We start from the raw sequence: 137,451 nt of genomic DNA on the forward strand, positions 1-137,451 counted from the left end.
AATAAAAATCAATAACAATTTGATTTCTGACTCACAGAATACTATTAACAATAATAATAACAATAATAGAATGATAATATCAATATCAACACAGTAGTTGTCAATAGTCTCCGTGTGATCTGTGTGCATGCTAGTAGTTTTAATCCGTCTTATATAACAAAAATTTGTATTAAATGAACAAGTTAAACATGTAAGTAAAAAGAATTGAACTATTAATTTGACAGTGATAGTAGGAAGATAGAGGATAACCAGAACCTAAGACAAACATATAAACGAAGATTACGTGGTGTAAATTTTGTTTGTCGTGACGCGAAGTAAGGTCGAAAAGAAAAGAAATTTATGGTGAACTTTTGTGTCTAGTTAGATCACTTGCTTATGTATATACCGATGCGATCTTGTACAGTATATATATAGAGAAAGACAGTTGGTTACTATGACATAATTTGTCTGAATAGTCTTAATGAAGAGATATAATAAACTGAAAATCAATGGGAAACAGAGAAACGTGGAAAGAAAATCTCCAATTTATTATTTGACTCTATTTTTCATACATATGAACATTTAGAGTATAACACTAACAATCAATCTGCTTTTATAAGAGAAATTAGAATGAAATCAACTCAAAGATGTTAACTAAATTTTAAAGATAAATATGTATAAGTATGTAATTATGCTTTAATAATCACAGACGATGATAGATGAACAAGGAGAATATGCAGTTTGTATAATGTGGTAATAATATCATTAAGATGAAGATTGTTATTATTGTAAGCTAATATGTTAGTTAAATATGCCACTATCGTGAACACCAATCTCGTTGTAACAAGTATTTAACCAACTAAAATGATATCATGTACACAAAATATATGTATCTACTTGTATTTCTTGTTACCATAATTTTGAATAATAGGTATGGTATGTATAAAATAAAACAGGAAAGAAGGTAGTCGAGTTACATGTATAGTTGGAAGGTGTATGTGTGTTCATGAAAGGGTGTGTAGTAGCAAGTAGGTGGATAGACAGTATTGTGGTAGTAGATAAGCACAAAAACAACAAACATAAACAGTAGTAGTAGGGAAAATCATGTGAAATTTGTGAGGTAGGTATGATCTAATTGGACATGAGTGTGTATAGTGTGTGTGACTATTACTTTGCTTGTTACATTCATCAAAAAGGGACGAAAGAAAAAAGAGTGCAGATCATCCATTGTTCCTTATGATATCATTTATGATATCGACCTGAAGATAATTTCTTCTTTGACAATTAACACAAAAGCGTCCAACAAATCTGACGACACCTTTAGTTAATCAACAGAATTCACTAGAAATATTGCATAGAGAAAGACATAATCTATTTTTGAAATTGTTGTCTGACAGTCCAACTACTAGCATACTTTTTAAGTAGTAAATATAAAAATATGCCAAAATGAAAGGGATGAACCTATTAATTTTAAAGGTGTAAGTTTAACAAAAAGTACTTGTAAGTAAACAAGGTCGAAGGTAAACAAATGAACAATGAATGCAAATGAAATGAATCCACACATTTACGTGATTTGTGCGTTTGTTTATATATATATATGGATCTGACCCTCTAATATTAACGATGATTTGAATAAACAGCTGCCATAAAAATAAAGATACTAGTCAATTTGTTGTTTTTGTTTGTGTACGCCTCTTTTTACATGAATGTATCCCAGTGTTCAGAGTAGTGATAACGATAATAATACTTACTATTATTAATCAAAAAATGCACGTAGAATACACACATTCTATATGTGTATTTATGTATGCGTCCATATATACATACACGAAGTGAGGATTTGAAAATGTCCCAATATTGTGTTTACAAAGTCACGAGAAAGAGGGAAGCCTAGTCAAAGATACAGAGGAAAGACATCTGTGTAAATTTTTTGGACAATTATGTGTATGTGCATACATAAACATACTATTTACTTGTCTCAACTTCGTTTTTTTACACTCCTACAGGATCTGTAGTAATGGATTGATAGATCAAACAATGATCTGATATCAATTATTGTGCATTTATATTGTAAATATTATCTTCATACAACTGAGAGATTAAAAAAATGAAGTACATAAGAAGAAAAAAGAATACAGAAAAGTGCTCTGACACAGGAAAGACAAAACTGGTTATTTTCATTTGCTCGATTAATGACATTTTTATTGTCCGTTTAATTGACTTGATTGTTGCATTAGTATAATGCGACTCGATTCATCAACAATACTTTTATCGTTATCATTATCTTTGCTAAGAATATTTGATGATTCACTTGTACGATTATTATTAGTATTATTATCACAGTTATCAAAGGTAGTTTCCAACGATGAACAAGTAGTATTGTTAATATTTGTAGTTGTCACAGTAGTAGGATTGATGAGCAAATTATTATTTACATATGTGGTTGGATTAGATTCAACCACAGAGAGAACAGTACTATTAGTACCATTATTATTGTCTTTATTATTATCATTATTAGCACACATATTAGCAGTAGTGTTATTATTAGTCAAAGTAGTAGAAGAATAAGGAGTACTCGTAGTTGTGGAAGTGATAATAATAGTAGGATTACTCACAGATCTCAGTGATTCCATACTTGTAATAGAAGTGAATGCTTGTGTAGGTAAGACAGGATAAAGTGGGCTTAATGTTGGCGTTAGAAGAAAAGATTGTTGAATACTATTAGTATTAATACCATTATTATTAGTAGTATTATTATTACAACTGGAAGAAGTTAAATTTTTCAATAGTTTCCATGTGGATGGTGTAAGAATCGGTGATAAATTTTGTAAATCTGATGACCAATAACACGGTGTTAAATTATTCGACGAAGTTGGATGAATTGTTTGATTTATTCCATCAGCAAATTTAGAAACAGCTTGACGTTGTGCTTTAATGACATCTAAAGGTTGAGCTAATGATGATGAAGATGGTAGTAGAGTAGATGGACGAGAAACAAAACGTGCGACAATATTTTTTCTTGTTGAAGTATCACTCGTTTCTGAATTAGTTCCAGTTAATGTTGACGAAGTTAAACGATTCTGATCTTCACTGGAACTAATTATAAGACTAACACTACTACTACTACTACTACTACTAATACTAATACTAGTAGTAGTAGCAGTATGATTATTTTCAGCAGTATTAGTAGTAGTAACAGAAGTTGTCACGGTAGCAGCGACAGTAGTAATAACAGTTGAATTATTATTATTATTTCTGTTGGGAATAAGAGGGACGAAATTTGTGGTTAAACGATTATGAAAACGTAAATCTGACTTCTGTAAATTCGAAGGAACATTCAAATGACTTGAAATCAATTTACTACTACAATTACTAGTAGTGGTAGCAGCAACAGTGGAACTGTTGACAGTAGGAAATGTTGTCGTTAATCCAGCTGTAGATGAAAGGTGTGATGAAGAAGTTATACATGAAGAAGAAGAAATAGGCAAACGTTCTGGTACTGTAGTTTTTGCTGCTAATGCTGACGACAAAATAACCAGTTTCTCATCACAAAAAGTAGAGTTGCTATCCATCAATTCATCCGTTTTACCAAGATCTAAACAATTTTCCAATGATCCAGCACTGTCAGAATATTCTCGATTCATTAGTAAAATCTTCTCAGCAGCTGGGCAACCCGCAATCTAAATTTAAGGAAAAATAGTCAGAAATTCACATATAAGCAAAATCGACAAATTAGTGATTAACTAGAAAAACATGAAATTAATTTCATCATAAACAAAAGTACTACGTTAAAACGATAACATACTATCATTATACATATAAAAGGTAATAATACAGGAGGCGGAAGAGAATTAAAACAGAAAAATTCTCGATTCATTAACACTAAACAAAACTTCAGCATACCCAATAAACATACAATATGGCAATTATTCACACATTCAAGGAGTGATTCCTTTTGCAGATATTAAGTACAAAACAACATTACAGAAATTTTACACAAGTTAAAACACAGCCATGCATTTGATATCTCTAACTGTAATTAACTTGAGCGTCAAAAACTCAAAAATTTCCACTTGTTCTTACTTCGTATCACATCATGACAGCAATACTAATAATAATAATAATCATAATAATAATAATAATCATAATCATAATAATAATAATAATAATAATAATAATAATGGTAATAATGACTTTATACAAAATAGTTATCTACAAGAAACTCACAAGAAGATCTAATAAAATTATTGTTTGTTAGTCTACTCATTGTGGAATTGGACATGAACATTTGTATCCAATATCTCCCCATCTAGAACGTTAATGCTTCAACATCCACAATAACAAATCTCAAAATCAATGTCAGCTATTCACATCAACAGGAACAAATCTTATTTTTGGTCGTTTTATTTTATATAATCTGTGGCTATTTAATTACCTCTTTTCTTATTGAGCTAATAAAATTGATTTTTGTGGTATATGTATGGTGGTATGAAAAGTTTTTGCTCAGTCAACCCAACCGTGTCACGATGTGGATTCTTGAAGAGATAACACATACTAGATGACTGCAACATATCTCGAATGAGTTAATTAGTCATCAGTAGTCAAGTGGGTAGGTAGTTAGGTGGTGGTGACTACCAACCAGCCACCTGACTTCAGTGTACTACTATCAAAACTAAAAATACTTGGTAAACAAGCAAGTCGAAACTAGTTTGTCAAAGTATTTATTGTTATTGTTGTTACTAGTATTATTACTATTATTACCATTATCATTACTATTATGTACAAGTGGAAGTACACAAAAGGTCAAACAAGCAATAACCATCTTCAATATATTTTCACCACATTGGTCTTCATAAAAATTGAACAAATATTCATGTTCCTTGCTCTTGTAGACAGTAAAAATTAGTCACAAAACTATATTTCATACATTTGTCTGAGCGCTTGTCACTAACTACAACAGAGGAAACAACGATACACATGACGTGTACACTGCACTTCACATCTTTATCACTGAAACTACCATTCACACTGTTCACATAGCATTACGTGCAGATACTCGAAAGCATTTGGTCACAAACAAATATCGACACAGTATTCGTCGACCAAATGTAATGAAGCTGTCGATTGAGAAGTGAGATACCGTGATTGAGTTTGCTCGGTGGTAATCAACATCCATCATTGACTGAGTCACTTCGAATGTGTGTTACATAAGTACTGTTTAGTCCTGTCACTCCGTTCCTCGAAGTGACAATCAGTTGTTAAACTGTTAACGACAAGAAAAGGAAAACTGGCAACCAGTCACTTCATATTATCACATTTTACTGTTGATCTCTGTTGTATGTAGGAAGGTGAACGCTTCTGATGAGATTATCTTTTAACCAGTTATTCGACAGTTTAGACTATGTTGTCATCACAGTAGAGTGCAAATGTACCTAATATTTAACGTTCTTTAAATCCTGAAAATGTCACTCTTTTATACAGTGACCAAACACCCTTTGTTTACACTCTTCAAATATTCCGTCTTACACTTTATTCCAGTTCTCCCTCCACTATAGTCAACCTTATTATTACTTTCTTTATATCGAATTTTCTCTCACAGTGTTGATATGTTGAGTAAAAATCGTTTTTGTGTCCATTCACTGGACATTACCTTATCTACCTGCAGTGGTTTGTGCACAATTCTCAGTTTAGTTTAGTTCAATTCAGTTGAGTATTGTGTTTCATCTTGTGTTTCGAGATCAATCATCCCATTGTTAGTTCATGTCATGTTACGTACATATGCATATATATATTTGTGTGTTTGCATGAGGATAATGATAGAGTTTAGGATTGTAAGAACATTCAGATTGTTGAATGAATATATTCTGTTGAGAAAACTTTCTGTCTAGTATACATTGTAGTTCACATGAACTCTGTAACTCAACATTTGAAGTCACCAAACTGATGTATATGTCAGCATGTTATAGATGAGTGTTTGAATTTTATCGTCAGTTTGAAATAGAACTCGTCATTAGACCTCTTCTATTTAATAATTAAGATTGATAGAATAGTTAGGCATGTAACAAACACGAGATCATATCTGGTACCTCTAACAACATGTCGTTTCGAACTAATTGTACTTGAGAAGATAGTTATTAATATTAATATTATTATTATTGCATGATAAACTATGATCATTTAAATTTTCGTAGACCACTCAACAGATGGAAGTCTACAAATAGTAAATAATCACGTTATTCACTTATCAAACTCTTGAATATGACATAGTTTTGACCTACAAAAAAACTTCTCAAATTGTTTCAAAATTGGAGTAAATATTTCAACGTTTCAAGTGAATTTTATAAGCATGTTGAACTTTATTTGAAATTTCGATTTTAAAACATTACAGGTTATGTGTAAAAGTAGTTGATGAGATCCGAATAATCAAAATTAATTAACATTATTCTGAATGCTCTAAGTTGTTGCTCCTGTTCTTTATTCATATAACAATATATGTCATATTTAAGTGGTCAAATATTACATTAAGCAGATATAGAAAGTCACCTAACGTTTTGTTAAGTACAGTCAGTTGTAATATCAACTAACACACTAGTGCCCACATTGCAACTTGATCGATAGAATTCAGTTAGTACTAGAATTACACTGGCCACTATCCAATGATCAATCAATTGTAAAAACATATCAGTCCTATGGGAGGTCAGTCGCGGCTCGGATAGCTCAGTAGCAACGTCTCCGGCTGTGAAGCTGAATGAAACAAAATCGAATTCGTCAGGGAGCATCAGTTCCCTCAAGATTACAGGTATACCTTAGTGACGAGTGCCAAATAGCACGAAACCTAGGTATATGGTTGTTTGTCGACTACCTTCAACCACTACCTTACAGCTCAAAATAGTGCACGCGATGTTGAAAGTCACCTAGTCAAGTGGCCACATTGCAATTTGGTCGACAAGAGTCGATCTGTACTATGAAAGACCTGACACATATGACACTGGTCACTACCCAATAGGCAATCAATTGTAAATAACACATTCCTCAATTGTTTTTGTTTTCAAAAAACAATTAAATGGTAACATTTACTACGAACAATACTAACACAACATAATTTTATAAATAATGGATTATTATGGCGTTAACTGGATTTCGATATTTCCTATCTTAGTTCAATCAAATAGTAACACCAATTAAAATCATCATTCTGAATATGTATGTAGTCTAACTGATTAATATACAAGATTTGGGACACGCCTGTTGGTGTTTGGATGTATGTGTTTCTTTTCCAAAACAAGTACCGTAACGTTGATGAATTATTCAATCGTTCATTCATTTAAACAAGGTTAATCCATACACAAAACGAACGAACCCGTCTATTTATAGTTATTCTAATCCAACTTAAAATCGAAATATTCCTTCCATTCAGTGCAGATGTCTGTGTTGATGTGGAGGAAGGTATGATGAAATTAAGTTAATAAATTCAAACACCGGTAGGTCTCAGCGAATAACTCCAGTGAGTTTTTTCCGTGTATCGCCTACATTTAAGTAGAAGATATTATTGTGTGATGAGATGGTCAACAAGAAAAGAAAACAATATAATTATCAAGACAAAACGATAATTTCATATTGATTGAGTAGTAGACTGTTGATCATAATGAGGAAAATTTATGATACACAGAGAATAAAAAATTAACTCATCTTTTAAGTTGACGCAAGTTTAAAACAGTTCAAAGAACAAAATACTGAGACCGAATCGTTAGTACATACAAACACATCTGATCATATCATCATCTGGGTCAAAGGTGATTCAATATGAACATATGAATGAGTGAGTGTGTATAAAGGTTGCATATTTACAATGTGATCCAGTGAATGATCAATAGTTTCATTGACAAGACAAAATTACTGGGATACTTCGCCTGCTACATATGTAATAAGCAAATATTCAAGTAACATTTTGTATTTGACAACTCAGAGAGATTAAGGATTTTCTGTCAGATGTGTTCTGAAAATAGTGGATTTTATCAATTTCTCCGCTCAGCGATTGTACTAAAAACTAATAGCAAGATCTCACGGGAAGCTAAGAACAGCCAAAATAGAAAAGATATATCCTAAAAGTACGTTCATTTTCGTTTACGCCTGTCACCCCTCATGGAGCATAGGCGTCGATAAACGATCTCCAACCTACTCTACATTGGGCTCTGTTTTCCAGTCGTTTCCAAATCCTGTTCGTCCTTTTGATGTCTACGTCCAATTCTCGGTCAAAAGTGTTCTTTGGTCTGAATCTTTTCCTTTTGTCTTGTTAAGTTTTGACTTGTGATGCTGTTTCATTATTTAATGTGTGTCGTACTCGTCTCCAGAATCTTTTCGTAATTTCCCCCTCAGCTGAAAGTGAATTTCACAATTGATTGATCACTGGGTAGTGATCAATGTCATGCTTGTCTAGTCCTTATTAGTGCAGATCGAATGCTATCGATCCTGTTGACTACCTCCAACCACCATCTGAAAGTGAATTTGTTCTGTACCACAATAGGTTATTGCTGGTGGCGTCTGATCAACAGATCTGGAGTATCTTGAGTAGACAGCTGTTTACAAATATTTATACTTTTCTAGTGATTGCGGTAGTAGTTCTCCAAGTTTAAGCTTCGTACAATAAAAGCGTTGTAACGTTCGTATTGAAAGTTCTGATTTTCTCCTTGGGTGACAGCTTTTAAGTCCCAAATATTCTTCGATTGTAGAAATGGTCTTTTTGCTTTGCTAATATGTGCCTTGACATTTGCATCAGATCGTTCTTGTTTACTGACGATGCTGCCCAGGTATTTAAAGGTTCTCACCCCCTCCAGAGATTCTCCACCAAGTGCGATTTGGTTGGTGTTCGCTGTGTGTTGTATTTCAGGAATTAGCTTTCCGCTTGTGAATGTGTTAGGGTTATTTTTGTAGAGGCTGCTACTCTGAGAGTCTGTCTTGATTTGTCGCTATGTACAGGATAAAGGTCATCTTCAAAGTCCAAATCTTCTAGCTGCATTTAATCTGTTCTCTGTACTCCATCTTCTCCCGAAATGTAGAGGTCTTCATAATCCAGTCAACCACCAGAAGAAACAAAACAGATGACAGTAGACAGCTTTATATGACGCATCTTTGAGCTGTCTTCCATCCATGACTTCACAATTCAGTTCTTCATGGGAGTTCCTTATGACGGTAACCATCTTAGGTACTATGTAGTTTCAAAGAAGATTCTAGAAGGTACTCCAATCCATTCTGTCGAATGCCTTACCATAATCAAGGAAGTTGATATATGGTCATAAGTTCCATTCAATTGATTGCTTGACAGTGATCTGCGATATCATCATTTAGTTGGTACGTGATCTATGTTCATAAAATCCAGCTTGTTAGTCTCAAAGCTGGGTGTCTATTGAATCTCTAATTTGGTCTAGCCAGCATTGAAGTCAGAATCTTCAATACGAACGTCAAGACAGTAATAGTGTATGGAGATGGAATTTGAAGAACTACTACAACCATCATTAAAAACGTACAAGTATTTATAAACAACTGTCTACTCATGATACTCAATGTTCATCGGTCGGTTACTATCGGTAACAACCTACTGCGGGAGAGAACAAATCAACCTTCAGCTGGGGAGAAAATTAGGAAAAAACGATGGAGGTGGATAGGACACAGATTGAGGAAATCATTAAACTGCATCATGAAGCAATCGCTGACTTGGAATTCTGAAGAGAAAACGAAAAAAAGGAAGACAAAAGAACACAGTGTGTCTGGAATTAGCAGTAGACATCAAAAGGATGAATACGTACTGGGAAGGACTGTGCATGACCGAGTTGGGTGGAGAATGCTAGTGGGCGGCCTATGCTCCTACACGAGGGGTAACAGGAGTAGGTAAGTAATAATTCTCAGTTCTAGTGTAGATTATTATTTAACCATAACTATTGACCACTGCACAGCTATACCATGGACATATCAGTTGCAACCGATTAAGATAAAACACCCAAAGACAAGAAAATAATGAGAACTATCCTACAACTTTGAAAATGAGATGAGTGTGCTGTATGTGTACACCAACAAGTCCGTTATTATGCACCAATTGAAGTCCATTTGGAGTACATTTGACGTGTACGCGAATAATTCACCCAAAGAATAGAAACAAGGGAAGTAGTCTATAGAATGCTTTGCAATCGTTGTAAAAGGTTATTTAATTTTTTCCTCTTCAAAAATAATCATCTATCATAAATGCAAGCTAACAACCTAATATCAATTCATAAAGTCTGCTAAATGAATGAGATTATGAATCTGTAGAAGTAGCAGTGTTGATTGAAATGTAATTAAAGTTGAAAAGCTATAAAAATGATCAAACTAGACAATAGGATACCAGTTCAATGGCTGACCAATCCTAAAGACTTGAATAGATCAAATCAGTCCTCATTTATTGGAATAAGAAATGAGGAAATTAATGGATGTTACTGAGATCACGAAACAACTTAAGTTTCCATCTACGACGCTAGCACACATTACTGAGAAGCACCATACTAGAGTGAAACAGATATCTAGTACTTTCAAGTTTTCAATGGTTGCCTAAACTAGGTCGGTTCATGATCCTAGTAATCTAGATTTATTTGAGTTCTGTAGTTTTCTCCTCGCTAAATCTTCAATATTTTATTGCTCTGTGTATTCACACAATGTTTTTTGTTGTTTATAACGTATTTCTCTCCTTCGTTTAATCTTCATTTTGCTATTAGGACATGTTGTAACATGGACCACACTAAACTATTTATGTGAGATGTTACATACTTCTGTCCACCATATAACCCAGTGGCTATTTCGACTCAATCGCTATGTGGATAAAGTGATGGCATTCGAAGTGAACGTTACGAGATTCGAGTTCCGGAGTGAACATTATCTCTGGGATACATGTACATCCAGCTGACCTGTCCGGAAAAAGATGGAACGCGTGACCTGGATTCCACTGCCAACTACCATCTCTTTCTGACTAAAAACGTAGTCAGTTTTCCTTCCCAAGTACAACAAATAACGTTCTAATAGTTTTAATTATTGAGTAACATAAGTCAGAGGATAAATGAAAAAACTTGAGCCATTGTAATTATTGCCCAATAATATGTGATTTACAAAAAGTACAAATCTTCAACCTTATACATAGGCGTGCCTTAAAACTTCAAATAATAGAAGACTAACATTAGCAGTTAGGAAATTTTAAAAAGTTGCTATTTAAAAATTCATCAAGACTAGTGTAAGGACGAAATTGAGCGACCCTTAAAATTGCTTTGGGAATGTACAGTTGGTTTCAGTCCATCAGAAGACAAGTTACGAAAATGATTAGTTTCTAATGTAACAAAAAGTAGAAAAATAAAATCCAAATATGTACTAATATCTTAACATGACTCAAGAATCGTTCATAGACAGTGGGATTTCTTGAAATTCTGCATCAATAAAATCAAGGTATTAGAAAGTAAAACACTGAAGAAAATGATTTCTCTAATGGTCTCTTCATGTTGATAGAAATGATGTTTCATAGGTGTTAAAAGTCCCTTCTAAACATTATTAGTACGGATTAACTCTAAACTAGCTGAATTTTCTCAATAAACAGCAGCATAAAGTGGTCTAGCGAAACAACTGCTTTCCTTCGAGTTACGTTATTACTACATTTTCTTGGAATGTAACAAACAAACGAACGATAAAATGGTCGTTTAAGTTATGCATTGTGATCATAAAACCGTATTATGACAGCTGATTGATTTTCTCCCTCGCCTAAATTTATTCAAAAACGCTTCAATTTCAAAAATATAACGCAACAATCAACCTACTACTACTTTACAGTGAGGATCCCAACTCATATCAAGTAATCAAACTAGACATCATCACATAGATCTCAAATTTACGCAAAAATTTAAAGATATAAAACCAGTAATAAAACTCATTGCTGAACAGTTAAATGTTGCATAACTGAACTGCCCAATGACTATCTATTGTTAGCAGCTTTTCACAACCTCAATAAGTAGTAAACGATGGAAACCGTAATCTCATCAGTTCAGTGTACAACTACCATTATCAATTCATTGTAAAATATTATTCTTACACTTAATAAAACAACCAATAGGAACTTAGTTTCTTTAAAAAAAATAATGACAAGTTTTAATGGTTCACCAATTTCCAATACGAATCCAAATACATTTTAATTAGTGGTTACTAAAAAGACAGAATATGGTCAATTAACAGGTCATCAAAGTTCAATATTTCAGGGTAACCTATAGTAATGTGTAATTTTAGTCAATAATTTACTGTATAATCATGTGTTAAGATCAAACAGCATCACTCAATATAGGTTTTTCTCTATTCTTCAGTTTGGTAAAAACATACCACACACAAAACCATTAACAATTACCGATAACTTTATTCGTTTACAAAAGATATTAAATAAGATGATGAACATGTTAGATTAATTCAAATAATTACAACAAAAGTTTCAACATAAAATATATCAACCGTATTATATCAATTATATTCTATAACAAGGTATCAGGCATGTAAAAAAAATTTGTAAACTGAAAGTGTGAATATGTTTAAATAAGCAACAAAGTTAATGAAATTTTAAGTGAATTAACGAATTCACAAAAGGTCAATATCCTATAACATTATTAATAATAATAATAATAATAATAATAATAATAATAATACAAACGAATCAGAAAGCAACCACAGTAAAACATTTAGTACTCAGTCCCGTTGACTATATACTCAAATTCTAAGGCCATTTCACAAAACATTTAATATTACACGGAAACAGAATTAGAGTACTGCACTTATTTGATACATTCAAGAGTTCGATAAGTGAATAACGTGATTATTTACTATTTGTAGACTTCCATCTGTTGAGTGGTCTACGAAAATTTAAATGATCATAGTTTATCATGCAATAATAATAATATTAATATTAATAACTATCTTCTCAAGTACAATTAGTTCGAAACGACATGTTGTTAGAGGTACCAGATATGATCTCGTGTTTGTTACATGCCTAACTATTCTATCAATCTTAATTATTAAATAGAAGAGGTCTAATGACGAGTTCTATTTCAAACTGACGATAAAATTCAAACACTCATCTATAACATGCTGACATATACATCAGTTTGGTGACTTCAAATGTTGAGTTACAGAGTTCATGTGAACTACAATGTATACTAGACAGAAAGTTTTCTCAACAGAATATATTCATTCAACAATCTGAATGTTCTTACAATCCTAAACTCTATCATTATCCTCATGCAAACACACAAATATATATATGCATATGTACGTAACATGACATGAACTAACAATGGGATGATTGATCTCGAAACACAAGATGAAACACAATACTCAACTGAATTGAACTAAACTAAACTGAGAATTGTGCACAAACCACTGCAGGTAGATAAGGTAATGTCCAGTGAATGGACACAAAAACGATTTTTACTCAACATATCAACACTGTGAGAGAAAATTCGATATAAAGAAAGTAATAATAAGGTTGACTATAGTGGAGGGAGAACTGGAATAAAGTGTAAGACGGAATATTTGAAGAGTGTAAACAAAGGGTGTTTGGTCACTGTATAAAAGAGTGACATTTTCAGGATTTAAAGAACGTTAAATATTAGGTACATTTGCACTCTACTGTGATGACAACATAGTCTAAACTGTCGAATAACTGGTTAAAAGATAATCTCATCAGAAGCGTTCACCTTCCTACATACAACAGAGATCAACAGTAAAATGTGATAATATGAAGTGACTGGTTGCCAGTTTTCCTTTTCTTGTCGTTAACAGTTTAACAACTGATTGTCACTTCGAGGAACGGAGTGACAGGACTAAACAGTACTTATGTAACACACACATTCGAAGTGACTCAGTCAATGATGGATGTTGATTACCACCGAGCAAACTCAATCACGGTATCTCACTTCTCAATCGACAGCTTCATTACATTTGGTCGACGAATACTGTGTCGATATTTGTTTGTGACCAAATGCTTTCGAGTATCTGCACGTAATGCTATGTGAACAGTGTGAATGGTAGTTTCAGTGATAAAGATGTGAAGTGCAGTGTACACGTCATGTGTATCGTTGTTTCCTCTGTTGTAGTTAGTGACAAGCACTCAGACAAATGTATGAAATATAGTTTTGTGACTAATTTTTACTGTCTACAAGAGCAAGGAACATGAATATTTGTTCAATTTTTATGAAGACCAATGTGGTGAAAATATATTGAAGATGGTTATTGCTTGTTTGACCTTTTGTGTACTTCCACTTGTACATAATAGTAATGATAATGGTAATAATAGTAATAATACTAGTAACAACAATAACAATAAATACTTTGACAAACTAGTTTCGACTTGCTTGTTTACCAAGTATTTTTAGTTTTGATAGTAGTACACTGAAGTCAGGTGGCTGGTTGGTAGTCACCACCACCTAACTACCTACCCACTTGACTACTGATGACTAATTAACTCATTCGAGATATGTTGCAGTCATCTAGTATGTGTTATCTCTTCAAGAATCCACATCGTGACACGGTTGGGTTGACTGAGCAAAAACTTTTCATACCACCATACATATACCACAAAAATCAATTTTATTAGCTCAATAAGAAAAGAGGTAATTAAATAGCCACAGATTATATAAAATAAAACGACCAAAAATAAGATTTGTTCCTGTTGATGTGAATAGCTGACATTGATTTTGAGATTTGTTATTGTGGATGTTGAAGCATTAACGTTCTAGATGGGGAGATATTGGATACAAATGTTCATGTCCAATTCCACAATGAGTAGACTAACAAACAATAATTTTATTAGATCTTCTTGTGAGTTTCTTGTAGATAACTATTTTGTATAAAGTCATTATTACCATTATTATTATTATTATTATTATTATTATTATTATTATTATTATTATTATTATTATTATTATTATTATTATTATTATTATTATTATTATTATTATTAGTATTGCTGTCATGATGTGATACGAAGTAAGAAGAAGTGGAAATTTAAGTGTTGGTAGGGTATAACTCTGCAAATATTCAGAAATTTTGATATTTAGTCCACAAGTAATTTCATGGTAGTTGATACTCATACCTTGTTTAATTTAGTTGAATAAAAGACATTAGGTTTTCAGTCTAAAAGTTGTCAATATGAACATAGATCTATCTATTTTCATTTAAACATTTGGGATTATCACGAAAAGTCGACTAGATCAAAAGCCTCGCGTACATAAGACTTCACTTGTTAAATAAACTATGTTTAGAGGTTTATTCGTTTGAGTATCTGTTTTAGTTTTGTCTGTTAGTTTTATTCCATCTCTGTTGTCTAAATATTTCTTTTCTTTATGGGATAATTCTGACAAATTTTAAATGAGTTAATTTACTATTTTGCATATAGTTCTATTCTATTTGTTTATTTCACTGCATTTATCTTAAATCTTTCACATTAACTAGTGAAAAAAAAGAAAAGAAAATGATCAATATTTATCAATTCAGATTATTTCATGTTAACATTGACTAAAACCATCCTATCATATCCAAGAAAAATAAAGCAAACAAATAACTGACAATATGACCAGTACCATAGCCACTGGTGTTAAAAACAATACACAACATATCATCATCACCACATTAGCTTGAAGAGACGAATATCAGGTCGTTAAATTTTTTGAAATTACTTTTCATCTTTGTTGTATTGACCCAGTTGTTCAGTGGACATAATTAAATTTTGCAAAATTTCAACTTTATTAGATAAATAAATAACTAATTGACTTAACTAAATTCAGAAAATTGTTAATTTAATTGATAAAGACTTCTAATTAGTCACTATATTACTTACTGATAAGTAAAAAAAGTTATGATTGTGATATAATGTTATCAACGAAAAAGCAATCCAGTAACAGGGTTTTTTTACATCGACAGTATGGAAACAACAAGGTGACTAAAAATGAAGTTAATCAAACTTCATAGAGCCACACACTAACAGATGATCATGGGAAAGCTGTCAACTTCGCCCATATTTGTCAAGTCGGCTTTGACACAGATGTAGCAAGTTCTTAAATAATTTAGCTTTCTACCGATAAACGGCAGTTTTGACGCGTACAGAAGCCTCAAGTAATTTTTCCCGATTCGTATTTTTAGTACTGATCTCTGTTATTATTTGATTAGTCGTGCTACATAAACAGAGTTGTTTTATTCCAATTACGACTCCTTTTAATATCAAGCTTTTCCTGAGTTCCTGACTTCCCTCTTTTGTATCACATGGAGGATTATCCTTGAAGTGTTGAGCATTATGGTTATCTGATTCATCTAGTTCGCGTTGACCATTTTTATGACTAGAAGAATCTCCCAGTCGTTCGTAGCTCGAAATTACCTTCGGCTGTCTAAAAAAATAACAATATTAATGTTGATAATGCCGCCTATTTATTCTTACGGAAACAGTCGAAGCAATATAAAATATCTCATGATCATGCCGTATTTCATTTAATATTGAATATAGTTAGAGACAAACGTTTCTAGTAAAATTCATATCAATTGGCAATTTAAAGACGACCATGTAATTCCATCGTCATACAAACACTGCTAACGAACTACTACTCATGAGCCATGACTCCTCCTCAGTGAGTGAAAATAGATATCAAGTTATGTTGAACATATAAGACACTAAATAATACTGTAAACTCTTTCCCACTATTGATTTCACAAATTATTCACTCAAGATTCCTACGCGGATTAAACTGTGGTTGACTGCTTGTAGCTGCACTGATTACAATATCGTGTCTCTATTATTTCATTTCCAGTCCTTGGTTGGACTTGTGTCTGTGTATCACATGATTGAATATAGTGATCCAATATCGTGATGTAGTCTACTCAGTCTACTATATAGTATATCAAGTCGTTGTATTTATTATTAAGTGCATGAACGACAAAAACGTTATGTTATGTCACAAGTATTCTCATAAAAAATGATTAATGTATTAACACAACAAAAACAATAATTAGTTCAGGCCAATAAAAATATTTCCTGGTCAAGTGATGTAATCTATCAGTATGGTAAAGTTGAGGGAAAATATGTGGGGCAGGATTGAGGTATGAAGGCGTAACATGAAATGATTCCAACTCAATCGCTCAAATACATTACTAAATGAAACATTGGATGCAAATCTTAACCACAAAATGTGTACAAATGCAAATGTAATTTAACAAACTGTTTCTTTCCTCAATTTGATTGAACATTGTGATTTTTTAGTTTAAAAAGAGTAATATAATTATTTAAAAGTGATAAATCAACTCACTTTATGCTCTTCCACAAGACTTTCTAGTCTAGCTCGTTCTAAATCTAACGAATGCAGAGATGAACGAAGCTCTTGTCCTGTTCTAGTCAATGCATCAACACGATGTTGTAACTCTTCAATTTGATCTTGTCTTCTTTGTCTACATTTGGCCGCTGCGACTCGATTACGTTCACGCCGTTTAGCACGACGTCTAGCTTCATCATCACTAACCTAATGTAAGTAAAAATGAAAGAGAAAAATCCCTCAGTAGAATTTAACACATCAAAGTGAATCTTTCAAAATAAGTTTCTATTTCTCATTTAGATTATTTAAATACCCTTTCAAAAGCAGTCTTGAAAAGCTTCATTGGTAACCTTTTAATGTTTACCTCATGGCTTGGTAAGCATGATGCCAATAACACTGATAGTGAAAAACGTTGTAGCAATTGCTGAAAGTTTTAAGGGATGGAACAAAACATTTATTCAACGTTAAGCCTATATATAATTGCTCATATATCCTTTTCTAAATGAGAGCATACAACTGAAGGACTGAAGGACTGAAATATATTAACTGATAAATGAGTAGTGAACAAACGCGATATTTGTCTAAGCCTTTAGTAGTGATGCGATATCGAGTCACTCAAACCAGTGGCTATACTGCACCTGGATTAGCACTACAGAATTAGGCAAACATTTAACTATTCATTGCTCGGTGACCAATTAGTGAGAATTGTCAAGTGGTTTATATACAGAGGAATTATCATTATTTAAATTATCGTGAACAACTGACTTAAGTGTGTTTTTTCTAAATAGCCATTCATTAGAAGATGAGGCTCTCATCATTTCATAATTATTTATGGTTACATGTTAGAAAAAATTAACAACACATTTTATTATTATATTCTAGCATTATTTTATCATGTCCGATTCATATTGACTATTAGAGTCACACTTCTAAATAAGTAATCTGTTAACAATTTAAGTAGAATTTTTATCTGATGAATTGTTACAAAACTGACAATAAATAATATGATTAACATGAAGGGGTTAGTGAAGATTTTACGTAAAGCTGAATTGCAGCTATTAGCAGAATTCAGAGAGTGCGTCGCATCCTATTTAATACTTGTTAACTGGATGTACCTGCATTTCAGTACTGATGTTCATACAGAGACTGGGACCTGGTAGAGTGACTAATTGCGGTTCTTAAAATCGAAAATGGGAAGACTCAAATAGTTACAAAAACTTAAACTTATCCCCGCTTTATAAGCTATCTGCACTCAGTAGCTTAGTAAATAGCGCGTTGGGTATTTGATACTAATGGTACTGGTTTCGAGTCCCGGTGTGAAATCAATACAGGAGTAAAGGTACATGCAATTGATAAGTTTCAAATAGAATCTGACGCGCCTTCTGGATTCTACTGATAGTCACTATTCAACTTTACTTACAACACGTGATTTAATGACAATACCGAGGAGGTCCACTTAGGATACACAAGTGCCAAATATAGATTGATCAAATCTAGTCTTTAATATCAGCGGTAAGATTTAAATCATCACAAAAAATGGTTGTGGAAACTATTGAGTTTTAAGGCTTACATCACAAAATGACCTTATTTCAATAGACCGTGAGAACTAAAAAGCATTATATAGCTTTTCGTCCCACTATGCATTCACCACGAGACCTGAATATTCTAGGTTCCCTTCTTGGTAGGTTAGAGGATGTGCACTGCTGAGGAGTCCCACACCAGACCAAAACTTTTTTCCAATGCTTTCTGGTTTTCATTGGATGTTTAAATAAGGTCAGTCCATGATGTAAATAATAGAATTATACGATAAGTAGTCAGTTGATTTGTAGCTATCTCCAACACTATAACTACATAAGTTTCTACGTTTTCCTATGGATTTTAATCTCATAATAAGTAACAATACGAAATTCAAGAGACAAGTCGAATAGGAATGAGCCCAGAAAAAATTAAAAAGTAGGAGGAGGAGAAAAGACTAACCGATCATTTGCAAACTTTTAATCAGTAAGTAGTTATAAATTTTAAAAACAATCCCGTTTCGAGATAAAATTTGGTACTGTGAAAATGGTAGAAGTATGGTCATTTTATGATCAAGTAGTAGTACTAATAACAGTAGTAATTATTCGGATAACACATATATCTATTAACAGTATTGCATTCTCAAAACATTATGGTTGATGAGAAAATAAGGATTACAAACCGATCGATTCAAGTGCTTGGAGTATGATATTACACGTGCTCAACCACTGCTTGTCTCGAGGCGTTATGATAGTTGATGTGACGAATAGGTTGGAAGTAACTAGGAATAGTCAAACCAAAACATGGCATCAGTCCACAAAGTCGTTAACTTTTAGGTTAAGCCATATAAGTGAGTAAAGACTAGTTGGTTCGTGACAGTGTGATTGTGGTCATCAATGGTTAGAGACAATGAATAACAGATTTGGTCACAATAGTGTAAATGACTTCATTCTTTCTGTCCTAAGATACTTAATTATCTAAAAGCGTTATTATCCCACAATCTTCTATTTTCTTCCAGAATCAGATTTCTCCTAACAAATATCTCCTATCATTATAATCATTATCATTATTCATTAGTTCCAAAATTACTATTCAATACCGCTTACAAAGAATGTATGGTTTCTAACAATTTATGATACATAGATTGTCATCATACAACAACACAATAATAAGGTGTGGTTCATCGTAAAATACGTTGAATATGATTATTCAGTAGCATTTATGATTATTTACTATTTATAGTGAGTTAGTGAGTGAATAAATGAATGAATGTTTAACTAAACTTTACATAGACGATGATCATAACATGCAATAAAACTTGACTGTGTCCAATACTATTCCAATGATTGAATAATAGGTCTATAAACATATATGTCCTCTATATTACAAGTTCATATTTACACTACAATAGATATTGACTTTCTCTAGGTTTGGATCACTAAAAAGCACCATAGCAACAGGCCTTTTTTATTACAAGGTATACACGCCCAATAGTACTAATAACAGTAATAATAACAAAAATAATAATAATGTGAAAATAGGCCGTCCAGTAATAGTAGTAGTAGAACGAGGGCCAGTTTTCTAAAAAAAGATTATTAAACATTCAGAGCAGAAAACACTGAATCAACTGTTGACTTATTAATTACAGAAAGCATCATTAGATGATCATGTGATGAGAGAAAATTAAGATCGGTAATTTAGAGAAATAAACTACTATCTAGAGTAATTTAAACTGACAGCTATGATACATATCATACTTAGTTTATTCAGTTGAATCAAGGTGAATTCATAAAATAAGGAGACTCGTTTAATAAATTCGCATGAGAATGATAACACATTTTTTAGACAATGGGTGTGTTGATGATATATTGAAGACATCGTGATCATCATCATCAGCATCAACAAAGCCTAATATGAAACTGTTTATTTTGCTATTTGTTGATTACAGTTTTACTGAGAAATGAAACAGTTGTCATTAATAGTATGTGATGCTCATCACATTACATAACGAATTGATCACATATGCAATTGTACAATTGAGTACTGACTTAGTGTCTAATGATTAAGCATTCACCGAGAGACCTAAAGATCCTTGATGAGGTTGTAAGTGCACATTAATGAAGTATCTAACACTAGGACAAAACAAATGTGTTAATGCTTCTTAGTTTTCAACAATACCGTAACTGAGATCAACCTGTGACAACTACAATTTACGAATATATTTATGACTGAAAAAGGCTTCAATCTAAAATAAAAACTGCAACATATTATTATAATCCTAGTGTTACATCAATCCTGAACTTGTGAGTAGGCGAGCGCTGTTCTTCATTTTCAAGGTTTAAGTGGACAAATAAATTGAATAATATTTTATAGAATAATTTCTATTAACAAATTAATGATTGACTAATGGAGAAAAAAAGAAATTTGTAGTAAAGCATACATATCAATCCAAGTTGATATAATTTATTTATATCGCAAAATAAGAAAGCAAGTAAACTTCTTTTGAAAGATGATAAAATGAACTAAATAAAAATCTGCAAGACAACACATAAAAACAACATAAATAATAAACATGATGGTAATTTCTGAGAGTAACGTCATCATCGTCACTAAGAGGACATTTACATGAAAATTTACCAAAAAAATGACTTTTATGGTTTAAGAGATTCTATTCGCAAAACTTATGGGTTTTCATACAGTACACATATATACGTGTCACTAGCTAAGGGATTTTGTGGTCCTTTTATAATTATGCCCATAATATTGTTGGAGTAGGAAGTGACCAACTCTAGGTATAATTTATACACAAATATATCTCAATTAACTCGTTATTTATGGCCTCTTGAAAAGCATAATCAAAATGGTTTTCTCTTATCTAGCAGAAAATCAGTAAGAACATAGGATCGGTAAAACTAAACTTCATGAACGTTTGGGCGATATTCGAGTGCCCTTAAAAAACTTCAGCCACTGATTAAAGTCAAAATAAGGTTATGAATTAGTGTGAAGAATTCAGATTAGGAATTAGAGCAAGAATTTTCACCATGAATTAAAGTCAGTTTTAATATCAAAATACTAATTAGTAATATGAAAAAATGGACTTTCCATAAAATTCCAGAGTATCTAGCTTAAATCTGATTTCGTCCATAAATTATGGTCCCAACCATTGGAACTAACATTACGGTCGTACATGTATCAAGTCACATAATATTCAAACATCACAGAGGATATATCAAAGAGCCGAAAATAATCGATTTGAAATTAATGAAATCTATCTAAGAGGGTAACAACAACAACAACACCGAAAGAGCAAAGACATGGAACAAAAGTATGAGATAAAAGTACACTTATTTTTCATGGAGTAACCGCCCCCTTGAGACAAGAGGAGAGGTCATAGGTAGAAGAGAACAGGTAGACTCATAACGTGATAAGAGTTGATAGATGAATATAAGTTGTTTTTTTTAAATCCTAGAGTAAGACGAAGATTTAGGAACTCCTAGATTTGTGATCAATTTTGAAATAAAATATTTCCATATATTTAACGGCAATTTGGAATTTATTCCCACCTTCAATAAAAACAAATAAATATTTTAATATCCTCCTATTCATGAAAAATGTTCATTGCAATTCACATAGATAACTTATTATTTATTTATTTAAACACATAAATATTGGTACAGAAAGGTACCAAATATATATGGGCCACACTTCATCATTCGATTTGTTTAAGGGATGGAATACTGCCGGAGCACCCAAACCTATGTTTATACAGACAAAAGATCTAGAAGTGGAGTCATTTAAGAAAAACGAGTACTGATAAATCCTACTTTATTAAATCACTATTAAATAAATGAATAAATTGAACAATGTGTTCGAAATTGCTACTAACCGATTTTATGGAAGAAAATATGTTTGTAATGCTTTCATGAAATTATTTCGCATAAATAGTTCTGAACGCTAAACAGTGTATTAAAAGTTGCTAATTGTCCTTATATTCGATGGTCAATGGTGAAATCAGTTCATGATTTGAATTCTTTAATTCTTTCAAATGTCAATTATCATGTTCTATCTGATTCATAATAAAAAGGGTAACAACAACAACAACAACACGTTTATCACACATAAACCCCGAAATAAACTGGGAGTAACTTTGTTAATAAAATAACGGTGAGAAGCTTAGGAATAATAGTAAGAGGTTGAACAAATACGTATCTCTGGAGTATACATCAGTTATCAATAGATCCTCTTATGTTTTTCTGTGTCGCCAACTCCTTTTGTGATATGATGGGCAGGGTGTTAACCGACTAGAGTGCTAGTGAGTAACCTATAAAATTGATATTATCCAACCGTTCATGACACTGAATCATGTTTATTTTCCTGTTATAAAATCTGTATAGAAACGCATTGTTTTAATGTAAATCAACCCATTCTTCTGAGTTATCTTGTCTTTTGATAACCAATTCAATTAGGAGATTTAAGTCAATAATCCGATTTCGTGAGCAGCAATTATCACACCTTTAGGGGCGGCCTGCTTGAATATCTAGGCTACCTGTTTCTGCCATCTAATTATTTCAACAAGTAATCTGGGTTTTTTTCATTTTGTTTTAACGTATCATTATGTCCATTAATCGCATAACCTATACAGGCGCGTTTATGAAAAGCCTACGACCATTCGCTGCACAAGTTACAAAAAGTACTATAAAAGACATCGTGGTGGTTGGCAATATGCGTTAAAGAGGATGAACATTAATCGTATGTCGATTCCCGAGCTGCTAAATTCTAACTGCCGATCACTAATCAACAAAGTGCGCTATCTTCAATTCCTACTAAGTCAAAATATGTATCGTAATTGTGGTGTCATCACAATTCAAGAATCTTGGTTAAATGATTTACAGGATGACTGCCTAGTATCACTACTTCGTTTCAAAATTTATCGTCAGGATCGATAAAACAATAAAGGGAGGTGTAGCGGCGGTGCAGCTACGTTTGTAAACGTGAACTGATGTCGATCTTCGTTTTCGTGTTTCAAGTTGACAAATGACTTTACTGACTGTCTGAATCTAAGATATCGTCCAAAACATCTGAATAAATACAAACGTGTTTATGCTACTAATATCTACGTGACTCCAGACTACACATCATCTGCGCTATCTGATTTCGTTGATGAATTCACCGAGTTCGCTGTTACTGACTTCAGTGATTCACATTCAGTTGTATGTGGTGATTTCAATTCATGTGACTGCAGTTTCCTTACGTCACTAGGTCAACAAAATATAGTAGATTTTCCTACTCGTTTGAATGCTCATTTGGACTTCGTTTTCATTAATGACGTGGGTATATATGTGACTCGTAAACGTGCTCCACTGTCTAGCTCGGATCACTGTATAATTCGTGTTTTACTTATAGTATATGGAAGGAATGGAAAGAATACACTCTTGCATCAATCCAAGAAAGTCAAATATAGGAATTACTCAGAAGAAAATATCCGAAATCTGAAAAACATGTTTCATACGACTAACTGGGAATTATTTACAGATGACTCACTGGAAAACACTACTGATGTTATCACGTGTTACCTTAAATTCTGTTTTGATATTTGTTGTCCCACTGAAACCATTTTTGTAAGTTTTGATCGACTTACATCTTCACAACTAAAACGACCACGGAGAGTAAAAGAAAGAATGTACAATGAGAAAGACTCTATTGAAGTTCGTAAGCTAAATGGTCTGATAAACCTAGAGATTAAACGTCTCAATTCTATGTTTACTCAAAAACTCCTGTCTTGCAAAAACTCTCCAAGTATGTGGGAACTCTTTAAAGAACTTACAGGTGACAGGCACATTAGAAGCGATAACCAGCTGAATGTTTGTGACTTACATAAGTCTTTTGTACGTCAGTCATCTGATGTAATGCTCCTTATATCCACAAGTTCAACTAATACTTGTGTGTCCGAAAATGTCTCTAGTCCTTTAATTCATCCTGATGTTTAGGATCTGATGATATTCCAAAACTCCTTTTCAAAAAGTGTGCTGACTTCCTATATTGTCCATTCACGAGTATTTTAACAGATCCTTCTCAACTAATCTCATACCGAAAATGTGGAGAAGGATAAAGATAATCCCTATACCTAAGAAAGTATCTGGTGAGTGTGAAATTTAGACCCATAGCAATAACTTCATATTTCCTCAAAACAATCGAAAAATTATTGATACTCCCACTTCAACCTGCGATAAAAGAGCACATTGATCCGTATCAGTTTGCTTACAGATGCAAAAGAAGCACCTTAGATACTGTTGCTGTTCTGCATCACAATATAGTGTTCAGCTTGGAAAAGGGTAAGAAGTATGTTCGATGCGCTTTTCTGGACTATACTTAAGCTTTTGACTCTATACCAGGACAACCTTTACTTAATATGTCAATCATCGTCATTACTGATAGCTAGATAACCAATTGGCTATGTTACTACCTCTCTGGGAGAGAACAGTACGCTGTGTTTGGAGGAAAGTGTTCAGCGTCTCTACTGTCTCATGAAGGTGTACCACAAGGAACTGTTCTTTCTCCTATTCTTTTCTCTTTTTTTCTGAATGATCTACCATCTTCCACAGAAAACACTTTTGTGAAATATGCGGATGATCTCACTGTATGTATGCCGATTTCTACCTCTTTGCATCCCATAGAAATGAATGAGTTTTTGTCTCGTATTGAATTTTGGTCTGTTGGTAATGGTCTCATACTTAATCCATCTAAATGTCAAGCTGTTAACTTTAGCATGAGGCATGAACAGCATCTAAACACCATCTTAGGATCCCATAACGCTTTTGCCATTGGAGACTCTTTGATAAACACAGTGTCAAAGGTCAATTATCTTGGTGTTACTTTTTCCTCTGATTCCTTTTGGTCTTCTCATGTTTTACTGTTATCGAAGAAAGTTTGCGTCTGACTTACTATATGAAGAGGCTGCATGCTTTTGGGATTACTCGTCATTTACTCTTACAATTTTTAAATTCCTGCATATCATCTATTCTTCTTTGCCGGGCTTTTGATAAAAGGCTTTGTTGTATTACGGAGAGTGCTGAAAGCAGTTAGCAAGGTGTGTGATGAATCTTTCGAGGTTATTAATAATATGGTTGTGGATATACATCTAAAGTTTTGCAAACTCATGGCTGGTGTTATCTTATCAGATACTAACCATCCCCTTCACTCATATTTTTCTCCTTGTATATGTTCTGGTATACCGACACATAATTACATTAAAATCCATGCACGCAAGCGAAAGTATAAAAGTTTTATAATACCCTTACCTAGCAAATATACTCTGTGACGAATAGGTTGTTAGAGTTAACCTAGTCAATAACCTGCATTCTTAACATGTCTCTAATTCGAAAAGCTGTACAGTTTTTCCCTTTTTTGTCTTTGTTTCTGTTTTTCGTGTGTGTAAAAGACTTGTTAAAATACATTGTGCTGAGAATTCTATGTTGTGCCAAAATATAATATTGAATAAAGCCATGAATTAATAATTAATAATAAGATATACTACACATTCATTTATAGATCATGATTTTAACAATCGAAAAGTCGCCCATCAAATCATTAAAATCCTACTCCATAACATTTTGTTTCGGTATAAGTAAAAAGGGATGCATATATTTGTGAAATGAATATTCCATATCATAATATCGTTTATTATTTAAACGGGAAAAAAGGTCCTGATGACAAACACGTCAGTCATCACAGTTACCTTATAATGATTTAATCACTACTTATTAATTCGTCATCATCCCAATGAAGAAAAGGTCTTCCTCCATAAAACATCATGATAATAGAGAAACAGATATATTTTATAGTGACGAAGAAAAAGTGAGTCGTTTTCTGTACTGTTAAAAGACAGTTGTGAAGGTTGAGACTTTCACACTTTTTGTAGGTTATTTGGAGTGAAAACACGTAGAGTAGATAATGTAGAAATGTGTATTAATTCATGTTACCATAATTATCAGATAAGCAAAAAAGAAAACCGAGAAACTGCATACTAAAAGTAGTATTAAGGAAAAACGTTATCAATGGTTAAGGAATGATACCAATAGAAATATTTGTATTATTAGGTAGATGAATCTCTACAAATCAAAGATTTTTAGCGACAGCATTTCATATCGTCATCTATTGGCTCTTAGAAGATTAAAAGCTCTGAATTTAAACGTCTAAACTCTCCTGAAGATTTATTTATTTCCATAGTTTAGAGCATAAACTGACCTTAGCTACACCATCACTGAAAACCTGGAAGCACTGGAGAGGCGTTTTGTCCTAGCATGTGACTCCTCAGTAGTGCATATCCAGGACCTCGCTCTAAGGGAATGAACCCAACATCGTCAGTCTCACATACGAACACTTAATCTCTAAATCAATGAGTTGGCAACCAAGATTCAATTATTGCTGTCCTAGTGAGAAACCGTAAGCAGTGCAGTACAACCACACAGGATGTCGGTTATCCACCGTAAACAATGCGGAATAGTCGCACAATTGGTCGAATTTAGACAAATAGACCATCAGATCCCTACTCAATGGTCTGGAGGTTACGAGTTCGCGCACCAGGCCGAGGGTTCAGGTTCGATTCCCACGTGCGGAGTTGTGGTTGCACACTGCCGAAGAGTCCCTTACTAACACATAACGGTTCTCCGACGCTTCCAGGTTTTCAGTGGTGATCTAAATCAGATCGGTTCATGATTTCAATAACGTAGAAATAATTACTCGGTAAATGCAATCAAACATGTTTGTGTGACCTGTTGGAATATTTCAGTAATACGTGATGCTGATAATGATGATGGTGTTTACAATTTTTTCGAGGTGAAGATATAATAATGTTTGTTCTTAAGGTTTCATATCCCTTAAATTGAAAATCTACCATATTTAATGTGTATTCGTGGACAGCAAACACCAACGGGAATCACATGACAAAAAAACTACACTATTTCAAAAGATGACTTCAATTATTTGGTAAATAATGTGCTTTTCATGAATGTGAATGTAAAACTAAATGATCACTTAAACTAATAAAAATGGATTGAAAAATCCAGTTTTGTCCGCTTCTTAGTCGAAATTAAAACAATAATGACCCAATCACATTTAAAAATCATGCTGTCGATTATTTGGAAGGATAAATCAATGGCGTTAGCGAAGTGACACGATGTGCGTTAATGCCTGTACTTATGCAACATGTCTATGTGTATAGCTGTCTATTTATCTACTTACTACCTAGCTAGCCCCTTATAGCTACAATTTAATCCATAATTCTATAACTTCTATTATTGCTTGTATGCATACAATAATATAAAAGCGGGCAGACATTCGTTCAAACGCGTCACTGATTGACTCAGCAAAGCGCATCACCGATCAATAAATATACTATTGATCTGCAGATGTTTATTATTATCATTATTATTATTATTATTACTAAGTCTGCAAGTGTACGACATGTTATTTTGTTTTTCGTCATGTTTTTCTTATGCTTTATAAAGTAGTGTATATACAATATATGCATTGAGATTAGTAGTTTTTTGTCCAAATTTTGGTCTAACAACAACTATAATGAGATCTTTGATGGACTAGATAAAACAATATGACTAATGTCCACTCGTTAATGTTTATTTAATTAGCCATTGACTGACATAAATGTACATGCGTGTAGCGATGACGACAATATGAGTCATATGAAAATACTGTTACTAATTCCTTCTATCCAGTCATTGTTAACATATAAGGACATGAAACCTATTTACTTTCATTTTCTATTCAGATCAAACTACAAGGTAATGATTGATTTTTTTACACGAACATATTTATTCGGATACGATTCTTATTTCTAAAACATTTCACCCAATAAATAAATCCACATTCAAAATTTTTAAAAAAGCGAGAGTATGTAGGCGTGATCAGCAGATTGGTGACAGCGTGAATGGACAATATAAAGACGAGTATAATCAGAATTCGAGTGAGTGGTTGACACATCCCATGTCACCACGATGTGGGAAGATATTTATTCAAGAAGGATTTTTAGAAAAAAGATTGATACTGAAGGTCTGATTGACCTTGGAATATAGCCATAGAGTGCGTAACTGACTTACCAACTACGGGTCTATGTACTCGGTTTTGAGGCGTACTGTTCTGTGTAAGGATTGCTGATACGATCCCGTTGCTCAAACATAATTAATTAAAGTTGGGTTCAATCAAGTGACTAAGCTGTTGAATGGTGAGTGCTTTACCTACCAAGTCCCTTAATCTCCAAATATAGCTTATCGCTGGCGTCAGAAAATGAAAATGCTTACTAAGGTTTCAGAAAAGATATTTTACTAATAACTCTGGGAAAGTGCAACAGTAGAAACGAAAATCAGAATGATACAATAAAACACACTCCAACTATTTTGAACACATATCAACCAAAAGCCATCAACTTGAGCTAATTTGAGTTTTGTAAACTCAACTAATACCAACAATCAGTTAAACAATTAATTCATAAACGATTTCTCTCCATCAAATAGTAAATTTATCTATAACTTGATGATTAAATTCAGTCAATGAAGCTCCTTTGAATGTTATTTAAAAGTCTATATGATTGATGAAATTTCATGCACTAAACATTTAGGGCAGCTGAGACGATAGTGGGTCAGTAATTGTGATTATTATTGATCAGTATCAGAAGGGGTTTTGTGGAGATGCTCACTAGTGAATGGCTTCAAGATTTATATCCTGGAGTTCTAGTGAGAAGCAGTGACCAGTGCGCGCGCGAGACCAGCAGGTCCTGGGTTCGGATCTTGCGAGGCAGGATCGTGGATGCGCACTGCAGAGGAGTCCCATACTAAGATGAAACAGCCGTCTAGTGCTTTCCAGGTTTTCCATGGTGGTCTGGCTTCAATTAACTCATGATCTCAACTATTAAAATTGTGATTATATATATAGACGTTAATCCACACAAGAATTCATGTTGATAAACTATACAATTATATATGAAATTTCTAAAATAGGTCATTGAATGATCGAGATAACGATTTCATGAACTGATGCCACATTTTACTTCCGCCTCCCCTAGCTTTCTCCTGACTTATCCCTCCACACTGGCTAACGTTACCCATCGGGGTAAGCGACGGTAAAGCATACATCACACCACCCACATTGACGATGAGATAATAGCCGAAATTATGTACGGGAATGATTTAATTTCAAGTTCATAGTAAGTTACACCTGCTAATGAGATTATACGATTATCGGAAACCTATTGTAATCATTTCTAAATAACATATTCACTGCAAGTCTGAAGAGAATAACATTTGATTCCTAGGATAAACCAGAATGAATACGTTATACTTTGTTTAACTATTGTTAATCAATCTAGAATAAATTGTTGACCGAATTAAAACAAACTCTACAACAGCATATGTAATTGATGATATATCTTATTGTTTGATATCTAAAGATATCTTTCAAAGAAATAAAGATACCTAGTATAGTTAAATTTATTGAAAGGAAACTTAGAGCAGGAAATATTTCAACTTCATGAAATGAACCAAAGCGCAAATGAGTAAACTTATTTTAATATACATCTGAAAAGATAATCTCAATAGAGAAACTAGAATAGGACTACTTGGCAATTATTGATAAACTTCTCAAAGAAATGATTACACGCATTAATGAACATTTTTTAGATAAATGATGGTGAATAGAGAGCTTTTATTTATCCAGAAGATGTTAAACAATCATTGAATCACAGTGTGGATGAACCAAATTCTGAAAACCATATTCGATTGCACATTTCCTACTGTTAAACGAGTCTCATTTTATATAATCCACTGCTCAATTATGAATACTAACAGTTGATGGAGCATGTTTGTTGAAGATGTAGCAATTTCATTCCGATGAACTATAGATTTAAGGCTACCCGTTAATTACCTTGTCTTCTAACATTTGATGACGCTAAGTCCTAGTGTTGCCCCCCTTAGACTTTAGACATTAATACTTATAGAATAAAAACTGATCATAAAAAGTGACAAATATACAGCTTGAATAATACATCTGTAATGCTATTCGACTAAAAAGGAGATGAGCTCAAAGCTCCGAAAGAAAATACAACATTTCTCCTGGATATGACTAATACTGTTATGGTTTTGGTGATAAAACTTCTACAATTTAAGTAAAGAATTAAAACGTTCAGCATACAAACTGCAAATATTATATAAACAAAGACATTGATAATTTAGTAACAATAAATAAATACATATGTAAAGGGAGAGAGAGAGAGAGAGAGAGAGAGAGAGACAGACAGACAAATTGTTAACATCTTTTGATTGATCTGGTGTCTTGCTGATTCATATATACATACATAAGCAAACAAAAACTGAGTATGAGAAAGTGAAATCGATGATTCATGAAAAAAAAAACGAAATAAAAAAAGCAGAATGATAAACAAAACAACACAAACAAAGAAATTCTACAGAGTATCAAAAACTTGGTTCTTGTGTTTTTCTTTTCAGTAGGGAAGAATATTAATAACAAGAAGAACAAAAGATACTACTGATTCCTCAAGGCCGAGTTTAAGTGTTCAGCCTGGATTTGGATTTGTGTGAGAAGGCTAGAAATAATAACCAGTCCTATTTGACGTACAGTGGAGCATATTTTAAACTTGATATCTGGATTTCCAGTACTTTAATAATTAGGGAGACAGAAATTTTAACTTTGTAGAAAAGAGGATACAATTTCAATAAAAGTTTGACTGAAAATGATGAAATAAGTCTATTTTAAGTACTTTTTCTTAGGATACAGGTGTATATTTGTAATGATAACCTACCCAGTGTACAAATTAGAATGTAAGCGTTTAAATATAACTAGGTGGAGTTGCGACTACATAATTTAGACACCACAATTTAGTTCACACACAAGTACACACTTACTAAACCAAGGTTTTGTGAATTCCTGAAATTACTGAATTCATGGTCATGGGTAGATGTGGCTTTAATCATTCAGCAAATAGTCTAATGTAGTGAAAAAATTTCAACTGGTTCAGATAAAATCACAAATACCAACAAGAGGAAACTATTACTCACGCTTTAATAAAAAATGCGTGCTTGTCAGGGATGCTATATGTCGTAATTTTTTATTTGAATAAGACTGTCTCCTAGAAATATGATCTATGACTAACATATTTGGTAACTCATTGGTACACCTTTAAATGTGAAAAGAAAGTAAGTCAGTGAGGTGAAAACACTGTTCAGCCATAATCTCCGTAGTACGTTAAATAAGAATTTCTAGAATAACTTGTGGTAGTTCAAAACTTTAGAAACATTTGAAGCTACGTGAGATGACAACACTGCACTATGCCGATGCTTAGTATCACTCCACAGAGCAGGAAATGCATGGTAATAATGACCTACTCTTCCCTTGACCACGTAAACTAAGCAGATTTCAAGAAACAATAACAATAGGGTAATTGACAGTTGTCTTTAAGTTATCTCTCTCAAAATGTCAAGAGTGGAGCACTCTATCACGCCGTTGTGAAAATGGTTACTGAAAGTGAAAGACTAAGTGTTTACTCTCAGTTGTGTAGTCATGATATCAGAGAACTATTTTAACTTGAGGTGGTATAATAATGGATAACAACAATACCTAGAACACGAAAAATGCCTAATCGTTGAAATAATTAAAACTTGTATTGCATGTTTACAGCAGACTTAATATTGGAATGCAGAATGAAATAAATTCTGCGATTCCTCACGAAAACGTAATTCAGATAATACAATAAACAATCTGTTAGTTTAAACCAAGTAGATACAGAGAACTGCTTTCAATTATGAAAACCATCATATCCTAAATAATTTGGTTTTCATAAATAAGAATTTTACTGGAGATTAAGAAAAAAGATGACAAAAAATGCATTGTGTTCATGAAATACCAATACGCTGAGCCAAATACTGAAGTACCGCATGCCAATCAAGATGTGACAAACAGACACCATTAATATGAAAGCATTTAAACAAATCATAACCTACATTAAGTCGTCCTTGATGAAAATACTAACAAAAAATAGACAGTAAATACTAATAATGTATTGTGCTTAAACTGACTCTACAGGTTTCAACATGAAAATGAACCATATTAAGTATGAACGTGAATTGGGATGAGAATTAAAACGGACAGTCAACAAATTGGTATAGGATAATAAATATTGAGTTTAATATTAAATGCATCTTTTTAACAACTAAACTGTGAGTTAAAAAGTACGAAAAAACCTCACCTTTCTACATCATCTAGATCACCATCAGTAACAAGAAAGGGCGAAAAAACCGATACTATATTTTAGCTCGAGAATTATGCGATTTTCACTCTATTCCAACTCTACTCAATAAAATATATCCAAGGTAGATAATTTGGTTTAGAATGTATAGTGCACCCCACAATTCCGGTAGTCGGTTCAAATTTACAAGATCATTAACTAGTTTACCTTCGCTATGATACCGTAATTAGTCTCGACCATGACTACCTAATAACTTTGAAGATGAATATGAGTAAACTTCATAATTAACCAATCACTGAGTAGTGATCAATGTAATATTTTTCTAGTTCTTTAGTGTCCATAGAATTCTATCGATCATGGACTATATAAACATAAGATTGGTCACTACTCAGTAAATTGCAAATATTTCGGTCCTACAGGAGTTCAGTATTAACCTCAGTGGTTCAGCGATAATGTCAGAGACTGTGCTCTGCTAAACGGGTTTGAGCTGTACTGTTTGGCTTTTTACGTGAAGGACCGGATGGTATCTGGTTCTCCTAAAAACCAATGTAAAATTACCCTGGCCTACAAGGGTATATTATATAACTGTGAACTGCCACCAAATGCCCTGGTATGGCCGAGAGTGAGGAGAGTTCGCTCTCCCTCTCGAAATACTCTCACACGGCCACGCGTATACAGCCTCTGCTAGGGAAGTCCTACTCACTGCCTTCTCGTGGTGGGGGTGTTGTTTACGAAAATGAGAGGACGAAAAGCGAATGTCCGGTGCTTTAACCAGATCCCAAACCAAATCAATGGTGCACATGGGTTCCAGTATCCTGCGGTAACAAATGGCGTATGAACCAATTGTTGGTCACCGGCTACCATGGGACTGCATCTCCTTAAGATGCTCCACTGCCTTGTGGGTTAGACCTTTAGGTCAAAGGCTCGGTCTGGGCACCCGGCCAGTATCACAGCCCTCACACAAATCTAATGATCTACGTGGCGCATATCTACTTGGTGCCTCCTTGTATCAATGTTTATGTGTTTAAATAATAATAATAATAATAATCAGAGACTGTGAGGCTTTTTGACACGGGCTTAGGTTCAACAGGGGGTATAAGTCACTTCAATATACTAGGTGAGTAAATTTCTGGCATCACCACACTTCTAGTCACCACCATTTACAGACATGGTTTTTCACTAAGAAGAACAACTTGTAGATTACTTTATATTCAATCATTGACCACCATTTATTCAATATATATATATATATATATATATATATATATATATATATATATATATATATATATATGTTGACAAGTATGGTAAATAGGTCATCAAGAGAAACCATGCTGGGGATGTTAAATCACCAGAAATTACTTGCTGAAAGTCTTATTTTTGTAATTCTACCTTTGAAATTTGAATTATCTCTTTCACACCAAAAGCGCTCATTTTTACCTTCAGATTGCATTTCCCAACTTGGAAAGATTTATTTATTTATTTATTCATTTGAACACATAAATATTGGTACAAAACAGCGCCAATATATATGCGCCACACAAAACAATGAGAATTTAAAAAGAAAGAAAAAGAAAAAAGATAAGGAGCGTGAAGAAAAAGAACAATAACGAAGAGATTGGTGTAAGGTAGTGTAATAATAATAATAGTAATAATGGGGGAACGGAAAGGTACAATCAGAAGAAATCTTTCGGTTAAGGAAGATACAACCATATTATTTATGAAGAAAGTAAAAGAAGGTTACAGCAGGATCACCACTGGCTTCTATTCTGAGCCATATCTGATAACGTCTCTAGCCACTGTGTAGCACCATCTCTCGGACCCCAACCAGGGAGTTGTGGAGGACCAACACAAGCCAGTCCTTTGCAGCTTTCTTTCATGCCACGACACCATGTCATGCACTGACCACCTCTCCGCTTCTTCCAACCAGTCCCAGAGTCAGCAAATAATGCACGACGTGGAATTCTCTGGGACGACATTCGGAGAACATGTCCAAGCCACCGAAGTCGGTGTTTCAAGATGGTGACACCAATTGAATTATCATCTCTGTGCCCGAACACACGATGCCGAACCTCTGCATTACTGACATGGTGTTGCCACTGAATGTCAGCAATCCTTCGGAGACAGCGATGATCGAACACAGAGAGTCGTCTAACGTCCTCAACTCAGAGAGGCCATGTTTCACAAGCATAGAGCGAAACTGCTCTCACCGACGCGTTGTAGATCCGACCTTTTACAGCCAGACTAACATCACGAAGGCGTCAAAGATGGCTCAGATTGGCATAAGCCGCTCTGGCTTTCACTATACATGCATTAATCTCATCACTCACGCCACCACCAGCACTTATGCAGCTACCTAGATACACGAACATCTCAACTACTTCTATCTGCTCACCATCCAGGGTGAGTGCAGGATCAAGGTCCTGCCAGTCTTGTAGAAGTACTTTGTATTTCAAAGGTTTAAAGCACATACCATAACTACGGACACTAATTGCCAACTGATTAAGTGCGGATTGCATGGCTTGGGTATTATCACACAGTTAGACAAAATCATTCGCATACTCAAAGATCGAGAAGTCTTTCTCCAGGCAACAGATCCACACCACCATTACTTACATCCATCAGAGCTGTTTCCAGAATGTCATCGATGGCAAAGTTGAAGAGGAATGGTGAGATTGGGCAACCCTGTCTAACCCCACTGCTCGAATGGAACAATGGAGAGAGGTAGTTGTATGCCCTCACTCTGCCTGAGGTGTTTATATATAGGGCTTTTAGGATGTTAATAAACTTCTCAGGCACACCCTTCTTCAATAGACAATCCCAGAGAACAGTCCTGTCCAACGAATCGAAGGCAGCCCTGATGTCAAGAAACACTACGATCGTTGGCCTTTGATAAGAATGGCGATGTTCTAACATTTGGCGGAGGGTGAAGATATGATCAATACATCCTCGACCAGAACGAAACCCAGCCTGCTCCTCGCGAGTCAATCTTTCTCGGGTTTTGAACAACCTACGAAGTATGACGGAAGTCAATAGCTTGGACGCAATCGGAAGTAGACTTATCCCCCGATAGTTGTTACAGGAACGACGTGAACCCTTTTTAAAGATAGGGACAACTATCGACTCATTCCATGACGTTGGTACACTCTCTAACTCCCAGACCTTTGTAAACAACGCCGTCAGTTCCCTAATCAGAAAGTCACCACCATCTTTAAAAAGAGCCGGAGGTAAGTCATCTGGGCCAGGTGATTTGTAGCGCTTCAAGAGTTGGAGTTCCTTGCGGACTTCCGCCTCATTTAATGGACCAGTCGTCACCGGCCATTGAAGGCAGGACAGTCTGACCGATGTTGCCGGAGCAGCAGACCAGTTGAACTGCCCTTCGAACAATTCTGCCCATCGTGCAAGACGTCGATGGATGTTAGTGATTGGCATCCCGTCATCCTCGCAGATTGTTTCACTCACACCAGACTTCTTGCCGCCAGTGGCTTGGATGAGTTGGAAGAGCTTCCGGTAATTACCAGATGCAGCTGCTGCTTCCAGCTCATTAGCACGCTTCGACCACCAGGCTTCTCGGTCCTTACGCAAGCTTTGCCCAATTTCCTTACGTAACATCCTTCGTTTGTGGTCAAACTCACGGTCACCCGGAGAAGACCGACGGGCTTCAATGAGTTGTAAGGAGCCTGAAGAAGCCCAGCGCTTATAAGCGGGACGTTTCGCGAACCCACAACTGACTGTAACCGCCATTTTCATGGCGTCATGCAATTGCAACCAACGCTCATCTATACTTTTCGGTGGTATGGTAGCTAGCCTAGAAGCTAACTCGATTCGATACTTACTTGCAACAGAAGTTGCAACCAGCTTGCTGAGATCAATCCTTTGGTGGCGGTCACTTCGTTGGCAAGTGAAAAGTAAGGTAAGATTGGCTCAGACCAAAGCATGGTCAGAGTCCAGATAAGTACTCCAAAAGGAGCGACAGTCTTGTACACAACCACGCCAGCGGTAGCTGATCGCGATGTGATCAATCTGAGTCCAGGCTTGAGATGCAGAGGGAGGACGCCAGGTGGCACATCGGCGATGACTGTGCCAAAGTTAGTGCTAGCCAGAAACAGGTTGTGGTCTGTGCAAAGTTGCAGTAGACGGTCCCCGTTATCTGACCTGCGACCAACGAGTCCCCATCGGCCACCTAAACGACTCTCTTCTGTGCCTAGACGCCCGACCTGAGCATTCAAGTCTGCGGCTAGTACTACAATATAAGTCGAACGCACTTTCTGGAGAAGAACAGTTAACTGGTGGTAAAACTCATCCTTGATTGCATCCGGGCTGCAATCTGTCGGAGCATAGGCGGAGATGACGAAAAGACATCGTTTCTCACGCCGATTTCTTCTCACTTTGATGGAACTTTCTAATCTAACAGCACATAACCGACTGTTAATGGGGATCCAATCGATTAGTGCTGCCTCAGCTCTAGTGCTTAGTGCGACACCAACGCCAGCAAAACCAGACGAAGATAACACAGGGTCCCCGGATAAACGCACGTAAAACAAGCTTTTCGAAGCGACAGATGGAGAGCGAATTTGTAGTACTTCACCAGAGTCTTGAATACGGGTCTCAGATAGACAGCAAACATCGATATTAAGACTTTCTAAAGACATAGCCAGCCCTATCTGTTGTCCTACCTGCATAAGTGTGCGAACGTTGAAGGCAGCCAGTTTGAATGGTGCACGTGGTTTCAAAAAAACTGCTTCAGTCCTCGTATTCGGTGGTAACATACAATTTTCAACCGGACAGTGACTCGAGAACGTTTGGATAGAGTCGAATTTCCACCAAAGACGAGCTACTGTATAAGTCGAACAAATAAGTATAGACAGAGTAGGAATAAAAGAGGGTGAGTAATGGTGTAGTAAATAATAATAATAATAATAATAATAATAATAATAATAATAATAATAATAATAATAATAGTAATAATAATAATAATAATTTGAATCATTTGATTGTTAGTTGAAGCAAGAAAAGTAGTTTCCATAATTATAGACAGTTCATCATTTGTGTGTGGGCTGTGATACTGTCCGGGTGCCCAAACCAAAGCAGGTGGTTATCTTAGGGGGCCACTCCCCGAGTCTTCGACCTGAAGGTCTAACCCACAAGGCAGTGGAGCATCTTAAGGAGATGCAGTCCCATGGTAGCCGGTGACCAACAATTGGTTCATACGCCATTTGTTACCGCAGGATACTGGAACCCATGTGCACCATTGATTTGGTTTGGGATCTGGTTAAAGCACCGGACATTCACTTTTCGTCCTCTCATTTTCGTAAACAACACCCCCACCACGAGAAGGCAGTGAGTAGGACTTCCCTAGCAGAGGCTGTATACGCGTGGCCGTGTGAGAGTATTTCGAGAGGGAGAGCGGACTCTCCCCACTCTCGGCCATACCAGGGCGTTTGGGGGCCCTGGAAAGACCTTAAATGTCATTGTTTTGCTTCCTCTCTGAATACTTTACTTTGTGACACTTCACAAGGACATTTTTATACTGTATATAAACGCTTGAGTTATGTGCTTGTCCGTTCGTGCTTCTGGCTACTTGAGGAATGTACATTTCTCTCGGCTGAATCTGGTTTTCCCTCTCTCTAGTTACGAGGGTAGAGGCGCAGTGAATAGTTTAGCTTGTCTTGTTGTTGTGCTGCTGATCCTTCGTCCCGTTCGCCGATTTTAGGTGATATTGTAATCTCTTCAAACGTAGCAAAGCATACGATTTTTTCCTCATCCATGTGGTTCAGTGTATATACAGATGTATAATAAAAATCATTAGCTGATTTATATTTATAAGATTCATTATACACACATGAAAATATTAAATATTAAATTATTTAATTCTTATTCATACCTAGAATGGAAAAAAAGTGAACATATGATGACTTTTATCACGCCATTATGTAAAACTAACCAAATGATGGAAAAAAAAGCTGAGGTCAGTTATTGAAATGTTTTTGTTGCGCTCACACAACACCTGACAAACCTTTGCACCTCACAGAAATACGTGAAACGAGTAATTCAAATATAACTGTAGTTCATTGATCGGATGGAAACAAAACCGACTTATTGACGCTTTTCGCGTCAATCTTCGATTCCCAGGTAAAATGCGTTTAAATACGCAATCTCTTCAGAAATAACCGAAGTTAGTTTGAAAAATTCGCAGTCTAGTATAATCTTGAAATTAAAAAATAAGTCCGATTCAAAGTTCTGCATTAATCTTACAGATAACACAAAACATATCTATATACAATTCGATTCCCTATTCATACTATTATGTAACTAGTTGTGATAATTAATTGATTATGAAAGATTCATCTTAGTTTGAATTTAAATTTTCCAAACATATTGTTACTAACTGATTATTCTATTGTTGAATCGGTTCATTACCATCCTATTTGGTATCGATTTCCTACTCAATTACATTAGTGTAGAGCCCTGATAAATAACTCATTGGAAAGAAGCACCACTTCACTCAATTTGTATTTTTAGTTCTGCAAAGGTGTTCAAGGCTACAGTTATTAGTTTCCGCTTTATTATTTTGATTCATTGATAACGCAAACAACTTTTCCAATAGTGTGTCAGAAATATGCACTACATAAAAAGAGATTACGACATTATGAAAAGATAGAAACGGGAAAGATTGCATGATCAATAAATAAATACGAAAGGATAGTATTTAGTAAAATATACAGTTTAGTTACAAAATACAATCAAGATAGATTTCTATTAACTATGAAGAATGTGATAAAAAACTACAACAGAATAGCCATTGGTTTTCATCTTGATTAGAGCGTCTGGCGACGTTTTAGGCCAGTGGAGTTTGGTTATTTGCAGGACTATTACTCAGGAACTTGTGATTAGCCAACAGATGATAGTCTTATATTACTATCTGATGTTGTACAGTCAGACTTAGGAAGTTGTGATGACGCTAAAGATAACTCAGAGTAGCATAAGCCATTCGAATTCTTAACATACATAGATTGATCTCATCTGCTACCTCTTCACCATAACTCATATAGCTACATTTATGAATGCCCCCAAATGCCCTGGTATGGCCGAGAGTGAGGAGAGTTCGCTCTCCCTCTCGAAATACTCTCACACGGCCACGCGTATACAGCCTCTGCTAGGGAAGTCCTACTCACTGCCTTCTCGTGGTGGGGGTGTTGTTTACGAAAATGAGAGGACGAAAAGTGAATGTCCGGTGCTTTAACCAGATCCCAAACCAAATCAATGGTGCACATGGGTTCCAGTATCCTGCGGTAACAAATGGCATATGAACCAATTGTTGGTCACCGGCTTCCATGGGACTGCATCTCCTTAAGATGCTCCACTGCCTTGTGGGTTAGACCTTCAGGTCGAAGACTCGGGGAGTGGCCCCCTAAGATAACCACCTGCTTTGGTTTGGGCACCCGGACAGTATCACAGCCCTCATACATATCGAATGAGATTTGTGTGGCGCATATGTATTCGATGCCTCCTTGTACCAACATATATGTGTTAAAATGAATAAATAAATAAATTTATGAATATTTCGACTGCTGGTGGTTATGAGTTCTCTGAACTAGACGGTTTAATTAAGAAGTTTACATTGTGGATGAACAACATCAGAGCCTACTTGAAGTTTTGTTTATTTTGTTGTGCTAATGTGAGATGTGGGAAACTGAGCCGATATACTAAGTTTTTTATGAATGACTTTAAGTAGTATTAACTTTATTAGTGTTAGCATTAACGAACGTTCTGTAGTGAGTAAATAAATAAATAATATATTTGTAATATCCCAATGAGTAGAAAATTAGATTTTCTGACGTTTCGTGACTTATTGTAAGTCACTTCTTCAGAGAATAAATAACCGAATTAAAATTAATCCAAGTTTAAATAGTACAACGGAACAATAAGAATAATATTTGACCAATCAAAAACAGGTCTGTGTGAGCTTTGTTTGGGCCCACATTCATCAGCAAGGTGAATTCATATTTGAAAAAGGTTCACGATTCCCCTGAGATTAAAGATAATTAAAAATTACTTTAACATAGAGTAAAGTACTTATTGAATTATTGTTATAACCATAAATAAACCGATGAGAACTAAATACCAGAAAAATTTCAGTTCATCTTAACAATTTCCCACATACATTTATTAATCAATACATTAGATTAGAACGATTAGTGGACTACCTTGGTGACTAGATTGCACCCGCAAGTAATTAACATTTCAGTCAGTCAATCCTAATCAACATTGAGCCTAGAGATAAATTCGTATTAGCCCAGATTATCACACCATATTAGCACAACGAGATGAAATTAACAAAGTGAATAGTGAAGACATAGAAACAATGTGGTAATCACTTATGATGAAAAAGGCTAAACATTGAGAATACTAATAAATTATATACATATATTGACTCGAGTGAGTTAAAAGTGGAACTTCTGACGTTTCTTGATTCGGAGTAAATCGCTTCTTCAGAAGATATATTTTCTTACATTTGTACTACATCACAAAATATTAGAAATCAAATTTTCCTCTTATTGAGATACCACAAATATAGCATTATTTTATTATTGATAATCTATCAGATGCTCAATTTATTAGAAATTATTAAATTAAAACTTGGTAATGATACTTACAAATTCATTATAGAGAATATTGTTCGAAAAGAGGTATATATGAAGGATTTGTTTGAATATAAGGTAGAGAGCACGATCAAGAATGAATGAATCTACATTTTAATCGTTGATTCTTAATTCAATGAATAATTTGTGTACTATTTTTATTAATACTATTGTACTTCAGAGTTGAAAGTGTACTATTTATTTCAGATTCATCGGCTGTTATAGCTGTTTAAAAAATACCATTAAGAAAAAACGATGTGGTAATCAATAGAATTTGTCGGCTGAATAAGGCTCAACAGTAACGAACACTTCGAAGTTAAGTAATGTAAAATAGTACAACAAATGTTTTGTCATATCAATTTTACACTAAATTTCAGTTTTCCTAAAACTGTACTTACATTCTGTAAATAAAAACACAATACTCTTTCATTCACATATATTTCTTGTTCGGATCCTTCCACTTTTATTACTTATTTATTTAAACACATAGATATTAGTACAAGAAGGCACCAAATATATATGCTCCAGCACCACATCATTCAATTTGTGTGAGGGCTCGAATACTACCCGAACACCCAAACCGAATCAGATGGTTTTCATGGAAGGCCGCCCCCCCATCTTTGACCTAGAGGTCTAATCCACAAGTGAGTGGAGCAACACTGGGAGATACAGTCTCATGGTAGCCGGTGACCAACAACAGGTTCCTACGCTATTTGTTCCGTTAGAATTCTGGAGCCCGTGTACACCATTGGTTTGCAATCAGTTTCCCAAATCCCTTAAGTGTTGTCCCCTTCCTATTCACCAAACCGGTTAAAGCGCCGGACATTTGTTTTTCGTCCTCCTAATTTCGTAGGCAACAGACCCTCGCTGTGAGAAGGCAGTGAGTAGAGCTTCCCTGACAGTGGTTGTATATGCGTGACCATGTGAGAGCATTTGGAGAGGGAGAGCGAACTCCTACCACTCTGGCCGTACCAGGGCACTCGGGGGCTCCCATTGATATTTATTATTGCAATTGATCAGTCAACAAGTCCTAAGTAGGACGAAACGTGCGTCCTGGATTCCACTGCTAGCCACTGTCCATCTCTGCTTGCTATACTCTTTACTTCAGGTCCATTAACGCCTTACAACCTTCCGGTTTGTGACCGAATCTTAGGACATAAGAGATTGCACAATAATAACAAATTGACCGATCTGAATACTTTCCTGTAACTTTTCTGAAGTGTTAGAGATTGGTTTCCCGATTACCTGACTTATTCTATGCAAAAATTATTTGTCTTTCAAGTAAAACACTTCTAAAAACAAAATCAAGTTCAGCGAAGCTACCACTTAAGGAGAGTTAACTTTGGTAAATTCTAGTAATAATAAAGTTTAAATAGAATTATTAGGATATGAATATGTTAATAAACTAGTTAATCAAAACATTTTTGGGTCAACGAGTATCATGATTATCAAACCAGTGAGGAAATATATTTATGAATACTCAAAATGTAGTTAACGATTTCGCATCAAGTTTTGACCTCGAGTACTATTAGAAGTATGAAGGCATTTGTCGCTTCCGTGTCAACTATATCGTGGAAGGATATGTATCACTGATACCTGGATACGAAACTGAGTTAGGAGTGGTATTAAGAATATGAGAGTCTGGGCGAAATGCCTAAATTGTAAGTACTTGAAAGCACTCAAAAATGATCCTTTTGTGAGTAGTTTTGGACATGTTAGCAACAGTACTTTAAAATGGAAATATATCAGACAAGGTGAGGTGTGGTATTTTTAAAGACGACCTTTTATAACCTCCATCCACTGTGAAAGGGATTTTCATTGCAAGTCCTGGTCTTAAGAGGAAGTCACCTTACTGCCGTTACCCTCCACGTGATCAGTAGTACGGCTTCGTTATTGAAATCACAATTTCGCTGTTTTGCTACTACTCTCCAACCGGCTTGCCTGATATAGTAGAAATTAAAGTAAATAATCCTTCAGTTAATATAGATCAATTAGGTCATCACAATATGCAAGTCCAACAACCACATCAAGGTAGTAATTACGATCGAGTCATATAAATTTGCTCAGAATGAAATCGAAAGCTTTCTTCATAAAAACATAAGATTCTAAGAGCAACAAAACCCTAAGAAATGACTACGTTAAAGTTTAAACCTCTGCTCATAATTAATTGTCAATCCGATGAAAGTCAACTCCATCTTCCATTGTATTCTCTTAAGCAATACTTAGCCCGAAAATGATCATAAGGATACAGAAAAAGTAACACAATCGATCTATTAGTAAAACTAGAATGAAACGTGTAACAAAATAAATACCCCGACAATTTCAATTGACTTGAATAACCGTAGTTTTGGATAGATCTTATGCATGAAATAGAAAAAAACTGGTCACACAAAATAGCTGATAACTGAAATCAACTGACAAAATAAACCTTATGAAGTCCGTTATAATGACAAACCCTTAATATAGAGAGTCAGTCAAATATCAATTAGATTATTTGAAGTCAAAGCTTTAAGGTAAGTAAAGTGAAACGAAGTCCTGGTACAACAAACGGGTAAAATGCCAAATAATGATTGAGAAAATAGATATAAATCTGATCAAAGAGAAAGAATTTTGGTAAGAAATTTAACAGGAACAAACGAATTCTTTAACGCTGGAAGGCTATTCAAATCAGGTCGAAGACAAAACCTATGTGACACAAATATGCACATGAAGAATTTCCTCAATATATACGTAGCACTACAGACGGTGTCTTGGTTCGAGTCGTAAACAATGAGAAACATAATAACTAGATGTCCGGTATAGTTTTACTGGGATTTCACCTACTAATCAAAGAGTGAAAAGTTCAGCAAGTCTAAATAGTAATGCACTCAACCCACTCGAAAATGAATCACAAATTCCAAAGATGAAACAAAATCATCCAGTGAATATGATCCAAATTAGAAGTTCAATGTTTTCGTCCCAGTTACACTAGTCTGAATATTTCAATAAAACTCATTTGCCCTAAATAAAAACATGACTAAAAACTTATCAAAGTGGTGGCATGCCGGTTGAAGTAATTTAACTTCAACTATTAGTTCGGAGGTTTGAACCCTCTTCTCCACCTAATTCGATCTGAAAGCAAACGATTAGGCTTAAAGACAAGTACATAAATTGTATTTCATAAGTGACAATATAGCAGACTAGTATTAAATCTAACGGGTAAATTGATTCATCAATTTCCAGAATGCCGGTCATTAGAAAATGATGATCGAATGAACACGTATACTTTCTTTACACTATGAAAGAAAAACAACAAACACGAATCAACCATTATTTGTAATAACTCATAGTAATCATGACATTTTGTTGATCTCTATTTACTTACGGTTTATTTAATCAAGAACAAAGTACAATCCGTGGAAAAAACAGCAAACAGTGATGTTATTGGATAGGCTGATATAGTAATAGTGTTGTTATTATTACGAATTCATATTGACAAAATAATGCATTCGTTCTGAATGAACCAAATAATAACAGTTGAAATAACATAATATTAATTCCTTTTCTTTTGTGGATTTTCGTTAGCTGCTTACAACCTTAATTTGAGTATTTTAAAAAAGTAACAACTGAGAAATAAAGATTTTAAACAAAAATGTGTAGTCAATTCTGATGGATATCAGTAAGCAGGGCGAAAAAGACAGGCCTGTATACATACATCAAACAACCAGATATATATTCCACAAATTATAAAATCATAGAGAAAAGAAAGTGTCAGTTCAAAAAATATATATAACATCATGGAAAGGAACCGAATTAGTTAACAACTTTCCAAACAAGATTGTTTGATGCAAAATAATAAGTCTAGAGCCGCTATAAGTTATTTTCATTTAAGTCATTTAATTCTGCTTTAGATTGCTTTGGCAACTTCATTGATCTAGAAGCGGAGCTATGAAAACATAGGGGTTTTCATCAATTGTATCACATTTAATTCGTTATGAGTTTTTTAATGTAGTTAATCAATTCCTGTGAATACCCATTATCATGTGGGAATACGTTAACAACGATGAACTAATCTTCAAGCTTCCCTTTGAAGCAAAACTTTCAGGAATGATTAAAAAAACTTCTCAATGGTCTCCTTTTATAATTTATCAGACATTCTCCACATGGCTTGCAAACATTTGCGACATCATACAATAAAAGTAACTAATAGTGAAATGTTGGACATGTTTTATTTCACCGGAAATGTTATTAGTTGAATGTTCCTCCGTCCATTTTGATGGCGCCATTGAAAATGGAATCAGAAATCGCAGATTCGGAGGTATGTATGTTATTGACCAGGCTACCAGGCTATATCACAATAGTCTCCACTTGTTCAACAGAAACGATTCACTTTTTTGTCGGAGCTTGGACTTTTATGGGGTTAATACTCAAAACTTTATGTTCAAAAACCTACACATCTAATGAATACGTGGAGGTTAGTGTGAATAATAACCTAGTGAGTAAAGTTTAAAAAGACAGATATTAGTTCGAATCTTAATGGGAAAGTCAACGATGAAATGCAAATATATTCGACTGACAATTTCCAAGTGAGAGGATACACATAACCACTCATCAAAATAACCGATACTCAGTTCATAATATCGCATCAATTGAGCACAATATTATACTCGCCCGTTCAAAAGTTTGGACAAAAGTAGTGATTTATATTGACTGAACAGAAACAGATCTTATTCAGTTGAATAACAAATTTAGAAATGCACCAACTGAAATGCTGAACAGATGATCAAGAATATATCAAGCATATCAAACATACTGACCATATGCACACACACATACATACGAACGTCTATAACCGAGATATGGAAAGATGCAGATTTTAAAATCTCAATATAAATCATAAATGAGTCAAACGTTCTAATGAATTCAATGTCCAAATTCAAGGTTGTTATCAAATATACAGCGCATACAATGATGTGATGGAAAATGATTCTATAAGTGTTTGTCCTATTATCAGTACAACGCGATAATATCACAGATATAGACCACGATGGAATTTATGTGCAATGATATGTAAGATTTAAACGGAATTTTTTCTTCTGATTTAGCAGCCAGTGGAAATCTAATTGGATAATTACTATGCTAAAATTAAATTGGATTACGAATATGAACTGGTAACTGGCACATGTGTTTATATATATATATATATATATATATATATATATATATATCCAAATTTCTACGGGCAGATAGTGATAAAATCAATCTAAACCGTGGTTGGCCATTGGCTTTAACATAGGGAAATGGCCTGATGAGGTCACATGTCATATGAACACAAACAAATCATGGTATATGTATAGTTATATACGTGAATAAATTTACACAAACACACATATAAAATAACTTGGATACAAACAACGGACACCGCATTTAGAATGGCGTGCACAAATATATGTAAACGTGTTTATGTAGTGTGATATGTTCATAAATCCGAATACATTTACACAATAAAAACAACAAACACGAACACATGCTTATGTGGTCGTCACTTCATCAAGTAGGTAAGATCATGTTTTACGGATTAGTTATTGTCCCACTTTTCGGAGCCTTTGATCAATGTATAAAGTAGACTAAATTAATGTAAAATGAAATTACTAAGACCTATTTATGAGTATAGGGTATTTTAACAAGTTTCTTCACATGTAGATGCGCCCTTTTAAATTACTGAACATTACGTCGATTGTGAAAAGCATCACAGAAACTAAACTGAAATTAGGATTTTTTCTATTATGGTAGTGATTTTTCAACTAAAATGTTTCTCAGTAAGTTATAACCAGCATAGTGTGCATCGAACCAAGAAGTTTCACCATCATATCACCAAGGTGAGATGAAATCGATAAGATGAACTGCAGAAGTCGAAATGATAGTAGAATCGATGATAGTTAAAAATACTAGACATTTAAAAATATGGTTCGAAGGGAAATGATGAGTTCAAGGGAACTTCCGGACCACTATATGACGTCCAATATGCACATGCAATGAGTCAACAATTAGTTTTGAATATAGCTCAGCTTTATGCTTACTTCTATTAACAAATAAAGCATAGGTTGACTAATGAAATGCAAGATAGTTTGGACACTATTTCAAATCCCCTAAATCAAGAAAGCAATCCTATTTTACTAGGTCTATCAGTTAGAGGTATGATATTTGTAGAGTGTTTGATAAAACGATTCATCAGTTTACATTTCGTAGTGTGTATTATCCACATACAATAACAAGGAACTACCTGTCCTAAAATATACCTGCTACTTTATCTCTAAGCTAACAGCACACAGATGATTGACAATACGGACCCAATGGATTCGCATAGATGGAACTTAGAAGTTAAGCAACTAAAAAAAATCAGTAAAACCAGATGTTAATCGACAACAGTCACTTGATAAATGCGAACGAAACAATTTTTTTTCAAATCAATAAGATCTTAAGTGTGAGTTTTTCAAATACAGTAGATGACTCAGAAAACCTTCAAATATACCAACCGAACCTGCCTGCTAGTTGATCACAAGGTCAAAAACCTTGGAGACAAAAAATATAAACGGACTGTAAGCTCTGAACATCAGAAGTCAATGTACGTAAAACACTGTGTATATGTGGATACATGAACACTGCTGTACGGATTCACGTTCAATCAACTAACCGTAGGTTAGCTAAGTGTAATAAATAGATGAAAAAGCCGAACATAAGTGAAAATAACACCAAACAGGTTGTAATTAAAACATTTAAGAACCTGAATATCATACGCAACGTACTAATCATACATAGATTCCTATGCTAAACTATGATCCATAACAACTATGTGCGGTAACGCTGATGATTAATAGTATTATTCAAAGACTAAAACCTCGATAAATGAAGGACAACTCGAGTTTGGAAGTTATGCGTCTAGACTACCAAGTTATGGATGTAATATCTACCACATAGTATATATAAGATACCGTCTGACAACTTCTAGACATAAAATTTAAGAATAACACATATTGGATACAATCAAAGATAATATTAAATATCTAAAGTGAATTTCTACACTTGAATCTAACTTGTAACAATCATAATTCACTTTAAACGTCATTATTAGAATTATAAAAATATTAGAATAATTGATTACTTGTGTAAAACAGATTACTCATTAAAATGCAATCATAGAAAGGTTTAATCATTATCAAATTGATTAACTGGTGTACGAAAACTAATTGATTACTTAAACGATTCATTTTCATTGATTTAATTTAATGTGACAGTGATGATGGGTGAAGAAATACAGAAGGAAAAATGAAATATAAAATTCAAAACAGTGAAAAAATAATCATGTAAGAGAAAAGGAGTTAAGAGAAAGAATTGAGAGATCCTTTGGAACAAATTATATTACAAATGAAATTATTCCTTGTCAAAATATTTTTCTTGTTTGTTGACTAACTAGATAGATGAACTCATAGAATTAATATACAGTGAATGCATACATCAGTTGTCTACGCAAAATACTTCAGATCCATTGGCCGGACACTATTAGCAACAACGTACTGTGGGAAAGAACAAACCAGATCCCAGCGGAGGAAGAAATCAGGAAGAAGCGCTGGAAGTGGATAGGACACACATTGAGGAAAGCACCCAACTGCGTCACAAGACAAGCCCTCACATGGAATCCTCAAGGCCAAGGGAAAAGAGAAAGACCAAAGAACACATTACGCCGGGAAATGGAGATAGACGTGAGAAAAATGAACAAGAATTGGATGGAACTAGAAAAGAAGGCCCAGGACAGAGTGGGTTGGAGAATGCTGGTCGGCGGCCTATGCTCCATTGGGAGTAACAGGCGTAAGTAAGTAAGAATGCATACATAATAACAATAACAACGTGGGTACGGAAGACGGTCAAGCAATAACATGGGTTGGTTGAAATCAGACATTGAAAGCGTTGGATGCCGATCCTGTAATATAGGGGCTAAGCGTTCGGGTGAGAGATCGAAGGTTCTGGGTTTCGTACCCACATTCGCGATGGCGGATGGCCTCTACTAGGGAGTCCCATGCTAAAACGAAACAGGTGTCCAGATTTTCAATGGTAGTTTAACATTGATCGGTTCATGATTTCAATAAAACAATAATTATAATTATAATTATAATAGTTGATTGCATAGTACACAGTCTGTGGGAAAATCATGTTTCATAATGAAGGCAAACACAAATAGATATGATATGGTGAAGAGTAGTACATACTGTCTATCCGAGGTGAAAAATATAAACGAAACTATACTGTTTCAGCAACTGAATTAGTTAAGTCCTCTTAAACCACAGATTACATTAAGAAATAGAAAAACCTTGACCGAGAATTTCAAAAAGTTAAAAACTGACCAGACATGTAAGATAGGAATTTGATAAACTTAACATCAAGGTCGATAGACAGTGAAAGTAACCATCAAGAATGAGGTTATAGATATTGACAAAATTTCATTGTTTTACTCTAACAGTCTAGAGAACACGACATGGGTGAACTAAATCTCTACAGCTAATGTTGATTGAGAAAGCTTTGAAAGATATCGTGTGAGAACATTCGAAAAGTTTCAATTCAACACCGAACATAAGTAATATGCATGTATGAACACTCCACTACCATTAAGTTATGATAACCAAATAGTATGGTTCACTTTCATCATAGTAATTTTAAATTTAGTAAATTATTATTGATATCAATATAATTGGGATGAATAATTCTATGATTATCTGGGGAAAAATTATAGAAGACAGTTAAATTTCCGAACTAGAATAATCGACCGAAAGTAAAATGCTTAAACCAATGAGCCATCACTCCAGTTGATAACTAGAAAGCAATAAGAGAATGTTTAATAAAGATAAGCCCACTTTTATTATTTCGATCCTCTATTGCTTCCCTTTAGGTAATTCCCAATTCTACATTTCGAATATTTCTAAGACGAGTGGCAACTGTAACTAACTTGAATATCTTTTCTAGGTTCTCAAACATAAAAGATGTACGGAACCAAAATATGCAATTTGAATTAATAAAAAAACTGACCCGTTGAATAAAATACAACTATTTCTTGTTGAGATTATTGGAAAACACATAACAAACTGTTTTACTATAGAAACAAAATGAATCACTTTTTAAGTTGAAAAGGGCGGATCAATCAATGAGATTGTAAACCATTATTGCTTGAAATCTCTGAAAGGCATGCTACATGTACTGAAAATGAACATGAACCAACTAATCATTGATCCAGGTTGCACTGGACAATGTAGGTATTTTGCTCTAGTGAGTTTCCTTATGATTCCAGTAATTGCCCAGTTTGATTATTGCTAAGCATTATGGCTAGTAGAGATGTATTTATTTCCTCTCTCTTTTCTGTGATATTTTATATTACAATATTTTAGATTAGAGTAATGAAAGACTACTGAATTATTTTCACACTTAAAAAAGTAACATTCTTAATTGAAAATTACAAAAACACGATCGAATTGGTATTTGTCAAAGAAAATATTCAATGTAAAAATGTTTGCACTGAGTCATTGAAATGCGTGTTGACTAAAAAAAGATGTATTGCAAGAATCCCACATTTATTAATCCGTTCATTTTATATGAAAGAAAAGATAAAATGGTATTATTTATGCTCTGAGAACTTATATATATATATAAAATCATAACAGATGTTTATTTATTTATTACGTGAACGAAAGATGTCTACAATTAAAGCTGTCTATATAGAATAAAACTAGTTAGAATACTTAATGTCAAAGCTAGTAATTCTTGATAACAGAGGTTCGCTTAATTTTACAACAGTTAAAATATATTTAATAAGATGCATGTTTGAGCATTAGAAGAAGCCAAATGACACTGTTTTGGGTGTTTAAACTAAAGAACACAAAGTGTAATTCTAACCATGAGTAAACAAATGAATAAGTATTACTTCTTTATAGCTGGATTTAATATTTGTTAATAACCTAAATAGTTGATCATAAGGCAGGTATAAATGGTGTGCACTGAGATCTTAACGGTTAATAGTTGGCCATGCCAAACACATGAGTTAATATACTTGTCAACATCATTATCACATGTAAATACTTCATATAAAAAAGTTCGATTCTCAACTTATTACAATAAGTCAAAAAAATCAAGACACTTACTGGTTCTTCCTTTAAACTTCGTCTTCCATTTTCGAATGTTTTCCCCATAAACACTTCAGAAATAATAGGGTCAGATTCAATTATGTCTGAAGAGTCGCGACCAGACGAAACGTTAGATCCTGTAGAGTGTAATAAACTGGATTGTTTCAGTGAAATATTATTATTACGTTCTGTATTTTTAGGTAATTTTACACGATCATCTGATATATTAGTAATCAATTGACGAGTAGTAGAATTACAAGATTCTGTTATATCTAATTCTGTGCATGAAGATGTATTTTTCGATAAAACAGACTCTGAAAGATTACCACCACTAGACGACAAACATATACCAGAATCTGGTTCGATTTGTGATTTTACTGGAATATTTTTAGATGGAGAACAAATAAGAAGAAACTTTTTACATCCATCTGAAGAAATTGATTTATTTCCTTGTGAAAGTGTTGCAGCTGTTGCAGCAAGACGTTTAGGTGTTTGACCAATAGATTTAATTCCAAGCATAGGAGATTGACGTTTATTTGTACGATTTGTTCTTGAGATTGAATTGATTGGTAAGGTAGAATTTGTGGTTGTACATTCATTGACAGAATGAATTGTATGTTCAAGGTTTGTTAAAGATTCATTAACAATAGATTGATTAATGCGTTCATTATTGGAAAGAGTAGACTCCCATAATGCTTTAAATTTAGGCTTACCACGAGGTGTTGATGTAAGTATAGGTGTAGGACTAGTAATTGAGTTTGAAGATAAATTAGAACTACATGTAATAGATAGTGGAGATAAATTGGATGCTTCTACAGAAGAATTTAAATAATTTCCAAATGATGTAGAACAGACTGATGACGATGATACTGATGAGTCAGTTGTAATGTACGATTTAGAAATATCTTGAGAAGTTGGTGATGAAGCAACTAGTACAGTTGAACCATTAGCAGAAACATGAACTGGATAGACTGTTAAACTTGTTGATCCTAAACTCGATAAAATAGGTGTAGTAAACTCGGAATTAGATGTAGACGTAGAATGATGAATTAATTCATTAACAGAATTGCATGTAGAAATGGTAGATCCGGTTGAAACAGAAGTAAATGGAATAGGGGAGAATCGAAATGAATTAGACATTTGAACTGTTGTGCTAGTGGTAGTAGTGGTGGTAGTAGTTGGGATTGAAACACCAGATGACCACTAATAGGCAGGTATAGAAAATAATAATAACTAATAAGTTAATGAATAAATTAATAGATAACTAAGAAGTAAGATTATGACAATTTCCCACTTTCAGACAAATGATAAATTAACTTAGAGGGAATTTAAACTAAAAATTAAAATCTCTATTTTGAAATAAACTAAATACAATAAATAAATTGTTATGATAATAAAAATGATAGTAATGGTAATAATAATATTGTTGTTATTGTCATTTGTAATATCTGAATGTGTAGAAGTTTTTCGACCTAGAATAAATCATGAAATTTCAGAAACTTTACTAGTACGGTGTTGTTTATTTATTTATATTTATTTCTAAGTGCTTCATTTTTTCTTGTGTTATATATTTAATAGGTCAGTGACAATTGTGAACTGGCGTCTACTATGTTATTGCCATATGACAAGTATGCATTATACTTACAAATTGATACCATTCTCACAATTGGCTTATGAGTAAAAAAACTGGGGTTAATTAAATTTATAAGGAAGAAATCCTACTTAACCCACAAGTTCTTTTCCAAACACATTATTTTATTTATAAACTATCCGGACACTTTAATCGCAGGTTAGGAAAGGAAAGAGAAAGTTTAAAGTCATTATCTGTGATCAAATGATTAACTTCTTAAATTTTTGGGACCCACCATACTTCAAGATTCGCTGGTACAGCTGAATATTATTCAAATCGATCAATTCAAGGTCTCCTCCATACAATCAGGTTCAAGGAACGAGGTAACCATTGCACGATGGATAGCTCATATTTCAGTAAATAAATCAGTATGCATATAGAAAGTTATAATTATAGCATGTTTCATATGTTAAATGCGGACTTGGATTTCATGTAGGTTTCATGCATACTGGCGTAATGCATGTATGAATTTATGTGAGACATTTAAATCGCCGTTGTTCAACAGAGGTTTTCTGTTCACTATTAAGTGATTCAGAAACGTATTTCAAGCGTTCAAGTGTGAGAATAGATAGAAATAATCTCTACTTATAGAAGAGTTAACTGTCGAACTAATTAATTTGCATGATTGTCAAATGATAATCGAAGTTATGTACTGATCTGTGTAGCCTCTAAAAGATTTACATAGAATACGACGCTTGATAGATGAATTATTTAACAAAAATAAACCGATTCGAGCTCATAATCTAGTTTTAAAGATATTTAGTCACAACTCAAGTTTAATCATACTTATGGATGTAACTTGCTAATGAATCCCACCTGTAAAGTCAAGGACACACTTTTGGATTAATAAAATAATTGTTTTGTTCCTTTGTATGACATTGAAATCCCATACTACTCACATAGTTAATGAAAGATTTATCACGATATAATGAACTAGCTTTCTCGATGACTTCTCACAATTATTTAAAATGATGTTATCGTAACACAGTAGTTATTAATTTTATTTATTCTAACAAATCAGCCCAGCTTAACGTCACAAAGAAAACTGAAATCTACAGATCACTAACATAGTCTTTCATCTAGTTTGAAGTATTCACAGTGTAAATCATATAAGTTACCACAGAGAAGAATAAGCTTTGTACTCAAATATATTACATTTAGCCGAGAAATGAATGAGACGGAAGGGTAAATAACATTAGTGATCCTCTTCTGTATTTTCAAACAGAATATATTAACGTACGCATCTTAAACATTTGATTTTATCAATCGCTTTAAATCTACCCATTCTTGATTAAGGGTATGTGAGCATGTAATAATCTATCTCCTTCCGGTGACTTCCTTTAAACACTTTCGGATCAGATCCTATAAACAGCTGTCATCACTGACTACGTTAAGTGATCTACGCCAAAGCTGTTTACCTATCGTTGTCTTTTTATTTATTTTGTCATGGACAAACCACTGGACATCAAAAATTCTTTGTCTAAAGTTTCATGAATTTGTCTTATCTCAAAAGTCCGTTATCGGCAAGGAATATACAGATAAAATCATTCTGTTTCGTGAAGACAACTATGAAACATAACCTTTAGAACACGTTAATTAATAATACAAGAGAGCTTAAAATGAGTTTTTGAATTTACAAACGGAAAATACTACTCTAGAGCTGATATAAGCTAACATATATTTGACAATAATGGCAAGGCGGTTAAGCTCATTACCTAATTCCTTCGTCTTGGGATTTTCATCACCTTTGGTAGGTTTATGTATGAGAAAGTCTCAGCAACGATACAAAAAGTATGAGCTTAGCTTTCTGAATGTATTCACCGGTATAATCCCAGCTTGCTATGAGAGGACGATTACACTGAGTGACAGCTAACTATATATATATATATATATATATATATATATATATATATATATATATATATATATATATATATATATATATCCACTGGGGCAGTTGGTAGAGACTTTGTGGATTACTAGGCACCATCCATACTGGTTTCTTATCGTGATTAACACAGAATAAGATTATGGATGTTCACTTGAAAACATTTAATGAAATCACTGACTATTGGCTTTAGTCGTATAGAGGAGGGTTAATTTCTTGACTGAAGTCCATAAGACATGCACGAAGTATGAGGAGGGCTAAAACCAGTGGTAAGAGCGCGGATGCATCTGTGTTGTTGTCTCCTTTCCAATTTTTAACATGGTATAATCTCATACTTTTTATTCTTTTCTCTCATTGTTTCCGACTAGTGCTATTGTCATTACTTCAGACGATTGTTTTCCTTCTTACTGATTTTTTTCTGGACCAAACTGATTTTAAGTACGGGAACTTGTATCGATACATATTTGTGATAGGGTCTATTTTGTTCATTTTTGTCAGTCAGTCTAATTATATTTTGTTGCAACATTTACAATCAAATGTACACAGAATTTTAGTTTTGGGAACTGACATTCGACCAGTTGGCTATTGATACGTCGTTTGAGCAATCGAATATTAATATTAACCTTAAAATTGTATGTGATTATTGTGTCCTAAAATGCACTAGTACGACCGAGAGTGGAAAGTCCGCTCTCCCTCTCCAAATGCTCTCACATGATCACGCATATACAACCACTGTCAGGGAAGCTCTACTCACTGCCTTCTCACGGCGAGGGTCTGTTGCCTACGAAATTAGGAGGACGAAAAACAAATGTCCGGCGCTTTAACCGGTTTGGTGAATAGGAAGGGGACAACACTTAAGGGATTTGGGAAACTGATTACAAACCAATGGTGTACACGGGCTCCAGAATTCTAACGGAACAAATAGCGTAGGAACCTGTTGTTGGTCACCGGCTACCATGAGACTGTATCTCCCAGTGTTGCTCCACTCACTTGTGGATTAGACCTCTAGGTCAAAGATGGGGGGGCGGCCTTCCATGAAAACTACCCAATTCGGTTTGGGTGTTCGGGTAGTATTCGAGCCCTCACACAAACTGAATGATGTGGTGCTGGAGCATATATATTTGGTGCCTTCTTTTACTAATATTTGTGTTTAAATAAAAGGTAATTATTGAATGAAGTGGAATAAACTATCGTCTATCAGAACAACCATGTCACCATAATGTAAATCGATGAGTTTATTTGCTAAGAGACTACCCGGATCATATAAAATAAAATCACCAACTAGAGTTTTTACTATTCAGTTTATCAAGCGTAGTCGGGAATATAAAAGTTAAGTTGAACTTCATAGGTTCAATTTTCTGATTCCTTTTTAGCTGAAAATTTTCAGTAGTAATTTTAAGAATTGTTTCTGGAATTTCGCTTTTTAGATGTTCATCAAATTAACTTACAAGCCGTTATTTTTATTATCCTACAGAGAATGTTTCTTCTATGATATTCGATACTTACGTACTGTTAAGGTTTTTAAAAAAACTTATTAAAATACGGTTCCAAAAAAAGATGAGGTTATTTATCAAGCCGTTCAGATATGAGGAAACATATTTGAACTGGAACTTAGGCACAATGGGCTATTATCCCTTACTCTAACAACACGATGTTTGCTAACTATGGTAGTTGGTGGGTATGTATGTTTCAAATTTTCCCATATTACTGAAATAAAAATGGGATTCATTTGAATTTTAATCCAGCCTGTCTCATTGTAAGAAAGTTGAACGGCTTAGTAGCATTTAGTTTAACCAACATACCTGATTAAGTGATTTATACAGTTAAATTTAAAGTCATAGGTTTAATTGATTATATTCTCAATTTAATATCGAGAACGTGATGGTGTTTCATCCGTTTATAGAAAAACGATAATTTCAAAGATCAGTGTATACAGACTCAGTCCAATTTACTGACGCTTATTTACGTGGCCGTCATTACTTTTTATTGGTTGGAAAAATCATCTACACTAGAAACAACAGAATCTTATGATTCATTCTGTAAGAAAGAAGACTGTTTAAACTATTCTCCAGTGAAAATTATACAAAAATAAAGATACTTTATCTTCACAATAATTAACTAGAATATATGGTCACTTTAAGAAAAATTTCAACTGTGGTATAATATAACATACTCATACATAATTTGCCATTTTATTAAACAGCTAGTACACCAGCAAAAAACAACGCTGCTTAGCAACAGATCAAATAGACTGTTAAAGGCGTGGCAATAATGACAGCATTCATAAAATAACAGTAAACCTCAATAACTAAAAGGGGCTGTAGTGATTAAGGTAAGCAAATAGGGAAAGACATGGACAGCTCTGCACGTAAAAAAGTAAGCGAACACAAAATATGCTACAAAAATTGCATTAGTGACTAACACACCAGAGTACAGAAATCCTACAGCAACACACTAACAAACAGAATAATTTGCTAACAGCTAGCCATATTACATTTGAATAACTTGTACTTTTGTTTCCCTCCGAAATCGCGCATACCGGTAGTAGTCCCCTTCAACATACTTATATCACTAGTAAGTTGTTTTAGAATATTTGTAAGTAAATTGTGAATTCAACCAAGTCAATGTCCGTTGATGGCATTGAGCGATGATCCGTCATAATGAGCGTTGTAATTAATGCACACTGTTGATAAGTTTGAAGTAGGATGGAGCAGATATCCACAGACTGGCCTAGTGGTATTTAAAAATTATCTACTTGATACAAGATAATGAAGAAAACTACGGTTAGATTGAACAAGTGTTCATGAACACCAAAACTAATGTTCATAGACTACTACGTCAGTGATAAAACCTAATATAGCGTTGAATGACTTTTCTGTCGTCTGTATGTCATTATCAACTTAGACTGTTCCCGATTCATACAGAAAAGATGACAGACGATATTACCTTTGTAGTTGTGTTTAGATATATATACATTCAATTTCAAACATCTGAAATTGCTGTCTCGATCACTGATCATTAAAATAAAAACCACTCCACGACACAGTAAATGATTTGTGCTGCTATAATGTATTTCATTGACAAAGTATACAAGTCAGAGTACTATTGAAGCTTTCCTTCTTTACACTAACACCCATTTACATTTCATGTGTGATTTTAAATTATTCATCCTGACTTTTCGACACCACTCGTACGGTTATAATCAACGTAGCGCTAGTATATCATTTCAAATTCCTGTATACATTACACGACATACTACTATTAAAAAATTAACAAATCCTTTTGACATATTTTAGAAGTACCGCTTAAAATGATGCAATTTAATAATAAATTTCCACGTGTACAAACCAAACTTATGGTATCAAGAGGATTTCAGAAACAAGTGGACCGTAGTTAACGATGTCATAACTTTCTGATGTGTACTACAAGACCTAACTGTTGGTTAACGGCATATATAACTGGTCACTATAATTTTCACCTATAAGAACGAAATAACCAGTTTATTGTAATAACTGACCTTACAATTCCGGTTAAAACGTTTCTTATGTATTCAGTCGTAAAAATACATTATGAGTACATAATTTCTAATACTTCCATAAAACACGATATTCATCAAAATGCATCAAACGTTAATAAAATCACACCACTTGTATTTTATTGATAATTATAACAAATGGCATATTTTCATTCACTTCAGTACACAACTCAGAGTTGGTTTAATTTTTCAGAGAGGTGTTTTTTTAAATCCCTAGATAGTACCTCTGAAACTGTTTAAAACTGAACTTATTCAACAGTCACTAGAAAAAACACCAGAACTGCTTACTATATCCTCAACACGAGCGATCTATCTGAAACATTACCATTTTTCACAGATCTTGATATATTTCAGCTTATGATTACTTGTAACTGTATGAATAAAGCTTTTGTTACGTAAATGTTTAACTGTAGAGGAATGTTTCAAACCGAATTTTTAGTTCTGTGGAATAGGTATACATTTAACAATATAAGAATAATGGAAGCCCTAAATTCAAACCTAGCGATTTAATCATAAACGAGAAACATGAGAGGTACACGTAATTGAACCAAATACATACTAAGAAAGGAAAACACTGGACAAATTTTTTGTAGAAAAATCCCTACTTTGATAATAAGCTAATTATTTTCAAAAATTCAGTGACCAAATAAAATTCAATAAATAGACTTGAGGAGCGAGAGACATTATTTTGCTATCCGAATAACACCAAATGGAGTGGAACAAATGTATGGATTACGAAACGGCATATCCAGCTCCTATCCTAATCAATGATTGCTTAGTTAGATATCTTCCAAAGTCATTTCACTATGAATGAGCCTAAAGCATGACCAGCTCAATAAGACAATGTGTGGAAACTTATATTCCTAAAAGGTTTGGCAACAATACTCATAAGTGATGCACATTTACGCGTGCTCACACTGACCCAGAAAACGAAATTTAGACAGTAACGTTGTTCACAAATTCTTGCCTACATTTACACTTCACTTACTATGATACCTGTCTGGTTTTAGTGTGTTGAATATGAACCCCCACAGTAATTATTTTAATTCTTTATTGACATCCTTGTTTATTTAGATAGTACATTTAAATCCTATTTTGGTTATAACTTTACTTCAGTTGATATTGTATGCTGTTCAAAGCTGCAAAACTAAAATTGAGTCATACCAATATTTACCCAGAGCCGTTTGTACTAAAATAACACAACAGACACACCCATTAAATCTCTCATTATTGAATGAAAAAGGGCGTGTCTTTATTGATCGTATGTGCTATATCCCTACTTCAGCTGAAACTTAGTGATATGCTTCATTAAATGGAAATGTGTTTTTCAATAATTTCAGTAAATGTTGATGGAAATGAGTTTAACATAAAGTCACATTAGATTTTAAAACATGTAACATTATATTTTTCTCTGATGATCTGTAAGAAAAAGACAAAATATAATTATTCAACTCAGGTTTTCGACACAATTTAGTTGTAGAAATATTTCAATAAAGTATATTTAGATTATGAAAAATACCATGATTACTTCATTTACTCGATGAAATTTTAATTAAAACTTCATTTAAAAATAGATTAAATGTTTATAGTCTATTGACCTAATTCATCATAGATGTACAAACTTCTTGTATGAAGTTCTTGAAGTGACAGAACAAAATAACTAGACACGGTTGACAGGTTTATATCTGTCTTCGAATCCTGAGTGATCTTTTACTCTTTGTTCATACTTTTTGTACCAACTTTTGTTCTCATTAAAACATTTCAGTTTTCTTTGTTCGTGGTGTTGTCAAGTGTAATACAATTCGAACTGATGAATTTCTTTCGCAGGATAATAGCATCCATCATTTTTAAGTAAAAATTACTTAAAGTTGTTGACACGACAGCAATAATTCTAGAATAAAAAATTTATTGTTCAAAAAAGAATGTAGGGTACTATTTTATCTGTTTTGTTCATGAGGTCATTACACATGCCTCGACCTCAGTAAAAGGTGAGTGTCGAAATAATATTTGAACATTCAGCGCAGCATCAAAAAATGAACTAACAATGATTGGGTTGCCAGTTAATTATACCTTAGATACATCGATGTGACATTTTTAATTCAATGTTTCAATGATGAAGCCTAATAAAACAGTAAATCGGAGATTTATTTCCTTGGAATTTCTCCATGCTAAAACTTTTAAATACTAAGTCTAAAAATTCGTACAAACTCTAGTGATCTTATTAAGGGCAAAATGAGCCACACAGCCATATGTCACTAGACATTATGCTTCATCCTAGATATTCTGAGACCTTTTAGGGCAAACCAGTCGATGTAAACTTAAACCAACTGAAATAGGACATGCTTTTTCACATTCCTAATCACGAATACAGTGGTCTTGAGTGCTGTTACAGGTATGAGGGCGGTTATCACTTCCCGGTTGCCCACACCGTGGAAGTGCCTGAAAAGGAAATTGGATTAGAGGTGGTCTTAGTAACCTGGGAACGTGACCGCAGTGCCCAGGGGACAACTGTTTGAGGTCGGTCACACACGACCTTTTTATGGGTAATTCTTGTGTTAGCTCCGTAATTGTTGAGACCTTACCGCCGGAGACGGATATCCGTGGGATAAGGTGAGGTGTGCATTTTTAGGGTCGACCTTTTCTAACCCCACCCCTCCTTGTGGGAAGGCAGCATCGCTGTCATGCTGGATGTCTGAAGGAAACACCTTACTGCTGTCACACCCTTCTACAGTCAGCATTACGACTTCGCCTTCGGACCTTGGGTTTGTTGCTTCTAGTCTTACCGCTCTTCAACCGACCTGTCTGACATGGTAGGACCTTGAGGAACGGTTGTTCCAGACAGTATAGCCCGGTCGCTTCATCACGATAGGCAAGCCCGACCACCACGTCAAGGTAGCAACAATGGTCGGGCCTAATCACGAACTATGTTGATATATAATGCTGGTTGAAGTAATAACAGAGCAGAAGAAACTACAGGTTGGTCGCATAAAAGATTGCAACCTACCAACAAAGTAACTAACTATTGGTTAACACAATACTGAAAACAGCAAAACTTAAGATTCAGATACCCAATATGTTAGAAACCAGTTGTTATAGATATTGGTTTACATAGTTCAGAATTTATGCCATTAGTACTAAACTATCATGCTCTGAAAGATAACAATTTAATTATTCAGGACCTATTCCACCAGCTAATCGATAATTCTATAAAACTAGTTTTTAACGTGCACCTATACTAGCCAGCACAGTGCACTGAAGTCGATATCCGAGGCATGTATAACACCCAACAAAACATCAAGGGTAAATGGCAAAGGGATTAATGGTAGACACGATAAATATACTGTGAGGTGTGAAGACAAGCGGAAATATTCGCATGTTCATATAATGAAAAGATATCTTATTTCGGAGAACATAAAAAGAAAGCTGCACTAATATTGATAATCTGATCCATTTGGGGACGTGATAGCAGTCTTAGAGATAGCTACTTGAAACTAATCACAATGTTTTTAATGTGAATATTCTTTTAGTTTTTTAATAGCTTTCAAACAATATAACTAATTCTGAAATGGAAAACGTGGCATTCTGAGAAGCTACGTAATCTGATTAACCGTTCTGATAATTGTTGGAAGACATCATTACTGAAGACGTTGATTATTCATGAGAAATACCTAAATACCGCTACCTCACAAAACAGACAGCAGTGCGACTTTGCCCTCAGGTTTGAAATTTACTGTTGCTGGTCTCACTGAGTTTCGACCGACCTGTTTAGCAAGCTAAAACCCATAGGAACAAATTTACATCGATATGCCAATGTTATACATTTACTAGATATGATGTTCTTTATTTAAAATTTAATGGTAATGCAAAACAACAGACTTCAGATACTTAATATTACCACCATATGGGGTTCCATGCCCCCATTTAGGTAAGGGAAAAATTATATCTAGGATTAAATTATTCTTGATTTATTAGCAGCCTTAGTCAGTTTTGTAATTGAAGATTCTGGAATATCATTTCATGAGAATAGACTAACAACAAAAAATTCATATCCTAATGCTCTCATTGTTCTTAAAGTTTGAATATACAATGACAGAGTTTCTACTATTAGTTTATGTGTTACTGGTATGTACAAGTGATTCAGAGGTGAAACCAGTCAACTTTAAATCACTGGGCTGTAGGTTAGGACGTAATTAGACATGCAACCACTATTACTAAACCTTATAAAAAAGTGTGACCCAAATTTGGGTATACAAAGATATACTGCCTCGACGAATCGTATATTTTATTTCATACAAGGTATGACAAAGAAATACAGTCGACATATCATTTCGTTTACGTATTTATAGACGTAATTTCAACTGAATGATAGAAGTTAAAAATTAAGTTATTTAGTCACCACTTTCTGTCATGGTATTTATTTACAGTGCACCGATGAGGTATTTGACGGAATTTTATGGAAACAAATCTTAGATGTTTGTATTTTTAGGAACCTTTATAATCAACAGCCTACACACAATTTAATGAAAAACATCGTTATAGAAGGAAAATAATTCCCAGCTGATGATTCGATACGAAGTAATAAATAAACATTACAAACCAATATTCTAGGGTTTTGTGGTGCCAAACAATATTGTTGAAAACTTATAGTTCATATGAATGGATTTTATGGCTTTGAGTTACCCTAACTCAACGATTTGACTGAGTTTAATTAAAATCATCTAATGTCCAATGGTTAACCATATTCTACCTAGCTTCATGCACCAAAGCTAACTTTTAAGGTAACTTTTAGTGGGTGATACGACGATGGTTTACAGATAAATGATTATATTAATTAACAGTAATAGAAAACATCTCGAATCACTGAAATGTGTATAATATAAAAATGATTCTTAAACCATTCATTCTTTAAATAACTGTAAACATAAAGTAATATGACTTGATTAAATCAGACAATTAAATTATAGCCTAAAAGGTCATCAAAACAGCAAGATACATCTAAAAATCAATGGTTGATTAGGTAATTTTTTAAAGCTGCGACGAAAAAATTGGTAAGAAAAATTTTAGATAACAATAGATAAATTTAGATACATTGTAACAATATCTAAATGGAGATCAAGTATACTAGTCAATAACACATTCCTTAAAAATTAGATAGTATGACCTCGTTACTCTTGCGTCACAGCGAAAAAAGCTGTTTTCTGAGCGACTGTATCGTTACGGCAAATCGACTGATACCTAATGGTTCTAATTTTAGTAGAAAATATAGAGATGAGGTTGAAAGGAAGTGTTGGTTTCCGCAGAATTCTAACCCATTACGCTGTCTCCAAGATTTCATTTATTTAAATTCTACAGCAACACGCACTCAGTTTGATTCATAGGACGATTGTGTATAACTTAAGTTTAACAGTTCAATAAGTTGGACTTAACACCCACCCGATAAACTATTTCCAATATCTGGGTGCTATCGTTTGAATACATAGAATTAGTTGAGTTAAATAGTCTAATAGAGTAATTTAATTTGACTCATTAACAAAATTAGAAATCTCATGTAGTAGGATTTCGGACACAACGAATCTATCCAGATGTCCAAACTGATGCAGAAAGAGGTTCGAACTCGTGACCCACTGATTAAAAACCGAGTACTTAAACCAATAAACTACCGCTTTACAATACAGGAGGACGAAAAACAAATGTCCGGCGCTTTAACCGGTTTGGTGAATAGGAAGGGGACAACAATTAAGGGATTTGGGAAACTGATTACAAACCAATAGTGTACACGGGCTCCAGAATTCTAACGGAACAAATAGCGTAGGAACCTGTTGTTGGTCACCGGCTACCATGAGACTGTATCTCCCAGTGTTGCTCCACTCACTTGTGGATTAGACCTCTAGGTCAAAGATGGGGGGGCGGCCTTCCATGAAAACCATCTGATTCGGTTTGGGTGTTCGGGTAGTATCCGAGCCCTCAGACACATCGAATGATGTGGTGCTGGAGCATATATATTTGGTGCCCTTTTGTACCAATATGTGTTTAAATCAACAAATAAATAAATAAATATACTTATATCAGCTACCAGCAGATCGGAGAAAAATCGGATCCATTTATCTTCCTTGCTACAACTGTTGGTATCATGGCTTGATTATCATGTTGATTTCTAATAATCCTAACATTAAGTGTAATATAAATATAGGAAGGTGTTCTAGGGATTTACCTTTCTGTGTTCATAAACACCTTTCGACATGATTAAGCGGAAGTGTACCTACGACTCAAAAGGTCTATACTAATCCATTTAGTTCTGGAGGGTCATAATGCTATCATGGAAGATTCATTTACATCAGGCATTAAATTACTCAAATTAACATGGCACACTAGTCATCGCAACACTGACAATTCTAGTTTACTAACGATCAATGTGGTAATTTTAAATAAGTATTTGACATGAACTTAGGATCACTATTTCGGACATATAACTGAACTTGATGAGAATTTGTCAAAAAGTATACACTACGTCCACGTATCTTTGTTTTAATGATTTACGGGAGAAATAACAAAGCTTCAATTCCTTCTGATTTCACTTAAATAGTTCGATAATTAAACTACTACAAGTTGGTTAATAGTGCTACGGATTTTTAAGTACCTAAAAGTGTAGAGAACCATTAACCCGCAGTTATACAGAATCAATCATGATGCATACATAAAATAGATGGAATGCTATCAATGGAACCTAAAATGCACGTTTCGTCCCATTTAGAACACAGCTGCATGTACTTGAATTTCAGAGTTAACTTTCATTCCAGAACTCAATAGAATGGATATATTGAAACGATTCCCTCAGGATGCATATATGACAACTAAGACTTATCAAAATTCAGTCAAAATAACAACGGTATATTCCAAACTAATAAAAATTAGATTACAATCATAATGTCATTTGGGAAGTTATTTACGTACACAGTGCTCCCCAAAATGACATAAGTGAGACTGAATATGGAAGTCTTGGCCATTGGGTTGACTATGTTTCATCAGAGTACAATCTAAATAGATGAGATTACTCGTGACTGTCATAATGGGACGTCAGTTTTTCTAAGATAACTGTTAATCATATAAATTAGAAATGTTCGTTTACTAAGAAAGATAAATGTTTCTAATATTTTGCATTTTTCCAAGTCAGCGCATTGATTCAATAATAGTACAGCACATGTCCGTATCACAATCTAACCATCATTGGGCTGATTTATCTGAATCTGCTTTCTAAGTTGATGAACAACACAGGATTCCTAAATCTTATGATAATTAAAGGATATACCTTTACAAATCTAACACCACAGACCGGAACACGCCTTGCCAGAGATAAATTTAGTTCCCATAACGAAATAACTTCAGGTCGCCGATCCCAGCGATAGATTATATAAACATACAAATAAACATAAGACAGCCAAATTGATAATATACCATCACCCGAAAAATTCGAAATATTACTAGCCAATCAGCTTATCATTCACACTATCAATCTAATTCAGTTTGACCCTGTAAGTATCACATTGTTATGTAATTCTGAAAAGTATACACTGACCAATGTCCTATAGATTAATAAGATGTAGGCAAACTTAAAATTTTATGTGGTTTGGTATAGATTCATCTCTGGTTAAAATACTTGTAACTTGGTGGCAATACCAAGGTAATCCGCACAATATGCACATATACCAAAAAAAGACTGATCAATTGGAGTACTAAACATCAATGGAGAGATTCAGAAAAGGATGTATGTGAATTGAAATTAACCATACTGTACAAGCCATCTATCTGGATTTAGTTGCTAAGTGGATAGAGCGATGGCGTTCGAAGTGAATAGTACTGAGTTCGAGTCCCAAAGTGAACATCAACTCTGGGATGCTGGTACACCTAGCTGATCCGTCACAAATTTGTTAAATATAGTTTGATGATTTTAAAACCCATTTCTCAGCAATCAGGTTCAAACGTTATTCTGAAGTTTGAAAGGATAAGTAGTATCATGAAAGGTAATAACGAAGGCAGGTTAACAACTCGGCGCTGATTTCCAGATAGACACGAGCAATACAGAAGCCGGCACGAATAAGTATCGGTTTAAAATGCTACACTGAGCATCAGTACAATCAAGGAGAAAAAACCAACAAAACAATAAGGATGCAAGCTTGATGACAATATCAATAATGCTAGTGCCATACGGGAAAAAGGAAGAAAAATCAAAGGGTTGAAGGAGTAGAGAGATATTAGGCGCTTGTTCATTAATGTGATCAGTGTTTTGCCACGTCACTTTAAATGCCCAACTATCTTTTTTGCACAAATCAAGAAGTCAGCTAAATACTATTGAGTTAGGTTTGCGTTACAAAATAACTCTGGAATATCAGTCTATGTGAATCGATAGGAACTAGTACCAAATCGATAAAGCTGAACGCAATAAAGTCGAGCCCGAATCTGTGAATGACCTTGACGGGATGATCCATTCAACCAGTCAGAATGCAGCAAATACGAATGAGATTTTTTTTATTGAGATTCATGATTTGGATTTAGGATTAGTATTTATATTTAGAATACGCAGTCAATGATTTTATGTGAAGACCAGGATGTACAGTTTTGATTTCGGAGTCGAAATTAACGTCTACAGATACTTTATAATTTAGGGTTCGGGGTTTACGGATTATCATTTTGGCTGTACATCCTAACGCTAATCAAAACCAAAACCTAATCGTGGCCCTATACTTTGCATTCTGATTGTTTTCAATACGTTATGACTTTTTTGAGTAAAACGTCTTGCGATTTAATCAACTGGCAATTTATCATTCGTAGAGAACATATCTATTTGATGCACGTAAATATGACCTTGAAACGATTCGAGCGTTCATCATTGGCTCGCCCTCAAATTGCAGCTTAGCCAATAAATCACATGGTGGAGATTGTGACAGAAGAAAAAATTACTTCATCTATTTGAGTTATCGATAAGTTTCTCCAGAACTAACAGGACAGTAAATTCGAAAAGCCAAGATACGTTGATCAGTGAGAAGTAACCTCTAGTCGACTGATGAGATCCCGACTAAATCTTTGGATTCGCAACAACTGACATAATTAGAGGATAAGTTGGGAACAAATGACATGACTAATATACATTCAGTCTGCCAAGCCAGGTTAATATCTTTACTCTCAGAATACACCAGAATAACAAGGATGAATTAACTTCCAATCTTACAGGACGTTGAGAATTCTACAAATAAACTTCATCTAATGTCTCAATACTTGGGACTTAATATTTGTGAGACTACGATCAAATTCTGAAACTATGCACGAATAATAACGGTGGGCCTATAAATTATGGACGACCTTTGAGTGACTCTAGGAACCTTAAGGCGACTCATCTACTAACCAGGTTCAAAAGTTATAAATTAATATGAAGAATTAAAATTAGAATCCAAGGTAAGGAATTAAAGTAATGGTTTTCATCACCGAGTGATATCAGCTAAAATGTCAAAGTGCTACTTAACTATATGGACGACCGAATTTCGAGCCGAAGTTCAAGACTTGCTACCCTTAATTTCGTTAGTTTGTCCATAAATTAGTCTCGCCATCATAACCGATTGTTCAAAGAATTTTATTACAAGAGTACTGAAGTAATAAAAAGGTTCATTGACAAATGATTTGACCCCTGCTTTACTAAGGCATGTGGTGGCGCAAGTAATTTTAAAATAAAACACAAAAGGTGTAAATGGTTACATATACCCAAGGTTACGTAACAACAAATAAATCAAAATAAAGCTGGTCAAAACTTACGTGTGAGGCATTTGCAGCCATAGCAACCGCTGCATTGGCTAGCGTGTTTAAACTACTGAAGGATTCAGGTATAGTGGTAGTTGCAAGCAAACCGGAAGTCACATTCGGAAAACATCCACTAGTAACAACTAACCTACTTAGATCAGCAACTGGCAAACACGAATCTAAAGAGTATGCTTGTCCATGGGCTGGGGGTGCAATAAGAAGTGCTGATGAGGGGAGAACAATCCTTCCTGGGATAGAGTTCGCTGTATTTTTAGAAATGTTTAGAACATGCGGCATTGCCATCACTGGTGCAATGGGAGTTTTGGGCATACCAAGTGACATAACAATTGGATGAGCCTGACTAATAAGAGGCTGTGGTGCAAGAACAGAAGGCGAGCAGCTGACAAAAGGTACTGATGTATTTCCCTTTTCTGTTGTGTTGATATGCTCAGGAGTTTGTAGCCGCTTCAAGGTTTGCTGCAAGCTTTCAATACTAGATGGTGTAAGCTTCTGTAATAGTTGTAGCCAGTCATCTTCACTCAACTGGATGGGTGCTGAATTAATTCCAGAGTCTGAATTTTCGTTTACTTCAGTCATCGTATTAATCCTTACAATTAGTAGAACATTAGACCAATTGGCACTACAATTCACTCATGGGGATTTATCAAAACGCCATAGTAACAAAATAAGCATCTTAGAATAACATGGCCCATCGGAAATACGAGAAAACTGGACAAGTTGCTAGTGCCGAAGCGATTGTCCCAGTGGTCAACTCGATACAGGGTTGACTTTTACAACTAATGTCTATTTAATTTTTCTGCCAATAGCGACGTAGCAAATTAAACCAATAAGATAGCTAGAGAGTAAATCGATCACATGCGCAACATCATACGCGTCATGCAGCGTTGCTGACTAGCTTACAAAACTTACGTAATGTGACGCGTCATTATTTTGTGTCTAGCGTACTATCAGTCAGGCTAAATGATACACTAGTTTGCTGTTTTACTATTGGTTTACCTATTCAATCTGTAATTGACCACTTATGTAAAAATAAGATTTTTGTTACTCAGACCCAACTCCATTTATGCTTGTGTGTGTATGTATATGCAAATAATCAGTATGAGTGTCTGGCCACAACTATTTATGGGACAATTTCATACCGAGGTGAATTGTTACACGGCTTAGTATTTTTTAATAGCCCTATAAATATATCAATGTACAAGATATGTGGGATTATTTTGTAAGGCAGAGATGTTTCTTCATTATTACCACCCTCCTAACAAATGTTTATTGACACTATTCCGCATTTTCATTTTTAGAAAGGTGAGTTACTTCTGTTTATTTTTCTCATTAATAGTTTGACCGCGGCTTTAGTATAAGTCCCATTAACTATTTGTTAATAAGATCTTAAGAAAGTAATAGTCTAAAAGAACTGTTGCTCTGTTTAGTTGCTTTGCTCCATATGCAGAATTTTCCTTGAAAGAATGAAGGCGGGAGTTTGATTGTTGGTCTACTGATGCTGATATAAAGTTATAAAACTGCTCACTTATTCGCTACTGGATGAAATAGATTATGCAATGATAAACTACGTCTTCTCATTGCATTATCGAAATTTATCAAAGGGACTAATTGTTTGAAACAGATATAATTAAGAATATTATCGGCTATGGGACTGAATATCGGACAAAACCTCGATGTGTCAAAGTACTTCTGTGATATAAGTGTAACTTTGGCCATTAGTCGATTTGTTCAGAAAACACCAAATCATTGTAAGCTGTTTGGATAAGTAACTAGTGAAGTTCAGTAACGGTTAACAGCACGTAAGAATAAGACCTGAATACAGTTAATGTAACAAACTAGCTTCACAGAAAGAATTAATTTGATGTGCGCATCCCATTTGAACAACCGTCTAGTGTTTGAATTATAGATATCTGGTTAGCAAAATTTATAAATGAATATAAATCCTTCGGAAGTACACTTTGTTGACTAGATACTGAATTAAGTCACCAACATAAAAAAGTATTTCACAATATAAGTTCTCATTGAATAACTTTATGTATAATTCTTACTAGAAATTTAGGCTATTGCGATGTACCATTTCAGTTAGCATTAATTTAGTTTAAATTAATGGCTACTGAAATTTTCTTCCAACTTCAGTTACCACTCATGTGCATTGAAATCACTAAGCCAACTGAATACATTGTTATTTTAAAATATGAATTCTCTAGAAAATATTAGTGTTTAAGTAACGAGATCGTGAATTGCATAGGACTTCAAAGAAAAAAACTAAACTTCATACCTAACATATGTATTGAACGTAAGTTAATTAATTTATTTCGATTGTTGAACAATCAATACAAAAATGCAATAATTTTTACCACTTTGCACTAGCTTGTGGCTATCTGGACGCAATAGCTAAGTGAATAACAGTACTGGGTTCGAGTTCTGGAGTGAACATTAACTCTGGGATGCGGGTACATCCAGCTGATGAGTCCTGAATGTGACGAGACGCGCGTCCTGGATTTCACTGCTAGCCACCACCCATCTCTACTTATAAGGTAAGTGAATTTGTTATCAGCTATGTACCCCTTCATTATAAGAGAAACCTAGTCAAATGTCTTGCAAATAGAGCTAGGAAGATATGTTCAGTAGATACAATAAACAAGGAATTAGAGCTCATACATAATATGTTGATTGAAATGGGTTATCCACAAGGTTTCCTCAAGAAACACTTACATGTAACAAACAAGAAAATAGCGACATCAATGGCTATTAAGAAGCCTTTTTTCCTGAGGCTGCAATCCAATGGAGATGTAGCTGATGATATGCTACGTGATAGACTGACTAGAGCAGTGAAGAGAACATCTAATGCAACCAACTTCTGTCTATCGTACTCGACCCGATATACGGTGGTTCCTCAACTGAAGGATAAGTTACTTGGTTATACCATTTCTATGTGTATCTATGATTCCAGCTGCTCCTGTGGAGAAAACTATATTGGGTGCACTACCAGACAACTGAGACAGAGTTAGTGAACACCTCACTTCGCGGTTAGGAAAAGGTACTGTCAAGACAATACGCAGTTCGGTTCTATTACACGTGATCGATAGTGATCATGTCGTAGACAGAAATAAGTCATTTAGAGTTATTTATCGTATTCCTATTAGTTTTCCTTATGGGGTTCGATTTCGTCTCTTACACATAGAAGAAGCTATCGGAATTCGAGCCAACAATCGAAGTCTTTGTGTTCACCAGGAATTTGTAACATCTTTATCTCTCCCTTGGCCTTAATAAGTGATTTTATTTATTATTACTTTCTATCCTCTTTCTTCGTTTATTTTTCTTCGCCCCCTCCCACCCTTTTCTCAAATATACACTTCACGGTCCAATTATCTGAACACTTCTTATTACATAATTTTATCATTTTTATGAATGTTATTTCAGTGTCTATACTTTTCTAATCATTTCCCATTACGTAACACTGATTCAAGCCTTTATTATTCTTATCACAATTAGTACACCTGTCATCACATTACCAATTTGTACTTTTCAATTATTATGTTTATTTATGTAATCTATTCCACTATTATCATTGACACATAGACTTCCTTGATTGGTTTAATAATTTCATATATGCATATAAATATTGCTGTATAATAGAGTAAAGCCTGATGAGGATCTAATCGAAAACAATGCTGTTCGCTTATAGATGTTCTACATTTTACAACTTAACACAATGACCTAAAACATTCACAAATCGACTACACTGTGTTCCACTAAAACTGAGAAAACAGCAGTTTTATTGAAGCTCAGGCCTACGATGGCACAATGTGAAGCACATAAGTATTTATCAAATGTTTTGAAGTGTTTTAGAATCAGTCACAGGGAATGCGCATTCCAAGGATTTCTCCACATATGCTGTCGTCAGTTAGGTAAGTTTTTTTGTACAGTGAAAGAAAGGGTCGTGAATTTCATTTAGAGATAATCAGATTACAATGGTAAATCAAACAAAATTTATGTTATTTATGTAGAATAGGTATCAATCATAGAGAAGTGCTCAAGAAAGGACCTCACCATTCTGATGGGAGATCTAAACGCCAAAGTCGGAATAGACAACACCGGATATGAAGATATAATGTGACGACATGGACTGCGAGACAGAAACGAAAATGGGAAAAGATTTGCAAACTTATGTGCATTCAACAAATTGGTCATAGGAGGCACAATACTACCACACAAACGTATACACAAGGCTACATGGATCTCACCGGACCACACTACAGAGAACCAGAAAGATCATATTTGCATCAACAAAAAATTCGAAGGACAATGGAAGATGTGAGAAGCAGTAGAGGTGCTGACATAGCTTCAGATCAACACCTAGATGTAGCCAATTTAAAACTGAAGCTAAAAAAGAACTGGACAAGTGGACAAACAGCAATACAAAGGTTCAATACAGCCTTCCTTCGAGATACTAACAAAATCAACGAATTCAAGATGGCTCTCAACAACAGGTTCCAAGCCTTACAAGATCTACTGAAGGAAGAAGAAACTACTATGGAGGACAACTGGAAAGGTATCAAAGAAGCATTACCTTCAACGTGTCAAGAGGTTCTCGGTCTAAAGAAATACCATCATAAGGAATGGATCTCTACAGAAACACTGGACAAGATCAAAGAAAGGAAGAACAAGAAGGCAGCAATTAACAACAGCCGAACACGAGCAGAGAAAATTCAAGCACAAGCTGAATACACAGAAGCAAACAAACAAGTGAAGAGGAGCATTAGAGCCGACAAGAAGAAATACGTGGAAGAACTAGCAACGACGGTAGAAAAAGCTGCTAGAGAAGGACATATGAAACAGCTTCACGATACAACGAAGAAACTAGCAGGGAAATACAGTGAACCAGAGAGGCCGGTCAAAGACAAAGAAGGCAAGCCAATCACCGAAATTCAACAACAGCGTAACAGATAGGTAGAATACTTCGAGGAACTCCTGAATAGGCCGGCTCCAATGAATCCACCGGACATCGAAGCAGCACACATAGATCTTCCTATAGATGTCAACCCACCAACGACCGAAGAAATCAGAATGGCCGGTCATCAGACAAATCAAGAGCGGGAAAGTAGCAGGACCCGACAACATACCAGCTGAAGCACTGAAATCAGACATCGAAGTAACTACAAACATGCTTCACCTTCTATTCAAAAAGATTTGGGAGGAGGAACAAGTGCCGATGGACTGGAAAGAAGGACACCTCATCAAGATTGCAAAGAAAGGAGATCTGAGCAAATGTGAAAACTACAGAGGCATTACACTACTGTCAATACCAGGGAAAGTATTCAACAGAGTGTTGCTGAACCGGATGAAGGATGCAGTAGACGCCCAACTTCGAGATCAACAAGCTGGATTCCGTAAGGATCGATCGTGCACAGACCAAATTGCAACACTACGGATCATCGTAGAACAATCAGTTGAGTGGAACTCATCACTATACATCAACTTCATTGATTATGAAAAGGCATTTGACAGTGTGGATAGGAGGAGGTTATGGAAACTTCTTCGATAATACGGAGTTCCTGAGAAGATTGTCAACATTATTCGGAACTCATACGACGGACTACAGTGCAAAGTAGTGCATGGAGGACAGCTGACAGACGCACTTCAAGTAAGGACCGGAGTCAGATAAGGCTGTCTACTCTCTCCCTTCCTCTTTCTCCTGGTGGTCGACTGGATTATGAGGACCTCAACATCTGAAGGAAAACACGGAATACAATGGACAGCTCAGAATCAATTAGACGATTTGGACTTTGCAGATGACCTAGCCCTCCTATCGCATACACACGAACAAATGCAGACAAAGACAGCCACTGTAGCAGCAGTCTCTGCATCAGTAGGCCTCAACATACACAAGGGGAAAACCAAGGTCCTCAAATTCAAAGCGGAGAAAAGCAATCCAATCACTCTTGATGGCGAAACTCTGGAAGGTTTAGAATCCTTCACATGCCTGGGAGGCATCATCGATGAACAAGGAGGTTCAGATGCAGACGTAAAGGCAAGGATCGGCAAAGCAAGGGTCACATTCCTACAATTGAAGAACATATGGAACTTAAAACAACTTTCAACCAATATCAAAGTGAGAATCTTCAATACGAACGTCAAGGCAGTTCTACTGTATGGAGCTGGAACTTGAAGAACTACCACTACAATCATCAAGAAGGTACAAGTATTTATAAATAGTTGCCTGTGCAAGATATTCAACATCCGTTAGCCGGATACTATCTGCAACAGCCTTCTCTGGGAGAGAACAAACCAACTTCCAGCTGAAGAAGAAATTAGGAAAAGACGATGGAAATGGATAGGACATACATTACGCAAATCATCAAACTGCATCACGAGACAAGCCCTAACTTGGAATGCTGAAGGGAAGCGGAAAAAAGGAAGACCAAAGAACACATTACGTCGAGAAATGGAAGCAGATATGAAAAGGATGAATAGGAACTGGAAGGAGCTGGAAAGGATTGCCCAGGACAGGGTTTTATGGAGAATGCTGGTGAGCGGCCTATGCTCCTTCACGAGCAGTAACAGGCGTAAGTAATAAGTATGTAGAATAGGTGAATTTCTGCTAATAGTGTTATATCCTAGTGAAGATTAAATTACGGGTAACTTCCGAGGACTATTAATGGACTAATATTTTATAAATCATCTTATTGTATAACTATTCAATAATTAGATTATGGATATTTATATTCCTCTTATTATAAGCTTTATTTTGACCTAGAATTTATTATTGTACGATTTACTGTTCTTAAGCTGTGTTCAGCGTATTGACCACCGCCTCTCATGTTCACAATCACTTTTTGGCCTTATTATGTACAAATGTTATTTCCTATTTTATGGTGCGTTGCGGTCTGTTTGGTTGATATATAAACCCAGTATGTCTGAAATATATGAGTAGATTCAATTCGCATAGCGGGAGCTGGTATTGGTGTTCTGGGCTCAAGTAGACGTGCTAAGCGGACATAGGACCAATAAGGACACTAGGCTGTTCATACCGGTCGAACGTCATTGGTTTGGCACAGTGCTAAGATCGTATAAGTCGTATTTTGATTGGTGGATAGATCACGTGACAAAAAGCCAGACGTAGTCACAACAAACAGTAGAGACCATGACATGTGTTTTATCCTATTTGAGACTTATGAGCTAGATGTAATTCAATTCCAATGATGATATTTGTTCTGTTCCCATATTGCACTAATCGTATTTTCTTCTACACAACTCTTCCATACTGTCGAAATTTCATGTGAAATACTTGATGCTTTATTAACTGCATGATCTTCACTACTCCTTGCTAGTAGTTTTGACAGAAATTAAGTGATAAATTCATTCATCCTGGAGTCATTTTTTGTTTCTGCACAAATATTTATTAGTTATATCACTATTAGTTCACTTGTTTTTGAATTAAATTTACGATTTAAATGATTTATCAGCTATGTCTGTAATTCTCTAATGAATCCTAACTGACTTTTCATAAAATGCTCCTTCAGTTGCTACAATGATGTTTGCATTTTCTTCACGGTAATAAACATTTCTCCTTTTGTTTCACTCGGAATTCTCGGTCAGTTGGTGTGAACTTAAAAAAACTCAAATCTTTTTGTTGTTGGAACCCACGTGATCAAGTAGTTGATACAGTACCAGTTGTTTATTGAGTGCAGAATCTCTGTGTTTTTTCCACTCAACCCCCCCCATCTTCAATTGCTACGAATTGGAGGTTTAACTCATATCACTTGGAAAGGTTCACTAATTATAAATACCATTTATTATTCTCTATTCTAAGTATACTTATTTCGTTTTTAGACTATTGTTATACCCAGTAAGACGTTTTAACTGGCAACCATTAACCGAGATAATCTCAATTCTTATTGGCTCAGACCATTATTCAAATTAAGATTCGAACCCAATAACTTTCACCAATGTTTTTGTACCTATATGGTTGTGTGATAGAATTGAGCTGTCCTGTTCAGGTTATAAAAAGCTTGGAAACAATAAACATAAATGTATAGTGAATAAACACAATAATTCATATGTAGAATGACCAATATATTCTAATCACAGTCGCAATAGGTTCTTCTAAATAAAGCTTTAATAGTTGCAAACACAAGTTACAACAGAACAAGTTCATTTATCCTATCGATTTTCAATTCAACTATTCACAATCTAAAAATAATCATAAATGATATGAACATTTGTAAGAAAAAAGAGAAAACATCGGCAATTTTTATCAAGACAATTAGTAAGATGAAAACACCGGTGTGCATTTAGTAAAAAAGTGACCAATAGAAGTAGAGGAATTTGTAAGGATTCTGCCATGTGATTGGATAATAATCGAACAGGTTAAATGGAAGGATTCTGTGGTTTAGAGTCTTTTTCTGAAAATGAAAAACTTGTGTAGTGGGTTGGGGATAAACTCCACGTTGTCAAGTCATCTAAGTGTCTATTTTACGACCTCAATTAGTGTGGTATTAATTAACTACACTAACGCACGAAGTCTACTAACTTAGATGCTATATTTACCATAATATAATCGACAGTTTCGAACACAGTACCGAACATCATATGGGTGGTTATAAGTGCCTTTTGCGGTAAAAGTATAATATACTGACGGCCTTGAGTTAGCCAATCGGAATTAAGATAACATCTCAATTATTCGGCCCCGAAGTTCAAAGTGCAGTGATAGATAACGCACATGTTATTAATAACCAAGTGAAAATCGGTAATACTTACTCCTTAAAGTGCTTGAAATCAATAGAAATATCTATTACACAATGATAAAGTGAATTTCAGATGATGCCTAAGCTAAATTTCATGACATGGAGGGAGATTGTGTGTCTAAGTACTTTGTGTCATTAATTGCCTAATCAAGAGCGTTTAAAGAAGCTAGATAATTTTCCTCCTTTCTAAATCTTAACCCTACGTTTCTCAAGTTTGTAAATAAGAAGGTGGCAAGGCCTCGCATTGCAGATGATATCAGTTCGTGTTGAAAACTCTGACTCCATTTTTTAAGCCCGATTCAAAACTCTCAATACCTAACCCTAACCTTTTTGCATTATAACTGATGTCAGTTGGTGATAAACACTCTATGGGTTACTAAGTAAACGAGAAGAGGACTTTTCCATCTTTGATCATCTGAATAACTAGTTTGTCTGATACAAGGAAACTCATTTGGGATCTAGGTAATTTAAATTCATATTGACTATTTATAAATAAAAATTAGAACTTGTTTTCTCGCCTAAATAACCGTCTTGTTAATTTTTCAGTTTAAGTATCAATAAGATGTACTGTATATTTTTGTCTGCATCAGTTAAATAACTCAGATCTTTAACAATTCTAGGATTATTTATAATTTTTAAAGATCATTAAATATAGTTACTAATAACTACCAATCAAAAAAGGGTGAACACATTCATGCGTAATTGTCCCCACTGACATTGGAATCCATTACTCATCACACCAAACTCTACAAGTCTACTAAACTGTCATATACAATCCTTTCCTAGTCACTTCCTTGTAAATCAAACAAAGTTTGTGCTACCGAATTCCACTTCTAACAAATTCAATTATTGACAGTAATATATGGATTACAGAGATTGTCGAGTTCGAATTTTCATATCACTGACCCAATTTAGGCAGGCTTAGGTCTTGTGTCCAATTTCTAGCAGGGGTATCAGTGTTAAACACTAAACTGTCCAATGATGGAAAAAGCCCAGTGTTTCTTGCTTTTCAATGGTTGTCTAACTAAAATTAGGACGTGACTTAAAACTTCAAATGTAATTAAATTCTGATCATAGGCAACATAAAGATATGCATAAAGCTCATAAACCAACCGAAACCGATCAATGAAATTCTCATGTGCATGGTTCTACCATGATATATATATATATATATATATATATATATATATATATATATATATATATATATATATATATAGGTCGATAACGTGTAACATTAAACCTCTTATAAACAATAGGTTATTATCAATACCTCAAAAAATCGATGGTTTTCTACCGTACTACATGTGAATGGTGACAAAATGTGTAAAAAAAATAATACAAAACACGAACTTCATACTATATGTACATAGAATACATATTATTGTTCTTAATTAGTTCAGTGTTACATATATGTATATTTGTCCGTTAGTACTCAAATCAAGTACTTATTCAATTGTACATACATGAATCATGTTTAGAAAAAAGTTTTCTCCAACGAGAAACCATTTAGGGAAGTATCAAGGATAAACTGCCGCTTTGGGCTACCCCAATATGCATCTATCAGTTTACTTACTCTTGTGTACTGGGTTGTATCGGCCATACGAAGCGAGCATTTGGTAAATGGATATCCCAGAACTACCCTGCATGGCTATCTAAAATAGAATAGAAACTGATGGAAAGCTCACTTCTGGAACACATGGCCAATTCTGGTCGCATCCTACGGCGTGAACCTTCGATCAAAATCCTCTACAAAATGAGAAAAAACAAAATACCATATATAAACAGCTATAAATTTCATAGAACTAAACTGTTAGATATTTAATATTCGTTGGAACTTTTGAAATCCTGCTTTTTGTAAATCAATTATAAAATAAAAAGGTGCATAACACATATACACAAATATATATTAATGAAATCACATTCATGAATTTGTTATTATAAATCCTCTAGTCGTTTTTCATATTATCGTCAGCACTGGCACATTCACAGATGAAATGACTTACAGGGTCATTCATAAGATGTTAAAATCTAGTTACAAGTCAATGGGTTATAATATAGTGAATCTGTTACATAAAACAATATTATGGAAAAGACATTAACTAATGTAGAAAACCACGGACACGAATTCGAATGGAGGAAAAATTGAACTTCTCTATATAAGTTATTGTAAGGATCCTAGAACAGTACATACCCGATAGACACATTGATATAAGTTTAATCTACCAAATAATATGAGAAAGATTAATCAGTCACGTTGTCATCGGTTGATATGACAAAACGTCCAATAGGAATGCAAGTGTAAGTAATGACAAAGAAACCTACAAAGACAATCAAACAAAGGTATAGTGATTGGACCGAACTAATCCAATGCTTGTGGAATAACCAAGGTCACCTCTACATGAAGTAGACTCAGATGATGTTATCTAGAACAAAAACAGAAGCTCCGAACTTAAACTATCTAGCTCAGAGAAATCAATAAAACCAAAGTGTATATTTTGACCTCAGTCAATGGTTATCAAGGTCAGTATCTGTATCATTAGTTCTTCTCATCTTAATAAAAAACGAGATGAATTAAGGATTAACTAAAGGTAGGTGATATGAAAGGAGTAGAAGAAGATGACTGCTTCTTAGGTGTATTGACATTTAGATATAACATTTTAATTTTTGATATTTGAATGAGATTTAATTGGATTTTGTAATTTAGTTAGTGGAGCATTGGAATGATAGTCTGAATGTTATTTGTTGATATTTTTCATGACCTATCCCTTTCAATGTAAAACATCAAGTCACCATCAATGATGGAATTTACACAGCCAGATGATTTCAAATAGTTTAATTATCTGACAGAACATTTGTCAACTGTTCAAGAAAGCTATATAATATAGTGGATAAGTTAGAATTTCTAAAACCTTTGATTTTTTTTAATTAACCCAATAGTCTTAGAAGAACCAGTCAGGAATTATTGTGAATCTAATAGAAGTAAAGAAATGTTTTGGGGTTCAAAGGAAAGTACAAATGAATAAAATATGCACTACAGAGGCGTTAGGAATTCATTGTTTTAAAGCGGAACTTTGTGTGTAAAGATGACATGTGCAAGCTCTCACTTACACCATGGTCCTAATATCTAAGTTTTCATACTCGGTAAATTAGCTATTAATATCTAAATCTAGTGTTTTTTTATTTTTAAAAAAGTTATTTGTTACAATCACTTTTATGTCGTCTGAGTTTATTCTTCACCATCCTGATACCCCATATATTGATAATCATTTTTAACATATTGTCTAATATCTAAGCTTTATCTTGACTAATAAATTGTCGTCGTATGTTTTATTGTTTCAGATTTATCACTAATTATTCATTTTCTTATTACTCCTGTTTTGCGTCTCTTATGAAACATTACTTACTTAATTGTTCCTGTTACCCCTCGTGGAGGAGCATAGGCCACCCACCAGTATTCTGCATCCAACTATGTCCTGAACAATCCTTTCCAGTGGGTTCTAGTTGCTATTCATCCTTTTCATGTCTGCTCCCAATTCTCGATGCAATGTGTTCTTTGGCCTTCAAAAAATTCAGTAATTTCCGTTTGAGTTTCCTAATAGGGGAGATTGGACTAATTTATTGCCATTCTCTAATGCACACAATTAGTATTCATCATTCAATCCATACAAAAAACCTAAAACCAGAATGCCAATTGTAATGTTTGTACTATTGGAAAATAGACGACTTCAATTTTTGAACAAGACATCAAGTAATTCGGTGAAAAGGAAACGAGAAAAATTTACTACCAGTTTAGTTCATTTTTGACGGTAAAATATGATTATGCTGTATAGTATAAATTTTTCTGAAAATTTTATGAGAAAAATTCATATCGATAAAAGATTACATAACACAGATATTGAAATAAACTATCTCTGTAAATTAACTCGAACAATATAGATGATAGTAGAAAAAATAAATCTATTTTATGCAATAATGAAAGTAGTTTTATCCCACTAAACAAATTCGGTCATATTATAAAATACCAAAAACAATTCAATTCCAATTTGGTATCTGTCATGATATTTACAAAATATTTTCCAATGGCATATATCTATTAAAAAAATTCTCTCTTCCTAATCTAAAAGTAAAATGTTCAACCAGTAATCTATTGAAAACACTTAGAATTATCATCTTAACTTTAAAAAAAAACTATTTCAATTTTATTTCCATGTTATAAATGAAAAACAAACAAACCGATAGTTCATATTTGAATAATTTATTTTTTCTGGCTATTAGTTAGTTGATTTTTCGGTAAAGAAACAAAAGTAATTGATCCATGCATATGTTAGAAATTCTATCGATAAAAGTCAATTGCACTAGAATGAATGTTTCTTTACATAGTAATTCTTTTTATAAATGGATGGTTACCATTATTAAAAATATCATTTACGAGTAACTCCTTTTTTTTATCATAACAGTTGTTGCTAAGACCTATTATATATATATATATATATATATATATATATATATATATATATATATACCAGAACCAGGTAGTTTTGACTTTATGTTACACAATAAGTATTAGAGTAATGTTATCTTTTCTCACCAAAGAAAAAAATTATAACCACATATTTCAATTTATTGGACAAGTAATTTTTTTCTACATACAATGTACATTAATTTATCAGACTTACTGTAATACTTTATAAATAAAAATAGGTCAGATAAAAATAGTTATATAATCGTCAAAGAATTAATTGTACATAAAAACAAACTTTTAGAAAGAAAAAAAAGGACACTGTCTAAATCTTTTGTGGGTTTTATTTTATAATATTGTCATTAAACCAATATATCTATTTTACTGATTAAATCCAAATTTTCAGACATCTCTAATTAACAAACTTTTAATCATTGTCACCTATATTATCTTCATATATTTTTTTCTAATATATATATATATATATATATATATATATATATATATATATATAATATGACTGTAGACAATGTTAAAGGTATACAAATAAATACAATCAATAAACTATACATGTATACAACATTGTATTGTATAGAATGCACATTTTGTAATTTGTCCAAGTATATATATATATATATATATATAATGTATATATGAAACAGAATAATCAATATGGTATTCAACGATTTATGAGTGATGAACTGGATAAATATTACTTTTTGTATTTAGAAATTCTTTCTTAGATATTATTTCAATTAATTTAAAGAATCTTTTATTAACAATTTCAAACTGTACGACATTGTAAATGATGAAAGAAAAAAATAATGCTAATGAATTTCTATTTTTTTAAAATGTTTTTTCAGTGTCATAGTAATAAGAAAATTTATTTATTTATTTACTTATTATCTATTTCTAAGGTGTCAGATATAACTGGATCAAGTAAACAAAAACTTTTAAATAATTAATTTATATATATATATATATATATATATATATATATATAACTCAATAATTTTAGTCATATTAATTAAAGTAATTAATCTATTAATTTGATTAATTATATATCAATAATTTGAACTATTGAGTAATTGAATGTTAACTATTGTTAGTTCATTACATTTGAAATGTACTCTTTGAACAGATATTTAAAATATGTATTTTTTGTTGTTGTTGGTTTTACTGTATATTTGAATACAATTTTGATTAGATGTACATTAGTGATCAAATCAATGATTGATACACATAAGTAACTCATTAGGTAGAGTCCTTCATTCACGCTCTTGTCGAGCCAGTTTATTTTTATTCCGTTGAACTAACAGTAAATAACAGTCGATTGTACAGTCTTAAAAAAAACCATGATCATAGTAGCATATCAACATTTTGTTAAGTTATTACAAAACTATATAAGACGTGTTATTATTCACAGTTTGAATCATGAACTTGTTTTAGTTAAACCGACATTGGAAACTTACAGTACTGAATGACCGTTCTGTCTTAGCGTGGAACTCCTCAGAAGTGTACATTTCAGACCACGTGTGTTGGAATCAGATCGAGAGGTTATTTTTTGTCAATGTGATATTTAGAAATGATCGTTTGTGGAATTAAGAGAACATGAAATCTAACTGAATTACCTCTCACAAGCCATTACACTGTCGTAACATTGATACTGTCTGAAAACAGCAAATGAAGTCATGCACTTTTTTTCAAACTTTTCATCACTTTTATGTAATAAAATGAAATAAAATCAGAAAAAAGTAGTTGAAAGAAACAGACTTACCCACCAAATAATTAAACATTAAAACTAATATTTTTTCAATAAGTTCACTTTATACACATAGTTCCCCTTGACATTTTGAAAAGAGAAAGAACAAAGAGTTTAGGAGAATAGCATGAATTCATTTTTATTTAGTAGGTTCTGGTCAGCTGCTTACAACCTGTGATATTTAAAATTATAATTACATAATGGGTTTAAATTATTTACACAACATTAGGTTCTACAATTATAAATTCAAATTAATAGTTCAAAACGTTCAATTTCCTAATCATCATTGTCAAATATCTGCATGTAAGATTATAGATGATACAACCAGAGAATTCGTAACCTCATCTCTTACATTTTGAAACTTAAATTACGTCTTAAACTGAATATTTGTTGTCTGATAAGTAAATTATCGTCGCAAAAACTTGTATTATATAGGAGATATAATTCCCCGATATAATATCCAGTCAGTTAATAAATTATAGTCGTGTCATCTTCAATCTATTTAGGTGGAAATTCATCAAAATTGATCCCGGGAGTAAATGATCAATTTAGACATTCCAGTTATTCCAATTTTTTTCTAACTGATCAGTTGTATCTTTATGATAAATCCTTGTCGTTTATTAGTTGAAGTAACTAAATATGCCTATTACAAATCCATTTATTATAAATTTAGAGTGTATTATTATTTTTTGAAGAGAAAATGTGGGTTCTTACAACGAGATAAATGATAAAGGGCAGACAACAACAACTACTACTACTACCAATATTAGTCATTTGGATTTGTAAAAAAATTATGGACAGTTCAGTCAAATAACAAGCTTATTTTATTGTCAAGCCTCAAAATTGCTCGTCTAGAAATTATCACGTCAAATTTAAACCCAAATAATGTTGAGATTTTGATGAATCATAGACTTAAACAAATTATGTTTATATTCTTTAAGATATTTCATTGTGTGAGTCATTTATTAACATTAGTTTATGATTTTGATTATTAATACATTATGTTAATGTAAAGTCAGTATATATATATTTAAATACACTATTTGGGTGATAGATCCTATTGTTATGGTGATTGATGAGCTAAACATTAGTCACAGACTAAATCATAATGTTAGCGTTCAGTCATTGATTTTCTCAAGTAATTGACTTACAAGATTATATAAATTATCAAGCTGTACATACTATATTATTCATATATTTGTTAAACAGTTGAGTTTGTTATTAGTAATGAGAATTACAACTATGTAGTTACAAAGTCAACGAGGAAAATGAGTGAGAGACAGAATGATAGGTTGTTTTTGGAAGACAGAAGAAATGAATAATATTTCACGAGTTTAAGAGCAGTAAGAAAAGTGTACTGTTTTTTCGTAGCAAAAAAAGTATTCAAAAAGGGTCAGAGTTATGACAAATGTTTAAAATAGATTATGATCAGAGAAAAATAAGTTTGGAAAACTGATTATCTATACACAGTTCAACGATGAAATGGCAAACTTTCTTAGGACTAGGATATGTATAATTTAATCATTAAAACTTTTTAAAACTATTTAGGTTAACTCTTTGGATAATTCTAAGATTCATCAAATGCTTCTATACGGAGCTGTCAGGTGATTTGTGCGTTCCTATGGGCTCTCATATGTTTAGCTGTGAGTTTAGAACTAAAGTATGATAGTGTGGTCTATATAATTAGCTCAAGAGAAACATGTTATTTTATACATAAGCAGGTGACTTAAGTGTACAAATAGTCTTCTATATATCATTAATTCAACTGATGGCTAGTAAATAACAATTGTTCTGGATGGAAAATAGTTCTTTGGTTGCTATTTCTATATTCCTACTATAATAATCACCAAAATCGTTCGCTTGAGCCACAAATTTTCTCCATCATCTCATTACATTTTTGTTTGTATTGTTTATCAAGGTATTCTTGTTTGAGCCTTACCCAGTCATTTTCATGTCACTTTAGCTTATATTTCAATTTAATAAATCTTAGAGGATAATAATTTTAAGAAAACTTGTCGAAATCTTTCTAGCTCCCAACTCACTGGGTCAAATGTACCGATTTTAGAAGTTATTGAGAAGTGAGCGAAAATATACAATCGATTTACCAAGTCAATTATTTCTTTTTTCCAGACATTCCAAAGTTTCTTATTGACATAAAATATATAATTAAGGTATTTAGTGAACTCTTTATACTGAATAAAAATATTGTATTTGATTTACAAACGTTTTCCATATGACCCAATTTACATTCGGCGTCTATTTATTTTACTTTTATGTAGTTTCACATTCTGTTCAAAAACAAATGACGAACTTTCATTGATTTTTCTTAGCACAGTTTAAACTAACTAACTAACTGATAAATTAGTGGTAAACGATGTGATGTTGTCACTTAAACGAACATGATAGTATTCTGTCAACATTAGAGGTCAAACAAATATGGCGTTCGTTACTACTGCTGTAAACAAGTAGTCTCAATATTTCAATCTTAAAATGAGGTAAGAAATGACTCGAAAGAATTAGGGAGTAAATTCTATTGCTGTGATACTGAATGGAGTGGGCTCGAGCATCTAGATACACATCAATTTTAACTATATTGCTAATACACCTTGTTGGTAACTCCCGATTGGTACGAAACCTAGATACAAGGCTTAATTTCGAATGCTTTCATAGACCCAGGACTTCGAAAAATACCTATAAATCTTTCTAGAAATAAATATGCAAGTAAATAGCATTACTCAGGTTTGTTTTAAAAAGCATATTTCGCAACCATACGATCAAACCGAACGGCCGAGACCACATCCTTGATTTATCACTAATATACATGATAATTCATACTCTTTTATCAACTCGCGCACATGAACCTTCATCTCATTGATTATCAGAAGACCATAGTGCTCATAGATTGATTCCCCTAAAAATACCGATGGTTGGTGTTAAACATAGGCACGGATTACATGATGGTTTTGTGTGTTCTTGTACTACTCGGTAGTAGTATGACAGTTGTACCAAAACTTTCGATTTAGTTACTTTGATTTAATTGAACCGAACTAATAATCGCTTAATTCAGCGTCATATTTCTAACCACATAAACGAATTCCCGGCGAAAATTTTGCAATCTTGCAACAATTTACAAATTTAGATCCATTTAACTAGTATATGTATGTAGCTGTCGTCTTAGTCTGGGTTTTTTTTTAACTAGTTTTGCCTTTTTAACATCTTTTTTTCATCTCATATTATATATGATGTGTGAATTGTATCTCCCCTATTTTTTCATAGGATAGACCAAGAAGGAAATTTGCGAACAACCGTTATGGTTCATTTTGGATCTTTCAATAATTAGCTTTGCTACAGGTTGTAAGCCATCAACAAAAGTGTCAATCAGTTTGGTTATTATACATGATTATTCAGTTAAAACATGTCTAAATTAGGGAACTTTACTGTGGCTGTTGGATAGTTGGAAACGTAGTGACCAAGAAGTTTTATTCGTTATATTTGATAGAAGATGTTTAAAAAATACGTTTACCTATATATTTAAACGTCTAAGTTGTTATGAATATCAGATGAACATTTGAAAACAGTTCACTTTAGTCTCCATGGGATATCTATTTTCTGCGAATTCTATATTTATGGTTTTCCAATAGAAAGCTGATATACTTACCAGTTCATTGTTTATCACTACTTTTTCTCATTTCTTAATGGTTAGTGATCCAGAATGCCTCTTTTCGGATAGATCTGCCCACCTCATTTGACTAGTTATAAATAAATTGTTCATAATATGTGATATTTTTTTTAAACCTATGGTAAATGTTGGTACATGATAGGGATTAATCTATAGTTAATTTGTACTAATCTACCATCAAGTATAGGAAAAATATAATCAATAGATTAGCTGATGAATGATAAATTTAACGGTAAATGAATCATTCGTTTTCATACAAAGATTTAAATAGTCAACAGTTTGAATATAAACAATATTTGAATGAAATGAATAAACTCTATGATACATACATTATTAAAAATGAAAATCAACTTTTAATTGCTTAATCCACTTCATTGATAACTGTTAGTGAGTTGATCAACACATTTCAAATCATTCATTTTAAATACTGATGAATTTGTCATCTTGCAGTCAGCATAGCAACAGTTTACTGTCTCTTAAATTCCCAGCACAGAGATTAGAAATGTATACTGTAGTGTCAGTTATTATGTTAAGCCCATATACTTTATTCTAACTTTCGGACAGCACAATCTATTAATTCTACTTGAGTCATATTTTGACCTTATCAATTATTCGCTTATCAATCTTGAGTGTTTTTATATGAGCGTATATGTGTGTACACTTCATATCCCATGTCTCATCACATGTCTGTAGTTTATTTTGTCTGCCTGTAAATATTGAGTAACACCTGGCTAAAAATGAGATGGATTACCTGCCATCTTCACTCTGCCTCCTTTCTCTTCTCTATTCCATTCGCTTCATATACAAAATATCTGTATTCGAAAGTCCATTCTCGTTATTTGACTTATTTAATTTCGTTATTGAATAACGCGATTTAAGTCGATGATTATATACGAGAATAGGCGACATATATAATTCAACAACAATCATCATTGCTATCTCCTTGGGGCCAGATCCACGGGCCACTAAAATACCATTGGATGTCAGCTCACTGGTCTAAAAGTTAAACATTCTCCACAAAGCTAGAAGGTCTTGAATTCAATCTCTGGGGACACAAAAGATACACACTGCTAAAGAATCCTATGCTAGGAAGAAATATTTGTCAGGTGCTCTCTAGCTTTCATTAGTTGTGTCGAACCAATGTCATTTCGATTAGGAGTTCACTAAAACTAAGGTGTAATTCATAATGTTCTCAATTAAAAGGTTGATGTAAAGAAAACGAAACCGGCTTCAATCACTACGAATTACAATATACGTCAGTCAAATGACTACTGGAATTTTAAAAGTGTACAACTTTTCTCTTTAATCTTGTTCTCTGATTCATCATCGAGAGATCATACGGGTGGACCCAAGATCATTTTATCATTATTTAGACACAAGTCACATGATTATATACGTACAATATGAGACCATAACGTAACACAACTAAAAAATCACAATAAGGATATAACTGGGACAGTGTTGACACAAAACTGAGTAATAAATTTGCAGGTCAGATACGATCAATAAAAGATGTGGCAACAATGATGAGTCAAAAGATAGCTTCCAATAGAGACTACGTATGAAGAATATTATAAAAACTGTTTAAGAAAATATGACTTAAATATATACTAAATGGTTGACGAAAGAGTGTCTGCGTCTAAGTTACATATTTTCCGTTTTTACCACATCTTAATAATGGATACTTTTGATTAGGTTCCTTTACACAACCCAATTATCTTCGGTTAGATCAACATATTACTTCATATTTCAGTAATGTTGATTAGTCCCAGTGTATTAATTGTACATAACTACACAGATTTCAAGAAGTAATTGATATCTGGAGTTCAGAAATTTAAACCATATAGATGGGAAATAAAAAGATTAGATTAATTGTGATGGATGAATAGTGTAGTCTAGAATGCATGTTTTATTCTATTTTAAAATTTGTCTGTTGAATGCATACGAATTTGTAGTCCATCAACGTGAGTACAGAAGTATTAGCTTTAAAGGAAAATTCAAGAAGCCATAGCATCGAACACAATATTGAGATAATACGCACAGGATGCACATATGCCAATAAGAGACTGATCAATCGCAGTCCTAAACATCAGTGGGAAGTTTCAAGGAAACAATACCAGTGAATTTAATCGTAAGTTTTACAGTTTGACAAATTTAAATATTAATCAGTCTAGTCCTATTGTCGTGAAATTTGGATCTTAGAGACAGTTAATTTTATTTTTAACTACATGTTACGAGGTTGACACCTATCTGTGAAACAGCTGTCATATCTCGTTTGGAGATTTTCAGACGAGTCTAGTGTTTGTCTCAGCAATAGGAACCATTAATTTCTGCTAGTTGATTGTATTAATTTATCAAGAGGGTGGCCATCGTAATGCAGTTTTACCACCATTACATGTCAGAAAATACTTGAACGGAATTCTATCATATATGAATTATGCATATTTTCAAACCACGGAAACGTATTCTGCACACATAGTTCTATAGTTTGTACAATTTGTAATTATTAGAACAAGGTGTAAAAGATGCTGAGTATCAGTTTAGATGTTATCTTGATGTTGATTACTGTAATACAATCTATAAATTATTGATAAGTATTCGCATAGTTTACATCTTGAATGTAGTAATATTTGCCTTGACCTACAATCAGCGTTATAACAATTGCAAATATTTAAAGACATATAAGATCTAACGTAAAAAGAGAGGCGGACAGATATATGCTTATAAGTCCGCACAAAGAAAATATAAATTTCTTTTACAAGAATATCTAGTTGGATCAGACTTACCACCGATTGGTCAACTGACTCACTATATACAGTCCAACTGCTTATATTCGTAAGGTAAGAAAATATTATAATCGGAAAATTTTCAACGTTGGATCAAGTTTATGACCTCTTTAGCTAACAAGGAAAGATAGGTGTAAACAACGTAGGAACTGATATTAATACTTATCACTTCATGTTGTCATCACTTCACATAAAAACAGATAATAATACCAAAATAAGTGTACAAAAATAAACAAGTAAATTTTGAACATGTAAAGTATCGTTAAGAAAAATGCTTCATTGTAAAGTGATAAGATACAAATATATATCTACAAGTAATGATGGAAAGTGGCTAGCAGTGGAATCCAAGACGCGTGTTTCGTCCTATTTGGGACTCGTCAGCCGGATGTGCCTGCATCACAGAGTTGATGTTCACTCTGGAACTCGAACCCAGTATCATTCGCTTCAAACGCCATCGTGTTATCCACTCAGCTACTGAACCCTGATAGCCACTTGCTTGTGCAATGGGGTGAATTTAAATTCACCTGGTATTGTTTTGGCTTGTATCTTCCCATTCAGGTTTAAGACTGCAATTGATCAGTTTGTTATTGGCATATGTGCATGCTGTGCATATGCCTCGATATTGCCTTAATTCACAAGCTTTTTTGTAAGCAATGATGGATAGTGACTTGCAGTGGAATCTAGGACACTGTGAACATCAACTCTGAGATGCAGGTCCATCCAGCTGACGAGTCCCAAATAGGACGAAACGCGCGTCTTAAACCTCAGTGGGAAGATACAAGCCAAAACAATACCAAGTAAATATATATTTAGTTTCAAACATCACTTTTCGTAATAGTTTTTAAAAGAAACCTTGTTATAAGATTTTTAGTGGAGATTTTGCTAAAACTAAGAACTCAATGGAGTAATCAGTAATTCATTTCCGGGTAGTAAGGCTAATGCTAAAGGAAAATTAAAACAGTTCACTAAAGAAATGTTTCTTCTGAACACTTTTTTTATTGATTAAGATTGTACAATTGTATTTTGTAGTTAAATTTTACACAAAGTAGTTTATAAATAATCAAAAAGAAAAATGTATCATTAATAAAGTTGATTGGAAAAAGAACTTAGTGATAATGCAAAATGTTGTGTTAAGATCAAGTATAAATACAATCATACAACCCTAGTAAACGATATTGAATTAAAGACAATTTTCTTCACTGAACTAACTATCATTATTTCGTTTAATAATACTTCAACAATGATTGAATGATTTTAAACGAGAAGAAATGAACTTATGTTCTACGTTTGTTGGTATTTATCAACAAAGATTGTTTAGAACTATTACCACTGATATTGCAGTTACAATTTCTATTACTCTGGTATTTGTATTGATAACTTCATCTAACTATACTGATATGTGCTTGACAATTTGAACCAATGCACATATGTGTCAGATTCCACTCTCTTTATGATAAACTGATGATCTATAAATCTAGACATTCAAATCCACATGAATCATTGACTAGAGCACTTATAGAAGTATACGAATCTCGACTGATCATATTTATAACTTGATTAAAGCAGAAACAAGGAATTAGGATGTCAGTTATTATTATTTAATTTTATCGAGATCATGAAACGACATATGTTGAACGTCCATTGAAAACCTAGAAACACCGGATAGGTATTTCGTCCTGTTGTAAAACGCCTCAGAAGTGTGCGTCCACAACCTAGCAGCCGCGAATGAAACCCAGGATCTTGTTCAGGAATGTTTAACCTCTAGACCATTGAGCTGACATCCAGTGATGTACAGGTTTAACTTCAATCAATCTACGATATTGGGCCACCATCTTCCGTTGTCTTCGGAGGGTGACTTCTTCACACTCGAGACAGTTAAACTCCATTGATTACGGTTTCTCGCTAGAACTCCAGGAATTTCCTCTCGAAGCTATTCACTACTAAACTTATGATAGATAACAGTATAAGGTTGTAGATATTGTTCAATTCTACTGGGATCAAAATGCCGAGCGTTCGTACTCGAGACCAAAGATCCTGGGTTGGATTCTTAGTTACGGGGTCAAGTAAGCACACTCTCGAGGGGTTCTACACTAGGACGAAATAGCTATACCGTGTGTCTAGGCTTTCAATAGATATCTAGCTTAGATCTATTCGTGATCTCAACACAATTCAACAGCCTCCACAACTCTAATACTGATAATACTCAATGATTAGTTGGTTTAATACAATAGGTTAGTCAGATTATATACATTATATATTATCAACATGAATACTAGAGCAATAGAAGTAGCTACAGTATTAATGGTCATAATAAAGTTCAGGTATAGACAGTCTGCTTCTAAAAGAAAGAATGAATTTACTGAATAAAAAAGTACGAGAAGATTTTGAAACTTAGTATCTAAGAGAAGAAAAAAAGTGAATGCATTTACCTTATTGTGATTAGTCCCAAGCCATATAACCCAACGTCTTCAATCATTTATTATTTTAAGCTTACAGGATCCCAACCAGGTAGACTATGTCTACCAAGATAGCTTAAATCAACAATCAATGAGTTCATTTAGCTTATCTTAGTTTGACCCCACTCTTCCTATAGTTTCACTTCAACTTACTCTGTCAGTCATCATTGAGGTATGGCATATTTAGATATACTTAATACATATCCAAACCACTTGAAAAGATGAAAATCCAAAATATTATCAATAGATTCGCCATCTTTACCTAGTACACTGAGTTTAACCACAGCATTAGTCACTTGGTGAATCTTAACCAAATTAACTCGAAATGATAAGTAACTTTATAAAACATTTTTGATCCACAGCCAAACTTCGAAATTTTAGTTAAAATAACACGGATAAAAATCATGTAATTTGCAAATACGCATACACACAACTGCAATTTATAAGAATTAACGTGATTTCGATAGAGATGATGAACATCAGTCAGGATGTAGCATGATAAATGCTACACATATCAGTAATACAAAGTTCATTCGATTACACAGTTCCTTGAGTGAGTACATTCATCTCAAATATATTTCATTGGATATTAGAAGACAAAGATATATCGATTTAGGCTTTTTTTCTTTGTTGAAATGCCTCTTCAGGTACGACGTAACTATAACATTGAAGATGCAGAACTTTTTCCTTTAAAACTTGATTTAAAAGAGTTAATATTATACAACAGCAAAATAACATGAAACACATTGTTTTTTGACGGCCGCATCACAGACATATAGAACAAAATCTAGTTAATAGTAATGACATGTGCAAACATGTTTACAAATTTTCATTTTAAAAAAAGTTTATCCTTTGGAGTTTTGACTGAATAATGTTATTACTCATGAGTAGCTTGATTTTTACATAGAATTTTGTCGCATAGACTAGAATGGGGTTAGTTGGTTATGGTGACCAATGAGAAGTATATTGTACAATAATTTTAAAAAAAAATCAGTTTAGATTCCCTGGAATAAAACAACCTTTAATTTTGATGGAGCAAATTTTACGAAATATCACATGGCTTAAAGGTATTTAAAAGTGATGTGTACCTTGTTTTTCTAGGGGAATATATTTAACGCAATAGTTTGTAAAGGCAATTAAAATACACTAAAACGTTGTGATTAAATAGCATTTCTAGAAGGAAGGTTCTTTTGTGGAATGTGACTATTTTCTTCGAACAAATTAGCTATAGTTTTCAAATAATTAAACAGAATTCATTGTATTCTTTGTTAGAGGTCGAATAGAGTGATGAAGACGGTAGTTAAGTTTTCGTTAGCTGAATTTCTGTTGTGAATGACAGAAACAAGTGAATAATTAGATGTGTTATAGCGTCTATGCTCAACCTTGACTAATCATTGATTCACGAACAAGTAATTCATAATGTTAGCGAGATATAGATTGAATTAAAGCATGTTCCGTGCAGTTTTGAGTTTGGGCACGCTGATTGACTGTTTCTTACCCAATCAGCGCTAGCGGACACTTGAAGAAGACTCCAGAATCTTCTTGTGATCCCTAGTTCTATCCACCCTTGTTATTTGAAATATAATTACTTTCCTGTTCAACCGTTTTTTTTATTTGAGGACTTATCGAATGAAGTATAGTCCAAGATTACTGATCAATAAGAGTAGCTAAATCGTAATCAGAGAAATCATAACACCTATTATACTATTTTAGTCAAAAATTTTGTACATTAATAATACTGAGGACGAAATGGCCATCCAGTGCTTCCAGGTTTTCCATGGTGGTCTAGCTTCAATTGACTCATGATCTCAACTATCGACATTAGTAATACCTTTAATTATATATAATATATTAACTATATTAAAAAAAAACTGGTCATCATGTTTTATTAAAAATATCTATTCAGATTTTGAATTTACGAAATAAGTTTTCATGAGTAAATTATTAGTTTTATTACATTATGCTTCGATAAAGCCTTAATTCACAAGTATTACATGTAAAGATAGATAGTGGCTAGCAGTGAAATCCAGGACGTGCGTTTCGTTCTATTTGGGACACGTCAACTAGATGTATCTGCACCTCAGGTTTGATGTTCACTCTTGGGCTCGAACCCAGTACCGTTCGCTTCAAATTCCAAATAGGACAAAATATGCATCCTGGATTATCCTGCTAGTCACTATTCATCTTTGCATATAATGTTTATAAAATCATAGTTGAAATTTTGTTGTAATTTTGGATAAATATTATTGAAGATTCAATGTTCATCGAATACTTTTAACTGATAGTTTGTATAATTGATTATAATATTAAATTATTGTGTAAACATTTATTACTGGAAACTTATGAATTCACTATTTAAATTATCTATTTACTAAAGTATAGTTACAAGTGATAATTAGTTCAATGAATTGAAAGTTAAAAAATTTATTAATATTACTGGTGTATGTAATGGTTGACGCTAATATGATTGGATAATTATAATGGTAGATTATGATACAACTCAGTGATTCAATAGTATCGTGATTGCTCACTGAAGATTTTGAATGTTCAGAATTTAATCTGATTGAAGAGTCTTAAGATGAGACGAAGCAAAAACCTATTGATTTCTAGTTTTTAAGTTTATATTTGTTATTGATAAGATGCTGTTTGTTAAATTGAACACATTTTCACAAATCACTTAAGACTGAATACTTGAAATCTCATGACACATTTTTTAACGACTGATCAATTTGAACAGGGAACTATTATGACTTATACTACACTATATGAAAAATTGATTACGGAAGATATACTTCAAGCTCCAAGATATGCCAATCGATTTAGCCAGAGATATTCATTTCTATACTTGTTTTATTTACACTTAGTTATGAGTTAACAAGTATCACATAAAATTGCCACATAAAATCCATGATGAATGACTTACTGAAAGAAGTTTACACCAAATTGATACATAGCATATTATTCTGAATAAACATTATACTGAGATAAAACTAGTGTTATGAAAAGTATCACACTGAAAATGAGAAATATTACACTGGACAATCATGATATTGAATTAAAAACGCCTGAGACTGTGAAAATAAGTAACGCAGGTTCGAATAACAAAGGGAGATCAAGTCCCCTTGAGACTGTTTGTACGTTTGGGTGGCGAGTGCCAACTCGGATGAAACTTAAGTAAACGGTATCTTGTCGACCATTTCTAATCCGCTAACGACAAATTTACAATAATTTAAAACCAATAAATAAATGTGTGAAATACATCAATTGTTAGGGCCGAAGAGATTAAAGAAAATCTAAAATGTTCGGCGAATAAAGAGAATGAACAGAAAGCTAATCGATCATATCGGCTGTAAATTAGACACTTTTTTCTCCAGATTCTAATACTAACGGACGAGAAACGAAGTCGGTTAAAATCTAAACGAGTTGATATTCTAAATATGTAACTATCGACAGATTTATGGATTTTTCTGAGTCTGACTGTTTAAACTAAAAACAAGTACAGCTCTTCTGCAAGAACATAAATTTAGTAATAGCTCGAGAGATAACCATTCACATGAAAGTTGGTGGACTATTTGTAGTCTAATTAAAGTTGGGTCCAAGTTTACACACATATATATTCATGGAGGGGTATTACATAAACCAGTTGTTAAGACGGCCATAAAGTGTCATAAGTACTTTGTCGTTATCATTGTAACTTACGGAAATTGCTATTCTTTCTTTTCAGTTGCTTCATAAATTTGACTATGGCCATTCCAAAAAATTAGTCTATAAGGGCATATCAGTGACCAGATTCAACTTTTTTCCAGTATGAAGAAGTCAAGTTAAAATGAGAAGGTTAACTCTAGGAGATAAATAAAACAGGGGTTATTTCATCTTTGATTTTGTCCCATACTATGGAAGCCAATTTAAAATGCAGGTGAAGGATACTCGATTATTATTAAAAATGCGATTGAATAATATCAGTTGTTTATTTATATATTTCAACATACTAAGGGGCACTGAATACATATGCGCCACACAAGTCACTTGATTTGTATGTGGGCTATGAAACTACCCTTGTGCCCAGACAGAAGCAGATGGTTTTCCTAGTGAACCACACCCGGGGCCTTCGACCTAAAGGTCTGATTCACAAGGTAGTGGACCAACGTCAGGAGATGCAGTCCCATGGAAGCCGATGACCAATAATTGGTTCACAAGTCATTTGTTCCCTCAGGACCCTGGAACCCATGTGGACCATTGGTTTGTAATCAAGGTTTTCCAACTCCCCTAGGTGGACCATCCGTGTCCATCACGCCGATAAAAGCGCCGGACATTTGCTTTTCGTCCTTTCAATTTCGTAAACACCCCCACCGCGAGAAGGCAGTGATTGGGACTTCCCTAGCAATGCAAGTTGAATTTAGAATGACACAATACCGAGGTACACTGTTTATAAATCAGAATGATAACATCTTAGACTGGAGCACTAAGCATACTAGTATATCAGATTTAGAACTCACTGTGGGACTAAAAGACATATTTAAAGTTAAATATCGTTATAAATTGAGGTTCAGTTCAGAAGCTATGCAGAGAGAAAACAAACTGTGAAATTCTACTGCTAAAAAGCCGAATGATTAATAGATAAGACCTTAACGTATTTACAGGTGACCATGTTAGCCTGATAACAATATTTGGGCAGTGATCTTGCCTCATCATCAGGTAAGATGAGAGCTATCCCATTTGCCATTATCGACAGTGTATCCCATGAGAGTTGGACGTGTGAATTAGTTAGCTGCCGCTTGAAATGCAACGGACAAGAGCTGTTGATTGGTTTGGTCTAACGCAGTTCAAGCTGTGAGGTAAATGAAGTCCTGCTAAGCAGTCTCAACACTTGGTCACAAAGTGGTCGATGTCTAATCCTAGGGGATTTTAATGCACCTATGGTAGACTGGGAAAATCTGCGAACTGAATGGTCAGAAAAGTCCTTCGAGCAGGAACTAGTTGATGTGGTTATCACATGTGCCCTAGTGCAACATGTGAAAAAAGCGACTAGGTACGACCCGGACACTGAATCATCCTTACTAGATCTTATATTGACTCACTATGAGGATGACGTTGCGAACCTCCATTACATGCCACCCCTAGGTAAAAATGATCACGCAGTTTTAACCTTCGACTTCCATATAACCGTCAATCACGAGCACGCGTTAGCTCAATCTAGACCTAACGTCTGGAAAGCAAACATACCAGATATCATGCACTCAGCGTCGTTAGTAGATTGGACAATAGACCCAGAGTCCTCAATTGAAACGGCTTGGGACGCATTTCGAAATTTATACTTAAAAGTTACCGCATCCCACATTTCTTGAACTATACCAAGTGGGCCGAGAAACTCTTCACCATAGTTCAGTAGGGAGGTCCGCATCCTTCTCTGTAAGAGAAGAAAAATATGGGATAGATTTAGGTTACTGAAAGCTGATGAGACAAAATCTCAGTATCAAAAAGCTCGGAATACCTGTGCCTCGACCCTCCATAAGTCTAGAAAGTTGTACGAAGAAAAATTTGTTAAGGAGTCCATAGAATGTTCTAAACGCTTGTATTCCTATATAAACCAAAGGACAAAGAGAAGAGGAAATATTCCTGCACTATGGGGAGACAGTACTGCTGCATCATTAGTGGAGGACGACTTTGGTAAAGCTCAAGTGTTCTTAAACTACTTTAGCAATGTATACACCATAGAAGCACCCTTCCCATCAGCGTATACAGATCCCCCACACATACACTGGATAGCATGACCATTAAAGAACTCGATGTCTTTGGTCTACTAAATAAGCTTGACATAGGTTAATCCACGGGGCCCGATGAATTACATCCTAGGCTACTGAAGGAATTATCTTTGTTGCGAACACTTTAAGTATATACTTTAATCTATCCGTAACGCAGGGTCGTTTACCCAAAGACTGGAAAAACGCCATAGTAAGTCCTGTCTTCAAAACAGGTACGAAACACAAGCCTGAGAATTACCGCCCCGTTAGCCTAACTAGTGTGGTTGTTAAAATCTTAGAAAAGATTATTCACAAGGAGCTGTTTAGGTACCTCATTGAAAACCGGATCCTTTCGGAGAAGCAGCACGGCTTCAGAATAGGTTATTCTTGTCTCACTAAGTTATTAGTCGCTCGTGAAAGCTGGTGCTCTATTAAGGACCAAAAGTTACCTGTAGACGTAGCCTACATCGATTTCAGCAAAGCTTTAGACAATGTTCCGCACAACCGGCCGTTATATAAGCTAAGAAATATCGGGATTGGAGGTAATCTATTGATGTGGATAAAAGACTTCCTAGTTGGGCGCCAACAAAGAGTACGGGTGAACTCAAAGTTATCTGGCTGGGAAACTGTGCTTAGTGGAGTGCCCCAGGGTACAGTTTTAGGGCCAGTGCTATTCCTCTTGTATGTAAATGACCTTCCTCGTTTCCTATCATCATCGGTCTTGCTATATGCTGAAAATGTCAAGATATGGAGAACGATACGATGTAAGGGTGATAGCTCAGAACTCCTAAATGACATGAAGAAATTAGCTGGTCTCAAACCCGGCAGTTGCCGATAAATACTTTCAAGTGTGTCGTGATGCATATCTGTCATCAAGGTACAGATACGTACACGATTTACTTGTAGTTCAGACACATAATGACTCAGGAGTCGTCGTCAGCCAGGACTACTGCACACTGCCGTGCAATAGGTTTTAGGACCTTATGGTCAATATGTAGGGCTTTTAGTCGTGCCGACGCTAAAACGTTTTTGACTTTGTATACAGTGCTCTTACGTCATAAGCTTGAGTACTGCATACAAGCGGCTGGCCCCTGCTTAAAAAAAGACTGTGAACTTCTGGAAAAGGTTCAGAGGGCAACAACTAAGCTGATTCCCGGAATGGCGAAGCTTCCGTACGAAGCTCGACTGGCCAAGCTAAACCTTTTCCCGTTGTCATATCGTAGGATTAAAGGCGAATTAATTAGTTTTTGAATTGCTTAGTGATAAATCTGCGCCTGATATGTCCTCATTTTTCTTGTCTTCCAAAAACAGAAAATTTACGAGGATACTCCAAGGAGGTTCACAAGCCCAGAACAAATTACTTGTCAGCTGACTATCGACTTTCCCATCGAATCACCAACGAGTGGGATTCACTACCTTAGCACGTGGTTGAGGCTCCATCCGTCGACTCTTTCAAAAGAAAGTTGGATCAGCTGAGAATCCATTGCAGGACTGACAGGTCATCAAGTCTCCTGTCCTTTTCAAACTAACAAGTAGTATTATGAAAGGTCAAGTATCTCTTCGGATATCTCCTTTACCTCTACAACAGCTACACTCAGACGTACTGGTTTTAAGATGTCTGCTGCGGATTTGCGTTGTGGCATCATTCCCTAGAGTGCAATAGATGCTGTCTACAGTATGGTTACTACTTTGCGCGAAAATTGTTATTTCAACAATCTTGCTAATAATTTATATGCTACTAGTCCATAGGTGAACATTTAGCATGGCATGAAGCGGAACAAGTTATTAAGAAAAAATAACTAGCAACAAAATTACGTCGCAAAATAGTTTCAGAATTGTTAAGCGCCTACTACACAACCATTTTATTACCCTCCCAAGTAAACTGTAATTCATGATCACAATACGTATGATGAAGTAGAGTCCCTGGGGTAGAGTGAAACGTTGCATAATACATTATCAGCATTGTATATATGCAACCATCCCACTCATCCCCTAGAGAGGTCCATCCAAACGACATCTTTAGCACGTTCCTCCATTTTGAACCAACTTTGGAGTAAACAAACAAACAACAAAACAGAAAAGATGATAGAAAAAGGGATGTTAGTATACAAACATGACGTCAGAAGGTTAAATTTTTAACATCGATGTCCCTCCATACTTTGAAGTCTCAACTTTTACTAAGCAGAAAAATTGGACTGTTTGTTCCTTAGGATCTGGGCTGGAGCAAAGGATGATGGCTTGGTTTCGGAGAGCCATATTATTTTCTGTGTTTATAGCAATAAATAAACCTCCAAAGTAAACAGTCTTGTAATTCTTCGACATTGGAGCTGACCATATTATATTTACTGGACACACTATTTGAATGAGGTTGGTCACATTTCCGCACCACATCACGAGCGGAACGCCGTGCTTAAATCTAATGTGTCTCAACACGTCGGTAACTTGTTATATATTTTCTTAGAACTCATTCATCGCTGACTTCGGATTTGACTGAGTTGGTATCGTTCGATTAAAAAGGTGTAACGGACAATGGCATTGCTAAACCCGGAAAATATGTGACATCTTCCGTCTGTTCCTTGTCTCAACTTTATATATTTACACGTGTATTCCATACATTGTCTAGATGTCAACACTGGAAACTTATTGATAGAGGTTTCGGTTTTAGTGTTGTGGCATTGCGATAAATGTTCACCGAATAATCCGCAAATAGTATCAGGGTCGTCAACAATGCCTACATTTGGTTGTGCCAAGAGAACTCGATTTCGCATGGGATTTGGAAAGTCGAAGTATTTATAACTCTGGGCTTTTACTACTTATCCTCCAAAATTACAAGATAATTGAGTTTAGATCCATCATTTCTGTCGACCAAGTTAAGTATATTCTGAAGGACAGCACAAATATCTTGAGTAGCGGCATCGGTGTGCCCGATCCTGACGTTTTGTTGGGGTGTGATTAGATACCATCTGCATCAGAACTTCGTGGAGCTTAAAGCAACGTATGTATTGCTGAGATCGAATTTAGTAGCAGTGACATTACTCTCGATGATACAACTATTATTATCAGAATTCGGAGCACCGTTGACGAACCATTAACTTGGTAGGTCACAGGTGACGTTCCGGTAATCATAGGCCACTTCTTTTCACAGTACGGAATATATATTGTAGTCTGTGGCATTTTTTATGAGCCTTACCAGCAGACGATATAGGTTCAGGGATTTATATGCGGTTGTGAGAGCTGTGAATTCCCCTTTCTGTTGGTCTTTCATGCTGACTTTTGGCACGCTCAAGTAAAGCAAATATGGTACAGCACACCGGCTACTGCTGGTCCCAAGCCCGGATAAACGAGGAATTTTGGGCATGGGGTTAGCGACCCCATCCCGTAGAAAACTAACTCGCTAAAAAACGCCAACCAGAAAAAAATAATGTAAACCACTTTATCCTGTTGGGCGACGATGGTAATAAAGGTTGTTTACGAACTAGGTAAGAAGAGTTTGCCTCAAGCATTCATTCACTCAGACAGACCGTACATTGTGTAACATGGAGAAAGACTTTTCAGCCCACTCAAACTGATCGAAATGTGACTGTATATTTATGGCTTGGTTCAGCACTAGTACACTAATCGTTACTGTTATGATAATAGACCTAATCACAAAATCATAGATTTGTTATTATGTGACAACCTAATTCATAAGATCATACCTGGAAGTAGCATAATTGTCTATACCGACTCGTCCTATCGTGACAGTCAGTTATGTGATGCATAGCGTTTGTGAAGAACACATTTCGGCTGGAGATAGAATAATATATTTGACGTGAATAATGATAAGTCACACATGACCGCGCCTGCAATGCTCAGCCATGCAATGCTGATCAATTCTTTAAACGTTACATGCTGAAAATAAATCTTTTCAGTGATTATATGCTTGGCTTCAAAGATCGTGTGGTTAGGAACTAATAACACTACAAATCAACATTTAAGGACGCAAAAGATACAAGTAAACATACATACACTTGTGCATGGTTATACAAACATATCCAACTTCACATATGGATGTTAGAATGGCTGGAAATGTCGAAATAATACATTTGTCACTAGGTAAGGATAAATCTTCTGGGCTTGTAACAGTGCTAGTCGTTACGAGATTAGATCTCATTATTTTGTTGATGTAAGGATTCATTTAAAAAAAAATTTTAATGGGGACCTCAATGTGTAGGGAGTATTTAGTGGCAACACTGAATATATTAAGGGCTTTCAAAGGTTTGTTACTTGTAAAATATTTTCTATCACAGTGCTTAGTTAAGATACGAAAGCTTCTCCAGTTAGCTTGTGCATATTCTCTATATCTACAACCCGTGGTTATCATTTTGGAATTACTACAATTCTTGTAAACTAAAGTAGCATATTCAGGAATGGGTAAGATACATCTTCTGTATAATAATAGTCTCGATTCGATATTATTGAAGTTTATCATCATGACTTCAATGAGCTTTGTACCTTTGGATACTTGAGATGCAATGTGCTCAGAAAAGTTCAAACTGTTGCTATATCTTAAACCCAGGTCACGAAGAGTGTTGAGAGGTCTCAGTGTATGTTTGTGTACAGCCAGATTTATGTTAAGGCATCGGCCAATGTGAGTATGAGAGGCTGCACTCAATCATAGTGAAGTGCCCATGAAACAACCTGACCATCCTGATGAGAGACCTAAGCTGCAAAGTCGGAATGAACAACATCAGAGATCAAGATATTATGGGAAGACATGGATTGACTAGGAGAAACCAACGAGAATGGTGACGGATTTGGGAATGTATATGCATTCAACAAAACGGTTATATGTGACAAAATATCCCCACACAAACACATACACGAAGCTACGTGGGTCCGGCTCACCGCATCACACCACGAAGAATCAGATCGATCATATTCGCATCACTAAAAAAAATCAGAAGGTCAATGAATGATGTGAGAACTAGAAGGAGCTAAAATAACTTCAGATCATCACCAACTGGTGGTCGCCAGGATGAAACTGAAGCTAAAAAAACAATGGACATCTGAAGAAACACCAGTACAACGGTTCAATACAAACTTTCTTCGACATACTGACATACTCGACGAATTCAATGACAAGTTCCAGACCTTACAGGATCTACTGAAAGACGAAGTAGCTACCGTGGAGCATGGTTGGGAAGGGATCAAAGAAGCATCAACTTCAACGTGTTACGAGGTTCTGTTCGCAACAACCATCGTCATAGGGAATGAATCCCTGTCGAAGTCCTGGACAGCATTCAAGAAAAGAACAAGAAAACAGCAATTAACAAATGTCGAACAAGAACAGAGAAAAGCAAGACACAAGCTGAATACAGAGAAGCAAACAAGCAAGTGAAAAAAGCATTAGAACTGATAAGCAGAAATACGTGGAAGACTTAGCAACAACAGAGGAAAAAGCTACAACGGAAGTAAATGTCAAACAACTATGTGAAACGACGAAGAAACTGGAGGGGAAATATAATAAACCAGAGAGACCGGTCAAGGACAAACAAGGAAAGTCAATCACTGAAATTCGAAGGCATCTGAACAGATGGATAGGACACTTTGAGGAACTCTTGAATAGACCAGCTTCATTGAATCCACTGGATATTGAGGCAACACACACAGGCCTTCCTTTGGATGTCACTCCACCAACGATCGAAGAAATCAGGATGGCAATGAGATAAGTCAACAGTGGGGAGTTAGTAGGACCTAACAATATAACAAACGAAGCACTGAAATCAGACATGGAAGTAATTGCAAACGCGCTCCACGTCCTGTTCAGGAAGATTTGGTAGGAAGAACAAGTGACACAGCAGACTAGAAAAAAGCATACCTCATCAAGATACCAAAGAAAGGAGATCTGAGCAAATATGAGAACTTGTAGAATTATGGTCTACTATTATATTAGTACTGCTCTAATAATAGACCTAATCCTAAATTTGTAGATTTGTCATGATATAACTGCCTAATCTATAAGATCTTACGTGGAAGTCACACCATCGACTACACCAACTCACTGTATCGCATCAATTACCAATACATGATGTAGAACAAGGTTAGGCTAGAGAAAGAACAATATATTTAATATGAATAGAAGATATAAGGTAACATTCAGCAGAGACCACGCCTGCATGGCCGAGCCATGCTACTCGATCAACTCCAGTCCATTCAATTCATTCTTCGCGCTTTCTCCATCGTTAGGTATTTATCCGCGTTAAATATTGAATATCTATTTTCTGAGTAGTCTCGTGTTCAGCTTTGTGGATTGTGCGGTTATTGTTCAATGCCACTACACTACTCTCCCACCAGAATCAACGTGATGTTGGTTCGATACCGAATTGGATGGGATCGTCGTGCGCCGAAGGTTACCAAGACTAGGAAGAATCCCCCGGGCAATGATAAGCTGAAAGATAAATCAAAAAGAAGGCGGCAGCATCTGGTCGGGAAATACATGTAATAATTTTTAAAAAAATCTGCCTTCATGCTTAACACACTTAAAATGACAATTTGGGTGAAGATTATTTGAGCTATAAAAAGTGAGATTACAGTAATAATAATAAAACAAGGCGTGTTAATAGCCGTTGGTTAATAACTTGACGTATAGGTAGTAAGTATTTTGTGTTTAGAAATATTAAAGTAATGAATATTGTAGAAATATTAATATTGGTATTAGTTTTGGTTTAAATTATGAAACCAATTAACAAATATGCCGGTAACTCGTCCATATGTGATTTCCAATTGCATCTGTATTAGTAGGCTAACTGAAGGAACAAAAGTATACCGTGGAGAAGAATTCCAACTAGTGTTCCAGTTAGTTTGATACGGTTTATTTAGTTACGGGGAGATTTTCTCAACCTCATTTTTACTTGACCGTGATAGAATTTAGTAATACTACTAATACACATGAATGGTTATCAAAATAAAATTTAAATACATGAGTGATAATTATATGAATTTTGGACAGATAGCTAGGAACAAATCGTTAAACATGAGTGTATTCGTAAGAGACATGCTCTAGACTCAATGTTCTGATCTGCGGCAGACTATTTATTTATATTTATATTTGCTGGCTGATTGGGCATACAAGTTAGTTGCAAGTATGCAGTTTATTATAAGGCGGAATACGATTTAATTGAGATATAGTGGTTATAAGTTATTAAAATCAGTTAGGCCTGTGTCATATTACGAAGTGATGTGGTGCTGCAAGATGTATTTAGCTAAATAAGTTTTTACAAGATGATTAATAGTGAGTGATGCTCATGTGATTATCAGGGAGAACATAAGTTGTAACCAGGGGGAGTACACTCCCAACTCATGTCTATGATAATGGCTTGAACCTTAGTCAGTGTTGGGGTAAATTCGACATTGATGTTTTCAGTTTGCAGGAGATTTGCTCGACTGCTTATACTGATTATTTGCATGCATGACTGTGTCGCTAAACCATCAATTAGACTGACAAGGTTTTCAGATATTTACTGAATGAGCAACTGAGAGAGAGACATACTGTAATCATCTGTGATGGATGAAGATACCAAGAAAACAACACCATTTAATGGTAATTATAAGTCAATTTGTTGACCGATTTCGTTAATAGTTTCATTAATTTTATCAGTCATATTACGTGATTGTCAAGTTATGACAATGCTTTATGACGATATCCTGAAACTATTAAATTTAACTAGTTATAGTGTTGATTGAGGATTAGTCAGTGGAAAAATAGGTATTGTTGCTTTAGGTGATTCGAAATCATCAGAAATTTATAACGTTACAGAATCTGAGACGCCTAATTTAATTATAAATTTCAATTCAGAAATATTCGTTTAGTGTTAATTCTAGTAGGCTACGGAGTTTTGATTTTAAACGTTTGTTTAGCCAACAGCTACCTGAGGATTTAGTTATTTTACTAGTGCAGTTGATAGTACCTAAATTTTTAGTCTTATTATCTAAACTATGTTCGCATTTTAGGCTGGTAATATGATAAACCAATTCATAAACCCAAATACGATTAGCAACAACGACTATGATGGGTTTACTGATAAATATTAAAGACGATTCAGGTGATTTCTAAATTTAGAAGACATGAAGATATAGTGCAACGCGTGTGTGGGTCAGGATAACATGCAGGTTCTTGACGTATATGACAATTTAAAAATAATGAACATGACCAGGAAAAGTAATTTTAAAGTCAAGACTGCTTATGAAACTTCAAGCAGGAATGTAACGCATTATAAACTTTTCATGAGAAATTCCTGCATTTAGCCTAGAGACACTGACAAATATATGGCACAAGCAACTGGAAGACATATACATGTTAAGTACAAAAAAAAATCGTCCAGTAAAATAGTTAAACTCGCCTGGATTATTTTTGAAAATTATATTATTCAGTGGACGACATATATAACGCCATTCGTGAGGAGTAGTAATGATCCAAAAGTATCCAGAATAAAACATGCAGTATGGCAATTAATTCCAGGGTGCTTGATGCTGTTGAGGTTTTTGTCACTTGCTCGGATCAGAACAATTGAATGAATCCAGATAATTATGTAGTTGTTATTGAACGAGCCATCTGAAACTCACCGTATGTTTTTGCAGTTGTTTGGCAATGGAACTCGAAAATATGAAATTAGGCAGGCAGTGGTCGGAAGAAAAGATATTGCAGGATAGTGCATAGTTTAAAACAGAATGAGGTGTTAAGTGAGGAAACACTGAGAATTAGGTTCATATAACTATTTATTCCTTGATCGCATTGTTAGTCAATGTATATTTACGCTATTTACAGGTCATATTTGCTAGAGCTTGATGTTTAAACAAGACTATGTCGCTGAAGCATGTAAATGCTATTACAGCCTGTTAACAAACCATCAAAGCTAATTAGTTAATATAGACGACCAGTTTTTATTATCGATTGAGCTAGTTTGTCATGAGGACTAATCAATATAACATTACGATAATGCATGTGAGCATTAATCAGAGGACTATTAGAATACAGGGTTAACATAAATATAAAATCGATCGAGAAAGTTGAAGTGGAAATAAGGATTAATAATAATAGGTTGCGTTTCTTTAGTTGGGCTCGCCAATGTGGAATTATGGTCTACTATTATATTAGTACTGCTCTAATAATAGACCTAATCCTAAATTTGTAGATTTGTCATGATATAACTGCCTAATCTATAAGATCTTACGTGGAAGTCACACCATCGACTACACCAACTCACTGTATCGCATCAATTACCAATACATGATGTAGAACAAGGTTAGGCTAGAGAAAGAACAATATATTTAATATGAATAGAAGATATAAGGTAACATTCAGCAGAGACCACGCCTGCATGGCCGAGCCATGCTACTCGATCAACTCCAGTCCATTCAATTCATTCTTCGCGCTTTCTCCATCGTTAGGTATTTATCCGCGTTAAATATTGAATATCTATTTTCTGAGTAGTCTCGTGTTCAGCTTTGTGGATTGTGCGGTTATTGTTCAATGCCACTACAAACTACAGAGGCATCACACTACTGTTAGTACCGAGAAAAGTTTTCAGAAGAGTGTTGCTGAGCGGATGACAGACTCAGTAAACGCCCAACTTCGAGGTCAACAGACCGGATTCCGTAAGGATTGATCGTGAACAAACCAAATCGCGACACCACGGATAACTGACTAATGCTTTCTCATAGTCAAGAATTTTTATTTATTTATTTTAACACATAGATATTGGTACAAGGAGGCACCAAATACATATGCCCCACGCATATGCAAGGTCGTGAATGGAGCACAGCTGACAAACTCATTCCAAGTAAGCACCGAAGACAGACGACGCTGCTTACTCTCTCCCTTTCTCTTTTTTATGGTGGTTTGCTGGATCATTAAGACCTCCATATCTCAGTTGAAGTACAAAATACAATGGACAGCTTGGATGCGACTAGACGATTTGGACTTTGCAGGTGACCTGACCCTTCTATCCCACGCACATACACACACACCAACAAACTCAGGTCAAGACAACCAGCGTAGCATCAGTAGGCTTCAACATACACAAGGTAAATAGCAACATCCTCAAATACAACACAGAGAACACCAACCCGGTCACACGATTGAGAAACTCCGGAAGATGTGAAATTCTTCACGTACCTGGGAAGCATCATCGATGAACAAGGGGGTTCTGATGCAGACTTAAAGGACAGGCTTGGCAAAGCAACGGCATCATTTCTACAGTTAAAGAACATATGGAACTCAAAACAACTGTCAACCAGTATCAAAGTCACAATCTTCAATACGAACATCAAGACAGTTTTACTGTATGGAGCCAGAACGTGGAGAACTACTACAACCATCATCCAGAAGGTACAAGTATTTATAAATAGTTGTCTACGCAAGATATTCAACATCCATTGTCCGGATACCGTCAGCAACAGCCTTCTGTGGGAGACGACAAACCAGCCTCCATCTGAAGAGGAAATCAGGAAAAGACGTTGGAAGTGGATAGGACATACATTGTGCAAATATCAAATTGCATCACTAGACAAACCCTAACTTGGATTCCTGGTGGGAAACAGAAAAGCAGAAGGCTAAAAAACATACATCATGGGGAATCGGAAGCAGATATGAAAAGGATGATTGGCGACTGAAAATAACTGGAAATGATTGTCCAGGACAGAGTTAGATGGAGAATGCTGGTGGTCGGCCCATGTTCCTCTAAAAGGGGTAGCAGGAGTAAGTAAGTCACATAACAATTGTTTCCATACTATATGTAGAGTTTACATCGGACATGTCTCATGTGCTCAGGCGTCATAAAACACAAAGCCGAGGTTTGGAGAGACGGGCATTAGGTAAACATTTACTGTACGGCCATTTTTGTATTTTTTTTCGAGCGAAATTCTTTTCATCCCTTTTGAAAAAATTTTTCCTTCCCATCTTCCAATAATTTTCACTCTGTTTCGTCCAATCAAATAACTAGTTTTGAGTTCGTTATAATTGGTCGTTTATTTCTTAAAATCGATATAAAATATCAGGGCATGACGACGGGGCACATTTTCTTACAATTATGGACGGTAGTAACATACAAAGCACTTGTCAAAACTTGTTATTCAACAATATGGAATATTATATGGGGATATTTAAACTGCAAATATGCTGTTGACATTACGTGAAAAAATGTTAAGCCCAATTGACGAGCACAATAATCTATTCACATGACTACTTACATAGACAAGTATTTTTTGTCATAATTTTAAACTGCTCAACTACAAAGAATGTACAGGTAAAAACAATTAACGCTTTTAATGGATTAGCAAAATAACTCAATTGACAATCTTGCATTTATTTATGACACCATTATTCAGATAAAACTAAACAATTCTTTTCTACTAAGAATTACTGTTTAGAAAAGAACCCAATCATAAATATTATTTGCTACTTTATGAGTAAAATGAAGTTGGTATCTTTTTTTTTAAAGCTAACATTTTGATCAAAACTGGGATGGAACAGTCAGACAGAATTGTTTTTTATTGGAATAGTTGAGATCATGAGTGAATTGAAGCTAGAGCACCATAAAAAACCTATTAATGTCTAACTTCAAGTAATCCACGAAATTTTTATAAATCTCAATTGATTATATTGCTTAATCACTAAGGCTTAATTAGAATTCATCAATGTTGGTTTAGTTGACCTTTCCTATAGAAATGATGTCGTTGTACTAGTAAACTGGTAGCCGTATATTTGATGAAGCTTACAAAGCGTTTACGAATACGTAGGCGCTAATCACATAATGACTATTAATCTTAAATGAATTTTGATGGTTTCATCACTTGACCTTTGCCATGGAAACAAGGAATTGAAACAAAAGAATTCAAATCAAATTGTGGGTGGCCCTGAAAAGGGCCTTTACTCATTCTCTTAACAATTCCGAACTTCATGAACAAAAAAGTTGCTATGACTCCGTTATAGCGCTGCACATGGAACAGTGGATTCCATGGACGTGTGGTGATGGGTCGTAAGCACAAAATAAATGAAGCATTGCTTCGCATGGACAAAAAGTCCAGGCACTTCCACCAGCAGTTTCATGTGGCGGTTGCGCAAGATTGCAAATATCATAAAGTCTGTTGTCATACACGTCTTCGTCATTGTCGTCGTCTCGTTCAGTGAACTCGTCTGAGCTAATCGAACCAATTTCTTCCTCGTCATTGCTTAACGTTGCATCCATATTGACGTTATTTTGGTAGTCGGTAACTTACAAAATACGAAGGAAAGACATTGAGTGTTCAAGGTGGTCCTTAATGAAAAATTATAACAACACTAATCGAATTACCTCGTTCGTCTACTCGGTTGTGAGGAACCGCTAGGTGTTCTACGACCATTTCTCCAACATACGAATCTAATATACGGCTTCCGATCTCTATGGAAACGAGAATCCCTCACCACATAATGGCAGTACGTGGCTCTTTCATACGTTCTAATGGCGCTCTTTAACGCTTCAAGAGATTTGAACACTACGAGATACAATGTGCTCAAGAATAGGTTATCGGTTTCTGTGACAACGTGAGGAACGACAGAGCTCGTGGAAGATGGGAATGAAAAATTTTTTCAAAACGGATGAAAAGAATTTCACTCGAAAAAAATACAAAAATGGCCGTACAGTAAATGTTTACCTCGGCATTATAAACAACAGTACAGTGTGTCCTTAGCATCTCAGGGCCATTTAACTTAAGGACCAACGTTTAATTCTTCCAAGCAAACACTGAAACTAGTGTTAGACTCTGGATACTTTCATATGTTGACATCTGCATGATGACGACAATCACACACTAGTTCTATGAACTGAATTTCACCTCGAATGCCTAGTAGTTTTAACCCCTCTAAATCGAGTCTCATTTCCAAATGTCTTTCATAAGCAAGACCTTATTTAACTTGAACTTTTGAAAACTAAATTCACTAGAGCTTGAACTATGAGCATTTACGTTATCATCACATTTATGGACATCAGAATCATACGAACGTTTATAAGTGCATCACTCGAGAAATGCCTGAAAGGATTCGTGAAATACGATATATGTCAATGCTAGTGTAAAATTTCTGAAGACTAGTCTGATTCTTTATCTATCAAATGCCGAATACAATGTTCTAAACCTTCTGCACCGTGACATATTCTACGTAAATACTAACCGAACATAAGGAAAAAGATATCAGCAAACGGTCCAGGCAGATATGAAGCAACAACTCAAGAAAACTCCTTGATGGGACATTGGTAAATATAGTACAATCCCGCATAGGAAATTTACATTTCAGGGAACGCCCATATATTCCGATTCATTTTTCTGCTGTTTGTCTTAGTCGTCCCATCGTTGTTCGAAACTGCAATTGATGTAGGTTCATCCTGATGACGATCCCCAAAAAGGACAAAACGCGCGTCCTGAGTTTCACTGATGGCCACTACCCATTTTTGCTTATAATTCACATATTCGTTAGATTGCTTCAGATAGCTCTTCCTGGCCATGATCTTCCGATAAAAGTGATATCTAAAGCTTAAACTTAGTTGTAACAGGTGCACTTGATGTCTAAATTCATCTCATAATCGCATCGGCAAACATCCTTTTAGTGTGTGACATAACGAAGATCAAACTGAATTGTATTACAATAAAGCAAATATATTTCCGGCTTCTTTAGGCTGACATAATCAGAAATGTGAGAGTCCAGATATTAAAGTTCTTTTGAGTTATTTGAAGTATTCTATAGGATTTTAAGGGACAATAGCTACCAACTTTGAAAAATAGTTCACCGATTTTCTGACAGGCCGAATAAACATTTTGGGAAAACACTACCAAAAATTCAAAAATTAACCACGGTCTAAGATTCTTCCTAGCATTTGCCTGAAAACTGTCCGTGTTTAGGGATATGTTCCGAACGTTCTCATAGGCACAGAATTTTGGCGAGTAATTTTCACTGACTTCAGGGAAATGCTCCCATTTTTCTATGCAAAACACCAACTGCTGAGATTTTACCTACAATATCTACAGGATATCCTTTTGGTCAACTCTGAGAATTTGTCGATAATCTAAACAGAGGTCCCATTTTCGAGCAATATACGCGCCTGTCGAAGCCCAAGTGCTTGTTAGTGATTACAGTGAAAATGAGCTTTTTTTTATCACACACCTATCGTCTATTACTGCCTCGCAACTTTTGCTTCCCTGAAACAAATGACATCACCAAGTTAATAAACTTAGTACAAGTAGGCTTTCTTCTAGACACTATCCATAACTTACATCCTAATTATGCATAACTACAATCAGAAGACTGCTTGCATTGCCAATGAAAGTCTTAATCACAATACAGAAATCCTGTGTATAGTAAGTTCTATCGCGCATTTACAGTTACAGTTTGTAAAGGAGGGTGAATAATCGCTGACTCAACACAGTCACGTACGTGGTGTTCTGTAACGAAAAAAGAAAATTAAGGTGTAGGTCCGTGATACCAAGAACCTTTATTAACACATACATGGTTCACATTCCGTATGAATGTGGTGATATTGGTTGCCAAAAAGAAATTAGTGTGCCAATGTTGTGTGTAGCTAACTGAATATGTCATGAGCCATAATAACCCACTGGATTGTCACCTAATGTTTTCGAGGTCGACCAGAAATGAAAAAAAGCCATTTAAACCTTTTGCTTTAACCACATATACACAAAACAATATTTTTTCTGATTTATGATTACATTTTCTCCTGGTTTCTGCCTTTGTACTTTATGTCTGCAATCATGCAAGTTAAATACCTCCAAATATGTGTATTCTTTCCACTGAGAACATTTAAGTATCGTTAAACAGTCATACCCATCTGTTCTGTTCGTCGTCCTTTTTTCATCTTTTTAGCATCACGCCTAATGCAAACAGCTACCGAGCTTTTATCATTGCTTGGATCAGGTGACTTACCTATACTTTTGACATCTTTCCTCTTGAAGTCGCTTGGACTACCTCATCCGACAGCGAATCCCATATTTGACTACTTGTAAAGAGTAGAATGTGTGCTTACAGTTCATTTTATTATGTTTTGTCTCTGATTTCTGTGTGTAACCTCTGAAGTTTGTGTTGATGCTGAGCTTGGGCAAATTTTTAAGGGGATGTACCGGAGCATTTAGGATGCTTTGACTCAGTGGTCACCTTTGAGAAGCCTATACTCTTATGGGTAAGGATTCAGTTATTTGGAGCGCTTTTCATTACGTTCGATTTGGGGTCTCCGAACCGATTTCCTGGACTAGGATTCAGACATTTTGAGGAACGCCTTTAGTCACTGGATCTTTATTCTTGAGAAAAGGCGACTCAAAGGCGATCTTTCAATAACTTACAGCAACTCAAATAATCGTAGATCACCATCGTAGATGGTTTGTGTCGAATAATTGGGGGCCTACTCAAGTTAAACGAGGATGGTGTGACCAACTAGATAACTTCAAAGTCCCACATCGTGGTTAATGACCAAAGCGGACTAATTTTTTGTCGTATCCAGGTACTATGGCTGCTTTGGTGACCATACAACACAAATGACTTTATTGCAGGAATCTATTAGTTAGAGTTGGTACAAGAAAGAGTGCAACCGCTATTGCATGGACCAGACCATTGTGCGCAATGAACTGATTCGCGTTGGTTTTTACTGACCATTACGAGAATCGGTGGACTAATTGACATTCAGTGACTTGCTTGGTGGATGATTTGGCTAGGGACCAATGACATTGCACTACCCCTACACAATCTTAGGAACTTTCTAGAGGACCTAATTAAGTCCGATTCCAACACAAACTTAGGGAAATACGAGAAGAATGGAGATACAATACTGTAAACTGAACTTTGGGAACATCTACTTTTCACGACTGGCCAACTCTTAGAATTCAATGCCAGCCGAAGTACTCAAAGCAAAATCCCTGTTGTCTCAAAGGAGGAAACTTGGTATTTTCTTGAGGACTCAGAAAACTATTTCAAACCTATTCAATAATATTTCTAATAATCCTATTTGTTTTATGTATCTAGGCCGTTACCTGAAGGAATCGGTGATTCACTAGTACTGGACACGGAAGCTCGTCAACCATTTGAATCACCTCACGTTTTGATGTATTTGGCTACATGTTTATCAAAACCAGATATTAATTTCCACTACACATAAAAGATCTTTAATCGAGAGACTTTGGTTTTCTCCTCAAATAGTTAAAATTACTTCAGTGTAGAAATCTTTCTGTCGTGTTTTTTGGTACTGTACGTTACACTCACTTGACCTTGCGGGTCTTCTTGACGTGTTGGGTCCTAAGAGTGTTAGGTTTCGCTGCGAAATTATGGAAGCTTGTGCAGCAATTATGAGAGAAAATGTAGATTTGAGTTCACAACTGAATGAGCAAGACTTTCCTGCCCTCCCAAAAGCGGGGTTATCTCGTCCTGTCAAAGCTTTAGGTGCATTAATACCTTCCTACCAAGCCAAAACTACGGAAGTATGATTATGTCTGTCTAGTAACATTGTTAGGTCTTGGAAATACCCTTTGAGGAGAGACGATTCGTTAATAATGAAAACGATAATCTTTCAACCGGTAGAAGATACAATGTTCAGAGCAAAATCTGTATGGAAATAGCAAGAGATACAAATGTTGAAATGAATTTGAACAGCTCCAAAAATCATATTCTGACGGTCGTTATCTCAGGAGAGCCAAGCAGAGTGGCTGAAGCTAAGAGAAGGGTGGTAGCTGAATTACAACAACAGGTAAGAGGATTACAAGCGGTATTCTATGTTAAACTGAAAATTGTTAATTGGTTTTACGACAAAAAATATTTACTCGAGGGCAGAATGGTTTGTCCGCATGTGTTAGATGGCTCACATAGGGGTAATAATCTGTGGTCAGTTATAGACGCAGTTCAATTTTAACCTTGTCTAGCTGCAAAAGTAGTTAGAAAAGGTCACTGATAATGTCGCCTTGTAAGTTGGTCTACAGCTATTGGCTATTTTAATTGTCTGGGAAGCCCCCAAAGATTTGAATTGGTCTCGAATTGAGTGAATAAAAAGCAGATTTCACCCGTTTCGAAAAGCAAAATTACTACTGAAAGTAGTTCATTTTCGAAGTCAGATTTCAAACATCGAGTCATTTTAACCGGGTTAAATGATAACATAAACTCTATTTTTCGAATGGATCAATTTAATCATCACTAGTTCTTCAACAGATGAGTTTCATTTTGATAGTTCAAGTGAATGACTGCCATATAAAGATGAAAATACTTGGTATACTAAATCTCATGCTTTTCAAACAAGAATTAAACGTTTACATCATATTTATCTTCAAAATTCAGGTGACAATCCTATTGAATGAAAGTTAAGAAAAACAGTGTTTTAAAAATCGACAGTAATAACCGGTACGTTCGGGGTGCGGTGTTTCAACTGCATTGAGGTTAGTCAAGCCTTATCTGATGAATTTTACCACCAGTTATCTGTTCTTCTCCAGAAAGTGCGTTCGACAGATATTGTAGTAATAGCCGGAGACTTGAATGCTCAGGTCTGGCGTCTAGGCTCAGAAGAGAGTCGTTTAGGTGGCCGATGGGGACTCGTTGGTCGCAGGTCAGATAACGGGGACCGTCTACTGCAACTTTGCACAGACCACAACCTGTTTCTGGCTAGCACTAACTTTGGCACAGTCATCGCCGATGTGCCACCTGGCGTCCTCCCTCTGCATCTCAAGCCTGGACTCAGATTGATCACATCGCGATCAGCTACCGCTGGCGTGGTTGTGTACAAGACTGTCGCTCCTTTTGGAGTACCTATCTGGACTCTGACCATGCCTTGGTCTGCGCCAATCTTGCCCTATATAAAAACACCTCAGGCAGAGTGAGGGCATACAACTACCTCTCTCCATTGTTCCATTCGAGCAGTGGGGTTAGACAGGGTTGCCCAATCTCACCATTCCTCTTCAACTTTGCCATCGATGACATTCTGGAAACAGCTCTGATGGATGTAAGTAATGGTGGTGTGGATCTGTTGCCTGGAGAAAGACTTCTCGATCTTTGAGTATGCGAATGATTTTGTCTAACTGTGTGATAATACCCAAGCCATGCAATCCGCACTTAATCAGTTGGCAATTAGTGTCCGTAGTTATGGTATGTGCTTTAAACCTTTGAAATACAAAGTACTTCTACAAGACTGGCAGGACCTTGATCCTGCACTCACCCTGGATGGTGAGCAGATAGAAGTAGTTGAGATGTTCGTGTATCTAGGTAGCTGCATAAGTGCTGGTGGTGGCGTGAGTGATGAGATTAATGCATGTATAGTGAAAGCCAGAGCGGCTTATGCCAATCTGAGCCATCTTTGACGCCTTCGTGATGTTAGTCTGGCTGTAAAAGGTCGGATCTACAACGCGTCGGTGAGAGCAGTTTCGCTCTATGCTTGTGAAACATGGCCTCTCTGAGTTGAGGACGTTAGACGACTCTCTGTGTTCGATCATCGCTGTCTCCGAAGGATTGCTGACATTCAGTGGCAACACCATGTCAGTAATGCAGAGGTTCGGCATCGTGTGTTCGGGCACAGAGATGATAATTCAATTGGTGTCACCATCTTGAAACACCGACTTCGGTGGCTTGGACATGTTCTCCGAATGTCGTCCCAGAGAATTCCACGTCGTGCATTATTTGCTGACTCTGGGACTGGTTGGAAGAAGCGGAGAGGTGGTCAGTGCATGACATGGTGTCGTGGCATGAAAGAAAGCTGCAAAGGACTGGCTTGTGTTGGTCCTCCACAACTCCCTGGTTGGGGTCCGAGAGATGGTGCTACACAGTGGCTAGAGACGTTATCAGATATGGCTCAGAATAGAAGCCAGTGGTGATCCTGCTGTAACCTTCTTTTACTTTCTTCATAAATAATATGGTTGTATCTTCCTTAACCGAAAGATTTCTTCTGATTGTACCTTTCCGTTCCCCCATTATTACTATTATTATTATTACACTACCTTACACCAATCTCTTCGTTATTGTTCTTTTTCTTCACACTCCTTATCTTTTTTCTTTTTCTTTCTTTTTAAATTCTCATTGTTTTGTGTGGCGCATATATATTGGCGCTCTCTTGTACCAATATTCATGTGTTCAAATAAATAAATAAATATCTGATGAGGTCGATTGGCTTTTCTGAAAGTAGCTCCCTATTGTCAAGGCCCACAAACTCACCGCGTGGATGTGATTTCTTGGGGAAATCGATACCCTCAAGTCTTGGTGCGTGAGCGTCGCACCAGGGGGCATTTATGCGTCACATGCATACCGGTAAAACAAGATTTCACTCATGCATCCCATGGTATACATATAGGTATATTTACATACCTGAATAGGTGGACACCGCTCCCATCGAACGTATTTGCTACAGCTGACTGTCTCACGCACCACATGCATATCACTGGTACACAGGCTTTCGTACATATATTTCATGACATACATATAAGCATGAGTAGTTTTCAGGGAAGGTTGGTGATTACCTCTCCCTAGTATTCGCTACCATATTTTCATATTGTCTTCAACCTGAAGGTTTAGGCCGTTGATATAGGGCAGACATTTTCCAGCTTACGTTCCTTTTGCTAACTGGAGCACGTACAATTTACGTAAATCTACGTACACAAACCCAAGGGCCGAGGGCGAAGTCGTACTGCTGGCTGTACAGAGATGTGACAGAAGTAGGGTTTTTCCTTCAGACAACCAGCATAACAGCGATGCTAACTTCCCACAACGAAGGGTGGTGTTAGAAAAAATCGACCCTAAAAATACACACCTCACCTTATCCTGCGGATATCCGTCTCCGGCGGTAAGGTTCCAACAAGTACGGAGCTAACACGAAAACTACTCACAATAAGGTCGTGTGTGACCAGCCTCAAGCAGTTGTCCCTTGGTCACGCTCTCAGGTAATTAAGACCACCTCTAACCCAATTTACTTTTCAGCTATCTCTAGAAGAACCCTCCCGCAGTGTGAGCGACCGGGAAGTGATGACCGCCCTCATATTTCTGTAATGAACAGAACACGGGTGGGGACAATCGAATGTATTTAACAAAAAATTACAGGACTTGTTAATAAAATCTAACAACCATAAAATAAATGCTTAATTTGCAAAATGTCCACCAATTGTCTCAAAATGACTCAGACTTGATTGTTCTTGCATTTTCATACATATTGCATTCTGTTTCCATCCTTTACTGTTCGATCCCCTTGTCTCTCTGCTGCCAGACCTGTTCATGACTAACATCATATACTACTTATGTCAATATAAGTAGCACACACCACACCTCTAACAACACTCAAGATCACTTTATTCATAATTAATCTCCCTCTTCAATCCCTATTATTCCTCCTACCTCGACTTTCAACTCTAAACTCCCCCTTTTGACCTCCTCCTCAAGTGTCACCATGGCCAACGATTCAAGTACGCAAAACACTGTCCCAGGTCTTCTGAACCCTCGTTTTAAACTACACATTGAAACCTTCAACGTACGTATCCTACGTCAAACCAGTCAGCAGGCCTCCTTGGCTAAAACCCTAGAAGCTCGTACCATTGGTGTATGCTGTGTCTCCGAAACACACATACAGGATCCTAGTGTGGTCATTCACTTGACCTCACCTCGGCAAAGCGGAGAGCCGGCGAGATACACCCTCCATGTATCTGGCGACCCGATGGCTAGTTCTCGTGGGCTGGTGGATGTAGGCACAGCACTAAGTACGAGGGCAGAGCAATCGCTATTAGAATCGATCCCTGTTAACAGTCGCTTATGTGCTGTTCAGCTAAACGGCTCCGTAAGAACTCGGAAGGATATAGACACACGTCGTTGCCTTTTCGTCGTTTCTGCCTACGCTCCCACTTACTGCAGCTCGAATGAAGTGGAAGATGACTTTTACAGAAAGCTTTCTGAACTTCAGAAAGCTAAACGCAGCAGCGAAATCTAGTGATTTAAACTAAAGGGTCATGAAAAACCAGTAATTTCTATCAAGTCTATTGAACTGATAGATTCTCTTAAGTTCATCTTATCAGGCTCTGAACACGATAAGGAGCGTAAACAAATCAGATCTAGGTCAACCAAAAGTCTAAGGAACGACCGTGAGCAGTGTTGGGCAACGACTGTAGGTAACACTAGACAACTTTTCAGAGTAATAAACGAAACTGGAATTAAAAAGTCAAGTGTAAGTGGGACGATATCGGATAAAGATGACACCCTTATCTGCTCTCAGCCAATAAAGTCTCTTTAACTTTTCTCCGAACTACGTCATTAATAACATGGAAAAGAGCAGTTTTGAACCTATATTTATCTATTTATTTTGTTATTTATTTATTTATCTACTATTTATTTGAACACATAGATAATGGTACATGGGGGCACCAGATACATATGCGCCACACAAATCTCATTTGATTTGTATGAGGGCTGTGATATTGCTCGGGTGCCCAAACCGAAGCAGGTGATCTTCTTAGGGGGCCACACTCGGAGCCTTCGATGTAAAGGTCTGATCCACAAGGTAGTGGAGCATCTTAAGGAGATGCAGTCCCATGGTAGCCGGTGACCAATAATTAGTTCATACTCCATTTTCTCCTTCAGGATACTAGAGCCCATGTGCACCATTGGTTTGGAATCAGGGTTTTCCAACTCCCCTAGGAGGACTCGCCATGTCCACCAACCCGGTTAAAGAGCCGGACATTCGCTTTTCGTCCTTTCAATTTCGTAAACAACACCCCCATCGCGAGAAGGCAATGAGTAGGACTTCCCTGGCAGCAGTTGTATGCACATGGCCATTTGTAAACAACACGTCCGCCACACGTATATTGCAAGGTTATGTCGTTCGTTGTCAGGTCTGTTTGGTGGCAACGATGATAAAATGCAGTCTTTTGGTAGCACTGTGCAACAATGCCAGGGTGTTTGGGATGCTTGCTTCAGGACTGGCCTGCGTCAACCAATTCTTTCTCCCTTTATCATACCCTTTTATGAAATTTTTTGTAACTACCATTGAGTTAACTGCTTCTATAAATTTAGTGTTCATCTTTTTGTGCTAATAAACTGTGGTAACATGAACCGATGCATGTATGTGCCTGGTCATACGTTGTAGCTAAGTGACTGGTTATCTGGTGCTTCGGTTCTCATTATTTTTAATCAAACCCAACCTTGTTTTTCCAGGAAACTGTTCGAATTTCTGTTCCTGTTGAGTGTCGGGGTTATTTAATTGGTCGGAAAGGGGAGCGATTACAAGAACTGGAGTCATCTACGATGACACGGATTAGCATTCCACCTCACAATGCGCTTGATCCAAATGTCGTCATTGTTACAGGTCCCAGAAGAGGGATTTTAGAAGCAGAAGGCCTAATATATGAAATTGTTCACAAACAATCCCAACAAGCGTTTGAACGGCTTTCGATCCCAAAAATTTACCATCCTTTTATATGTGGGCCGTAAGTTCATACTCATTACTATGTTTAACCCGAATGGATTTTGACAAAAGTCTTACTTTATAGGAACAACCAGATTGTAAATGATCTGAAGTCTCGAACTGACACTAAAATCAACATTCCTCCTCCAAATGTATCAGTCGATGAAATAGCAGTTTCTGGCAAGCGCGAAGGTGTTGCACAAGCGGTTAAAGAGATTCAAGCAATATATAATGATCGGGTAAGTTTTTTTAAGCATATGAGAGTATACTGATTCAGTATATCTGGTTTTATGTAGTCTCAAAAATATTTTTTTTTCTTGAACGTGCATGTTACTACCCTTTTTTGTTTCAAAACTTTCTTCCCAATGAATTCGTACATAATTTCGTACAAATTCTGAAACTAAGAGTATGAAACATTCCGAGCACCAAGTTGATTATTAACAATATTTTTCCTCACATTTGATGACACTGTTAATTCGATTTTGTAAAATTTTATATTTTATTTTTCCAGCTTGAAACTACAAAGATAATTACTGTTAAGGTTGCTAGATCACAGCATCGTATCATATTCGGTCAGCGCGGTTCTGGAATCGCAGATATTCTAGCTCAAACTGGTGTTTCCGTTGAACTGCCAGTGGATGATGGGAATGAGGAGATTGTTTTGCGAGGAAAACCCGAAGATCTTGGACGTGCACTTACAATGGTTTATGAACGGGCTCAAAGCACCATGACAGAAGAAATTGAAGCACCTAATCGCTTTCACAGACTTTTAATTGGAAGAGGAGGTTCTAAATTAACAGAATTACTGGAAGGATACAAACGAGTAAGTTTCATCCATGTTTCGTCTAAAAATTCAAGATAATTCCACTTAGTTGATTATAATTTGACTTTTAGACCTCTACTACGATATACAGTAACGCTCGATCTGTTCAATTCACACTTAGCCAATTAACCATTAGAATAAACAAGAGATGTTCTGCTTTACATTTGCAAAACGTAGCCTTTCAAAGTTGGGAATGCTATGTGGCCCTCTTTCCGATCTTCGCGGTCAGGAAAGGACGGCGCTCATCCGACGCCAACATCATATATTTAATGCGGAGGTCCGGAAACATGTTTAAACATTGCGGAGATGGTACTTACAGATTGTTGACCTACATCTTTTAACACGCTCAAGTTCTCATGTATATTTCGTAGTATCCATGTTTTGGTCTTAAAAATTGGTGTTATTTAGAATTAGCGGCTATGGTGACAGTATGTATTCTTATTCTACAAATAATCACTTACAAACTACTAGATCTTGATGCTGACTAAGAAGTTAATGGTAATAACTTACTCGCATAAACACCTAGGTATCTAATTTGGGATCGTTCGATTACATCACCTTGGTTTAAAAGAGCGAAAGGAGAGAAAATTCGTTTATCATTAGACTCTTATAAATGGGTTCTCTGTGGCATTTATAAGTAAAACAGCAAACATCCTACCTAAACGTGTAACTCATAAGTGGAAGTTCAAAAGTGTGTGAGCTACTAGCCAATGATGCAAGAAGAAAAGTGCTTATGGAGGATAAAATCTCAAATTATTATAATGATGTCTCAGGGGTAGTGAAACATGTTACTGTTCTTCATGTATGGTTACAGTTAACAATTGTCTATAAATGTGGAGATATTCGGACGTTAGTATGTTTCAACTAACATGATACAACTAATTGTCATGCCGTCAGTATTGAGGTGGAGGTTGGAAACGTGAGTGAAATGCTGTGTAAAATGAATGTGACGTGCTGTTTCTGAATAGCAGTCTTCCTTTCCTTTCCTTTCCCGATTTCCTTGACTATGAGTTGTAAAGACGAAATCATTTAAAATGATGCCTTGTCTTGTCTTGCTAATACTTGCACTAGAAGAAAACACTGTTAACACTGTATAATTCGTGTTTTACTTATAGTATATGGAAGGAATGGAAAGAATACACTCTTGCATCAATCCAAGAAAGTCAAATATAGGAATTACTCAGAAGAAAATATCCGAAATCTGAAAAACATGTTTCATACGACTAACTGGGAATTATTTACAGATGACTCACTGGAAAACACTACTGATGTTATCACGTGTTACCTTAAATTCTGTTTTGATATTTGTTGTCCCACTGAAACCATTTTTGTAAGTTTTGATCGACTTACATCTTCACAACTAAAACGACCACGGAGAGTAAAAGAAAGAATGTACAATGAGAAAGACTCTATTGAAGTTCGTAAGCTAAATGGTCTGATAAACCTAGAGATTAGACGTCTCAATTCTATGTTTACTCAAAAACTCCTGTCTTGCAAAAACTCTCCAAGTATGTGGGAACTCTTTAAAGAACTTACAGGTGACAGGCACATTAGAAGCGATAACCAGCTGAATGTTTGTGACTTACATAAGTCTTTTGTACGTCAGTCATCTGATGTAATGCTCCTTATATCCACAAGTTCAACTAATACTTGTGTGTCCGAAAATGTCTCTAGTCCTTTAATTCATCCTGATGTTTAGGATCTGATGATATTCCAAAACTCCTTTTCAAAAAGTGTGCTGACTTCCTATATTGTCCATTCACGAGTATTTTAACAGATCCTTCTCAACTAATCTCATACCGAAAATGTGGAGAAGGATAAAGATAATCCCTATACCTAAGAAAGTATCTGGTGAGTGTGAAATTTAGACCCATAGCAATAACTTCATATTTCCTCAAAACAATCGAAAAATTATTGATACTCCCACTTCAACCTGCGATAAAAGAGCACATTGATCCGTATCAGTTTGCTTACAGATGCAAAAGAAGCACCTTAGATACTGTTGCTGTTCTGCATCACAATATAGTGTTCAGCTTGGAAAAGGGTAAGAAGTATGTTCGATGCGCTTTTCTGGACTATACTTAAGCTTTTGACTCTATACCAGGACAACCTTTACTTAATATGTCAATCATCGTCATTACTGATAGCTAGATAACCAATTGGCTATGTTACTACCTCTCTGGGAGAGAACAGTACGCTGTGTTTGGAGGAAAGTGTTCAGCGTCTCTACTGTCTCATGAAGGTGTACCACAAGGAACTGTTCTTTCTCCTATTCTTTTCTCTTTTTTTCTGAATGATCTACCATCTTCCACAGAAAACACTTTTGTGAAATATGCGGATGATCTCACTGTATGTATGCCGATTTCTACCTCTTTGCATCCCATAGAAATGAATGAGTTTTTGTCTCGTATTGAATTTTGGTCTGTTGGTAATGGTCTCATACTTAATCCATCTAAATGTCAAGCTGTTAACTTTAGCATGAGGCATGAACAGCATCTAAACACCATCTTAGGATCCCATAACGCTTTTGCCATTGGAGACTCTTTGATAAACACAGTGTCAAAGGTCAATTATCTTGGTGTTACTTTTTCCTCTGATTCCTTTTGGTCTTCTCATGTTTTACTGTTATCGAAGAAAGTTTGCGTCTGACTTACTATATGAAGAGGCTGCATGCTTTTGGGATTACTCGTCATTTACTCTTACAATTTTTAAATTCCTGCATATCATCTATTCTTCTTTGCCGGGCTTTTGATAAAAGGCTTTGTTGTATTACGGAGAGTGCTGAAAGCAGTTAGCAAGGTGTGTGATGAATCTTTCGAGGTTATTAATAATATGGTTGTGGATATACATCTAAAGTTTTGCAAACTCATGGCTGGTGTTATCTTATCAGATACTAACCATCCCCTTCACTCATATTTTTCTCCTTGTATATGTTCTGGTATACCGACACATAATTACATTAAAATCCATGCACGCAAGCGAAAGTATAAAAGTTTTATAATACCTTACCTAGCAAATATACTCTGTGACGAACAGGTTGTCAGAGTTTACCTATTCAATAACCTGTATTCTTAAACATGTCTTTAATTTGGAAAGTTGTACAGTTTCAGATCTTCTTTCACCTTTTTCCTTTTTTGTTGTTTAGTTTTTTTTGTAAAAGAAACTTGTTAAAATACATTGTGCTGAGAATTCTATACTGTACCAAAATATAATATTGAATGAAGCCATATTAAAAGAAACACTGCTATATCGGGACTCAATCGTTTGCTACGTTTCGATGTTAAAACACCCATGGTTTTCTAGCCTCAACCTCACTCCACATTATATGGGTTTAAGAAGTTTGCTGTTATCACTAGTTCTCTCACTTAAGGCATGTCTCAAAATCACGTGCACAAACCTTTGATTGGTTGATTAATAATGTCAGGCATATTGTATAATCAGCTTGTACATTTTTTATTTCTAAAACATTACCTACTAATAGTAATTTTTAAATATTTCTCCATCTTTCCTATTTTGGGCAAAAGTTGCTATAAGGCTATATTTTTATCTACAGTAAAATAGATAATCATTGTCCGTTTATTAGACCTGCTAATACACTTTGTACATGTATAGGTTCAAGTAAGCTTTGGAGATAACACCGACAGAATCTCTGTTGAAGGTCCTTGTGAAGAAGTCGAAGTTATTGTCGAGCGCTTAAAAAACCGCTTAGCAGAACTACAAGCCACTGTTGCTATGGCGGCGGTAAAAGTAGATCCCAAGTACTACCGACACATAATTGGTAAACAAGGAGCTACCATTGGTCGTTTGCGTGACTATAAAGTACGCGTTAGACTTCCTGATTCAGATCGAGGTGATGCTTTCTCTGATGAAATAGTGATTGAAGGCGATCCAGTTGGAGTTGAAAAGGCAAAGCTTGAAATTCAGCAATTGGTGGAGAGACTGGTACGTATTTTCTTATTTTTAGAAATATTATGTTTGTTTTTCACACAGCTTCATACACATATGGTGAATATAAGTCCAATTCACTTTTGTGTATCTGGTTTTGGCTTTTTCAAGAGGAGAAAGTCTAATTTTGACTAGAAGTTTTTATGAAATTCTCAAAGACGGTTATGGGGATACTTATTTTATATAAATGTGTGTGCAACGCTCTTGGGAAGTGGAGGGATCAGAATGATTTATTAAAACGCCATGAAAATAGAGAACATAAAGTATGGAGGGGATTCAGTATAGAGAACTAATTTAAAATAAAATAAAAAAATTAGTCCAAAATAAGTAGTAAAATCTCAGGTTTAATAAACAATTTTAGGAGATCTGGGTAGTCCTAACTTAATAGTGACGTAAATTGTTTATTAAGCTTGACTTTATATCGGTCGTGTGAAAGAAAATTTTATCATGAACCTATTTTCCTGATAGCATACTGCAGTAATACTCCTCTTATAAAGGTGTGTATAGTTTCAATGATGATCTAAGCCCCGTATTCCAGCGTTGTTAATGCTATTCCTCTCAGACCACTGAGTCATCACTTTGACAAAAAGCCTACAAACTTTTTTTATTCGGACGTAATGGTTCTGGTTACAACTAACTATATTGTATGTTTGGGTTTTTAAACGTGACAAAGTTATTCAGGTTTGCTTATCGAGTTGAAGTTACCTCATAATAATCATTTATGACACAATCAACAATGCCGTAGGAAATGTGATGTTACTTCATGCTGTGTCATTGTGACATTAATAATAATAATATCCTATGAATTAGGAATTACTATTATTATTATTTGAACACATAGATATTGGTACAAGGAGGCACCAGATACATATGCGCCACACAAATCTCATTTGATTTGTATGAGGGCTGTGATATTGCTCGGGTGCCCAAACCGAAGCAGGTGATCTTCTTAGGGGGCCACACTCGGAGCCTTCGATGTAAAGGTCTGATCCACAAGGTAGTGGAGCATCTTAAGGAGATGCAGTCCCATGGTAGCCGGTGACCAATAATTAGTTCATACTCCATTTTCTCCTTCAGGATACTAGAGCCCATGTGCACCATTGGTTTGGAATCAGGGTTTTCCAACTCCCCTAGGAGGACTCGCCATGTCCACCAACCCGGTTAAAGAGCCGGACATTCGCTTTTCGTCCTTTCAATTTCGTAAACAACACCCCCATCGCGAGAAGGCAATGAGTAGGACTTCCCTGGCAGAGGCTATATACGCGTGGCCATGTGAGAGCATTTTTCGAGGGAGAGCGGACTCCCCTCTCTCGACCGTGCCAGGGCATTTGGGGGCGTGAATTAGGAAAGATGAACATGTCATTAAGAATGTTTCGTAGTAAGAGGCAGTTTAGGGCCTATATCCATACAAAGTTCATCATGGTGTTTATGAAGCAAACATGTAAACATTTTGTGCAGTTTCGTCATGCTTTGGCATACCTTTCTTTAAGTATTTGTCCACTGCTCAATTCTGCCTTAATTAGATTTACTACTTGACCATTATTGGTCTGTTCTCAATATATATCGTTAGAACTTGATGTATCTAAGTCGATGTAATAATGTTTCATATCTTTTGTTGTTCGTTACGTGCTATTTTCACAAACTAACGTCTCATTCAGTTATTTACGAATCCTTTTTTTCTATGAAAAGGAACTAAGGATTGTTTCATCGTTTATATTGTTTTAGGAGAATGAGAAATGCAAAGATATGATTATTGATCCTCATATCCAGAATTTGTTACGTTCAACCATAAATGGAACTTCTTATATTCGTACCATTTACGAAACATTCCCTCAAGTACGTATTATATGGCCTGAAAGTGATGCAAATGATTCCATGTTTGAAGAAAATCCAACTAAAAGTATTGTTCAACTAAGAGGTGATCGTCAGCAAGTCGATGCAGCAAGTGAAAAGTTAAACAAACTTATTAAATTAGTGAAAGAGGAGAACTATAGACAAGAGGTAGGGTTGAATATCAATGTTTATGCATTTAATTAGAAGTTTTCTTTTGATGGTATCAATATCTAAAATCATTCATCAACATACTGATTAGTGCAATCGAATGTCCTAAGTGTGATTCTTTGTAGCGGGGTCGTGGATGAGCACTGCTGAGAAATCTCACACTTTGACCGATCAGCTGTCCCGTGCTTCCAGGTCTTCAATAATATTCTAGCTAATATCAGTTCGTGATCTGATCTATGAAAGTGATAAACTGTGTTGGATGTGTTTATTCAGCTGACCAATGTTTGTTTAACCTCCTTAGTGTTGATTGAATTTTCTCGAACAAGTTGAAATGTAGCCGCTATTTGAGAGGACTTAACTTTGAGGCATTAAAGTAGTGTTTAAATCCGTAATTCGGTGTTTTAAAAGAAAATACGCAAACATATGAACCACTCACTCAGTTCAGTTACCAAGTGCAAAATAATTGTAAATATGCAGTGATTCCGTAATGATTATTTGTCATTCTTCTCTCGCATAAAGTGTCTTATTTGGACATTGAACGAAAGTTTTTAATGTCTATAATCTCTCTTATGGACGAGGAAGACTTGGTAAACAATTGTGTAAATTATCAATCTTTTTTATCCACATCCACTGTTTTCTTCACTTTATTGAAAATGATTTCTTCCAATCTCTTTAATTTCAAAAGCTGTACAATCGTATTTCGATGATATAAATAATGTGATGAGCAGGCTGGGACATAGACAAGAAGTTACTCAGGTGGTCTTTGGAAATCCTGGTGTATATATGTATATATTTATTTATTTATTTATTACTTCTCATCTACAGATATATATTTTCAAAGAGGTACGGTCTAGTTTTCTTGGACGTGAATATCCAAGAGTGCGTAAAATTCTTGAAGATACACAAACACGTCTGCAAAATCCTAATGTTGGTTCTAATCCTGAAATTTTCACTGTAATTGGACGAGAGGAAAATGTGCGCAGGGCAATTGAACAGTTAGAAGAATTACAAAAGAAACTGGTTCGTTAACCTTTTTTTTCAAACATTGATAAATTGATAGTCTCACCGTATGAATTCAATGTTTAGGAAAAATCGCCTGTTTATTGTGTTTGGTAAATTGAATTATTTTTTTTATGTATGTTCCAGTGCTAGTAAAATTATCATAGTACTCTACGGTTGATATTCTAATCATACCTCAATTTTATCTTATTTAGTAGTATTAAATTAAAAGTTTTGGGTTTGATAGACATATTCACTTTAAATACTGTCCCTGTAAGTTTTGACATTTTTGCCAGTATTATTTAGCAAATGTGCTCTGATAGTTTTGTACGGATTTATCCACAGTAAATATTATTTCCACAAATTGCATACGATTCTCTGACACGAAAACACTTGTGTTATATTCGAATTGGAAAAGGAGTTTTTCTTATAAATCTTGTAAAAATTTAAACTTCAAATAAATTGCTTGATGAATCCGAATCCATCTCCAGCTTTAAAAAAGTGTATTGTAGTAAGGACTTTGCCTGATCTATTTCTCCAGAAAGGCATTCTTCGTTTCAAACAGCCTAGCATGTGGTGTATAAACATATTCACTTCAAATCATTGTTAGAAAATAGATGAAATTTGACTAGGAGTGGAATCGAGGACGCACATTTCGTTCTATTTGAGACTCATCAGCTGGATGTGGCTGCATCTTAGAGTTAATGTTCACTCCGGGACTCAAAATCATTGTCGTTTGCTTTAAATCCCATCGCTTTATCCACTTAGCTACTGAATCTGGATCGCCATTCACTTTTGCAACTGGTATGAGTTTTAATTCATTTTGAAATGGTTTAAATTATCCCGTTGTTGATATATTTTTGGTTGAAATTTGATCAGTCTTGGTCGGAACTTGTGCATCCTATGCGGATTATTAACCAAGACTGATTGAATTTCAGTTAAATATCAACAACGGGACAATTCGACTTATTGATTTATGTTATTATTTCATGAATAATCTTACCCCCATAACTAGTAGTTGCAGTGAATTTTTCACTCATTATCCACTCTAGTCTATTATCAATATTATTATTATTATTATTATTATTATTATTATCATCATCAATACTGTTAGTGTTTTATGTAGGGTTAGTTGATTATATTTGTCAGTTTCTCCGTCCTTTTGGACTTGATTCTCGTTGTTGGTCATATTAAAAACGATCCTTCTGGATCTCTCTCTATCAACCCTTCGATAAACACATACGCACGAGCTACGCTCGTAAAACCAAATGATTTTATAATGTATTTAGACTAAAGACTGTGGTTAATAAGCCTGTTGTTAAAAATCTTCGAAGGAACATAAGAATTACCTTTAAAGATTTGCACCACCGACTTCAATAAGACATCTGATGAAAACCGGGATGCATTGAAAAGCCGTTTGTCCATGTTCGTAAACTTAAGCATCCTATCGCACGTAACTGAAACTTATTGCCAATCCGAATTTATAAAGTAAATATAATGTGGATGTTTATGATGCAGGTGTAAACGCACCAAAACATAATCCAACAGAATTCCAATAGATGATATGAAAGAGTAAAGAATATTTCATAATACAGCCATGAAATATTTGTATAAATTCTATTTCCTATCTTGTACATTTGTTAATTTTGTCTGTTTGTCTTATATATATTTCTTATTTATCTCGAAGGCTACTGTTAAAGAAGTAACTGTTTCTATACCATCAGCTTTGACAACTAAATTCGCTGGAGATCAAGCTCCAAGTTTAAGGTCAATTTGTGAACAGTGTGAAGGAGTACATATAAGATTTGCAAATAATAATAATAATAATAAAAATACTAAAGGACAATCAAATAAATTAAGTCATATGGAGATCATTGTACTTGGACCAGAAAAAGAAGTTCAACAAGCATGTGCGTTGTTAGATCAACTCAACGCAAGAGTATCACAATTATGTGCTGAGGTAAGCTTGAAACAGCAAAATAATGTCCATATCTCATTAACCGAAAAAATATTAAACTTATGATAAATATGTAATTTCAATTAACCAATGGGAAGGAAAATAAAGAAACACAGACATAATAGTAATGATGCACGATACAGTTAGTAAATACCACGATGCTATGAAAAAAAATCATCAACAATGAGCTGAAATAAGCGATCACGGAACAATAGAAAAAGTATGTACAAAATCTTCATGTAAACACCAAGCATCCACGAAAATAATATTCCCCAAAAACGGTTCGTCAGATAATAATAATATTGTTCAATAGATGGAATAGTTTATAGTTGGTATTGGTAGATGTGTTGATGAGTGTTGTTGTTGAATGTTTTTGTTGTGATAATGGTTGTGAAGAGATGGAATAGTTTATAGTTGATGTTTTGACGTGAATGTGGGTAAATTGTTGTGATGATGATTGTTGTTTAGGGTTGCTGGTGTGTGTTTATAATAGTTGGTCGTTGGATGGATTGATGTATGGATGTGTGTATGAATTGGTGGACTTGAGCGTGCACGATGTATTTTCTGTTTGTATGGAGTTTATGTAAGTGGAGTAATATAAATTTGTATTTGTGACTATGAGTAAATTGAGAATGGTTGATTGATAGTAGACAGTGTCAACGCACCTTGATGTTGTCGATCGACTGATCGTACGATATCGGTGTAATTGTGACAGAGTATTTATAATGCAGAGGATGTTATTGATCTTTCTGCGAACCCACTGTCTTAAATTGATGTTATTTTGGGGTGCTGAAGTTGATATGATTTCGGCCTTACCCGTTCGCACACATTCCATGTTCACCGTTAGTTATAGAAAACTGTGATCGTGTTGACAAACCGTGTGCGAAACATGTTTATGTTTCCTGTGTGAGACGTTTGTGATGGACTTGATTGTTGTTGTTATAGTTATATTGTATGATGAGTTTGTTGATGTTGATGTGATGAGATTGACTGTCGATCTGATTGATTGATTGAATGACTGAATGAATGAATGTATGGTAGATGGATGGATGGATGGCTGGATGTGTTGGTAGATGTGTTGATGAGTGTTGTTGTTGAATGTTTTTGTTGTGATAATGGTTGTGAAGAGATGGAATAGTTTATAGTTGATGTTTTGACGTGAATGTGGGTAAATTGTTGTGATGGTGATTGTTGTTTAGGGTTGCTGGTGTGTGTTTATAATAGTTGATCGTTGGATGGATTGATGTATTGATGTGTGTATGAATTGGTGGAGTTGAGCGATGTTGTTATAGTTATATTGTATGATGAGTTTGTTGATGTTGATGTGATGAGATTGACTGTCGATCTGATTGATTGATTGATTGAATGAATGAATGAAAGAATGAATGTATGGTGGATGGATGGATGGATGGCTGGATGTCTTGGTAGATGTGTTGATGAGTGTTGTTGTTGAATGTTTTTGTTGTGATAATGGTTGTGAAGAGATGGAATAGTTTATAGTTGATGTTTTGACGTGAATGTGGGTAAATTGTTGTGATGGTGATTGTTGTTTAGGGTTGCTGGTGTGTGTTTATAATAGTTGATCGTTGGATGGATTGATGTATTGATGTGTGTATGAATTGGTGGACTTGAGCGTGCACGATGTATTTTCTGTTTGTATGGAGTTGATGTAAGTAGAGTGATATAAATTTGTATTTGTGACTATGAGTAAATTGAGAATGGTTGATTGATAGTAGACAGTGTCAACGCACCTTGATGTTGTCGATCGACTGATCGTACGATATCGGTGTAATTGTGACAGAGTATTTATAATGCAGAGGATGTTATTGATCTTCCTGCGAACCCACTGTCTTAAATTGATGTTATTTTGGGGTGCTGAAGTTGATATGATTTCGGCCTTACCCGTTCGCACACATTCCATGTTCACCGTTAGTTAAAGAAAACTGTGATCGTGTTGACAAACCGTGTGCGAAACATGTTTATGTTTCCTGTGTGAGACGTTTGTGATGGACTTGATTGTTGTTGTTATAGTTATATTGTATGATGAGTTTGTTGATGTTGATGTGATGAGATTGACTGTCGATCTGATTGATTGATTGATCGATTGATTGATTGATTGAATGAATAAATGAATGAATGAATGTATGGTGGATGGATGGATGGATGGCTGGATGTCTTGGTAGATGTGTTGATGAGTGTTGTTGTTGAATGTTTTTGTTGTGATAATGGTTGTGAAGAGATGGAATAGTTTATAGTTGATGTTTTGACGTGAATGTGGGTAAATTGTTGTGATGGTGATTGCTGTTTAGGGTTGCTGGTGTGTGTTTATAATAGTTGATCGTTGGATGGATTGATGTATTGATGTGTGTATGAATTGGTGGAGTTGAGCGATGTTGTTATAGTTATATTGTGTATGATGATTTTGTTGATGTTGATGTGATGAGTTTGACTGTCGATCTGATTGATTGATCGATTAATTGATTGATTGAATGAATGAATGAATGAATGAATGTATGGTGGATGGATGGATGGATGGCTGGATGTGTTGGTAGATGTGTTGATGAGTGTTGTTGTTGAATGTTTTTGTTGTGATAATGGTTGTGAAGAGATGGAATAGTTTATAGTTGATGTTTTGACGTGAATGTGGGTAAATTGTTGTGATGGTGATTGTTGTTTAGGGTTGCTAGTGTGTGTTTATAATAGTTGATCGTTGGATGGATTGATGTATTGATGTGTGTATGAATTGGTGGAGTTGAGCGATGTTGTTATAGTAATATTGTATGATGAGTTTGTTGATGTTGATGTGATGAGATTTAATGTCGATCTGATTGATTGATCGATTGATTGATTGAATGAATGAATGAATGAATGAATGTATGGTGGATGGATGGATGGCTGGATGTGTTGGTAGATGTGTTGATGAGTGTTGTTGTTGAATGTTTTTGTTGTGATAATGGTTGTGAAGAGATGGAATAGTTTATAGTTGATGTTTTGACGTGAATGTGGGTAAATTGTTGTGATGATGATTGTTGTTTAGGGTTGCTGGTGTGTGTTTATAATAGTTGGTCGTTGGATGGATTGATGTATCGATGTGTGTATGAATTGGTGGACTTGAGCGTGCACGATGTATTTTCTGTTTGTATGGAGTTGATGTAAGTAGAGTGATATAAATTTGTATTTGTGACTATGAGTAAATTGAGAATGGTTGATTGATAGTAGACAGTGTCAACGCACCTTGATGTTGTCGATCGACTGATCGTACGATATCGGTGTAATTGTGACAGAGTATTTATAATGCAGAGGATGTTATTGATCTTTCTGCGAACCCACTGTCTTAAATTGATGTTATTTTGGGGTGCTGAAGTTGATATGATTTCGGCCTTACCCGTTCGCACACATTCCATGTTCACCGTTAGTTATAGAAAACTGTGATCGTGTTGACAAACCGTGTGCGAAACATGTTTATGTTTCCTGTGTGAGACGTTTGTGATGGACTTGATTGTTGTTGTTATAGTTATATTGTATGATGAGTTTGTTGATGTTGATGTGATGAGATTGACTGTCGATCTGGTTGATTGATTGAATGAATGAATGAATGAATGTATGGTGGATGGATGGATGGCTGGATGTGTTGGTAGATGTGTTGATGAGTGTTGTTGTTGAAGGTTTTGTTGTGATAATGGTTGTGAAGAGATGGAATAGTTTATAGTTGATGTTTTGACGTGAATGTGGGTAAATTGTTGTGATGGTGATTGTTGTTTAGGGTTGCTGGTGTGTGTTTATAATAGTTGATCGTTGGATGGATTGATGTATTGATGTGTGTATGAATTGGTGGAGTTGAGCGATGTTGTTATAGTAATATTGTATGATGAGTTTGTTGATGTTGATGTGATGAGATTGACTGTCGATCTGATTGATTGATTGATTGATTGATTGAATGGATGAATGAATGAATGAATGTATGGTGGATGGATGGATGGCTGGATGTCTTGGTAGATGTGTTGATGAGTGTTGTTGTTGAAGGTTTTGTTGTGATAATGGTTGTGAAGAGATGGAATAGTTTATAGTTGATGTTTTGACGTGAATGTGGGTAAATTGTTGTGATGATGATTGTTGTTTAGGGTTGCTGGTGTGTGTTTATAATAGTTGATCGTTGGATGGATTGACGGATTGATGTGTGTATGAATTGTTGGACGTGAGCGTGCACGATGTATTTTCTGTTTGTATGGAGTTGATATAAGTGGAGTAATATAAATTTGTATTTGTGACTATGAGTAAATTGAGAATGGTTGATTGATAGTAGACAGTGTCAACGCACCTTGATGTTGTCGATCGACTGATCGTACGATATCGGTGTAATTGTGACAGAGTATTTATAATGCAGAGGATGTTATTGATCTTTCTGCGAACCCACTGTCTTAAATTGATGTTATTTTGGGGTGCTGAAGTTGATATGATTTCGGCCTTACCCGTTCGCACACATTCCATGTTCACCGTTAGTTATAGAAAACTGTGATCGTGTTGACAAACCGTGTGCGAAACATGTTTATGTTTCCTGTGTGAGACGTTTGTGATGGACTTGATTGTTGTTGTTATAGTTATATTGTATGATGAGTTTGTTGATGTTGATGTGATGAGATTGACTGTCGATCTGATTGATTGATTGAATGACTGAATGAATGAATGTATGGTAGATGGATGGATGGATGGCTGGATGTGTTGGTAGATGTGTTGATGAGTGTTGTTGTTGAATGTTTTTGTTGTGATAATGGTTGTGAAGAGATGGAATAGTTTATAGTTGATGTTTTGACGTGAATGTGGGTAAATTGTTGTGATGGTGATTGTTGTTTAGGGTTGCTGGTGTGTGTTTATAATAGTTGATCGTTGGATGGATTGATGTATTGATGTGTGTATGAATTGGTGGAGTTGAGCGATGTTGTTATAGTTATATTGTATGATGAGTTTGTTGATGTTGATGTGATGAGATTGACTGTCGATCTGATTGATTGATTGATTGAATGAATGAATGAAAGAATGAATGTATGGTGGATGGATGGATGGATGGCTGGATGTCTTGGTAGATGTGTTGATGAGTGTTGTTGTTGAATGTTTTTGTTGTGATAATGGTTGTGAAGAGATGGAATAGTTTATAGTTGATGTTTTGACGTGAATGTGGGTAAATTGTTGTGATGATGATTGTTGTTTAGGGTTGCTGGTGTGTGTTTATAATAGTTGATCGTTGGATGGATTGATGTATTGATGTGTGTATGAATTGGTGGACTTGAGCGTGCACGATGTATTTTCTGTTTGTATGGAGTTGATGTAAGTAGAGTGATATAAATTTGTATTTGTGACTATGAGTAAATTGAGAATGGTTGATTGATAGTAGACAGTGTCAACGCACCTTGATGTTGTCGATCGACTGATCGTACGATATCGGTGTAATTGTGACAGAGTATTTATAATGCAGAGGATGTTATTGATCTTTCTGCGAACCCACTGTCTTAAATTGATGTTATTTTGGGGTGCTGAAGTTGATATGATTTCGGCCTTACCCGTTCGCACACATTCCATGTTCACCGTTAGTTATAGAAAACTGTGATCGTGTTGACAAACCGTGTGCGAAACATGTTTATGTTTCCTGTGTGAGACGTTTGTGATGGACTTGATTGTTGTTGTTATAGTTATATTGTATGATGAGTTTGTTGATGTTGATGTGATGAGATTGACTGTCGATCTGGTTGATTGATTGAATGAATGAATGAATGAATGTATGGTGGATGGATGGATGGCTGGATGTGTTGGTAGATGTGTTGATGAGTGTTGTTGTTGAAGGTTTTGTTGTGATAATGGTTGTGAAGAGATGGAATAGTTTATAGTTGATGTTTTGACGTGAATGTGGGTAAATTGTTGTGATGGTGATTGTTGTTTAGGGTTGCTGGTGTGTGTTTATAATAGTTGATCGTTGGATGGATTGATGTATTGATGTGTGTATGAATTGGTGGAGTTGAGCGATGTTGTTATAGTAATATTGTATGATGAGTTTGTTGATGTTGATGTGATGAGATTGACTGTCGATCTGATTGATTGATCGATTGATTGATTGATTGATTGAATGAATGAATGAATGAATGAATGTATGGTGGGTGGATGGATGGATGGCTGGCTGGATGTCTTGGTAGATGTGTTGATGAGTGTTGTTGTTGAATGTTTTTGTTGTGATAATGGTTGTGAAGAGATGGAATAGTTTATAGTTGATGTTTTGACGTGAATGTGGGTAAATTGTTGTGATGGTGATTGTTGTTTAGGGTTGCTGGTGTGTGTTTATAATAGTTGATCGTTGGATGGATTGATGTATTGATGTGTGTATGAATTGGTGGACTTGAGCGTGCACGATGTATTTTCTGTTTGTATGGAGTTGATGTAAGTGGAGTAATATAAATTTGTATTTGTGACTATGAGTAAATTGAGAATGGTTGATTGATAGTAGACAGTGTCAACGCACCTTGATGTTGTCGATCGACTGATCGTACGATATCGGTGTAATTGTGACAGAGTATTTATAATGCAGAGGATGTTATTGATCTTTCTGCGAACCCACTGTCTTAAATTGATGTTATTTTGGGGTGCTGAAGTTGATATGATTTCGGCCTTACCCGTTCGCACACATTCCATGTTCACCGTTAGTTATAGAAAACTGTGATCGTGTTGACAAACCGTGTGCGAAACATGTTTATGTTTCCTGTGTGAGACGTTTGTGATGGACTTGATTGTTGTTGTTATAGTTATATTGTATGATGAGTTTGTTGATGTTGATGTGATGAGATTGACTGTCGATCTGATTGATTGATTGAATGACTGAATGAATGAATGTATGGTAGATGGATGGATGGATGGCTGGATGTGTTGGTAGATGT

The 137,451-nt window shown here is 35.0% G+C and overlaps 4 protein-coding genes across 5 annotated transcripts in view; 3 read left to right on the top strand and 1 right to left on the bottom strand.

Annotated features, from left to right (window-relative positions):
* Positions 1–2,180: 2,180 nt before the first annotated feature.
* On the bottom strand, positions 2,181–69,533 carry MS3_00004362 (uncharacterized protein; the record flags this gene model as incomplete). 2 transcript variants are annotated; one of them, XM_012942308.2, is made up of 4 exons in its annotated part: positions 68,747–69,533; positions 51,911–53,095; positions 17,319–17,528; positions 2,181–3,659 (listed from the first exon to the last, which is right to left on the bottom strand). In XM_012942308.2, exons 1-4 carry the CDS (start codon positions 69,326–69,328, stop codon positions 2,181–2,183), a joined length of 3,456 nt encoding a protein of 1,151 aa, XP_012797762.2. In that variant the 5' UTR covers positions 69,329–69,533. The 2 variants fall into 2 exon arrangements, with proteins under 2 accessions (XP_012797762.2, XP_051072441.1); XM_051212280.1 differs by lacking the exons at positions 2,181–3,659; positions 17,319–17,528; positions 51,911–53,095 and adding exons at positions 60,526–66,037; positions 66,072–66,196 and having other exon boundaries at positions 66,252–69,533.
* Positions 69,534–69,818: 285 nt separating this feature from the next.
* Positions 69,819–73,239, top strand: MS3_00001265 (uncharacterized protein). The gene is made up of 3 exons (XM_051208734.1): positions 69,819–70,054; positions 71,123–71,289; positions 71,332–73,239. The coding sequence occupies exon 3, from the start codon at positions 71,419–71,421 to the stop codon at positions 71,761–71,763; it is 345 nt and encodes a 114-aa protein (XP_051072442.1). The 5' UTR covers positions 69,819–70,054; positions 71,123–71,289; positions 71,332–71,418; the 3' UTR covers positions 71,764–73,239.
* Positions 73,240–102,855: 29,616 nt separating this feature from the next.
* MS3_00001264 (uncharacterized protein) lies at positions 102,856–104,232 on the top strand. The gene has a single exon (XM_051208733.1). It carries the CDS (start codon positions 103,406–103,408, stop codon positions 103,766–103,768), a length of 363 nt encoding a protein of 120 aa, XP_051072443.1. The 5' UTR covers positions 102,856–103,405; the 3' UTR covers positions 103,769–104,232.
* A 10,424-nt stretch (positions 104,233–114,656) lies between these two features.
* The window catches only part of MS3_00004363 (uncharacterized protein), an 88,452-nt gene continuing 65,657 nt past the window's right edge, over positions 114,657–137,451 (top strand). The window contains exons 1-9 of the mRNA XM_051212281.1: positions 114,657–114,876; positions 114,909–115,142; positions 120,560–120,831; positions 120,895–121,048; positions 121,321–121,632; positions 125,245–125,574; positions 127,303–127,578; positions 128,404–128,598; positions 130,265–130,537. Of these exons, the coding sequence (XP_051072444.1) occupies positions 114,745–114,876; positions 114,909–115,142; positions 120,560–120,831; positions 120,895–121,048; positions 121,321–121,632; positions 125,245–125,574; positions 127,303–127,578; positions 128,404–128,598; positions 130,265–130,537 (2,178 nt within the window). The 5' untranslated portion in view covers positions 114,657–114,744. The remainder of the gene's footprint in view (positions 114,877–114,908; positions 115,143–120,559; positions 120,832–120,894; positions 121,049–121,320; positions 121,633–125,244; positions 125,575–127,302; positions 127,579–128,403; positions 128,599–130,264; positions 130,538–137,451) is intronic.

The sequence above is a fragment of the Schistosoma haematobium genome, chromosome ZW (genome assembly GCF_000699445.3).
Source record: "Schistosoma haematobium chromosome ZW, whole genome shotgun sequence".
Classification (NCBI taxonomy): Eukaryota; Metazoa; Platyhelminthes; class Trematoda; order Strigeidida; family Schistosomatidae; genus Schistosoma; species Schistosoma haematobium.

What these genes read in the sequence shown, in the direction of transcription:
- MS3_00001265 (XM_051208734.1), top strand. Translation starts at nt 71,419, where the DNA reads ATGTTGATTGAAATGGGTTATCCACAAGGTTTCCTCAAGAAACACTTA.
- MS3_00001264 (XM_051208733.1), top strand. Translation starts at nt 103,406, where the DNA reads ATGAAACTGAAGCTAAAAAAACAATGGACATCTGAAGAAACACCAGTA.